General features: G+C 46.9%; 1 protein-coding gene and 1 long non-coding RNA gene across 2 annotated transcripts; one reads left to right on the top strand and one right to left on the bottom strand.

The window, feature by feature from the left end:
* Positions 1-66,625: 66,625 nt before the first annotated feature.
* On the top strand, positions 66,626-135,640 carry LOC149361084 (arylsulfatase B-like). The gene is made up of 9 exons (XM_089572584.1): positions 66,626-66,718; positions 82,170-82,329; positions 83,511-83,623; positions 91,327-91,437; positions 94,721-94,846; positions 104,321-104,447; positions 105,282-105,578; positions 109,325-109,842; positions 135,458-135,640. Exons 1-9 carry the CDS (start codon positions 66,626-66,628, stop codon positions 135,638-135,640), a joined length of 1,728 nt encoding a protein of 575 aa, XP_089428710.1.
* On the bottom strand, positions 127,818-131,936 carry LOC149361085 (uncharacterized). Its single transcript, XR_016288903.1, has 3 exons — positions 131,700-131,936; positions 130,714-130,893; positions 127,818-128,792 (listed from the first exon to the last, which is right to left on the bottom strand). It is a non-coding gene; the product is annotated as an uncharacterized LOC149361085 (long non-coding RNA).
* Positions 135,641-144,179: the final 8,539 nt, after the last annotated feature.

Here is a 144,179-nt window from a genome sequence, read left to right as displayed (position 1 = left end):
CATGACCACCACGGGAATTGTCTTCAAAATTTTGCAGCGAATATCACGGCCTTTATCGCATCGTCCAGCAAACGTCCCTTGGAGCCCCTCATACCCTAGCCGCCGCGGTGGCTCAGTGGCTATGGTGCTCGGGTGCTGTCCCGAAAGACGCGGGTTCCCTCCCGGCCGCGGCGGTTGAATTTCTTTGGAGGAGAAATTCTAGAGGCCCGTGTACTGTGCGATGTCAGTGCACGTTAAAGAACCCCAGGTGGTCGAAATTTCCGGAGCCCTCCACTACGGCGTCTCTCATAGCCTTAGTCGCTTTGGGACGTTAAACCCCATAAAACCAAAACCAACCAAACCCTCATCCCCTCTTAGGACTTGCGCCGTGGAGGCCGAGAAAGTGTCCACGTCAGCCGCTGCAAGAGCTACTACGACCCGCTCCTCTTGCCCCAGCAGGCGTAGGTTGTCTGGGTGGCTCCTCTTTGCTCCCGGCGCAGTTGTATCGAACCATAACGGCCGTACCTGATGCCGCTCATGAAGATGACAACGAGAAATACTAAGCGCTGCCGCGCTTCTTTAGATCGCTTCAGTGATTTCCCGCCGTTTAGTACTCGGAGAATTCTATCGTTGTTTTATATGTGCGTAAACCGCTGTACTCTAAAGAGTTATTTTGCAGGAGTGGGTGGGGCTGAAGCAGAAAACAGTAACGGAACAGAAACGGAAGCACTAACAGAAAATATGGTAAAATCCAGTTCCTCAATAGAAAACGAGTAGCATTCATCAATAACACTACAACTACGAATTGCGCTAGATAACGACGAGGTCTATGAAGGTGGCGTAAATAAATTTTGTTATAGGGATATTGGGCAGCTATAACATCAAAGCTTCCTTTTCACAGGGCCTTATGTCCATGTTTTGGACATCAATTCAGAGTGTTCATTTTTTAGAAATTTTTTTTCCTCCTGACATTCCATAAATCCCTGTTTGGCTATTTTTCATGGATGTTAGTTATGAGCATTTTTCTTAAAAAAATAACATAATTCCTAGCTGATGTCTATCGCCGTATCCGTGGCCTAGTTTTTGCGGGTGTCGTACGCTGTTAACAATGTCGCACAAACTTCGTAAAAAAACTGGAAATAAGAAGAAGGTCCAATGACAGCTGCCTCAATGACAGTTGGCGGCTGCCTCGTGCCTGCGGTACACAACTGTGAAGAGACAATCCTGGCATTTATCCGGAACGATCCGAGGGCAAGGACTGCCACGGCTACAAAAAAACCTTTTGACCTTGTTCCAAGTGCGAATTATGGCCTACAAGCAGGAGCCTAGAAATAACCTACACCAAGATGGTAACGCCCTGGAAGTTGTTTGCCAGGCATAGCCCTCGATGGCACCTCGATCTGCGATTTGAAGACTCCATCAACGATCCTGTCACACTGACATTTTCGTATCACTTTCAACCACAGGGACAATTCGCGCCGTATCACACGACGACGTTGAGTAAGATTCGCTGAGTGAGTGAGTGAGCTCCGCTTGGCTTGAATGCAGTTCAATATTCCAATTTAGGCCGTCAGCTTCCCTCTACGGCGAGAGTTTCACTACCATGCTTGCTTGACTTTACTTGCGGAGTGCGGTACGTAACCGTGCAGCGTCGCTTAGCGTTAGCACAGGTGGGAGAACTGTCTCCGAACAGGCTGGAGCGCAGTACGCTATGAGTATTGCCTTTAATCCCCTTGATCTCTGTCTCAATAACTCAAGTGAAAAAAAATCTTATCTGAGACCGGTCAGTGCGGAGATAAATAGCAATCTGCACTGCAGCGTGGGCTTAGAAGACGCTACCAATGCATGCAATATATCGTCATGCAGTTCACATCATCATGGCTGGAGGAAACACCTGTCGTCGAGCACACGATGCGGTGACATTGGCGTGCGAAAATGCCGAACGAGGAAGTGCATGGGGCAATACAGTAGCTCGGAACGAGATTTTTCTTGCCATATACAAGGTCTGTTCTGAAAGTAGTAGGACTGATTTTTCCTGGGCGAACGGGCGGACGAGAGGTGCTCTGCGCCTGCAGGATCGTTGAAGGGGGATATTGGGAATGGTGGGGAAAATCGGCAGTCGGCTCTCGGCCGTTGAAGAGAGCCGGTCGCTTGTACTGTGAACCCCTGTCGAAACGCCTCGTCACGCAGAATCATGGAGCGTTTACTGGATCAGCGATACGCAATCAAATTTTGTTTAAATCTTAGTAAAACGGGCAAAAAGACACGCGACATGATTAAGGAGGCCTACGGTGACGTTTCCATGGGTAGATAAGGTGTTTTTTGATTGGCACAAGCTGTTCCGAGAAGATAAGGAAAGAGTGGAAGACGGCGACCACTCCGGACGCCCTTCGACCGGCAAGACGAACAAAAATGTGTAGCGAGGGAAACATTTACTCAACAGTGATCGTAGGAAGAGTACGAGAATGATTCGTGATAACTTGAGCATTCCTCATACTCAAGTTTTTGATATCTTGACAGAAAACTTAGCCATGAGGAAAGTGTGTGCGAAGTTGGTGCCGGGACTGTTGTCAGAGGAGCAAAAGGCCAACCGGAAGGCGATCTGCCAGGATCTTCTTCATCATGTGAATGAGGACCCCGATTTTTTGCCCAGCACAAGCCGGCAACGCTGCCTCAGCCCCCCTACAGCCCTGACTTGGTCCAGCCAAACTTTTTTCTACTCCCGAGAATAAAATCGACGCTCAAGGGGAAACACCACGGATCGGTAGAGGCGGTTCAACAGGCCTTGTCGAGGGAGCTAAACCGCATTCCGGTCCAGGCGTTCCTGGAGGCGTACGAAAACTGGCAAACTCATTGGAAGCAGCGTATAGGTGCGGAAGGGTGCTAGTTTGCAAACAAAACTCAAACCGTTTGTGCTAGTCTCATGAATAAATTTTATTAACAAAAATCAGTCCTACTATTTTCAGAACACACCCTGTAGCACCATGAATCCGAAGAGACACTTCACAAAGTTAAGCGCACTCGCTGGTTGTGACCTTAAACTTGTCCATCTCTCAGGCGTATTGCTTCATGACGACATTATCAATGTTTGAAAAAGGGGTGATTCGCACGACGAAGCAGTGCACACCCCATGGTGCAAGGATTTGGGCGAGGGCAAGCAGGCGGTGGCGACATTGAAAGATACGCCGCTGGAAATTAAGCCTAGGGACGCATTAAACGCCTCTATGATCAGAAGATTCCCAGAAAGGGTCGTGTACATAAGGATGAGTTCATCCGTTTGCAAATTGCGGGGCAACTGAATGCCGCCGGAAATCTTAGCCATCAAACAATTGCAGTGTCTTTTAAAACGTCATGTATATCCAACCAGTTACCTTTATACAGCTAATGGTATCATTTCATTAGAGGCGCTACCGAGCCGCTCAGGTATATACGAGCATCACTTGGCAAGAGAGGAGTTAAGTCATGGGGAGCTGACCATGCCCCATCCTCAGTGCAGAAATTTTGCACAGCGCAATTGAAAAATTGTAACTTGTGTGGTCCGACGCGTCGAAGCGACACAGAGGCTAAGAACGGTTGCTTGATGGAAGGCTCCGGATTAATTTAGACCATCTGGGTTATATGACCTGCTCTGACATAGCACAGCATACGGACGTTTTTCTATTTCACCTACAACGAAATACGGCCGCCGCAGCTGGCACTCAAAAATCGCTCGCTTTGGCTTTAATTATTTTTTCTCTGAATAACGCTTGAAAAACGCTGCGTGGGGCGTTCTCTAACGTAAACTTTCCTTCATGGCGATTAAGCTTTGGAGCCATGATGTCGCATGAACTCAGGCATGGAGGTTAATCGCCATATACGCTATCATCACGTCAAAGGTAATAACACTATTTGGTTTAAACTTAGGTGCCTGACAAATCTTTCCCTTGCTGCACCAGGGCTGGTTGGCCAGCTTGTCGAGGATCCATCGTAATGTACTGGTTCGCTCCGCTTCACGAATTTGCATCTGCGTGTCTTAACGCTGTCATCGCTTGCTCTCACGTTCGCAACAACGTTACTAGCGTTCGGAACAATTGGCCTATCTTCTGTGCCACGGTCGCCACTGATTGAGTGATGGCTCACTGAGAGCCGCGTAGTTGCACAAGGCGTCACGTATCACGAATCGCTTGCCATGCCACGCGCCACGTGATCCTGACATAAAAAAAACTAACGCTTTCGGACGCGTGAAACCGTCATACATCCCACTTACATGTAGCGCTGTAAGAGGTGGTAATATAGCGACTTGTGCTTTGGGCAGTGAGAAGGGCATAGGAAGCACACCACCCACGAGCCTCTCTTAACTTTCCTCGTAGCTTTGGCGTCGTATGGTGCGTGAAGAAAAAGCAGCTGTCAGCGTCTTTTACTACAGCCTTTACATTTTAATTTTTGCCTATATCAAGCGACACAAAAGATTACGGTCAGCGCTATCAATATGACAAGAAATGTAGGTAGGCTTTAATAGCCGTTCATTCCTGGCGCGACACGGTGGACGGTGGAGGTTGCGGTCACAACTTGGAGAGGATGCCGAGAACGAGAGTGCGCACCTGAGACTAGCGGTGACGACACGACCTCATTTACAGATCGTTCTGGACTGCGGACAAGTATCCTTTGCAACAGGGCAGAAAGCTGAGCTAGTTGGTATGCATTCATTATGAAAAATGCAGGCGCTAACAAACAACGACACAGCGGGGACACAGCGCTTACTCGCAAGTACAATAATTTTTATTCAGAAGCTTCTATGTATACAACAAAAACCAAAACAAACACAGAGCAATCACACGCCACATGCCGAACCGATGTGCAGGAAAAGATTACCTCGCTGTTTTCAATCGCTCTTTAAAGAAACCTATCTCGCAACAAGACAAGCCAACCGAAGGGTCACTAACACATGTAGGCCCCGTTTACGCGATATGATAGGCTTCAACTATCTCTCGCGTTACACGATCTCGGTGACGAAAAAGAACACCCGTTTTGGAAAAAAATGGGAGAACATTTCTTCTTGTGCTCGCTGAAGTTACGACAATGCAGAACCATATTGTTTGAAGTGTCACCTTTTTCCATATCTCCGGCATGCTCCATCAACCACACATCCAAACATCGACCACTCTGGCCTACGTACACTATTCCTCACGACAGGGGGATTTTGTACACTGTGCCCACTTTGCAGGCGACGTACGGTGATCTGTGTCTGACACCCCAACCGCCATTTGTTTTCTTCGCGCCCTGCACCGCCTTAGATTCAATCGCACGGCATAACGTTGACAGTTTTTTGGGAGTCGAAAACATGACACGAATGCCATACGTGCCAGCAACTGCCAGCAACTTAAGGCAGCCTCTGCAACTCATCTGGAAGCCTTCTCCAGCGTGACGACGCATAAGGAAGGTTTGCCTTTCCGTTGCATAGCTTCGGAGAAGAACTCGTGGCAGGATTCCGTCTCAAAGTATTTACAGAGCAATTTAGGATCTCTGGGGATAGATGACCCATACAGTATCAAGTAGTAGTAGAAGACGTTTATTCGGCCAAAATTTACAGGCCGAGCATCTCGACCGCCTGGGCGACCAGAAGTCGCTGTTCTTCCTCCCCTTCAGCGCCAAGCCAGTCGAGCCAGGTGGTGATGGATAAAGAAGGTGGGGGGTAGGAACCCGACTGCTGAGCAGCCGGGCAATAGAAGAGGCAATGGGCAAGGTCCGCATAGATACAGGGACATGTTGGACGGAAGGGGGAGGATCCGAAGATTGGGAGCCGGGGTGGGAATAGGAGAGGTAAACGGGGCGCAGGGAATGGGCGAGATACCCGCTTGAGTCAGTAACCACTGACCCTGACGGGTAAGGGAAAGCCGGGCAATCTGCGAGTCATGATGGAGAGAGAGCAGAGAACGGAGAGGATGAAAGAGGCCTGTTGCAAAGATCTTTGCAGTAGAGGTAGTGATAGGGAGGTTGAGAGCTGTCTTGTAGAGGCCCACAAGGCAGTCTCAAGAGCGTTAAGTTGAGTCTGATTGAAGGAAACGTAGGGTGCAAAGTACAAGAACTTGTTGAGGGCCAGCGCGTGGGCAACTCGGCACGCATGAGCCTCGTGGAGACCTAAGCGCCGAGTGACCACGCGCCGCAGGAGGTGAGTTACGGAGTGGCAGGTGGTGACAGCGGTGGAAAGACTGGGCAACAGCGGATATCCACGTCACCGGATCGGCAGAGCCAGCGAGAAGGTTATTCGCTGGGCAAAGGGCCAGGGGAAAAACGACAAGAAAAAAGAACACTGAAAACCCGTGATTGTACCGATGTGCATCGACTTTCACATGGGATTAAGAAAGTTGGTGGCAGGTATGGCATTCGTGTCATGTTTTCGGCTCCCAAAAAACTGTGAACGTTACGCCGTGCGATTGAATCTAAGGCGGTGCAGGGCGCGAAGAAAACAAATGGCGGTTGGGGTGTCAGACACAGATCACCGTACGTCGCCTGCAAAGTGGGCACAGTGTACAAAATCCCCCTGTCGTGTGGAATAGTGTACGTAGGCCAGAGTGGTCGATGTTTGAATGTGCGGTTGATGGAGCATGCCGGAGATATGGAAAAAGGTGACACTTCAAACAATATGGTTCCGCATTGTCGTAACTTCAGCGAGCACAAGAAGAAATGTTCTCCCATTTTTTTTCCAAAACGGGTGTTCCTTTTCGTCACCGAGATCGTGTAACGCGAGAGATAGTTGAAGCCTATCATGTCGCGGAAACGGGGCATGGATATGTTAGTAACCCTTCGGTTCGCTTGTCTAGTAGAGAGATAGGTTTTTTGAAAGAGCGATTGAAAACAGCGAGGTAATCTTTTCCTGCACATCAGTTCGGCATGTGGCATGTGATTACTCTGGGTTTGTTTTGGTTTTTGTTGTATATATATAGAAGCTTCTGAATAAAAATTCTTGTAGTTGCGAGTAAGCGCTGTGTCCCCTCTGTGTCGTTGTTTGTTAGCGCCTGTATTTTTCATAATGCAGTATCCTTTAGTATGATATGTGACCGCTATTATTTTTATTTATTTGAAATACTGCGGACCATGCATGGTCCTAGCAGGAGGGGCACATTCAAACATTTTTCAATACAAAAAATGACAAGCATATGCATAGAGAAAAAAAAATAAGTCAGACAATCGATCAGAATTGAATATATAGACAGGCATCGCAACACAAAACAAACGAAACTCATGAAATAAAGAGATGACGTTCCAACTCTGCTACAAAATTGCTGGACAGAAAAATATGAGAAGGTAATGCATTCCATTCGGATACAGTTCTAGGGAAGTAACTATTTTTAAATGTGTTTGTTTTTTAGCCTCGCACCGGGGCTATGGACAGGTAGTTATTGTTGTCGTGCTTGTAAAGAAACAGGCCATGCTCACGTGTCTCCAGAGTGCGTGAGAACATGTCTTCACAGCTAGACCTCCGCCTTGTTCCATCGTCTCTTTGAATCGCTCACCTTGGCTTGATCGAAGAACAGCCCAGAAATTTTACGGAGGTGGAAGCGGGCAAACTCCTGAGGACAGTTGATGGGTTGATGGAGGTTTAACGTTTGAAAAGGCGACTCAAGCTATGAGGATGCCATAGTATAAGGCTCTGGAAATTTCGACCACCTGGAGTTCTTGAACGTGCACTAACATAGCACAGTTCACGGGACCCTAGAATCTCGCCTCCATCGAAAATTCTACCGTCGTGGCCGGGGTCGAATGCGCCTCTTTCACGTAAGCGGTCGTGCGGTGTAACCACTGAGACGCTTCAGCGGACGTCCGGACGTCGCGTATGCGGACGCCTCTTTCCATCCCTCGAAGCCAGCGACGGTGGCGGTAGCTCTCGCCCCTCACCGCAGTTGGTACACAGCCTGCAGCATTCGCAATGCAGGAAGAGTCACCGCAGCAGAGTAGGTTGCCATTGTACCAGCCGACCCTAATGACAAAATCGTCATCAGTGATTCTCAACAGGCTATCCGCAACTACGATGCTAGCCGTATCTCTTGCTAGGCGTTACACATTCTACTTTCTACTGCACCTTATTCCACCTCTCGCTTACTTATTTGGGCTCCAGCCTACGAGTCGCTCAGCGGAAACGCCCAGGCGCACACTCTCGCCAGAGATCTCAGCTGCCTAGCAGAGTGAATGACCAGCCTCCCTGCTTCCTCTGACACTAATATCTCACGCGCTTCTCTACTCACTACTTACACGAGCATACTCCAACACTACCGGCTCGAAAGATGTCTCTATCCTTCCGCACACCGTGATCTAACAAGACGCGAGGCCGTCCATTGGCGCTAACTACAAACTGGCAGTTTTCCGTACCCCATCTTATACAGCAGGATCTTTCCGCAACAGATAGACCCTATGTGCGTGGACTTGTACACACTACAACACAAACAACTCAAACACCCTAGAGACGTGGGAGTCTCCCCTGCGTACTTCCGAGCCAGCAGACCAAGGCCGGCTCATCCAGCGCGCGGTGGAGGCGGCGACATCCCAAGGGATCCCCGCCGACTTCCTCTAAGCCAGCGCAACCGGTCCTTAGACTGGTCCCCTGTTTTTGGGCGTAATAAAAGATTTCACCACCACCGCCGGGGCGGCTCAGGGCTGTTGAATTAAAAATGGCGAACAGCAAATGAAGTTTTGTTCTATAGTTGCCTTTTTTGTCTGTCGTTGCCCTTGAAGATTCCTGCTTGATGTATTAGAAATTTACTGATCGCGTCTACGCCCATTCCAAACCTCGAGGAAACGCCTGCAGTTTTCATAGCTGACTTGGTGTATTTTACAGAACTGGCGCATATAAAAATGTCGTACATGAACGAGAGGAACGAAGAAAACAGAAGCCCGTTCTGTCCTTCTTATCCTTGTCCGTAGTCTTTTACTGCGCTCAATCTTAAACGATAAGAAAAAATGGACCTGTGCAGTAGAATCATAAATGGAACTGTGCACACAAGGCTCCACTTGAGCCATTCCGGATCGCAGTTGGATGTTTTGTCATGAAACATAGCGACAAATTTCGGTGACGACGGGATAGCCGTACGCATGGCGAATATTGTTGAAATCCAATTTGATGGAAACCTTTCAGGGAGAGATGTCACCTGAAAAAGAGCCTAAGAGAAGCTGGTCAAAAGAAGAAATGATTACCACTTCGGGCCCTACACAAGTAGGCCGCCACATAACGTAGGAGAAAGCGAATGCAACTAAGTGCGGCGTTTGCAAGGATCATACGCTGTACTCCGTGCGACGCCATTTAATTTCCGCTTTAATTATGAGCAACCCTCGTTTATGAGTGTAAACGCATCAATTCATTGTCTATTTCTCAACGTCGTTCCATTTGGTTTCAATTACGGGTCATTCCGTAGTAATCTACCTGCAAGATCAATAAGCCGGAGCTGGTAGAGTCAGTGTGGTCGGAAGAAAATCTAAAAACCTTCTATATGCATTTTCTTTCTCTCAGCATTTGCTCATACCCGCAGTCTAGTACCTGTCGTCCAGTGCGCTCCGTGCGGCTCACACGAGTCACATAGAATCTTTTAACTATACCGTCGTATGTAATTGAGGATGCTTGGGCGCCTGACGCGCTCGCGAGGGATCCACCGGAGCATGCGCAATGGGACACCGCCGCACACTTTATAAGCGGAAGGCGCGCTAGACAGGGGTTATTTTCTGCGGCCTGACACGGCACGGCGGCCGTTTTGCGGAGCGACCTGAGCCAATACGCGCGAATTGTCGGTAGCCGGGGCATAGAATAGAGCAGGCACGGGAAAGCAGTCTCTTCAACGCGCAGGATTGCGATGCTTCGGCGGCAGCAGCCACGTTGCCCACTCAACCACAGCTCCAGGTCAGTAACCGCTAGACCCAGTAACCCGAAGTGTGCAACTAGATCGCTTACTATAAACTACAACAAGTGTGTGTGTGGCCTTTTACAGAACTGCTTAGACCAGCGCCTTGTCATGCTGAACGAAAGTTGCCGCTCTATTGTCGAGGCGGGACCATTGTTTTGTTGTCTACTATATTTATTAGCCCCGTAATAATGCAGCTTTAGCGTTCTCCCACATCTGTTGTATACAGATCACAAGGGTCTGTGTTTGTTAATGCTACGAATCAGAATAAATGGCTTCAGCACCGTTTCTTTTCTCCACTAGTTTTTCTCTAATCCTTATGCACACTGTCATATGAACACTACGTGAATAAAGTCCTTACAAAAGTTAATTCTGAGGAATTAACTCGAGAGCCCATTTTAAAAAAAATGCGCCACTTATGCTCTGAACGCTGTTAAATGTTTGTATTGCTCATTGCCGTTTATCGTACTGGGAGGATACCTTTGTTATAAAATCAGCGCTTCTGAATCTGCACCATATTTGATTTTCACCTGTATTAGCAACGACGCTGTACCTAGCTATTTAACTGTTTATTTCACATTTGCACACGTTTCAATTCTCCTGCTGTTTTTTTTTTAATTTCCCATTGAAAGCCGATTGAGCTAAAAATGCCAGTATGCAAAGATTTCAGCGCACGTTAAGCAGCTGATGCTCTGTCCTTGTATTCGTTTTCACAAGACAAAGGTAACAATAGACAACAGCCTCATCACAAGGGGCCACTTGGTGGTTGCGGCCAATTTCGCATGCTTTTCTGGCATGGTTTGCGTACCGGTCTCTGCTTTTCCAGATGTTTGACAATTTAGAGGAGCCGAAAAGGCGACTTTAACGCCTATTCGCTTCAAGAATTAAGTTAGGTTCTGAGAAAGGTGGCGAATGTAAGGTATTCCAGCTACAGTTAAGAGATAATGCTCTTCATTTGCGTCCGTCCTTTTGTTTCTAGGCTGCTGCGCTTTTATTTTTATTTTTTGATGGGGTTCGTTTGATGTAAGCACCATTAGCAGGTTAGAAACACGGAATCAGGGAGGATAGTGCCAGCCATCCTTTAATAAGATGCTCACATGGACTCTTCAGCGCACTTGTCAGGCGTAGTTGACAAGGTGTCACTTTACTGGCTTTTACGTCTTGTAAAAGCGCTTTGTTTGCAGGAGGTTCGTAACCCCCAAAATGCTATCTTTGAAAACTCGATTAATAGTTGTGAAAACATAATGAAACCATTTTTTGGTGGCACATGCGTCAAAATTAGTGGGCTTAAATTATATTCGAAGATGTCGAGCATGTTTCCAAAGCAATGAGGAAAATCCGGGTTAGTGTTCTCAGTGACTCAGTAAATCTTTTTCCTCGCTTGTTCCTGTCACACTACGCAAGAGAGATCAAAGCAAACAAGGGAAGGGGAATGAGGGGCTCGTTATAAATATGACAGAAGCCAACAGCCATAGAAACCAAGGGGCACAGGGGACTTGTTTTTTTTAATTTCTTTATTTAATTTGTGGTGTTGATCAATTTAGAATATTACTGAATATGTTATCGCTTAATGCCAATTGATTAGAAAAGCAGAAGAAAAAACAACCACATGCCGCCGGTGGCATGTGGTTGTTGTTTCTTCTGCTTCTCCGGAACACTTTTGATGAAGATTTTCTCACCAAAGAGCTTACCGACTTGCGTGAACATCTGCTGAAAGTAAAGGCTGTTGTGAAATTCCTTAACCAAAGCGGGCTTGCTAGCCGGCTGCCCCACGGAGTGTGCCAGGAAATAAGCGCTAGATGGAACTCGAAACTTGCGATGATAAAGTCGGTTTCGATACAGTACGAAGCCATTGAGCAACTTTTGGAAGAGAGAGGCGACCAGCTGATGGAGGGCATGAGCAATGCAGCGCTGAAAGAAATCATCGAGTTCTTGGAACCGTTCAAGGAGGCCAGCGACAAACTGGAGCGGGAAAAAGTAGTGACTTTGCCTCTGGTACTCATGTACTTCACGAAAATAAAAAGTCATCTCTCGGCAACTTCGACACACAGCTCCGCAATCTCCAAGCTGAAATCTAGAGCATTGGAATTTCTTGACGCTAAGATGGAAGTGGATGAACTTCATAAATGTGCGACGTTCCTGTGGCCGCACTTTCGCCAGCTGCGCATGATCAGTGAAACCGAGCGACGGAGCACTTATGACACAGTCCGCAAAATGTTGCTTGAGCTGCGTCCATCTTTTCCTGCGGAGGAAAAAAGCGACAGTGAACTTGGCAGTGAGAATCCATCCAAACGCAGCAGGCTTTGCGATGAATTCATGGACTGGCGTGATGCCACTGAACCACAAGTAGCTGGTGATGAAGTACAAAAATATCTTCACACCGCTGATTCATGTGAAAGCACCGAAGACTTGCTGCCGTGGTGGAAAGGTCAGCAGAGCCAACTTCCTCGCCTTTTCCTTTTTGCACGAAAAGTGCTGTCCGTTCCAGCAACGAGCGCAAGTAGCGAAAGAAACTTCAGTGCCGCCGGCTTCATAATTCCGGAGCGAAGAACGTGCTTGAAGCCGGCAACGGTTGACAACTTGCTCGATCTGCACAAGAATATGCAGTCAGTCTGCTTTGTTAGCCTAGTTTTGTTTACGCGAAATGTGAAGCTTTCATTACTTTTATTTCTGTTTCATTTGTGTACGCAGGATCAACATAAAGGATCAAAATAAGCTTTCATTTATATTTAATTGTAAAAGCTATCCAATTGTTCAAAGCGAGGATTTGATGGTCATATGATTGTTAGCCACATATGTTATAGCATTTTAAAATTCACATTTATTTTATTTATAGTTGCTGTGGGATAATAACATACTTTAAACACTTCTGCTTCGGAAACTTGTTAACATAAAGGATAAGGATGTCATAATTGCATCCTTGATTGTGTCAAGTGGTTTCGTATAAGTATGCACATATGCGTCTTTTATTAAAAATTATTGAAAAGAGTCGATGAGTTAAGCTATGTTTTATTCTATTCCAAACGCGACAGCCCTCCACCTGTGCTTGTTTGAAGAGGAGGTCAGTGCTCATGTGGATTCTAAAGCTGTCTGCGCAACACATGACCTTTGTTCTTGCTAGTGCAAAGACATATATAATAACTACATCTATCCCTCCTCGCTTCTTCAGCCTGGTTGTCATGACAAGTGTCTTGCCCTGTAAGTTATCACGTGGTTCGCGCGTTATTTTGTGCTCCATCAGTAAGAGTAAAATTCAAGCGGCCTTAATTGGCCATCGATCGTTCGTCATCACAAAACATACCTATACACTACTAGAAGTGCATTCGGGAAGAGCATATTAGTTTAGGACGCTTATAGTCTTAAAACACACACCGTGAAATACTAAAGCCTTTTAGCTTTTCGTTTCTACTAAAAGGCGATCAGTTCGACAATGAGTTCAACCTGTGAGATCGCGCTGACAATAAAAATGTCATCACACTGCTTGCGAGGACGCTCTAATATTTATACTTCGCGGGCGGCAAAATATCACTGATTAAATTCATGAGGGACTGCAAAGTAGTCTATTACGCTCGTATGCTGCCCTTTTTATTTACCTCTGGGGACTTCCGAGTTTATTTTTGCGCACCTACACGAGATCACTGTCCAAAATACGGGCCTGGCGACAACGACTTTTAATCACTTCCTTCTGGGTTAAATAGCACCAACTTTCTGCAAGCGAAACTGCGGTTTCAGAACCTTTGTGGGCAAGTTCCTTATCGGTGTAGTAGCAGTCTACTTGCTCAGAGTGAGCAGTGATTGACAGACTGTGATTATTTCCCGTTCTATGCCTCAAGCGTTACTGTGAAAGGGCCGGGCCCGGGCTGGGCTTCACTCCGGGATTCACGGGTCGGGCCGGGCTCACTACAGCGATAATTAAGCGGGCCCGGGCCGGGCCTGGGCTTGAAGCCGCGGGCCTGGGCCGGGCTCGGGCTTCACGTCTCGGGCCCGGGCCGGGCTCGGGCCTCAGATTGAGGCCCGTGCAGTGCTCTAATATATATAACGAAGTATCTATGTTTAACGTGTTATGAACTAATTGGAACAATAGTTTTAGTCGTGCTAGTCTGGCGCGTTTCTGTAAATTAAGAATAAATGCTTGATTTAGTAGTTGGGATTGTGAATCACTGGTCCTGTATTTGTTAAAGATAAATCTAATTGCCTTTCTCTGCACTCCTTCTAGTTTGTTAATGAGCTGTTGTGTGTAGGGAACCCAAATTGTGTTTCCATATTCGAGAACTGATCGTATAAAAGTGTTATATGGTAAGAGTTTGGTCTCCGGTGGCGCTTCTCGAAGCCGTCTTCTAAGGAAGAACAATCGTTTTAAAGCAGAGGATACTATACTGTTAATATGCGATTCCCATCTTAGATCATGTGAAATGATTAATCCAAGGTGTTTGTGTTCGTGAACTCGGGTGAGCGGTATGTTATTGATGCTGTACACATATTCGAACCTTTGTTTTTTACGGGTTACAGATAAGAAGGCTGTTTTTTAATGTTCAATTCCATTTGCCATTTGTGAGACCATATTACTACTTCATGAAGGGCGCTGGTTAAATGATCGTGGTCATTTATAGAGTTAATTTCGTTGTAAAGGATGCAGCCGTCGGCAAAAAGTTTAATTTTAACTTGTATGTTAGAGGGCAGATCATTAATGAAGATAAGAAATAAAAGTGGAGCAAGGACGCACCCTTGGGGTACTCCCGACGTAACGAGCGCAGTAGAAGAAATTTCATTGTTTACTACAACATACTGAGATCAGTTAGTTAAGTAGTCCTCGATCCAGTTGATAATAGGGCCGTTACCTAAAGTTGATCTAAGTTTGCTAATTAGATTTTTATGGCTTACTCTGTTAAACGCCTTAGAGAAATCAAGCACAATCAAGTCAACTTGCTTTTGGTTATCAATGCTCTGGAATAAATCATGTGTTAGTTCGAGTAATGGGGTGATAGTTGAAAGTCCCCTTCGAAGTCCATGTTGAGCAGGCGATGAAATGTTCTCTTGCTCAACATAACTGGTGATATGCTTTAGTATAATGTGTTCCAATAATTTTCCTACCGTGCACGTTAGTGATATTGGTCTCTAATTTGAAACATCATCTTTGCGTTCTGTTTTGTGTATAGGAATAACTTTCGCTATTTTCCATTCATTAGCTAGGCTACAGGTTGATAAAGATTTATTGAACATTAAATGTAAATATTTCGCGTTGACTTCGGCATATCTTTGCAAAAAAGTGTTAGGAATATTACCAGGACAATTTGCTTTTTTTGTATCTATTGATAACAGTAGGTTGAGCACGCCTGTCTCAGTTATTGTTGGCATGTCTAGCGGTGTTTGATTGCGGTGAATACTTTCCGGTGTGCGGCCATCGTCTTCTGTGAACACAGATTGGAAGTACGTATTTAAGAAATTTGCAAAGTTTTGATTTTGTCCTTGCCAATTGAAGGTGTCTTTTTGTGTTTTGGGGCTGAGGTATTTCCAAAATTTTCCAGGGGAGTGTTTTAAAAAATTAGGAAGCGTAACTGAGAAGTAGTTTGTTTTCGCTGCCTTAATTTTTGCTTTCATCTCACGGATGGCGTTCGTGAGCTTATGTTTTACGTGAGAATCATTTTTTGATTTTAGTGATTTCCTTAGTCGTTTTACTTTGCGTTTCCCATGAATGATATCGCGTGTTATCCAGGCATTACGTGTATTTGCTCGTTTGGTCTTCAATGGTACAAAGTTTTTGATGCAGTGCGATACAATGGCCTTGAAGCTTTCCCACAGCGTATCTATATTTGTACCTTGATAATTAGTGAGTTCTTCAAACGATTCGTACTCCGAAATTAGGTAATTAAGTATGCTTGAATCATCAGCGTTTGTGAAGTCTGGGTAAGTAATTTTCGAGATAGTACGAGCTGCTGTTGCTTGAATGGGTATGGTGCACAATGTTAGCTTATGATCTGATATGCCATCGAGGACTGCTAAGTTGGTTTGATCGATCGCAAAGTGATCGCTGAGGAAGATGAGGTCAAGAATGTTAGATGCACTACCTTGAACACGTGTGGGCTCGTTGATAACTTGGAACAGGTCAAAATGAAGCATAATATCAAAAAGAGTTCCAGAACAAGGGGAGCGATACGACATGCTTTGCCAGTCTATATCTGGTAGGTTGAAGTCCCCAAAAAGGATCAGTCTTCATTTTTGAACATGTTGATGCATATATTCATACAGCGAGACCAATGCAGGCTGACCTGCCGAAGGACTGTGGTAAACACAACCTACCGTGACAGTGTTCGTTCCAAATATCAACTTAAAAAAGAGTGCCCCGGCACCCTCAACTTCTGGTAAGATTGCGAAGGGAATTTTTTTGTTTGTTAGTATAGCCACACCTGCTCTGCTAAAGTTGGGAGAAGAAAGCGAAAACCGTTATACCATACCTTAAGGTGCTGTATGTAAGGAAATGTACCATCATTTTTTAGTGTGAAACGGCACCAAGCTTTTAATATTAAAGAGTAAACATGCAACAAATCTTAGTTTGGAGCATGCATGCGCCCCATGATTATGCCACAAGTCACTCGAAATGAATGCTGGGATACTTAATTGGGTTCGTATTTTCGACAGGAGTACACTTACGGGATATACAGTCTTGGGTATGAAGATACACTGGAATGACCGTGGTTCCAATCTTCAGGGGATTTTTGAAGCATATAATTTTTGTCTTCTTTGGATTGACGGCAAGGTTGTTTTAAAAAACCAAACCATTGCTTCATGCCCCGATTGGTGCAGATATTCAGCTGCTTTTTTTAATTAACATGCTGTGTTAGAACGATACCATCCGCATACTGATATACATTACCATTTGGGATTACTGGAATTTAATTGTTCACAAAGATGTTAAAGAGAAGAGGCGATGAAAGTGACCCTTGAGGGACACCGGCACTAGGGGATAATTTGCTGCTATAATATTTGGTATCTATAATAACCTTTTGTGACCTGTCTGCTAGATAGCTTTGAAGTAGGGTATAGAAGAGGCCCCTAAAACCAATAAGCTGTAATTTGCGAAGCAATATGTACTGCAAACTGTATCAAACGCTTTGGATACGTCGAGGAACAAAGCACTGCTAAGGAGATTGTGTTCAAAAGCAGAATACAAATCATCTGCAAATTCTTCCAGGAGCGAAATTGTACCCCGGCCTTGCAAAAAACCAAATTGTTGTTCAGACAATTGAAAAATTTTGAATGAAAGAAGTCATAACTTTGAGCAAAATTTTTCTATATCCTTTGACAGCAAAGTAAAAATGAATATAGGCCGGTATTTTTCAATGAAAGATTTATTTGCTGCCTTGTGGAGTGTTCTAACTAAAGCTGTTTTTAGATTTTTTTGGCATAATTACAGTATCTAGGAAGCCATTAAAGATGCAAAACACAATATCTGAAAGCGCCTCAAAGTTTCTTCACAGCAGGCTAACAGATATTCCATCCACTTCAGACGGTTCATTCGTTGGAAAACTGAAAATGATACGGGCAAGGTCAGGTTTCCAAAGCCGTGGTAAAAATGCAGATGCTTTCAAAGAATCGCCAATCGTCACATCTTGCCGAGGTTTAGATAACGCTCGAGCTGAAGCCTGACAGAACAAATGATTGAGCAAGTCGGCTGTTTCGACAGGGTTTCCGGGAAAATGTCCTATGACAGATTTTGCAGTTTCGGATTTCCCTCTGAGATGGTTTATCAGCGACCAGGTTTTGCTAGCACGTTTGGACGATTGATTAAATTTGTGCAAGAAAAAGCGACGTTTTCCAGCGCGCAGAAGAGCAACGACTTTATTTCTCGCAATCTTATGTTCTAAGTGGAGGGCACGTGCGTTTGCATTTTTCTGTGAGAAATGGCTTGCATAATATCGGAATAGATTCCTATATATCAATTCCACCACTTTTTACTCTTGAAAAATGTGCAGGACTGTTCGGAATGTGCTAGACACTCACAAAAGCTATCGTACACTTGGTCTGGGGGCCTACCGGCAATCATTGAAGACCAGGTAAAATTCACAATGAAACTGTCAAGTTTCTTTGGATCAAAAAACGCAACCTGAATTTCTGACGTGGTTCTAACCTTATCACTTGAATACTGCGTGGCAACGAGCGATACACTGAAGAATGCACGGCAAGCGGCCGCATATCGATTAGATAATCTTTGAGTGATAACACAAGAACTGAGCAAATGATTAGGCGCTCGAACCGCAATATGGTCTAAGCAAGATGTCACGAAACGGCCGTTCAAAATTTCCTCTCTTGTCGCGGCAATCCCGGTTGACGGGAAGCCGCGTACAAGATGCCAAAACGGATGAATAATCTGATAATAAGGTATCCCCAGTATCACAAACGGGGCTCGGAATTGCGGGCCCTCGTGGGCCCTACACGGTGTTGGGACTGGGGCATCCCACCGCTGCCACCACTGTTGGGACTCAGGCATCCCACCACTGCCACCACTGTTGGGACTGGGTGTCCGAGCCAGGAAACGGTCGAGGCGACGGTGAGTCAAATGAACTTTATGTACAGTATGTACAAGGGCTTTTACATGATACAAGGGCCAAGAGCACCACGGGCGAGCACAAAGAAGAAGGGCGGCCCCGGCGGCGAGCGTAGCTCCGGCGTGATGGCTCTTCTGCTGCCCGTCTGCTGCTCGGGTTCAGCGCGGCTCCGTTTTTATACTTCTGAAGGAACCAGCGCACAAAACACAACGGACAAGAAAAAGGTGGTACACAAAGGTGGCTTGTGGTACAAAGGTGGTACAAAGGTGGTACAAAGGTGGCTTGTCTCATCATCACCTTGTAGATTTCACTTGTTCTTGCTTTCCCTGTGTGACACGCCTCCCTGACATGGCTGTATATATACGTTGCATCTTTACTTCCGAAATAAAGTTGTAAGTTCAGCGCTCCTGTCCGTCGTGTACCACCTTTTTCTTGTCCGTTGTGTTTTGTGCGCTGGTTCCTTCAGAAGTATGTATTACCAACTAGCCCAACAACAAGTGTTGCTCCGTTTTTATAGCCGCTGGTAACGGTTACGGCAGCCAGCCGTTCAAATCCTCCAATCACTGGTCACCGTTCAAAATAGACCAATGGTCGAGAGCCGGCGAGCGTCGAAGGAGTTCGCACCGACGGAGAGGAGGAGAGGAGGAAGGGTCCGTGTCGGCGCCGCGGCGGCGGGATGAGTCACGCTGCACGTCGCGACTTGTCCGAGAGTCTGGGCCTGCTTTGAGCGCCGGCGGGCGCGCAGCGCTTGTTTTCAGAGAAGCTAGCCAGCGAAATGGGAGCTCCGGCACTACAGCACCACCGCCGCCAGACAATGCGCCACGAAGACGAGCTACTTCCGCGTGGCTCGGATGCGGGGCGCGCTCGTACGCCAGGCTCCTCCAAGTTCTCGTCCGGTGTTCAGCCGCAGGAAGCTCCAGGCTCCTTTCCGAGAACGGGTCCCGCTCGTCAGGACAGGATCACTGCTCCGCAGCCTTGTCGCCCAGGTGACTGGATCAGCTTCGCTCGGTCCTTCGGAAGAGCTTGCTTCTCAGCATCGGTCGTTGATCGTTCTGCATGTTGCCAAGAACCGACCGACAACAGGCAACACCCAACACGAGCAAGTGCCCTCCGTCACCCGTCAATACACCAGACTTGAAAGTCACAAAACTCTGTTGGCTACATTTCTGTCCCCTTTTTGTTCCCTCTTCTACAAGAGACACATGTGGGATACAAGGACTTCAAAGTAATTAACTCAAACAAAGCGTCAAACACATGCAACACTTGGAATGAAATGAATGCAAAATAAATTCGCTCTCTTGAGATCACTCGGCCAGAAGAACACTCATCTGAGGCCACAGAGGAGGATATCAATTTTTCCCCCGGAAGAGACAAAATGTAGGTCTCGAGGCGGCGAAGGCAGCCTTGCTTAGAACCCATGGCTTAGTGCGTCTACGTTCGCGTTTTTCTCGCCTCTAAACGGACGTTAAACAGCATCCGCTACAGCGGAAACTAATGACTCTGCCTATTTCGCTGTGCTGCGCTTTTCTCTCTCTCTCTACTACCGCGGTAGCTAACGTCTCTGCCTCTTTCACGGTAGACGCGCTTTTCTTTCTCTCTCTACTACCGTGGTAGCTAATATCTCTGCCTCTTTCGCGGTATACGCGCTTTTCTCTCTCTATGTACTTGTCTTTCCAGTTTTTAGGGGAGGTACAGTACGAGAGCGATTCCCTTTCACTCACTTGCGACTTGTCCCTTTCTTTGCGCTTCGCGCGCCAGTCGCGACGTCCCACAGCGAGTGCGCAACGCTTCCGATGGGACCGTTCTTTCTTTCTCTTTGTTCGTGGTGGCAAGTGAGATCCACGAGTCTTCAATTTCTCGCGCACCTTTCTGCCTCTCCGCTGAATGTGAGGTTCGTATCTACACGGCCTTTTGATTTCACGCCTACCGAATAGCGTTATCCTGACACGCGGCTTTTCATCACGATAACTGTGCTTGGCCGGGCGCTTAGACGGTTTCTTGCAAATTTTCTTGCCCCTGTCACTGCGGCCTCGTACAATCTTTCGCTTTTTGAGCCGTCCTCGCGTTTTCCCTGCGCGCGCGTGCCGCTTTCTGTGGGAGCGCGGTTTCTCCCGTGACTGCAGCGGAAAGAGAGAGCCGTCCTGAGAACACGCGCCTTTGCGCGTCTCGCTCTCTCTGTGCTGGCGGCAAGATTCACACTTATCCCGCTCCTTAAATTTTCGCCTCACGGGCAGCGCTCTCTTGTATCTCGGTTTCCTCCCAAGATACACTTTCCCGCGCGAATGTTCGTACGATATCTTTTTGCAGTTTATATTACTGCCAAGATCTATGTGCCTCGACCCACTTATGCGCTTCGCTTTGCGCGATAGTGATGCCTCGCACATTTCTCTAGCTCTGGTTCTGACGTTAGTTTCAGGACTAACCACGTGACTGACTTTACTAGAGTCATTTTGCCGGCGACGTTGGCGCTTCCGATGGTGGCAACCCGTCTCCGCGCGCTTGCCCATTCTCTCTTTTCGGCAGCGCCCGTCTTTCTTATGCCTGCCTTTCATCTCTCGGCGGCACCACTCTTTTTTTTGCCTGCCTTTCCCCGTCTTTCGGTGACAGCTCTCTCTCTTGAGCTTGCCTTTACTGTCCTTTCGGCGGCAGCACTGCTTGTCTATCACCTTGTGGTGATAGCTCTCTTTTCGGAACTGGCTGTTACTTTCCTTCCGGTTGCAGCTTTCTTTCTTGTGCTTTCCTTTCATTTTCTCCTGAGGAAGCACATGCTGCTTCCGTCGCCTAGGTTTCTGCTATCTGACAATGTAACTATGATTCTCAGCCGATTCACGTGCGCTACCTAGATCAGACCTGTCTTTAGCGCCTTTACTAGCGTCCTCCAAACTGCGTTCTTCCTCGTCAGCCTCTACGAGTGCACATTCGTCCTCATCTTTCTTGGACGGAATGACGTTTACCGCCCCTATGTCGTCTGGAACGTTCTGTTCTCCACTGTCGTCCAGCCCCTTAGTTTCTTCAGGCGCAGACGAACCACTGTTTTTTACTGACTTTACTGCTGACACGCAGCTCTCGTCATGCTCCTTACGCGTTTCAGCCAATTTCGGATGAGGGTCGGCTGTGCACTCAGTCGCGGTGCTCCCGCTACTGCAGCTGTTTTCTGGAATGTCGCCGAGCTCAGAGCAGTGCGAAAGCACGGGATTCGTTTCGCATCGCTCGCTGCAAACACTAGCGCACAACTCAGCGTCCGCAAACTCTATATGCGTCCGCATCCGTTGATCGGAAGTCTCAGGTTTCTGCATTTCTGTTGAATGCGCTGCACAACACGGTGTGCAGTCCTCGTTTACTTCGCTTGCGTCGGCGCAGGCGTTTTCATTAATGTCCAGACGGACGTCCTCTCTGCCCTGTTCGGCAACTTCTCCTGCTTTCGACGCGCTAGGAGATTCGCTTTCCGGTAACGCCGCCACAATGTCAACGGGCGAGACCTCTGTGATTTCGCCGTCCGATGCTATGGCTACCTTATCCGAAGGTAGTGAGGTTTCCTCAGGTGACGAATGCGGGGCAACTTCCACTGTTATAGCAGCAGTTACATCTGCCACGTACGGACTACCTTCCTCTGTGCCGCACTGGCAGGGCTGCTCTACAGCGACGCACTCTACCTCTGTGTCACGATCTTCCGACCCTTCAGCATTTTCAAGCCACTCTAAAATGTCGGCTTTAAACTGGTAGGGAAAATCGTAAAACGATGGGGTGCTATTCTCTCGCAGGTACCTTTGGCGAAGGTCCAGCGGTGACACGTTATATCTCATCAGTAAAAAGCTTTTCAGCTCATCGTAGTCCGCCAAGCCGCCATCCAACAGGCGCTTGACAACGTCATACGCTTCGCTGGAAAGCAGGGCTACCAACTTCTGTGCCCAACCATTCCGCTCAACGCGCTTTCTCTCGCAGACGCGCTCGAAATCTGCCAGATATTTCGCCATATCCACGGCGATCACGAAGGGCCGTGGCCTGTCTCTCGGCTGCCGACTGTTCGTCTCCTGCAGAGCGGACAATGTTCTATATCTATCATATTCGATCTCATGCGCTTTAAGCTCAAGGCCCCTCAGTTTCCTAGCACGCCGTTTTATCTCCCCTTCGCGATTACGGCGTTCAGTGATCTCTTCCCAGGCCTCATTGGCTTCCTCAGCCGTTACATTCTCCTTCCGCATGATCTCAAGAATAGCATGCTTTCGTTTTGCGGGGCCCAAATCAATGCCCAACTCTTCACAAATTTCGATGAGTTCCTTCACTTTGAAGTTCTCCATCACTCACAATAGCCTCTTGTAGTTTGCCCTTTTCTTAGAATTCCCTTGCCGTTCACTACTATAGCACTACTAGCATGACACGCGCAAGAAATTCTTTCCAAAACGCCTCGTTAACTCCCTCTGCACCAGCTTTCGTTTCAAAGCGCTCCGACTTGGCTCGAAACTGCAAAGCTCTCTACAGTGCAACACACACACAGCCCTACTCTAGACTACAATCACGTGTGCTAGAGCAGTCTGGCGAATTGAGGGGAAAACATCAGGCACTCACCGCGACGAGGTAGCTGACGCCGGTCGATCCCGCAGCTGCCATCCACTGTTGGGACTGGAGCATCCCACCGCTGCCACCACTGTTGGGACTCAGGCATCCCACCACTGCCACCACTGTTGGGACTGGGTGTCCGAGCCAGGAAACGGTCGAGGCGACGGTGAGTCAAATGAACTTTATGTACAGTATGTACAAGGGCTTTTACATGATACAAGGGCCAAGAGCACCACGGGCGAGCACAAAGAAGAAGGGCGGCCCCGGCGGCGAGCGTAGCTCCGGCGTGATGGCTCTTCTGCTGCCCGTCTGCTGCTCGGGTTCAGCGCGGCTCCGTTTTTATAGCCGCTGGTAACGGTTACGGCAGCCAGCCGTTCAAATCCTCCAATCACTGGTCACCGTTCAAATTAGACCAATGGTCGAGAGCCGGCGAGCGTCGAAGGAGTTCACACCGACGGAGAGGAGGAGAGGAGGAAGGGTCCGTGTCGGCGCCGCGGCGGCGGGATGAGTCACGCTCATGTCGCGACTTGTCCGAGAGTCTGGGCCTGCTTTGAGCGCCGGCGGGCGCGCAGCGCTTGTTTTCAGAGAAGCTAGCCAGCGAAATGGGAGCTCCGGCACTACAACGGGCAGCCCATAGGGGCCCGATGTGGGATATGTGCGGGATTTGCAACTCGGCATCGCGCGGGACCCACAGGGGCAGCCCAGTGGGCTTGCTACATAGGACCAGCAGGGGACCCCTATGGTCTGCATGCATAAAAACGATAAAGGGGGCTTTCCTCGGTCCTTTGTGGGACCAATAGGGGCAGTAATGGGCTTCTCAGAGGGGACCTCGAGAGGGGCTTAGGCGGCAGTGCAGGGGGGACCCACGCGGGTTAACCCAAGTCCGGCCCACATGGGCTAACCCATGCTCGGCCCACATGGGCAAGCCCAAGTCCGGCCCACGTGGGCTAGCCCAAGTCCGGCCCACATAGGCTAGCCCAAGTCCGGTCCACGTGGGCTAGCCCAAGTTCGGCCCACAGGCAAACACACACAGACCAAGAAAGAAACAGGACACAATACCAGCGCTGAATTCACCGCTGGTGTGTGTGTCATCTCTCTTTCTTGGTCTTGGTGCATTCGCGCTGTTGAACCACCATTATGAATATACACTAATTAGCCCAATATGGACTTCTTCCACACGCAAAACAGTCCACTTTTGCTTCTCAACCGGTTTTCCTTGGGACGATCGCTCCCCCGCCCAATTTCTTCTCCTTGTTAGAGCCACCTCGGTGCGCGCTATCTTTTGCCCATCGAACCACAAACACGAGCTCTGATGCATTCCGCGAAAGGTCTATTGGACAGTCGCAGGTATTAAGCGACAGCGTAAGGAGCTCGTTCAGGAGAAATCCCTGCTCCGCCCGTCGGAAAAAAACAAACAAATTCTTGTAAATAGAAAAAGAAAATAGCCCCACTGCGCCAGGTGGGCAAGTAACACGTTTGCCACGAAGGTTTTTTGCTCTGGTTGTTCTTTATTCCCGTAGGCCACGAAGGGTAATTGCTTCAGGCGTGTTTGAGGGACACCCATTGAACACGTGGTCGGGTGTATGGCTTAGTAACCTATGTTTGGGATGTGTTCTGGTCTGACAGTAATGAAAATAAAAAACAAATATTGGTGTGGTGTATGGGAGCTTAACGTCCCAAAGCGACTCAGGCTATTAGGGACGATGTAGTGAAGGGCTTCGGAAATTTCGACCACCTGGGGTTCTTCAACGTGCAAAGACATCGCACAGTACACGGGTTTCTAGAATTTCGCCTTCATCGAAATTCGGCCGCCGCGGACGGGATCGAACCCGCGTCTTTCGGGTCAGCAGCCGAGCGCCGTAACCATTGAGCCACCGCGAAGCCAGACAAATATTAATATGCTAATTACGCGTCAGAAATTGGAGGGTGTTATGGTGCTTCAGTGTACGGCAACAAATGGTGTGTATGTGTAGAAGTGGCGTAGTATGCCGTGCTCTTTAAGCTAGATACGGATTGATGATGTATGTGTAGAAGTGGCGTAGTGTCCCGTGCTCTGTAAGCTAGATAAGGATTGATGATAGGTAATCGATAATTGGGATTGTAATCGACGATCGTTATCGGTAAAGTGATTGTGGATTGGTAATCGCTACGAAATAAAAGGAAAAAAAGAGGAAAAGGAGCTACCGAGAATCTCACGCAGCGGAAGTTGTACGTCACATTACTCAAAAAGAGATAATGCGTGCAAAAGAAGAGAGGACGAAAGAGAAGGCACGGACAAGCCAGGCGTCTCATGACGCCTGGCCCTGAGGAGTGGCAATGCTCAGTATCGTGAATGCACCTCACGCCTTTCGTATTTGAATCAATATTGTGTTGCAAATGTGTGTCGTAACAGTGCTGGTGTGTAAACAGGTTGCTCGGACGATTCCAATGCTTGCTTGGGCATCCTCCTTTATTTACGGCACATTCCGCAGCATCGATGCGATGCGTGATGTTTGTTCAGGGCCTTGAGCCGCTGCCCCTCAGGACGCTTGTCGTTGATTGCGCTCGCACGTATGCACCATATGCCTGTGTAAAGAAAGAATACACACCACAAAACTAATTTTAGTCTTGTTACCATGAAGGGCAAGAAATTTCGGTATGTAACTGAGAGAAAATTTTTCGGTATTTTGTCTCTCTACGCTGTGCAATCTACAACTCAGTGGTTCAAAAAAGACACTGAAAAACTAGAACGTTTCTGTTGACGCCGAGCATATAACCGAGACGGCGGCAGTACTCAGACAACAGAGAGATTTCAAATGCGTACTTACTTCCTAGCAGCACGACGTCGCCGTCATACATACATACATACATACATATTTATTTTGTCATATTTACACATGGAAGTATGTGTGCCCGCGGAAGCGCAAGACAGGGCGCTTGTGGGCGGGCCACGGCAATCAAACAAAGTGCAGACTCAGTACAGACAAAATTACATGGTTTGCAATATAAAAGAGAGAAAAAAAAGAAAAAAAACATATATTGATAGGAACAACAATCACACTTGTACACACTGAAAAAGTAGGTTAAATACATAGATTATGAGGATGCAACAACAACAACAACAACAAAAAAGCAACCGTGCTTCGTAACACATATCAACAAGACCTTCAAAGTGTTTCGAACCATTATGTCAGTGTACCGTTTTAAAGGTTCTAGACGTAACTAGCCAGGATTTTACTTGTGATTTGACCTCTTTGATAGTCTGCAATGATAGTATTTTTGTTGGAAGCTGGTTAAAAAGGAATGGGATGTAGAACATTCGGCACCTTTTTCCATAGTGTGTATATATCTTGGGAAGCTTAAACGACTCTACTTTTCTTAGTATTTTAGGTTTGTTCACAGGAAGCTTAAAGTTATTAGAAAAGTAGTTTCTACTAATTACTACATGTGTAAATAAATCTTGAATGAAGTACACATCAGCTGCAATCATTCTTTCAGCACTATCTAAGTTCTCCTTAGACGTGCCATACAAAATGTTTGCGGAAATTCTGTGTAGTAATCTATCGATTTGGCTCCTTCTAGACAACGCACATGAGCCATAAACAGTGACACCATACCTTAATATAGACTCTCCTATAGCCTTAAACACAAGCTGACGCAACCTAACAGAAGTATTGAATTTCATTCTGTAAAGATACATAGAAGTTACACGGAGTCGTTTGATGAGATGCTCAACATGAAAAGACCAAGACATGTTGGCGTCGAGATGAATACCTAGATATTTGACTCTTTCAGACAAGGGCAGTGAAACACATTGACATCTAGGGCAGAAAGTACCGTGCACAATAACAGATTCCTTTAATGTGACCTTTTTGTGCGGATTTCGAAAACAAACCAGAGCCGTTTTCTGCTTGTTAATGTAAATCTGGTTACCTGAAAACCAATCACACACTTTTTTAACATCCGTTTGTAGCAGCTCTGCAGCCCTGTTGTACGACTCATTCGGAACAAGGAGCGCTGTGTCATCAGCGTACTGGTAAAGTACCGAATTCAGTCTAAGATATGCCAAGTCATTTACATAAATATTGAAAAGGAAAGGTCCTAAAACGGAGCCTTGTGGCACGCCATATAGAAGAGGTTTGAAGTCGCTGAAATTATCTTTGACTCGCACAACCTGAACACGATTTGAAAGGTAGTTTGAGAAAAATATGAGGTAAGGTCCGCGAAATCCAATGTTCTCTAATTTCTGCAACAGAATGCCGTGGTCCACTGTGTCGAAAGCTTTGGTTAAGTCTAAGAACAATCCAAGGACAATCTCATTTCTATCTATATGCATGTTAATATTGTCACAACAATCTTCTAGAAGATCTACAGTGCTAGTCTCGCGCCGGAAGCCATACTGTGTGCCATTTAGGATATCAAATCTGTCACAAAACGACAACATGCTCTGATATACGATTTTCTCCATTAAAATAGTAATGGTAGGCAATATAGCGATTGGTCGGTAGTTCCTCTTATCAGTTTTTTTGCCCGACTTATAGATGGGCCGTATAACGGATATTTTCATACCTTGTGGTATTTCCCCTGTTGAGAAGCAACCGTTAAGAATATGCAGGAGCACAATTTTTAGTTTGCTGTAATTATTTCTTACATCTCGTAGTCTGATCTTATCGTATCCAGGAGGTTTGCAGTGGGAGGACCTGAAGAATATTCCATAACTCAGTGTCATCAACCGTCGGTAAGTACGCAGAGTTTGATACGTTTGGACCGTTGTATGGCGCCGGAGGCGCTTGCGGTTGTGCTTTTAAGTCCTTCACAGATGTAGCAAACTGTTCGCTGAACGAGTCCGCCGTAGATTGATTACTTTCACTGCCAAAGGTACGGCTTAATTCAGTATCTAGATTTTTGTTCTTAGTTTTACCCATTATGCCATGAAGAAGTCCCCACGTTTTTTTCATATTACCGCGGCATTTTACAAACTCAGCAGAGTAAAACCGCCGCTTTCCTAATCTTAACTTTGATGTAAGCTTATTCCGAACTGTACGATACAACTTCTGTAACTCAGTGTCGGAGGGACTACTCTTACAAAGTTGCCAAAGCTTGCTTTTTTCAAACGATAACGCCAACTTGTCATTTGTTATCCACTTCTTTTCAGGGTTTCTTAGTTTTTGCTTCACCTCTCTCATGGAACATGAGTAAATTTCGTTGAATTTCTTAACAAGCAAATCATATGCGTCCGTGTGATGATGTATTGTTAAGCTTTCCCAGTCAAAGTTCTGGATCAGGCCATTTACACGTCGGTCGTCTAGTATGGTTATTGTACGTACAGTCGACATTGGTGTTACAGGTTCGCTGCTGACCAAACAAAGAGCCTGAAAATAATGATCTGCCACTTTTTCTCGTATCACTGCAGCCATTAAGTCTAATGTTGGGCATCTTACAGCAATGTGATCAATACAAGACTGAGTAAGCCGGGCACCAGAAAATTCCTCTCGAGTATAACTACGAATAGTATTGTCAATGCCATAACCAGCTAATAAATCGAGATAATCCTCAACACCACTTTTCTTTGGCTGTAGAATGTTAATGTTAAGGTCTCCCGCTAATATGACATTACTCTGAGAATGTTTGCACAGGAAGCAGGAAAGTTCAGAAAGAAATAATTGCATGTCAGAGTTAGGCGGACGGTAGACAGTAATAACCACAAAAGATTCATCATGATTACTAACAGAAAGCGCAAGAACCTCTGCAGCCATAAAAGTGCAAGTTAATTCCTCAACAAACCATGCATCTTTAACAAACACTAAGACGCCGCCACCTCTACCTGAGGAACGACAGAGCGAGAATGACTGAAAACCCTGCAATATAAACCCGAGAGCCTCTGGTTTATTTACATTTATTTCAGTTAACACCACAACGTCTAAATGCTTTAATAACTGACACAAGTAAACATTTAGCTGGTCCCAGTGCTTTCTAATGCTCCTGATATTTACATGTACGAGGTCGAGTACAGGTTTTGAACATGACGTCGTGAAGACGCGATCTCTGTGTTCATTCCATTCAGGAAATGAATCAAACTGTTCGCACATGTTCATTGCAGTTTGTTGATATCGTCTTCATTCTGTATCTTTATCACAGTAGAACCCTCCACTTTCCTCATGAACACGGGTCCATTCTTTGCCCAAGCATATTTGTATGATTTTATCTTGGCAGCGTTTTTAGAGAGCCACAGTAGCTTTTTAGTATAGGCAGTTAAGTTCTCATTGATGTAAATGTTCTCGTCACTCAGTGTGTAGCGCTTTCGAAGCCAGAGCTCACGGTCACTCATTGACTTGAATTTGACAAGAATTACAGGAACTTTGCCATCTCTGGCCGGCAATCTGTGTACGGCTTCTACACATTCAACAGTTTCTTCCGGGATTTCCAACCTGTTTGCAAGTGACTTCAATTCAGATACCAGATCCTCCTTGTCTGCTTTCTTAATTCCATGTATGTCAATGTTCTGCCTACGAGAATAAGCTTCGAGATTGTTCACTGTGTTTCTAAGTTCATTTATTACAATAGCTTTCTCTGCTAAACTCTCAGCCTGCTCAACGCAATGCTTTTTTAGTTCAGCTACCTGAGTGTTCTGCGCGGCCAGCGACGTCTTAATTTCCTCATAGTTTGACGAAAGCAGGTCCATCGAAGTTTCGACGCTCTCAATGATTTTGCCCTGCTTGTCAATTTTTTCTATTACAGAATCATTCTTTGCAGATTGATGGTGAATAGTCTTGTCAATTTGGTCCACACGCAAACTGATTTCAGACAGTTTACCGCTAAGCGCACGGATAGCACGCAACAGCTCTGTCCTAGACGGTTCTCCCTTTTTTACGCTGCTGTCTGAATCAGAATCATGTGAATCCGTTGACTTCAGGGTCAGGCAAGTTGAGCACACCCACTTAGACCTATCAAGTGTCTTCAAGGCCTTCTTATACACGCCAGAACATTTGCCAATGTGAAGCCAGCAGCTACATTCGGTGCAACTTAAGCAATTGTCAAGCAGCACAAGCTTAGAACACACAAAGCATTTATCATCAGCATTAGGCGCAGCCATTGAAACACACAGCAAGGAAACACCGGCGAAATTGCAGTCCGACGAAGTGGTCAAAAGTTATATCGTTATCTAGCTAGAGGAAAACTCTTACCTAGAACGATAATGCGTGCGTCAGTACTCGAGCCCACACTCCGTCGGACTGCAATCCGCCGATCGTCGGTAGCAGCTTAAATAGCGTGGTTCTGGACGCCGCCCATGACGCAATCCCACGTGGCCATTCGATGATAGTTCAGGAGCGCCACACCGCCGGTTTTTCAGCGTAGTCGAAGCCAGCCGATCTTCATGCGCACCGACCGCAGATAGCCAAGGCTTTCATATTCCTAGAACGATAATGCGTGCGTCAGTACTCGAGCCCACACTCCGTCGGACTGCAATCCGCCGATCGTCGGTAGCAGCTTAAATAGCGTGGTTCTGGACGCCGCCCATGACGCAATCCCACGTGGCCATTCGATGATAGTTCAGGAGCGCCACACCGCCGGTTTTTCAGCGTAGTCGAAGCCAGCCGATCTTCATGCGCACCGACCGCAGATAGCCAAGGCTTTCATATTCCTAGAACGATAATGCGTGCGTCAGTACTCGAGCCCACACTCCGTCGGACTGCCGCCTTCTCCGCCTTCTCCGCTGTGGCCTCCACCGCTCAAATGCCAGTAAATGTTACTGTTCACCACTCACGTCTTTCGGAGCGAAGTTATTCAACACATGAGACAAGGACGAGAGGGTTCCACCATACTTGCACTGGACGTACGCATGGAAGGCGATGTCATCTTCGATCGTGGATTGATCAAGCAACACGAGGAAAGGCACAAAAAATTGTATAACACAAATTCAACGAGGAGTAGCGAGTGCCAGCGTGTTTTCGCAGCTACCTTCATCCCTTGGCACTCAACCCAACCGCAGGAGAGAAGAAAAACCTGTTCCAAACAAACGCAGGAAAGCCCCCTCTCCACTGCATAGAAGCGGTGCGGAGAGTGTGGTCGGGAGGGCGGCTTAAAATGTTCGGTAGCGGGCTGTAGAGTGAGTGCCTCCGCGCCATTTCGGGGAAGGGGGCTGGGAGGGACAGGACAGACACATAGGAGTCCTCGGGGAAGGAACAAAGGCAGACAGAAAAACCAGGGTCGAGCAGGTTTTTTTTTTTTTTTTTGAGAGCGGACCCAGGAAAGGCAGGGAAGGCGGTGGTGAGAGGAAAGAAAAAAAACTTGAAAAAAAAAAAGTTTGCGCAAAGACAGGTTACTCGTGTGACGTTTCTACAGGAGTTTGTTTTTATTTTGCTCTCTCTAGCACTGTACCTTTTCGCTAGCCCGAATTGTCGCCCTTTAGGGAACATCCCAAGCTGCCGGCTCCGTTGAGTTAACCTTTTCTTGTTCGTCGATAGAAATATTCTGGGCGATTTGTGATTAGTATCTCTTTCTGATAGGGTGAAGGGTGGGGCCGCTCGCGATGGCGCTTGGCCATGTTGCGTTATCAATGTGCGATCACTTGACGAAGAAGACGCGCAAAGAATGCCTGCACAAAAACCAAGAATTTTGTGTCTTGATCGATGCGTCGCTACCGACTGCTGCTAGCGGGCATTAAGAAAGCTGCTGCAATGAACGCGACAGTAACAAACCTTTTGCAGCTTCTGGCACAGTCGCCGGAGGCTCGCTATGTTCACCAACCAGTCATTAATTCTATGCGCCACGTGTTGCATGGAGACGATGAAAGCACTTGCAGTGCTGGCGTAATTGAAATGCATTGAAACAAGCAAGAAACCTTATCCTGGCAGCTTTCTCCGCGGCGACCGTAGCAGACCAGAAAAATATACAATGTGATAAACGCAACAGAAGCACCAACAAATCTCAGAAGCGGGTTCTTTTGTTATTACGACGTTCAAAGAGCAGCTCTTCGTCAGAGTGAAACGTGCAAGGCCTTGCTATTTGGTCACGCTTAACCCTTTTACCTCTGATGTAGGATATGCAGGCAGACTAAATGCGAGAATGCCAACTCTTCCCGTGTAGAACTAGTGTACGTGGGACTGTCGATAGGTTTTGCCCGGCAACTCGCTAATGGCGCATGATGTTTCTGCACTGTGAAGCCCAGAGTAATCTGCGCAGGATTTGCGAAGGCTGCTGGCGGATATATACTAGCCGTTTGCCCGCACACACTGTATGTTTTGCTACTGCGCAGCTCACGCTTAGGCCTTTTCTACCAGATATGTACGATACAGGCGGGGAAGATGTTGGAATCGCAATTGTGGCCATGCCCAGCCAATATATTTTCTATGCAGGGCCAATTTAGGCTACAGGCGGGAATAGTGGTGTTAGCCCACACACAGCCCAATTGGCTTCGTTAGGGCACTGCACTGGCAGCCCGTGCAGGGTGTGCCCGCACTTCACCGTCATGTAGCCCTATCTTTTATGCACACGAACTGCACGCAGCCCATGCTTACCCCTTTCACACCCGATTTAGAATACAGGCGGTGAAGACGTCGGAATGGCAAATGTGCCCATGCCCAGCCCACGCGGGACCTTCGCCGGTGTTGCTAAAACAGCCCAAACTGCATGCCTGAAACGCTTCGCCACTCTGAAGCCCATAGTTCAGCCCCTCTATTTCCTACGCGGGACCCATGTTGGCTGAAGGCGGGAATGCTAGCTCTTTGTCCACACAAAAACACTGCGGCTCCCTCACGGCGGTGTACGGGCAGCCCCTTTTGAGGTTGCCCGCGCTTCACCATAATAGAGCCCACATCCTAGCCCGCGTGTATCTGCGGTGGGACCTAGGTGGGCTGCCCAGTCTGTTTAAGCCCATGCCTAGACGACGAGGGTCCCATTCAGGCACGAAGTGGGCAGCCCCAGCGTTTTGTGCCAGCACTGCACTCACGGGGGACCCATGTGGGTTTATTGCGGGCAGCCACCAGCCCTCATTGCCCATGTCGGACCCACAGGGGCCCGCCATCTTGTGCTACTGGGGATCTGTTGGACATAGAATGTTAATATTGAAATTCCCTGCCCGGCACACTTGATACACTTTTGACCAGCTCTTCAATACTTCTCCCAGTTCCACACACAAAAAAAAATATCACTTCTGCTTGGGGGCCGGTACACCGCTAACAATAACAGTTCATAATTTACACACTGAACCTTTACAATAATATTACTAGTAATAATAATAATATTATTAATAATAATAATAATTTATAAACAAATCTAACATACTGACAGAAGTCAGGCTCGCCTAAGCCATCATTGAGGCTTGTCACGCGAAGCGTTTCAGTCAACAGCAAGACTCGGCCGCAAAATTGACTGCTCTTAAGGAAAGAAACAGAAAAAATGCCCTAAAAAGAAAAGAAACAGATTACGAACATTACAGTACAAAGCACTAAACCGGTAAAAACAAGAATTTTCACAATGGCACAGAAATTAAAATATGCAGCACACAATTGGTTTAAGTATAATTTCTTCAGGTTTCTGCGAATATTACCTATAGACTCGCAGGAATTAATTTCAGGAGGAAGAGCATTAAATATATTTGGTGCATAATAAGCTGGAGTATATTTGCGAAATCTGGTAGGCGTATGCGGAATTGAAAATGCGGGCACATGATGTAAAGGCGCGGAAAGCCTAGTGGGGACTTTAAATGTATAGTTCCAGAAATGTTTGAGTACCGCTGTATGAATATAAAGTGATCGAAAATTAGGCATCCCTAGCACCTGAAAAAGTGCACTTTTGGAGTACACACGTCGTAAGTAACACTTTTTAATATACACTTTAACAACCTATATACCCGTTGATGACAGATACCAGAAGAATGAAAAAAGGTGGTGATTCCTTACCTCAGTACACTGTAGACTAATGAATGAACCAATAGTTTCCTGGCAGAAATAGGTAAGAACATTCTAATACGATACAACAAACACAGTTACGAAGTTCTGCACATATGTAGGGTAAGTGAATAGAAAAAAGCGGAGCGGAATCAAACCAAATTTCCAAATACTTTACAGAATCCGAAAAATGTACTGAATGGCAAGAGCAGTTCATACATCGAGATGAATGGAAATATCAGGAGTAAGAAAGTGAGGCAGTCTTGAGTGGGCTGTGGAAGCAAACTAAATTTGATTTAGAATGATTAATATGAAATAAATTCTTGTCAAACCAGTCCATTCTGAAGCATTTAAAATGCGTTTGAAAAATTCACGTGAGTAGCTACAAGTGCCGTCTCAACTGCATATTGAAATAGTTTGGAAGTAGACAGCACATTACACATGTCCTTAACCAAACTTGAGAAATATAAGAAATACCGAAACCAGCTGAATAGAGAATTGCGAACTGCTAAGCTAAGCTATTTTAGTAATGCGTTTTCGGTGGGGTCCAATAGAAGTGTTCACAACCAGTGGGACCAACTGAACAAATTACTAAATCGCACCTCAAAAACAACTATTACGACAATAATGAAAGATGGTATACCAATAGGTGGGGAGGAACTGTGTAATGAATTTAATAATTACTTTGTTAACATAACCAAAACGTTATGCTGTCCCTCCGACACACCTGTGGGTTACGCGTATAATACACCATGCATTCCGGAATCCCTGTTCATGTATCCCACTGATGAAGGTGAAATAGTGACAGTGTTTAGGAAGCTAAGAAATAGCAGAGCTGAAGATAAAGATGGCTTTCAGATCAAACCCTTCAAATTTGCAGTTGACATACTGGCTCCAATACTAATGCATATCTATAATGTAGCCATAGAATCTGGCGTGTTTCCAAAAGAAATGCAGGTAGCAAAAGTGGCTGTCATTCACAAAGGTGGTGCTACCTCATATATGGCTAACTACAGGCCTATTTCCATTCTTCCGATATTATCCAAAGGTCTGGAAAAGATTATTTATGTGAGAATAAATACTTTTCTAGTCAAACATTCAGTTTTATCAGAGAGTCAGTTTGGTTTCAGAAAACAAAGGTCCACGGAAACGGCACTAATTAAGCAAAAAGAAATAATAATAAATGCGTTTGAGGAAAAGCTCCTTGTACTAGGAATATTTGTTGATTTTTCCAAAGCATTTGACCTGCTTAATCATGCTTTACTGGTACATACACTCAATAACTATGGAATTAGAGGTAACAGCTTTTCTTTAATGGAACCATATCTGAAATATTGTAAACAAATGGTCTCCGTTAATAACACTATATCAACCTCGCAAGCTATCCTCTCTGGTGTACCACAAGGCAGCATTCTGGGCCCCCTATTATTTAATATTTACATTAATGATATATTTTCTGCTCCCCTTCCTGTCAACATAATAGCGTATGCAGACGACCTCACAATGCTTTCCTCAGGTAACACAGAAAGAGACCTGCTAGAACACGGCAATAAGTTCTTAGAATTCCTGCGTCAATGGTCCTTTAAGAACTACCTAAGGGTAAACATCACGAAGTCCAAAGCAATAATATTCCGAGCTAAAAACAGAATGGTGCGTGCAAATTTTGATCTTTGGTTAGGAAACAAAAAAAATTGATGTCGTGCCAGCTGTGAAATGTCTTGGTGTTGTTTGGACCGAATCACTTAATTGGGATAAACATACTGAAAATATCTGCGCTAAAATAAACAATATTAATGGCATCCTATGCCGCCGGAGGCACACACTTCCGCCTAGAGTTAAATTATTAATTTACAATGCATTTATATTGCCACATATAACTTATTGTCTCATGGTCTGGGGGACAACAACCAAGCAAAACCAAATGAAAATTCTAATGGCGCAAAAACGAGCAATTTGATTAATAGCTAATGTGCCGTGGTGTACTCATACGGGTTCCTACTTTGCAAGGTTCAGTATCATGAAAATCTCAGAGTTATTCCCATTCAAGTTAATCTCTATGTATAAAAATACTGTTTCAACTAAGAATGATCTCCTCTTATCAAGTTTGAATCTCATCCGTTCGATTCCATCTTATAACACACGGAACAAAATGTCATGGCCCGTACCTTTCTGCCGCACTACATACGGTAAGCAGTCAGTGACATATAGTCTACCACACTACCTCAATATTCTGCACAAGAACAACATCATACTTGAAAAGACTTCACGGCATAAATTAATAACACTATTCCTTTGTTTGAATGTGTTTGAATGTGTTCCTTTGTTTGAATGTGCGTCATTTTGACATCATGATTAGAACATATATATATAGCTTTGTGTATCTTCTTTCTACTTGATTTGTATCTCGGTTGATTGTAAATGCGTTTCCTGTACATAAAACTTTTGAGCAGTTTCTTTTGTCCAATAATGTCGAGTGATAACAGAGGCATAACGTCATGCAAATTTTAATGTATATATTTTGTGGCTGTATTTTCTTTTGTGCTTGTGAGTGCGCTCTTCCACTGCTGTTGTGATTAGCTGCCAGGCGATACCGCCGGCAGAGGGTGCAGGGTGGCCATCAAGCTCCACCAACGCAGCTTTTTGCCTTGCGTCCTCTCTCCTCTGTTACTGATGTAACCTTGTGAGAGTTAATAAAGATGTATGTATATGTATGTATGTATGTATATTTTAAAAAGTAAGGGAGACAATATGGAACCTTGTGGTACACCAGCCTTTAGTAAAACACGGCAGCTGCAAATGCTTGAAATGGAAACAAACTGGGAACAGTACGTAAGGAAATTATGTAAGAACCTAAAAAAAGCCCCACGAAAAACTAACACAGCGTATCTAATAATATAGCAAGGCATATCGTGTCCAATGCTTTTTCGACATCCAAGAAAAGTGCACATGGTAGGAGATTTCTTTTAAGTGAAGAAAACAAATTGTCACTCATTTCTTCTCATAAGGCTCGAGTGCCTCTTTTTTAGATAAAACCATACTAACAGTCAGAACCCCCCCCCCTCCCATTTACAAATAAAGCTGTTCATCAATAAGATGATATGTTTGTCTAAAACTTTCGCTAAACTTTGAAGGATGGAAATGGGGAGATAATTATGCACACACTTAGCATCACCACCTTTAAAAGAGGGCCTAACAACGGCTGTTTTTAAAAGTGCAGGAATGCTTCCTCTTACAATCATACCATTTAAGATTTCTAATAAGGCTTTCTTCAGAAAGCCGAAATTTCTGTAAAGATCAAACATGCGGATTTCATTGCCTCCTGGTGACTGATGCCTGCCGAAGCTGCCTAATAAATAATCGTCTTCTTCCGTGAAAGCGGATTCAGTTACCGGATTGGTTGTGCTAGCAGTGTAGCACTATTGCTTACACGCCCCAAAAAACTGCCGCTTATTACGCTTGCGGGAAGCCGTTTCCCACTCCTTTTTTGAGCGTGACAAAGGCTCCTGCTCTCTCAGCTGTTCTGTCTATTCATAGTCGAACGTGAACGGTGTACAGGCGGTGGCTTCTTTTTCCAACCTTTCGCATCTCTCCAAGAGAGCACGACCATAGAGCTCTGTGATAGGGATCCCAAGCTGGAGTATGTTCCGCGACGCTAGCGCTGGATTTCTCCCCTGGTGTAGAGACGCGACACCACGTGAGCGCGGCAGCTGCTGGTGGTGCGGGCGCATGCTACTGTTGCTACTGTAGGAAGGATGAAAGGGAAACTAACTGCTCGGGCCTGCCCACTGGCTAGGGCTGAGCTGCACTCGCTGCCACGTGCAGACAGAAGAGTTGAAACATGTGAGAAGAAAGTTTGGAAAAAAAAAGACAACAAACACGTGCACGCGCTCCGCAGCGCGCGAACGGGAGGAGAGAGAGAAAAAGGCGCGTACAAAAACGGTCCTGTTCGCGGTAGGAGTGGAGTTTCTCATTGTTTTATTTTTAGATTCCTGGGAATAAAAAAAGCATCTGTCCGCAGGCGCGCGCGTGTTTGACGAGGAGGACAGAACCGTGCAAAACGGGAGCTTTTTGGCCACAGAAGTGGGGCTTCTCGTTTTTATATTGTATCATTTATGGGCTTGAAAAGAATGTAATTGGAAACTTATTTTTATCGTTGCTCTAGAACGCCAGAAATAATCATTAATCTACAGTCCGTGAGAAGTGTTGCTGCTTCAAATCCTGAAAATTAAGCAGCGAACACAACTTCCAAACTGCGCTTGCGAGGCGTGCAATACACATAGTGTGGCATGTGGGCCCTCCTTGGAAATGTCAGTTTTACCCTTTGTGAGGCACATGCTCCCTTTGTAAAGGACTAGGCGAAGCACTTGCAGCATCACATCAAAAAGCGCTAAAATTAAATGTTATTGTATTTTGGAAAAGAATCGTTCAATTTAAAGTAGCAAATATGCTGTGAGTGCGCCTACTCTGATTTGAAATTTAAAGAGAACTAGGGGTGTGAGTTGTTCCTAAAATTTAGCGTTTTTCTCAATGAAAACATTAACTTGTCTGAGACAATTCAGAACAAGCTAAGAAGGGAAGCGGTTCTTGTGTTAATTGAATATTCTTGTTGCAAAAATTCTGAAACGTGGGAACATTACTTAGCACCCCTTTCCTGGTGGTATTTATATACTACATCACACAGATGAGGAAGTGTTTATTTATCGTTAAAAAATAGATTTCCTAGGTAACCTCAATGGCCTTCACTTCCGAATCTGTAAAACACACAGTTCTAAAATTTGGCAAAAGAGTCTTGAAATTAAAGTAATTATAAACAGAAAAGCTCAGTAAATATGAGCGAACGCTTCAAAATTGCTTTTTGAGTTGTCCTCCGACCTGCTGTGGTGCTCAGTGGTTATGGTCCTCCGCTACACAGCCGGAATATCCTTGGTCGAACCCGACCGCGGCGGCCGCCGCCTTTCGACTGAGGCGAAACACAAAAAGGCACCCGTAGGCTGTGCGATGTCAAGGCACGTTAAACATCCCCAGGTGGCCGAAATTATTCCGTAGCCCACCACTACGGCACCTCTTTTTTCCTTTTTCTTTCAGTCTCTGATTTGTCGCTTCCCTTAGGAGCGGTTCGGTTGTCCACCGAGATACGTGAGACAAATACTGCACCATTTCATTTCCTCAAAACCGGTTTGCAATTTGAAATTTTCATGTACTCTTCCATTTCAGATTGAACAAAAAGGTAGAGACTCTGTGGAGTAAAGCTGGGTGAGGTCGGAAATACCCCGAGTTTCGCCAAACCATGGGCATCCTGCCAGCGCCCTTGGTCGTCAATTTGAATATAACCTCTAACTAATAGAAGCTATTAGATGTCTTTCGCTACTGAAAACAGATACCGAATTTTCACTGATGGAAGCAGAGCGCAGTCTTTCGATCTATATGTCTCCAGCAGTTCACATGCTAGCTCGAGAGCTCTTTTTCGATCATTCAAGTATCACTCACAAAAAAAAAATCGCAAAAAGTGAACACAAGTGTGACAGAGCAAAATGTCATGCCTGTAAAACTGACAACTGCGCATGTATCCTGCGCAGACCAATTGTCGCACGCGTCCTTAAATACAGCTGCGTGATGAAATAAACGGTCTTTTCTTCCCTGCTGCTCGTCTCGTTTACATAGTGTCAGAAGTGGCGCCGGCAGTTCGTTTCTGCCGTGCAGCGAGCTGTAGCATGTGAAGCAAGTCGTCACGTTAATGACCGGCGTGTGCCCCTGAGGCCCCAGTTCGATACAGCTGGTCTTCCAGAACACAGCCACAACGATGAGTTCGACACTGCTCCCTCCGCCAAGGCCTCTCGACGCTACAGGCGCTACAGGCGACGTTTTCGACAACTGGACTGTCTGGAAATGTGAGTTCGAACTTTTTGCAACTGCGACGAAGCTGAACGAACAACCCAAAGATGTTCAGGCCGCTACCAGTTTGATTGCTATTGGCGAAGAGGCAAGGCGTACATTCCGTACCTTCAAGTTTGAAAATCAGGAGCAGAAAAAGGATTTGAAGTCTTTAATCCTGAAGTTTGAAGAATATTACAAACCGGCCACAAACCTCACGTTCAAAGAGTTCCGGTTTGGTTCCAGGAATCAGCGGGTTGGCGAGTCATTCAACGATTGGCTCACAGAGCTCAGGACTCTCGCGAAGCCATGCGAATTGGGAGAACTTGAGGACAGGCTTTTACGCAGTCGAATAATCCTCGGTATGAGAGACAAGGAACTGCAGCAAAGACTCATCTCGGAAAATCCATCCTATACCAAAACAGTAGAAATATGTCGTGCTAAGGAACAGGGTAAAGAGCAGTTCGCGCAGATCCAAGCCGCAACCGTCCCATCTTCTACGCCAGAAAGAAGCATAGACGCGGTAAAAGCAAAGACGACCTTATGTTCAAGATGTGGCTTACAACAGCACAAAACCGGAAGGTGTCCCGCATTAGGAAGGCTTTGCAACAAATGTAACGGCCGAAATCATTTTGCGAGTGTGTGCCGCACATCCCGCTCGAAAGCGCCGCCAGAAGGACGGCGCATACGGCAAGCAGAAATCGCCGAGGACGAAGAATATTTTCTTCAAACGTTGGAAGTTCATGCGGTAGCCAACGACGAGCACTGGTCAGCAACGGTAAATGTTGCCGGTGTCGCAGTGAAATGTAAGATAGACACCGGAGCCAACTGTTTTGTCATGCCAGAAACGATCTTTCGCAAGGTAGCAACAGCGCCAGCGCAAAATTGCTCGGCTACATTACGTACGTTTTTTGGCCACACAAAAAAGGCTATCGCGAAGATAAACCTTCTCGTCTCCAACTAGACGCAAAGTACAGAAGCAACATTCTTCGTTGTTCTTAAAAATGTGCCAGTTACGTTGAGCGGAGATGCTGCAGAGCAATTGGGCCTGATACAACGCATAAATGCGGTCGACGCAGAATACTCTCGGGACTTCGCAAAGGAATTTGAAGACGTCTTTCAAGGCCTAGGACAACTTAAGGGTATCACCTATCGCCTGCAGCTGAAGCCCGAAGCACGAGCCACCGTAAAACCAGCAAGAACAATTGCTGTTGCCCTGCAAGAGCCCGTGAAAGCAAAACTAGATGAGATGGAACACGACGGCGTCGTTGCAAAAGTGACAGAGCCGTGCCCTTGGTCCAGTTATATGGTTGTAGTGCAGAAAAATGGAAAGGTGCGCATATGCTTGAACCCTTCAGATTTAAACAAGGCGATTCTAAGAGAACACTACCATATGCCTACTTTGGAAGACGTACTACCGCGGCTGCAAGGAGCCAAATATTTTTCCACCCTCGATGCGGCGTCAGGGTTTTGGCAAATAACCCTTGACGAAGAAAGTTCGCGTGTTTGCACCATGAGCACTCCCTTCGGAAGGTACAGGTTTCTGCGGATGCCAATCGGCATCACATCGGCACCAGAGATTTTCCAACGCGCAATGCACGAGGTGGTTGGAGGGTTGATAGGCGTAGCTGTCGTGATGGATGATATACTGGTCTGGGGGACCTCAAGGAAGGAACACGACAGGAACCTCGCCGCTTTGCTTGAACGCTGCAGACAACACAACCTAAAGCTTAATAAAAAAAAGTGTCAATCTTTGCAGTCCAGAGTACGCTACATGGGCCCCATCCTCACCGCAGAAGGACTTTCCTTGGACCCTGACAGAGTGCAAGACATCATGCAAGTGCCAGCACCAGGGAACCGTAAGCAGCTGCAAGTATTTCTTGCTATGATTAACTTCGTATCGCGGTTCATCCCGAATCAGTCCGTTACATCCGCGCCTCTTCGAGAGCTACGGAAAAAAGACGTCGCATGGACGTGGACAGAAGTGCAGGAAAGCAGTTTCCAAAGGTTGAGAGATTGCCTTGTCACAGCGCCAGTCCTGGCATACTTTGACCAATCAAAGCCTGTAAAGTTGTCGGTGGACGCGAGCCAGTACGGTGTTGGTGCCGTCATTTTACAAGGGAACCATCCCATAGCCTATTCGTCCCGCTCCTTAACTGACGCGCAGCAGCGGTACGCACAAATTGAAAAAGAGGCACTAGCCATTGTTCATGGCTTTATGAAGTGCAGGGACTACATACTCGGGCAACCAGAGGTCACAGTAGAATCCGACCATAGGCCACTTGAATCAATTTTCAAGAAGCCGCTTTGCGACTGCTCTCTCCGCCTTCAACGCATGAGGCTGGTGCTTCAAAAATTCCCAATCAGGGTGATCTACACACCGGGAAAAGAACTCGCTTTGGCCGACGCCCTGTCGCGCTTTCCGTGTAAAACGGAGCTGGTGGACGAAATGGAGCAATTTCAGGTCAACGTTGTTTCTACGCTACCTATTTCAGATCAACAGCTCCTGAACTTCAAGCATGGGACCAATAACGACGCCCTAATGACCGAGCTCTCCCGTTATGCAAGCACAGAGTGGCCACAACGCAAGCAAGAACTGCCGGATGCCTTAAAAGCCTACTGGAGCTACCGCGACGAGCTGCAAGTCGAGGATGGGCTGCTTCTCAGAAGCAACAAGCTTGTCATTCCTCCAGCCATGCGCAGAGAAGTTCTTGGCCTGCTGCTCACTGCACATTGTGGCGAAGATAAAATGAAGGCGAGAGCCAGACAGGTAATGTACTGGCCAAACATGAACGCGGACATTGCTGTTGTAGCGAAGTCATGCACCGTTTGTGACAAGTACAAAAAGAGAAATGCAAAACTGCCCATGCTTAGCCATGAGTTACCAAATTTGCGATGGCAAATTGTCGGTGCTGACCTTTTCCACCACGAAGGCAATGAGTACCTCATACTTGTAGACGCTTACTCGTTTTTCTTCGAGATTCGCAAGCTTAATCGGACATCCGTTGCTGCTGTAATTGATACAAGTGCGGAAATGTTCGCGACGCATGGCATCCCAGCCAAGTTGTGTACTGATAATGGCCCTCCTTTCAGCAGTGCAAACTTCCAATCTTTTACGAGTCTGTTCAACATCAACCACATCACGTCTAGCCCATACTACCCTCGGGGCAACGGGTTGGCAGAACGCGCCGTTCAAGAAGCTAAAAAACTCCTGAACAAATGCCCGTTTTCATCCCTTGAATTTTACAGTGCGTTGTTGGAATGGATGAACACTCCGAGGGACGAACGTCTGCAATCCCCAGCTCAAAGGCTAATGGGACGTCACACCAGAACACGACTTCCGGTCCTCAACTGTCACCTGGAGCCGAAGACGATCCCCACCGACGCCGTTCGACAGAGACTACAAGAAATAAGACACAAACAGCGTTGCTACTACAACAGAACGACACGCAATCTACCAGACCTTCACAGTGGAAACCGGGTGTCTGTGTACGACACACACAGCAGAACATGGGCTCCCGCTACAGTGATCGGTCCAGCAGGACTGACGCAATCCTACGTCGTGGCTACAGACAGCGGACAGCAGTTACGCCGCACGAGAGAGCATCTGAGGGCCACAGAAGCTGTGGCGCATGCTCCTGCATCCCCAGCAGAGCCTCCAGAGCATGTATCTTCAAGTAGCCCGCCTATGCACGCAGATCATGGCGCTCTACGAAGAAGTGAACGCATACGCCGAGAACCGCAGCGTTATCCACTACCAGAAAACATAGCAAAGCATGCCTGGTTTGCAGAAGTTCATAATTTGCCTTTTTTTTCCTCCTTCCATGTTTTCGTTTTGTTTTTGCTTTTTTTTCTTTCCAAAGAAGGGAAGATGTGACAGAGCAAAGTGTCATGCCTGTAAAACTGACAACTGCGCATGTATCCTGCGCAGACCGCTTATCGCACGCGTCCTTAAATACAGCTGCGTGATGGAATAAACGGTCTTTTCTTCCCTGCTGCTCGTCTCGTTTACAACAAGAACCTACAAAAAATGACTCGGGCATATCTGTAGTATACACTCAGAGCACGAATGTGCCGAAGTTTCACTTTTGTGCTGTTAAAGGGGCCCTGCGACGTAGAAAAAGCATGAGGTCTTTGAAGTAAGGGAACGTAGCCGGTGGGTGGAACAAAGAAAGAACGTTTATTGCTTGGTGTTACTGGCTTTATAACGACACAGCAAAGGTCACATGACTGGTGCTGTTAAGCAAGAGTGCGACACGTGTGAACCATCCTGCGCATACTATACATCAGCACGCGTGCTTGATAACACTGCACCACGCGTGCTTGATAATGCTACAGTCTTTATTCTTTGTATGGAGAGTCAGGGGCATTGTGGCTCCGGAACTCCCGAAGAGATAACCGAAATCGTAACATTTAATATTTTGATCTTCTCCAGAAATGCTCGTTTCGAGCCGATGGTGTCGCAACGCAGCGGCCATTTTCGGCAGCGGAAATGAGGTGGCATCCAGATTGGGCGCTGCCTCTCTGATTGGCTGTGCGTCCAGTACTCATATTGTTTCTTTGTAGTCGCGATATGAATCAAAAATATTATATCCCGTGTACTCAAAGTTTTTTGCATGCCACAAAAACTAGAAAAAAGCAGTGACAGGGTACCAAAACTAACATGAATAACGCTACGGGCGACACTTTCCGTTCCGCTTGAAACCTTCGTGGGGGGGGGCGAGCGCTATTCAAACCACACCAAGGAGGGAGCGGAAAAAAATGCCAGTCGACTCACCTTGCCCAAAAATGTGAAGAGAAAGACCGGACACGAGAAGGGAGACGAGTTTGGGGAGAGGGGGGAGGGGGGACAGCCGACAGGCTTTCAATCCTACCAACAAAGAAACATCGGGGAGCTTCTCTTGCCCCTACCCTGTCTAAGGCGTCGCGTACACAGCGGGGGAGGGGGGGGGGGGAGGCGCCGTGCAAATTCGCGGCCGTGGGCTGCCGCGACGAAGCAATAATTACATGCAAGTTTCCTCTGCGTGTGCGCTAGGCGCGGCTCTGATTGGTGGCGCCCAATCTAAGTACCGGGTGAGCGAAACGCGTTTTCATCTCGTCTTTTCATTTAAAATTTTCAAAGTGCAATAACTTTCGTTTGCATTCTCCGATTTCGATAATTCGTTTTGCACTGCTCTCAGGAACGGATGTTAAATCGATTTATTGATATCAATCGGTACCGAGGAAAACATCGCAGTGCCCCTTTAAGGGCCGCGTATTGCAGAAAAGCCGGTGTCGTCGTCGGCGGCGTTGGCCGTGAGCGAAAAATCTCAGATGTATTAATAAATAAAACCGAGTAGAAATTAGCCGACTTTGGGAATCGAAGTAGGGCCTCCGGAGTGCGAGACGAGCACGCTAACCACTCTGCCACGCAAGCTCGATGGTTTGGAATGAACAAAGGCACGTCTAGTGAATACTGTGTTGTCTCAGAAGTGTGCTTTAGAGACATGTACTGTTAACCGAGTAGCTAAGTTAAGCGAGTAGCAAAGTAGGTTTCCGCTACTTTTCATGTACGCTTGGCGCACACGTAGCGCCATCAGGCGGCGCCCACTAAAACCACCACTGCTCCTCCTCGCCATGTACTCCAATAAACCAACAGAGAACGCGCGACGGCAGCGGCTCCCGCTCGTCTTGTTCGGACGCAGTGGCGCCGTGCGGGGACGCAGGAATCACGTAGTGAGCGGCGAACAGCGCAGCGTACATCCAATGCGCGTTCACCTTGACGCTTGCGGCTTGCTGCCCGTCGTTCGGTGCGGAAGCTATGCTGGCGTTCCTGGCATCGGGTTTGTCGAGAACGATGTGCCGACGAACTACGACCGCAACTTGAGTTTAGGCGAGAAGTGAGAAATAAAAGGAATTTGGCGAGGAAAAAGAAAGAAAAGGCGCTATTGCGTCTACTCTTAAGGCGAAGCTTAAGCGCCCTCCGAATTTTTCGCACAAAATCTTGTTTCAAGAGAAACACATTAAAAAAGGCAGCGTAGAGTGCCGTCCGACGGGAGTTTTTATGAAGCCTTCGAGTACCGTCTGACGGCGCAGCAACATCGTACTGCATCACCGTAATACGAGGTGCGCAAGCTACTCATTGTAGCGCCGCAACACTGAAAACAGTTCCGGTTCCTGCCGCATCGTGAAAGTAGGCAACAGGTACGCAGTGCTTGTAGCACTGGATACCGCGAGCTTACCGCAATAATGCTGCCCGCGCGCGGTGACCGACGGCGCTAGTGCACTACTCCGAGATCGCCGCTAGGCCTAATTGTTTGGCATTGAAGGCGCAGCGGAATGAGCTTTGTAATTCACTAGCGCTATAGTAAATGAGCAAGCAGTGCTATAATGGGGGCGTGTTGGTTTGTCATCTTCGCGTTGGCGCGCTACAATTAGGCACAAGGACTAGGTGCAAAAAGCAGGACAAGACAGGTACGTGCGCGAACTTTCAATAGTAAATCACTTACTTATGGCACTACCTTACTCAAAACCCAATTGTCTCATTCTAAAGAAAAGATATATGATCGATTTCAGCGATGCACCTTGGCAACGCATCTGGCGTGCAAGGTTGCAAGCAAATTAGGTCAGCTGCGCTGCACAGGCGGCAGCTGCTACGCGTCTGTGAAAAGAAACTAGCTTGTATCGCAATTATTACTCCTGCCTAGAACTCGGTACAGGTTTGCGATCGTCAAAAAGGATTCAGTTTTCTCATTTCTTCATCCCACGGCTTATATTTGCAGGGCAAGAAATTTCATCATGCTGTTCTGAGCTGGTGCCAGGGGTCCACTTATAGATGTTGAATTGGCGCAGTAGGATTGCAGGAGGCACTGCACATTGCGTTCTAAGATATTAGGGACTTTTAGAATACGGTAACTCTATAGATTAGGGACAAAGGGGAACAGCGGGGTGCCAGTGCGCAGGCGCAGGGCAGTAGAGAGTTTCAGTGTTGCGGGCTTGCGTGATTGCATGCTTACCGGATTAACGGGCCCCTAGTGCACATGCGCAAAAGCTATCGGTAAACAGCGTTAGCGTGCGCATGCAACTTTCAGAACTTAACGTTACGACATTTGCGAAATATGGCGACACCTTTTCAAGCAAGAGCCGCCCGCTTCAGCCGAATAAGCAGTCGCTGCGGTTCTGGTGGGCACGCTCAATATAACTGCATGCGTGTGCGGTTCCCTTTCGCTGTGACTGACCATGCTTCGACACCAAGGTGTAAACTGTATTTCAACCCAGTTTTCGAGACACACTCTCGATTATGGCACTCCTGGGCCTAATAGAGCGTGAAGCTGCGTTCCAACTACCTGCAACTGCCGGAATGAAATACAAACGGCCGGAACGAAAGAAAAGTAGATTTTGAACCTTTCCATGGTGTTGTATGCGCTTTAATAATGTAACACAATAATCATATTATATTTTACTACAGTGTTTTGCGCATTACACGTCAACGGAAGGAAAACATTATAGCTGGAACGGTTTGTAGTTAGCATTGCCTTGACTAGATGGCGCCACAGTTTTACGTTTCTTATTTCGCTTTATTTCAATTTCCGCGGCATTGTGCTCCAGGAAATAAGCGTTGCAGTACTAACTGTCTGCAGTGTCTCTGAAATACGACATTTTGCCAAACTAGCGGCAGTGGCCGCCACTTTAAATGGACATTTCGCCTCTTCTGTCAAACAGATCGCGTTTGAGATTTCCAGCGCTATATTTCCAGAAGACATTTCCAGAAGGCTATAGTTTAAAGTCCCAAAGCGACTCAGGCTATGAGAGACGCCGCAGTAAAGGGCTCCGGAAATTTCAACCACCGGGTGTCTTCAACGTGCACTGACATCGCACAGTACAGGGGCCTCTAGAATTTCGTCTCCATCGAAATTGGACCGCCACGGCCGGAATCGAACCCGCGTGTTTTGGGTCAGCAGCCTAACGCCATAACCACTGAGCCACCCCGGCGGGTACTGTACTAAACCTGTCGGTAGGGATAAGTTGCTTGCGGCAGGCTAATGCAATTTCCCTTAGATGCGTTTTCACGCTAACGCTATACTAGAACTCTCTGTTGAAAGAGTCGGTACCGAAGTGCAAGGCATTCGCGCGGCTGACGGAAACGTGGTGCCATATGGCGCCTTCTGGGATATCCGCGCATGCGCAGTGATGGCTCGCGGTGCGCGGTAAGCGGTAGCGTACGCGCTATGCTAAAAGTAACTAATAACCGAAGAGATTGGCGTTATTTTCGTGCGCCTGTTAACTGGCGGCCCCCTATTCCCATATGCCCCTAACCGATAGGGTCACCCTATTACAAACGTCTCTATTTCCAAAGGCAGCTTGGCTGTACCGATCACCGCGTCACTTCGTTCGCTGCACGCAAGGCACCGCTGGTTGCCGTAACCGAGAATGATGTCGAGCCATGATTAGCAATAGCCGCAGTTAAGTTCGATAAGCGCGGTTAGACTGCCCATGTGACAAGTGTAACTCGAAGCAGAGATCACGGCAGCCCTCGGGAGCCGTCACGTCAAGGCTGAGAGTAGGAATCACTTAGAGGACAGCTGGAAGGGGCCAGTGGGAACTAATATAATCCTCTCGGGGCGCGAACATTTATGCGAATAGAGTATGACGTTACGTTATGAATGGCTGCAAAATACTTGCAGCTGCGGAACAAACTGCAACTCCTCTAATTCTATAATATGGAATTTTTCCGAAGTATATTATGATTTACTGAATAAAATGTGCCGTTAAAGCCGAAAAATATTCCAGTATTGTGCAGCTGCTTTTCTGTGTTCGAAATAAGCGGCAAAGATTCTATATTTGTGATAAGCGGCCATCACACAAAACGGCACAGACTCTGTAGATTTTTTCTTCCAAATCGCGTACTTCCTTTAAAGTATGCTGTTATGTGCCTGGTGATAAGTAATCTATTCTGACTTAATTATGTCGTCTGCTATTTTTATAAATATTCGGAGTACAGATATTCCTCTTTATTTAATATATTTACCAATGGCCCTGCCCTTAGCAGTACAGATATAACAGCAATTTTCATATTATCAGGAAAAAAAATATATTTCTTACAACGTTAGTTAAATGGCAAAGTAGATAACATGTGCCGTGATATCACTCGTCATCGCTATTCCCGTATCATCGCCCACCACGCTTCCCCTTTAGGCAAAATATCGATTGTCCATGGCACCGAGTCGTCACCCGCCCCTAGAAAACGTCAACCGCGGGCCTCGTCATTAGCGAAAATACCGTCCCGAATGTCTCGACCGAAAAAAACGGAAAAATAGAGAGGAAGAAACTTTTTTTTACGCATCCTATCGAATTTTCGCAACCCATATCTGTAGTGAGGAACAGCTATACAGTCAAGAACGCATTTGTTGTGCGTTCGCTTTGAAGCTTGTAACTCGGATGCCTTTCTCCTCGGCTTTTGCCCGCTTGATCATTTTTTTCCTGCGTAATTTTTGGTCCACGCTTTTCTTTTGGTTCTGTTTTCATACTGGGTTCGCTTTTGTGCTTAGGCTGATCGCTGTCACAAGCTTCGAATTGCGGTCTTCTGGAGCTGCCCTCGCGCGACGCATGCAGTGAATTTGACGGACAGTAAAACATTTTTTTATCGGTCTTGTGAGCAAGAAAACATCCATAATTAAATTAGAGTACACCTCTTGTCAAGCAGCGCCAGATACACTCCAGCAGCATAAATGGGGCTCTGAATTGCGGTCCATTGTGGCCCAGCACCGACTGCCCATAGGGGGCCCGACGTGGGATAAGTGCGGGCTTTCCAACTCGGCATGGGGCGGCGCCAACAAGGGCAGCCCAGTGAGCTTGCCACATAGCAACAGCAGGGAACCCCTATGGCCTGCATGAATAAAAATATTATCATCATCGTCATCAGCCTGACCCCGCCCACTGCAGGGAAAAGGCCTCTCCCATGTCTCTCTAATTAACCCTGTCCATTGCCAGTTGCGGCCACCGTATCCCCGCGTCGGCGAGAGCCGTCCGCGCGGCGCTACTTTTTTTGTTTCTTGCTAAGGAGGGGAGGAGGTTGCGCTTTTACCGTCTCCTGGTTATAACGGACAACGACGACGGCGACGCCGCGAAACGCAGAACCGTTTCCTGCGCTCTAAAAGAGGAAACGGAGGAGAAGAAGCTACCGAAAATCTCACGGAGCGGAAGTTGACGTCACATGACTTAAAAAGAAACGGTGGCGCACAAAAAAAAAGTCAGAATGAAAGAGAAAACACTGACATAAAGCACTTCATAAAGCAATTTTTGGCAACAAAATTTTGTCTCAGCAGAAAATGACGCACCACTTGCGGACATTTTATCAAATGTGAGTACCATGTTTCTGTATCCTACGGACAAGGATGAAGTCGCTTGCACATTAATAAATTTACAGAACAGCAGTGTTTGCATTGCTGATGATCTACAGATAAAGCCTATCAAACACGCTGTAGAAATTGTAAAAGCCCCACTAGCGTACATATTCAACCTCATGCTTTCAACCAGCGTCTTTCCGCAGTCAATGCGGACCGCGAAAGTCATTCTTTACTCTAGCCCATGTATAAGCCTCAAGAAGGCGGATGAGCGGCTCCTTCTCCGCCTCTTCACCAATACATTGCTGTGCCCGGCATCACTAAAACATTTCGACCCCTCCTTTAGCGGCAACTGCCCGCACTGTAGTGCGGTGTCTTCGGAAACCCATCACATGATGTGGGCCTGCCCCTCCAACCCCGCTATTCCCCCCATCCCCAACGCAACCCGGGATGACTGGGAGGCGACGCTGCTCGGCTGCCACGACTTACAGGCCCAACAAGCCTTAAGGCCGGAATACAGGGAGCGTTTTTACCGCGGCGAGTCGTCGATTTTCACCCGACGGCGCAGATTTGACGCCCAGTGTCGAGAAAAACGCCCGCCGCCGCCGATCAGGACCGGCTAGATTTTGACACGCGGCGTCCGGTGAGACCGGAAGCGGCGGCTGAAGCGAGCCAATAGCAGCGCAGAAAGCCCGCTCTTCCGGTCCTCTGCCTGCCGCCGCCAACATGGCCGCCATGGCCGTCGAGCTACGCAGTGTTTTTGGCACGAAAATGTTATTGTCGTGAAAATAAACGCTTCATCAGACTTGAAATTTCGTTTTTTTCTGAGAACACGGCCGAATCTTGGATCGGAATGCCTGCGCTCCCTCCCTGAAGCGAATGTGTCGAAGAAAACCGCAGCCGCTGGTGTCCGCAGCTGAACGGGCGTCCAAAGGTACGCGACGGCATTCATTCGAGCACGCAAATCTTTATAGATACTTAAGCGCGCGTGCTAAAATTTGTACAGTGGTGTCGAAGTGAAACTTTCCTGATTTTAACAGAATGATCAGCGTCGCGGTTCTCACAGACCTCCTTGAACAGTGGTGTTTGCCACTTGTTGATCACATTTGCTTTCGCGTCGAGGGATACGCGGCGGCGCGCCGCCGCTTCAACGCTCCTTGTGTCTCCAGCCGGGCGTCGCGCCGCCGGGACGTTTTCTGCCGCGCGAATGTCGTCGAAAAAAACGTCGCATGTATCCCAGCCTGGCGCGCCCGGGCGGCGGCCACCGCCACTGGGGTCCCATACTAGGGACCTCAATCTAGTGTTTGTAAGGATCAGTCCCTTAAGGGCTGATCCAAACATACCTCCTGTCCCTTTTATGCGAAGCATATTACAATAGGTAACCCAAGCCCTTCGTGACGGTTACACGCCGTGCACACCACGTGACACAATGACGTCACGACAGATGAGAGACGGGGCTCCAACTCGTGCCGTCACTGCGGTTGCACGCCGTGCAGACCACGTGGTATGGAGACGTCACACCACGTGACACAATGACGTCACGACAGATGAGAGACGGGGCTCCAACTTGTGCCGTCGCTGCGGTTGCACGCCGTGCAGACCACGTGGTATGGGGACGTCACACCACGTGACACAATGACGTCACGACAGATGACAGACGGGGCTCCAACTTGTGCCGCCGCTGCGGTTGCACGCTGTGTGAATCACGTGGCATGGTGACGTCACACTCCCGCGCATTTCGAACGCGCGTTCACACTCGGTGTAGGTGAAACGCTCGCTCCACCGGGCAGGTGGACGCGGCTTCCGTGGCAATCCAGGCGCTCACCCAACGCGCGTCTCGGGGTTAGTCGGCGTTCCGCTGTAGCCGTGCCGTTGTCTTCCCCCACGACGAAGGCTTCTAGTGGTTGTATTAAAATGACCAAGTATTCAACCAAGGAAAGCCATGTATTACCAAACCTAGCCATCAATATGTTTCGCATCTGACTAGGCTTAACCTTAGCTAAGCCTCAGCCATTTTTTTTAATAAATGTTTTACCACCACCCATTCTAACATTTAAAAGTGGGGAAAGAAATCTGTTGAAAAATTACAGGCTTATATCAATCTTCCCTATTTTTTATAAGGCTACGGAAAAAGTGATTCACTGTAGATTATCCAGCTACCTCGCTGAGAACGCCGTGCTGCTTGACTTTCAACTCAGTTTCCGTGAACAATGTTCTAGAGAAACAGCACTACTAGTGCAGAAGGAAATATTAAATAATAATTTTTTTGAATGACAACATAACACTTGGAATATATGTAGCCCTATCAAAAGCCTTCGATTCTCTGCAGCATGAAACTCCCTTTGTCAAACTGAGATTGTACGGTATACGCGGAGTAGTTTATAACTTAATGGCGCCTTCTCTCAATCAGCGTCAACAGTTTGTAGTAGTTGGAAGGTTTTCTTCAAATACTAAGGCGATAAAAACAGGTGTACCTCAAGGAGGTATTCTTGGTCAGCGGCATTTTGCTTGTATATTAAAAACTTATACGGGCTGTTTCACAATCATTGGTATGCTACGCTGATAACACATGTCTACTGATCACAGGCAAGAAAACACAGGAAATAAGAAAAAAATTGTGATGAGTCACTGAGCCATTTCACAGCATGGGCGAAACAAAACTCGTTAATAATAAATGCGGAAAAAATAAAGCTGTGTTATATCGACCTAAGAACAAGCATGTTTCCTCACTTAAAGTTATGCTCAATGAGTGCCCGATCGAAACAGTACATAGCATGAAAGTTCTTGGGGTTCATTTTTCTAACCACTTGACTTAGTATCACCACATTATTGAAATCTCTATGAAAATGTTCCGAGAAATTGGCGTAATTAACAAATGTAGGCATATGCTACCCCAACAGATAAAGCGACTGTAATAGAATTCCCGAATTCTTCCACATCATTCATATGCGCAGTTGGTGAGAATAACTATCAAAACAAACAGAAGGAATTGTCGTTTTCACAAAAGAAAGCCGTGGGAATAATAGCTAATGCATCATATGAGTCTCACATAAAACATATTAAAATATCTGTCAATCATTACTGTTTGGGAATGTTAAAACCGCCTACTGAGTGCATCATATCGCAACGCAGTAAGTAATAATAACTCCTTTTTTATAAATATTTCCACATTGCAGAAAAATCCAGTCGCATATAACACGCGTAATCCGGATATGTGGCCCATACCAACTCCCAGCAAAAGCTATTTGCTTCAATCAATAACCTACACGCTTCCAGTCGTCCTCAATAAATATGCTCACCAGTCTATTGATGTCACCAAACTGCACAGGAAATCATTGAAACATATGTCTTTGTGACGAAATTTACTTTATAAGCCTCTGACTGTGCCTGCATTATGCCAGTTTTTTGCGGCCTGTGTGATCTTTTGGTCCTTTTCTTTCTTTTTTACTCACGTGCAGCCATCCACACTTGTTTTCTCTTGTGACATACCCATTCGACATTCTTGTTAATTCTTGGAATGACACGATCTATAGTGGGCCAATGCTGCTGTTGTGAGTGGGGCAGTCGTCCTTATCAAGCTGCTGGCAGCAGCACCTTTTTGTGGCTGCTCCATCCTTGTACCTTGTACGAAGGAAAATAAAATATGATTTAATTTGATTTGATTTAAATTGAATCCAGGCATCACAGGACGCCTGGCCCTATCCATGGCGAAGCTCAGTATTATGAACGTACCTCACCCATTTTGTATTTGAATGAATACTGTTTTGCAATTCTGCATTTAGCTCGGACGATTCTAGTGCTTGCTTGGTCATCCTCCTTTATTTAGGGCATATTCTGCAGCGTGGATGCGAGATATTTGTTCAAGGCCTTGAGCCGCTCCCCCTCACGACGCTCCTCGCTGATTGCTCTCGCACGTATACGCCATATGTCTCTGCACAAAGGAATAGAAACCATAAAACTAATTCCAGTCATGTTACCGTGAAGGACAAGAAATTTCGGCATGCAACTGAACAAAAATTTTTCTGTATTTTGTCCCTCTGGGACGCTGAGATCTCCTTTACACTGTAGAAACAACAAATGGCTCGTAAAAGAAATACGCTGAACTGTTCGAAAGTTTCCGCTGACACCGAGCTTATAACCAAGGCGGAGCCAGTGGTAAGACAACAGAATGATTTCAAGTGCGTACTTACCTCCTTGCACCACGACGTAGCCGTCATAAAATCCTCCTTCACCGCCATGGCCTTCACCGCGCAAACGACAGTAAATGTTACTGTTCACAACTCACGTCTTTCGGAGCGAAGTCACTCGTCACTCAGACAGAGAAGATAGGGTCCCACCATCCTTACACTCGACGTACGCGCAGGATGGCGGTGTCGTCTTCGATAGTGGATTTATCAGGGAAACTCAAGGAAGGGCGCAAAAAACTGTATAATGCGAATGCAACGAGAACGAGCGAGCGTCAGCGTCTGTTTTCGCACCTCCCTTCGTCCCCTCACACTCAACCCAACCGCTGGAGGGCCGATAATCCTGTCCCGAAGTAACGCAGGAAAGGTGGGGGAGCACTTCTGCGTGACGTCAACGCGCAGTGACCGGACACAGTGAACAGGTAGTAGCAGTGGACAAGCAGTAGTAGAGCGCTGTATCTCTTGGCCAGCCCGCAGTGTCGCCCTTTGCCTGTTCTCGTTCGTCGATAGAAAGGTTCTGGGCGATTAGTGATTCGTATCTCTTCCGTGTAGGGTGAAGGGCGGGGCCGTTTCCGATGGTGCACGTTATCTGCACTTGGAGAACTTGCGTTATCAATGGGCGATAACTTGGCGAAGAAGATGTCTACACAAAATCCAAGATGTTACTTTGTCTTCTTCGATGCTTCGTTACAGACGGCGGCTAGCGGACGTTAAGAAAGCTGCTGCGCTGAACGGCGACAGTAACAAAGCTTTTGCAGCCTCTGGCGGAGTCGCCCGAGGCTCGTTATGTTCATCAAACAGTTGTGAAGGCCACGCGCCGCATGTTGCATGCAAACAACAACAGCGCTTGTAGTGCTGGCGTAAGTGAAGTGCGTTGAAACAAGCAAGAAACCTTGTGCTGGCACCTTTCTCCGCGGCGACTGTAATACACCGGAGAAGCCTCTAATGAGCAGCTCTTCAAAAGAATGAAATATGCAAGGTCTTGCTATTTGGGCAAGCACAGCCCTTTTGCATCCAATGTAGGATATGCAGACAGGCTATATGTGAGAATTTCAACCCTTCCCGTATAGAGCTAATCTATATGGGTCTGTCCATACGTGTTGCCCGGCAACAGGTATTCGTACTCTAGGATTCTTCATTTGATGTCAGTAAAGCTTTTCGCTCCCTTAACCATAAAATGTTAACTCACAAACTTTTCCAGAATCCAGTTCGTGGAGAACCTCTAAACCTCATGAAATCATTCTTCAATAATAGGCAATAATCTGGATATATAGGAAGTTATCAGTCATTTTTTTTTTGCTAATAAAAAATGGTGTGTCTCAGGAACGCATTCTGGGACCGTTGCTTTTTAGCGTGTGCATAATTGACATCGTCCATATTTATTTATTATTTATTTATTTAGAGATACTGTCAATCCACTGGGGATTTTAACAGGAAGGGCGCTGGAACAAGGCACATCAAAGTAAAAACTACAACAACGTCATGAATAATGGCACACAAGGAGTGAACAAGAAGAAGGATTGAAGGACAATATAAACGACTACAGTGTCGCACTTAATTAAGGTTCAATACATAAAAGTCACGGGATCAGCAATAGGATCGTCGGATTGTACAGTTAGTTCAAGACAAGATAACATAATCAATACATGGGATATATATGACATTAGAAACGAACAAGCACTGGTAAGAAAAATAGCAAGGCAAAAAAGGAAGTTTTCAACAAAGGTTCAGAATTCAAGTGTGTTTACGAGTGAAGATAATTTTCTACTGACTGAGTGAAGATATCTAGTGATGTGCTGCGGGTAATAGAGTGGTCAAGGGTGTTCCATTCTCTTATTGGGAGTGGAAAAAAGGAGTATTTCAGGCAGTCAGTACGAAATGTGTGCTCTTTTAATGTTTCTGAATGTCTGTGACGTGTAGGTCTTGTCTCTGGGGCCATAAGGTACCTAGTTTTATCAAGGTTAAGCTGGTTATGGAGTAACTGGTAAAGTATTTTTAGTCGTGCAAGTTTAGCTCTATTTTCCAGAGTGAGAATGCCGGCTGTCTTCAATAGTTCGGTGGGTGAGTCAGTAGGCCTGTATTTATTAAACATAAATCTTACTGCCTTTCTTTGGATTGCTTCTAATTTTCCTATGAGATATTTAGTATGCGGAAACCATGCAACGTTCGCATATTCGAGTACCGATCGTACGAAAGCGTTGTATGCAATTAGTTTTGTTGGAGGAGGAGCTTGTTGAAGATGCCTTTTGAGGAACAGGAGTCTTTTAACGGCGGCTGATGTGACATAGGTGATATGTGAATCCCATCTGAGATCATGGGATATTATTATACCGAGGTATTTATAGCTGTTAACTCGAGTGAGGGGGGCGTTGTTGACAACGTAAGTGTAGGACGACTGATGTTTTTTTCTGGTTATTGTGAGGAGAGCGGACTTATTAATGTTAAGGGCCATCTGCCAGTCTTTACACCACCTAGATACGGCTTCTGCAGCGAGGTTTAGGGCCATGTGGTCATCTGGTGTGTTAATTTCGCGGTAAATTATACAGTCATCAGCAAAGAGTTTAATATTAACATTGACATATGAGGGCAGATCGTTGATAAAGATTAAGAATAAAACTGGAGCTAAGACGCAACCCTGAGGTACTCCTGATGTTACACGTTCTAATGAGGAAGGCTGGTGGTTAATCACAACGTATTGGGAGCGACCAGAGAGGTAGTCCCCAATCCAGTTAACAATGGGGCTGTTACCAAGTGTGCATTCCAATTTTTTGATTAATTTTTTGTGTGAAACGCGGTCGAATGCTTTCAAAAAGTCGAAAAAAATCATATCTACCTGTTTTTGGTTGTCAATGCTCAAAGACAGATCATGTACTAGTTCCAGGAGCTGAGTCACTGTTGATAAGCCACTTCTAAAACCATGCTGGAAGGGGGATAGAATGCGTTCTTGTTCAAGGAATGTGGTTATATGCTTAGTAATGATGTGCTCAAGAAGTTTACATATTGTGCAGGTTAACGATATGGGTCTGAAGTTAGAGGGTTCGTTCTTGTTTCCAGATTTGTGAACAGGGATAACCTTGGCGATTTTCCATTCTTTCGGTAGAGTGGAAGTCGATAATGATTTGTTAAATAGTAAGTATAAGCACTTAGCGATCCATTCGGCATATCGTTTGAGGAATATGTTAGGTATGTTGTCAGGGCCAGGCGCTTTTTTTGTGTCTAAGTTAAGTAAAAGATTTAACACACCTCTTTCGATTATACTTGTCGGTGTCAAAGGTGTTCTATATACAGTATTTAAAGGGGGGATAACACCATCATCAACAGTAAAAACGGATTTGAAGTAATTATTCATAGAATTAGCATAATTTATATCTTGTTCTTGGGAATTAGGGTTCTTACGTCCTTTATTAGGCTTTAGAAAATTGCAAAATTTTAATGGAGAGCTTTTTAGAAAATTGGGCAGTGTTTTCGAGAAATAAGTGGTTTTTGCTGACTTAATCTTTGATTTTAAATCACTAATAGCCTTGGCAAGGCGACCATTGGTTCGAGGTTTGCTTTTTGTCTTCAACGATTTTCTCAGCCGTTTTACTTTGCGTTTGGCATGAATCACATCGCGTGTTATCCAAGGGTTATGTTTCCTAGTTCTTTTTCTTTTAGTTGGTACGTAGTTACGGATGCAGAAGAATACGGTATCTTTGAACATGGACCATAAAGATTCAATATGTGTGGAGGGCTTCTCATACATTTCTTGAAATGCCGAGAATTCATCAGTGAGGTGATCGATTATGTCAGAATCTTGAGCATTATTGTAGTCGAGGTATGTAATTTTCGAACTTGGAGGAGCATCTTTGTTACATGTAGGGATAGCGCATAGAACTAGCTTGTGGTCTGATATACCATCAATGATTTCGAGTTCTGCTGTGTGTACTGAAAAGTGATCACTTAAAAATATAAGGTCAAGTATATTAGACGTTGTTCCCTGTACACGTGTAGATTCGCTTACTATTTGGTAAAGATTGAACTGGAGCATAATATCTAAAACGACTTCAGAGCTAGGGGAATTAAACTGCAAAGTTTGCCATTCTATATCTGGAAGATTAAAGTCTCCTAGTAAGATAAGTCTTGAACCTAGCGTGTGACGCTGCATATAGTTATACAATGAAGTCATAGCGGAATGGTCAAATGAAGGGCTACGATAAACACACCCCACTGTGATAAAGTGCGAGCCAAGCTTCATCTTGCAAAAGATTGCCTCTGCATCCTGAACTTCTGGCAGAATAGAGAAGGGAATGTGCTTTTTTATTAGAATAGCCACTCCTCCGCCACGTGTTGGCCTGTCCTTGCGAATAATTACGTAATTCGGAGGTGTAATCTCGGTGTCCAGGATATCAGCCGTTAACCAAGCTTCTGTTATAGCCACAAAGTCTGGCTCGATACCAAGAAGTAACGCTTCGAGTGAGTCAGATTTGTTCAGGATGCTGCGGGCGTTAACGTTTGCAAAACTTATCTGCGAGGATGTTGCGGCCGTCGTGGGCGTAATGCGGGTCCCTCGCCTTGTTTTTCTTGCATGTTTTTTTGGCTTTCAATGATGTCAGTTTCAAGTTGGCCTTGGTCGTCTAGCATGTTTTTTCGGCTGTCAGTATTGTCAGTTACAAGTTCCATGTGTACTGGACAACCTTTTGTGTTATCCCAGCGATATAATTGCCCATTTAGGCGTAGTTTGTCATACGTTAATGACACCTTGTCTCCCTCTTCCTTATTCTCTTTGATGATATTGCAAAATTTAATATATACGCGAACGATAGTAGTATACTTCGATAACTATACATGTATATTAGAGAAGTATACAGGCCAGGGATCTGGCCCGCATGTAAATAACTTAAAGGAAAAGTGCAATGCAATACTTACCAGAATGCAGAGCTGATGCTATTCTAACGGCCTCCAAATAAATCCTACAAAACCTAAGGCAATAATTTTCCGTGTAAGGAGCAAGTAAGCTCAACTACCACACCTTATTAACTACACAGTAAGGAAGTTCAAATTGCAGGTGAGCACAAAATCCTTGGCGTTACCTTCTCAACCCTCATGAGTTGGAAATGGCATATCGATAATGTATGTAAAAAGCTCTCTTAATAGGAGGAGTGCTGTCACGATGTCGTTGTCTTCTCCCTACTCAGGTGAAAATTCAAACATATCATGTTCTCTGCGGTTCTGTTTTGAATTACAGCAGCTCTGTCTGCGTGAGCACCTCAAGAAAAAAAAAAACAAATATAACAAAAATATAGGCATCGCGGAAGAAAATAATTAGATATAATAAGATATATAATAAAATAATTAGATTTCCGGAGCCCTTCACTGCGGCGTCCCTCATAGCCAGAGTCGCTTTGGGACGTTAAACCCTAATAAACCAATTAATACCTGTTCACAAATTCAGGGTGCTTTAAATATTCGCATGCCAATAGCTTTCATTCAAGTATGTGTATTTTGTTGTTTGCAGCCATTTTAGAGGCTCTTGGGCCAGTGAAGGTGTTTTCTAGCACCTTTTAGCCCTGGAATATCACCCGCATGTGTAATTTTGCCTGAAAAAACACTGTGAATTGAACTGTATTGAACAGAATGGTATTGACTGAGAAAGGCGTCACGCCACGCACCACGTGATCAACGCAGGCTCGTTAGCAGCTGCGCTCAGCTGTCAAGAAGTTTTGCCGTCGCGCCCTGTGAAGAATCTCTGCAAGCGGAGAGGGCGCCTGCATGTGTGAATTGCCTTTTGTATCGTGTGGTAAATTGGCAGTACAGTAACAGAGTGGAGATATTGCGCCAACTAATACATATACCACATACACAGAACAGGAACAGACGAAGCGTATTCTTTCAACTGAGTTTATTTGATAGGATGTGGCGTTTTTATACAAACCGAGACAGAGTGAAACAAAGTAGAGTGAATTTTTTGCGTCTCAAAGGAACACTGCCAACCTTCGACCTATAATCTTAAGCTATAATCGTTGACTAAAGCTAATATAATAGCTTAGGTTATGGAAAACGTAGCGAGCTATGGAAAGAAAAATGATAGGTGTAAAGTTAAGAGACTGGTAGCGGGTAAAGTGGGTGCGAGAACAAACGCGAGTTAATGGTATCTAGTCGAAGTTAAAAGGAAGAAATAGAGTTGGGGAGGGCGTGCGATGCGAAGGCAAGGAAACTGCTGGTCCTTAAGGGTAACGGAGTGGATTCCAAGAGGAGGAGGAGAAGGTAGAAGAGGAAAGCCACGCAGGTTAACCGGAAGAATAATCGGTTTGCTACCCTACATGGGGGGAAAGAAGTGAGGGGACGAAAAAAAATGAAGGAGAAAAGACAGTAGCAGGAAATTGAAGCCACTATGAAGAGTCAGCTTTCGTTAAAGTCCCAGCCTATAATACAGTCCAGGAGGCCTTCACCGCTGATGGTCGCCGAGGCCAGTCGCCGATAATCTTCATTTCCGTCAGTGGGCGCGGATCTAGACGCTCCCGCGCATGGCTGAGAGACTGCCTTTCGGCGCTGTAGGCCGGGCAGTCACAAAGAATGTGGGATATAGTCCTGTCATACCCGCCGATGGCACATGCAGGGCTATCAGCCATACCGATTAAGAAAGACTAATGGTTGGTGAAAGCTACACCAAGCCAGAGGCGACACAGAAAAGTTTCTTCAGGTCGTGGTCGGTCGGATGGAAGCCGGAGCTTCAGATCTGGGTCCAAGGATTTTAAACGTGAATTGCAAAATTGGCCGGAATTCCACGCGGCAAGCGTGACATCCCGCGCAAGTGCGCGAAGCCTGCCCGCTGCATTTGATCTCGAAATGGAGATCGTCATAAAATCGCGGTCGTCGTGAGCAGTTCGCGCGACCTCATCCGCGCGGTGATTACCTGCTATGCCGCTGTGCCCCGGTAGCCATTGGCAGATAAGTGCACTCCAAGGGAAGGCAATCGTAGCAGGGAGGGGCAGAAAGTTAGGTGGGCGGATGAGATTAAGAAGTTTGCTGGGATACGGTGGCCGCAGCTGCTAAAGTTGAGAGTTAATTGAGGAGGCATGGGAGAGGCCTTCGCCCTGCAATTAGCGCAGTCAGGCTGATGATGATCAACCTGTAATGCGCGTGCACGTTAATTAACGACAGGAAGTCGAAATAATATGGAACGGCCAACCTCATAGCCTATGTAAAACTTTTGAACGTTAAACTCGCCTTACCTCGCTACCGTTTTGCTCCCGTTCTCATTCCACTAAGAAATTTGTCCGCACAAACGAGTAGAACAGAGGATGTGGCCGGGACAACAGGAGGACGGTATTGAAGAACCATGTAGCATGAATTTGTGAAACGGTCTTCATTCTTGATGCATATAAAAAAAGAATTGGAGGGGACTCTTAAGTTCACCCTTAAGGGTACGAAGCGATAGCGTTAATGGGTTGCTACCCATCTACGCGGAATTGACAATTCTTGAATTTACTAGCATAGATACTTGCGGGTCCTCATACCAGTCGTTTCGCACTAATGATGCGGCTAAGCGATGCGCCACTGCCCTGCAATGGGAGGCGTTGTTCAACCGTGGGGGTTTGTGCGACATAGACTGCTCTTCCTGAGCAACCTCCCTCTGCCAATCATTAATTTAAGTGCCACTTGCAACGGCAGTCAGTTTGCTCTCAATCCGGAGAGCAAGTTGCGATGATGCCTCAGGGTTATGTGAATCTAGGTGGCACTGGCCGCTCCGGCTGCGAGGTTTTAAACGGTCGGCGCCCACGCCGAACATTGCTTGCCCACATGGGGGGGTATTAACGCTCTCGCGTGGAAAAAAAACTTGAAAGGACACTTAAGCTCTGCCCTAAGGGTATGGCCCCATAGCGCTGATGTGTCCCGGCAGCGACCCTGGTCCTGCTTGCATATCCCTTCGCCTAGGTTCTACTATATATTCATCGATCGCGGAGAATCGTCGTACCATTCCTGGCTCAGTGGTGCAGCGTTCTTCCGCGCTCCCCTAAGTAGTACCTGCAATCATTTCATGTCCGCTAAAGTGCGTAAGGGTAAAAGTTTATTTCTGAGCTGTAACTTTCGCCTTGTGGAGACAAGCTGAAACATGTATATGATTTCATGAAAAAATGCCCGACGTGACTTTTCCATTGCAATACACTCCGCATTGAAGTTTAAAGCAGCGGCGAAGCATTTGCGCCACCTGTGCTCTAGGATCCTCACATCGGGTGTGAATAATGAGGGCGCCTGATGATCACACCAGTGACGCACTCCGCCGTCTGTCCTAGGGAAAAAAAACCAGTCACACAAGACGACGGACAAGAAGAGTGTACACACCACAACGACTGGTGTGTCCGTCGTCTTGTCCGTCGTCTTGTGTGACTGGTTTTTTTCCGTTTACAATGTACCAACTGGCCCGCATTTCAACCCTTCTGTCCTAGGGAGGTGAACATTTTGCTCTTCAAATGCTACTTCTTTTTTTGAAACAGCCAGAAGTTCGAGGGCGCAATGACCACGTAATTGCCGGTGTTTACAATGGAAATTCCGCAGTAACTTTGTCACATCTCGATGGAAACCTCAACCACGCCGTAAGAGAGGGGATAGAGGAGGGAATGAAAGTGTAAAAGGGAGAAACACGTGGCGTGGAGCAGGGTCCCGGAATAATTTCCACCACCTGGGGATCTTTAACGTGCACTGAAATCGCACAGCACACGGGCGCCTTTTGCGTTTCGCGTGCATCAAAACGCGGCCGCCGCGTCCGGGTTTAAACCCCGGTTCTCCGGCTTAGTAGCAAAGCGCCCTAACCACTGAGCCACCGAGGCGGGTTTCCCACCTAACCTGGTGGGTGGACAGGGCGCTACGACGTCACGCGGAGACTAGCGCGCAGGTGGTGGAAGCGCATACTGCTGGGAGACGTTATATCGAAACCCGGTTAGCTCTTAAAAGCATCAGGAAGTTTTGATATTGTGACGAAGACGAAGCTGGCAGTGGCGCGGGACGGAGCGCCCGTGCTAGGCCAGCGGCCATTAAATCATCTCATAGCCATGGTTCACCACGTCTCATTCTTCGGCTGGCCGCCGCGTAACATTTGGTGTGAGGTGCTGGGGTCCCTTCATCGCCATCCTGGTCACGGAGCTTCGGCGTCCTGGGCCTGCCGTGGACGTCGGCCGTGAGTACCTGGTCAGCGCCGCACGGCCGTGCCCCAGCCCGCTCGACCTGAACCGACCTCGACGCTCACCCCAGTCCCGTCCCCCGCCCGGACCACACTACACGACGACCCAAGACCCGACGGACCCAAGACCCGACGGACCCGACGGACCCAAGACCCCACTGACCCAAACATGAAGACACCGTCCCCCTGCCTCTGCCGTTCGGTGCGTCCAGAGACCTCGGCCGTCAGCTCCTGGCACCCTACGGCCCGGATGCTTCGTTGACCGGGACTCATTCTCTCATCTTTCTCATCGTGGCGGCCAGCACTGCACCATCTTGTACATATTGTTCGATCCTTCACTCAAGACCATCGCCATTTCGCCGTCTGTTCGTCACCGATCGGGACGATCGCTCGGAGGCCCCGGGTAGTGTGACGAAGACGAAGCTGGCAGTGGCGCGGGACGGAGCGCCCGTGCTAGGCCAGCGGCCATTAAATCATCTCATAGCCATGGTTCACCACGTCTCATTCTTCGGCTGGCCGCCGCGTAACAATATTCACTTTCTATCTCGAACTTTATCAATTGTGTCAGTTTTAGTAAATTTTACACTCAGCGGGTACCTGGGCGGTGGGTGGCGAGAAATTTCCTGTGCAGTTTTCGCCCCTTTAATGCTTCCCAATTACTTCTCGACGTGGCAGTCGTTCGCTTTCCAATGATCAGTGTTTACCTCTTTTCTTCTTACGTGAGAGGCCAGCGCGCCCCCGCGGCGTCGGGTGGCATCCAGGAACGGGAGGAGAAGCAGCTGTGCTGATCTTTGCTACCGGGTGGTTCGCAGGGTTCGCCATGTGACGTTCGCTCGGTCGCCGCTGGCTGGTGGAGGAAATGGGATATGCGGGTATCCCACAGTGTGTCGTTCCCTCAAAACAGCAGCGTGTGAAGCACCGATGAAAAGCATTAAAACGCTTCGTGATAATACATATGCAGAAAATAATATAAGTCATATTCGACGTCTGGCAAATCTGAAAGAAAAAGAAGCGAGTTACCCTTTTAGAGAGCCTGAAACCTGGTTGGTGCCTACACCACGCATAAATACTGGTAAACAGCGCCTGCAATATAGACTTCCTTCTCTTCTAAACGCATACAAATCTGCCAATTTTAACTTATTTACCTGTACTCATCGTGAGCTGCGTTGCTTATACATAGACTGTGTTACAAAATGATTTTTTTTCTTTAAACTGCACTAAGTGGTGTTTTTTGTTTTCTTTAATTTGCATTGTTTGATTCATTGTGCTTTTGTTGTACTGCTAAAAGATCCTTAATTTATGCAATGATGTTTGGATGACCTTGTAAATTGCACACATGTACAAACTAGAGGTAACATTTTTTTCTTGGTGTTAATAATGTGTTTTTCTCTGAATTGTTCTCTTTTGTTTTTTGTTATTTTTTTCTCGTCCCTTGTCACTGCTGCCCGGTATAGGGGGCTGCGGCTCAGTCAAGCTGTCTATGACAGCTTTTTCTGCAGCTCCTCTGTCACTTTTTGAGGCAGAAATAAAAATTATTATTATTATTATTATTATTATTATTATTATTAGAATATGCAGTTTCACAATGGTAGCAGTATGAGCACCACTCCCAAAAACAGCAGCGTGTGACGCACCGGCGAATGAAGCCTCCATCCTCGAGAAGCTCCAGCTACTTCCCGGCACCTCCTTCCATTCGCCTGCACCAATCAGACGCACCACGTATCACCTGCGAACCCAAGCCCTCCCTCCAGAAGCACTCGAGATATGCTACACAACACCCAGCCATGAGGGGAGGACAGGGACCTGGGGAATCTGTTACAGCCGGCGTGTTCGCTTCGGCGGACGAGGTTGTTTTGACGCGTGTTTATTCTTCCTATCTTTCCGCTCACATCTTTCAACTCTTATCTCTCTGCACGTGGCAGCGATTGTGGCTCATCTCAAGCCAGTGGGCAGGCCCGTGTACCTTCCCTTTCATCCTTCTTACAGTAGCAACAACAGTAACAGCAACAGCACCCATCTAACCACCTAAGCCTAGGTGGAGGAGAGGACTCTTCCACCCTACAGAAGCCCAGGCAGAAGTGGAACGAAAAAGCGGCGGTGGAAACAAATTCGAAGACGAAATAGCGAAGTATCCAGTGCAAAAGCGACAGTTAGCCTACAGCCAGTCTGTTAACGCAGATTTGCTGCATTACTTCATACGATCGCCCGATAGTTAACTTAATATTCACTAACACTGAAGGCAGTATACTTGAAGCCTCTGGTTTTGAGGGGCCACAGTAAGCTTGGTGTCCAGTCTCATCCCAGAGTGGTAGTGTTAGAGGCGCAAATGGCGCAGCCGACTCCGATTAAAGAAGGGATGAAAAAATGGCTGAGGCTTAGCTAAAGTTAAGCCTAGTCAGATGCGAAGCATATTGATGGCTAGGCTTGGTAATACATGGCTTTCCTTGGTTGAATACTTGGTCATTTTAATACAACCACTAGAAGCCTTCGTCGTGGGGGAAGACAACGGCATGGCTACAGCGGAACGCCGACTAACCCCGAGACGCGCGTTGGGTGAGCGCCTGGATTGCCACGGAAGCCGCGTCCGCCTGCCCAGTGGAGCGAGCGTTTCACCTACACCGAGTGTGAACGCGCGTTCGAAATGCGCGGGAATGCCGCTCGAGGACATTCCGGCGTCTGTGCGATGGCATCGTTCTCCCTCTCCCAGCGCGTGACGGCGATCTGTCGTGATGTCATTGTGTTACGTGGTGTGACGTCACCATACCACGTGGTCTGCACGGCGTGCAACCGCAGCGACGGCACAAGTTGGAGCCCCGTCTCTCATTTGTCGTGACGTCACCATACCACGTGGTCTGCACGGCGTGCAACCGCAGCGACGGCACCACAAGTTGGAGCCCCGTCTCTCATCTGTCGTGACGTCATTGTGTCACGTGGTGTGACGTCACCATACCACGTGGTCTGCACAGCGTGCAACCGCAGCGACGGCACGAGTTGGAGCCCCGTCTCTCATCTGTCGGGACGTCATTGTGTCACGTGGTGTGCACGGCGCGTAACCATCACGAAGGGCTTGGGTTACCTATTGTAATATGCTTCGCATAAAACTCGCGTGTTCACCTCCTCGCCAGTGATAACGCTGTACAAGTGCGGCGAAGAAGCGCGTTGCCAAGATATTGCGCTTACTTTCCCGTGAAGGGATTTCAAAATGGCTGCCAGCCTTTTCATATTTATGCGCTCCTTTGCAACTTCGTTGTGCCCTGATGTACGTCATATTTTTCAGGATGATCGCGGCCGCTGTCGCCTGTCTGGCGCTGTCAAGTGTTCGAGCTGACGGAAATCGCCCGCACATCATCTTCATGCTGGCGGACGATATTGCAAGTAAAAATTCTGCACATTTCTCGCCGCCTCCCCGCTACGAAAAACTCAAGTACGTCGTAAACTGCCTGGGGAACGGCTTATCCACTTTACCGGATTTCGCAAGCAAGAAGGAGAATTTAGAACGCTTTAACATACCGTTTCCGCATTTAAATTGCCGCTTACCTTCTTACTGAGCGCCCGAATTTCCGGTTAACTCTGCAGAACGTCAGAAGCTTTAGTATAGCGTCTATCCAGGTCAAATTACTTAAAGGCAAAAGAAGAGTGATGGCGGTGGAGAATGCTTTAGCATTTATTGCCAACATAAATACGCATTTCTGTGCTATGAGATGCTGAATACTTGTTAATAATCTTTATCTATGCATATAAAGACGCATATATATGCTATGCTTTAGCTAACAGCCGGCTCAGCGCCTTGCCGACCCTGGCTATACGTGGGCCCGGTGTGTACCGAGTGTAGCTGAGTCTAATTGAAGTAGACTCCCCGCACTACTAATGTATCGCGGGTGGCCAGGTGTATAAGTCGATTTGCGTACGGAGCGCTGACTGCGTTGCGAATGTTTTAAGGCGCTCAACCACGATACTTTTAGGCTGCCGTTCTGCACCGTCGCTTGAGTGGACCTACACAATGTGGCGCCCTCTAGTCATAGGAAATCAAAGCTGTTCAACTCTTGGCTCAAGAGCTTTAACGCGTGATATGGTGAGCGCATTACCTGCCTTTTTTCAAGGAAGAAAACTGCGCAAACAGAGGAAAATCTAAAAGCTGGCGCGAAGCTGAAGAACGGCTGTCGTTACTACGGCGGCAATCTGCACGGCTTATAGTTAGCCTTAACAGCTTTAACATCGCCTGTAATCTGAAAGACGTGGGCTAGTTATCACTTTTACCGTGATGCATGATTGAGAGTGCGCGAATGAGCCATTCAGAGTAATATACCACGCAGAAGAATCCGGCGGCGATGCTGCATTTCGCTCGAGACGGGAGAGCAGTGTGGCGTCTTGCCTCGAATCTCATTTCCCGGCAGTTCTCAGGCTAACGCTGACTTTCCAAAGCGCTAGAAGCTTGCCCACAACTTTTCGCAACCCGGTGATGGCTGTGCTTGCGCATTTTTAACATAAAACCAAAACAATATTGTCACGTTATGATGACTGCAGTCCGGAGAGCAGGAAGATTCGCGGCATGCTGTACTATCCCCTATTTTCAACAACGCGCACTGCTCGGCCCACATGGAGCGAAGCCTGAGTGCACCGCATCATAAAGAAATGGCCCCTCCGCGTGAGCACTCACTCCAAAGCACTCGAGGCCAGTTGTAGCACAGGCCAGATAACAATTGTACTCGCCGGGGTATTGACGCCAACATTTCGTTTTAATCATACTACGGCAAAGCCGACCATGTTTATTTCGCATTAAGTTCCGTATTCTGCTATAGTGACGAAAAGCTACCCAACTCTATCGTTTTCCTGGGCTTTAGCTAGTCAAAGAGATAGTGATAGCTATAGCTTAGCCGCACTCCCTGTGGTGAAAGTGCTTCGCCATGCAAAGAGCATGATGCGATGGTCAATAGCCTATCTACGGCCAGTTTATTTATTGTTAGGCTTGTGATAAACAGGGGGCTTTATTCATTGCGGACTATGTGGACGACTTCGTCTCTCTAACTAGGATGGCAATTCGATGTGCGATAAACCATGCACGACGTAGTGGACTGCTCTGTTTTAATTCACACTACCTGGGCTCCCTTAACGTACACTGGCATCGCTGAGCGCACAGGGCGTTTTCGCACTTCGCTTTCATCAAGATTCGGCCTGCGAAACCAGAATTCCATGAACTCGATTTCTGAGGACGAACATCATAGCCACTAAGCCACAGTGGCGGGTATGGTCATTGATCGTTGTGCTTGTGACAATACGTGACGGCGTGTTCCAATCGCTACATTTGCTGCAGAGTATCCTGAAATGGGCGAAGTTGCAGTGCCTTCAGATTTTGAATGAAGCGTAGAGAGAGACAGGTAAAAGACAGGCCCGTGTTTGTGTCTTCTTTATTGTGGCAGTGTCTGTTCCTATTGGGTCCACAGTGCCATCTGCTTAGCTTTTCTCTTAAGCATTCCCTTTTGCCGCATTGAGCATATTACAGAATGAAATAGTTCAGCCTGGCAGCAATAAACACGCTGCTGTTCTCGGTGTCGTCTGGCTAAAAGACCAGAAAATCATTAAATAAAAGTTGATATTCCGCACCTGTAGTTGCGTCAGTCTTGTGTCGTTTCCGTGATGAAGTGTGGCATGCTAACAAATCTGTATAAACGCTCATGTGTGAAACATTGGTTTTCCGTAGCTCACTTTTTAAACAGGCGCATTTCGTTTTCGGGAATTTTCGTAAGAAATACCGTTTTCATTTTACTGACCCTGAGAGGAATGAGAAGCGTTATATCTTTTCTCAGGTATAGATTTCTTACGGTACCAAGCAAACATTTCTTGCGCCTAGTTTTCAAATAATCAGCGGTACAAATCGGCAAGAATAACATCGCGTGCTATAAGGTAATCAGCAATGTCGTCCAAATAATTTACGACATATCATTGGAATATTATTTCAGATTTCAGGTATTCACAACAAAATTTCGCAAAAATACAATGTTCGTAAGAAAGCGTTTGTTTAGACATTCTTAATTTAATGAACTCGCAATATTATGGAACATGTGCTTAAACGTTATGAACATCATTACTGCATACTATATTCTGATATTCAAGACGAAATACAAAAATGTATTTTCTCTTCGACGAGCGAACCTGTTGCGGTACAGCGTTTCCCTAAATTTTGCGCAGGACACTTTGTCACAGCTATGCAAATTAATTTTAAATTGGCAGTAAGCTTGCGCTCAATATTACGTTTACGTTTCCTGCTTTAGCCGGGAGGCACGGGGATCGACACCCGCGCCTCCACCGAATGTGACTGGTTTATTTGGTTACGCTGAGGTCGACGGAAGCAGGGGTGAAACAGCGGTGTCCACCGTCGGTCATGCTGAGCCGGGTGTCTCTGGGAAGGATGGCAATGCTGCTGGGCAGTCACATTTTGCTGTAGGCGTCTTCAGATGTCTCCTCGAAATCCATTTCCAGAAATTCAGAACCAAAGTTCACATAAACAGCAGAGCAGTGCACGCGAACGCTGATGTCCATTACCTCGTCATCTAAAAGTTTTCGTTCGTCGAAATATTTCTTCTCGAGAAAAACATTTCCAGATCCCTTGTCTACATTCATCAGGCAATGACAAAACAATTGCAACGATTAAGATTCTCGCTAGTACGATCGCAAAGTACACCTGTGCTGCGGTATTCATGTTTGACATCCGGTAGGTTGCCTTTGATGACGAATCTCAAGCGCAGGTGGAACTGGCTAAGACAGCTTCGGCGAACGCCATTGCAGGATAAAATCTTTAAAATCTTTCCAATCGAAGCCACTCCCTTTCACCATTCGTTTTCTTTCCCCCTAACCTCCTCCTCTGGTGTCCTCCTCGTGCGCTTAGAAGCTTCAGTGACTGTAGTTACTAAGCCCGTAGAGCATGCGCCTTTATATATGTGGTGTACGAGCACCCGCAGCTTAGAAATCTAAACGTCTCGCGTTATGTGGCCGTCCCTAATAATTAATGATACACGTTGCGAGGTTAATTCGTTATACATTGTTTATAAAACAAATAAGAACTCAGCGCTGCTCTTTCAGACGAGCACACAGACAGACATGACGGGAACTGCGCTATTGTGAAGGCCCTACTCATATTCGTGCCGATGCGATTTTGCAGTGTTGGCCTTTATTTTTCGGCACTGAACATCTGAAGGGTAAAATGGCCTGTCCTCAGTGAGCAATAACTGCCGTGCTACAAAGTGCACTGCCCACGCCGGTCGCAGTGCTTCCTTAAATCGGCGTGGTCACGCCGCTGTTGCGTCATCAAGGAAGAGAACGTAATTCCTACCACTGCAAGCTCTGTCCAGATCCCAGCGATTTTTGCAGTCCAATCCCAGCCGCTCGCCCCAAAGCTGCCCCTCTCCGACCTCTCTCTCCTTCTCCCCGGTTACGTTACCCGTCTCCTCCGCCCCTCTTCCCATGCTCTTACTGTTACAACATCGTTATCACTGCCGAATGCCCAGGAACGGAGCATTCAGAGCTGCGCTGTCAGCGCTCAATGTTTCAAAGAGCCACCCTTCGTATGTTCTTATTTGAAATCGCCTGAAAAAGAAAATGAGTTAAAAGAACACACGGAAAAAGCGAGAAAAAAGAGGAATAAGGGGGGGGGGGGGGGAGGCTGCAAGGAATGTCATGAAGAGCTTTGGATGTGTAGGACAAGCGCAGAAGAGGTTGCTGTGGAGGTACGAAAGGAGTGACAGCCGCCGCGTGTGGCGATATAACTGCGTGTGAAAAGAAGCTTTCGACCATAGCGTTGCGTCCTTGGCTACTAGTAGTGGCTTAAGAGGCATTGAAGCGCGGAAAGACTAAGATGCTACTGGTCATTGATGGTGCCGCCATTACACTTGCACTGACTCAACATCAAGCTTGACGGTAATGCGTACAGCTGGTCCAATAAGTGTTTGTTGATGTGCTTGAACCAGTTCACTTCACTTGCCTTTAAGGCTGCCTTGTGGCGATAGAGCTCGCAGTAGTACTGAAATAATTACTTCACATTATTTATTGCCGCACACGTGAGTTATTCAAGAAAACCTAGCGCAGAATAACACAAGACGGAGGGAGAAAAACTTACACACACACGAGCGCATGAGCATACACAAACACATGATTGTTTAAAAGCTAATCGGAGAATGAGGACAAACTAAAGTTGGCCTGTACGGCTTGTTTAACGCAGTCTAATGAAAATAACTTCGCTTTCAAAGAAAACGCATCTTTCATCAGCTAGAAAAGGCTAAGAAATCAAGTGCAAGTTTTGCAACCACCCGCGGATATCGCAAGTACGCGGCTATCCGTGGGCACGGTGCTTTGGGCGCGGATTGCAGAGGCTCAGCTAATGCGCTTTTCCATTCAAAACGGTCGTCCCGGAGGGTTTTTTTGTTGTGAGCTTCTCGAATTTGAATCAAGTGGTGAGAAAATTTTGAGGCATAATTTTCGCAGCATTAAATGCGTCTTTCGCTGCCAATTCGCCAACATGCTCAGAAAGGGCCATAAGGCTACGTTTGCTGAGAAGAGCGCCCGGATGAAGCTATCTAGGCTTAGGTGGAGGCTATGATCTTCGGCACGTAGTAAAACAACTACCAGAATAACTGATCTCCTCTCATTCACGAGGTTCCGCAGTGAGGAGGCACCGGTGTTGGGAGATTACTAAAGCGTCTAATTCTTGTTAAGAATAATCTTAGAAATGCATGAGTGCGAAATTCTGCAAATGGGCAAGCATAGTAAGAGAAATTAGAGCTCGTTATGACATACTTATTAAGAAAGCCAACAGTCACTGAAACAAGGGACCTTCGGAGAATTTTGCTAATTTTTGTGTTATTGTAGATCAATTAAAATTAATAGTTTAATTATTTTACCGCTAAAAGATTAGTAAATTCTAAGTAGAAGAAAAACAGCCACATGCCGCAGGCGGGATCCGAACACACGACCTCCTAATTTCGCATCCGGTGCTCTACGAACTGAACTACGGCTGCTAGTGTCTAACCGTCTCCTTTCAGGGGTACCTATGCTGCGTGTAACATAGGCTTGCGATTATTCACAAGCACTACAAGCGCTCACAAGGCGATTATTCATTGCGGCGGGCGTAGTACGCCCCGTGTTGTCATGAATGCCACGTGGAACGTGATCGAACGGTGAGTGCGGAAGCTGTGCCAGAACCGTCTTATGCTACCTATGGCATCAATACTGCCAGAACCGAGGACTTTGTTAAACGATTAAGCAGACAAGGGAAGGGAAAGACGCGCAATCCGGGGTTCATTGATGCGGATCCCAGCTGCGGCATGTGGTCGTTTCTTCTTTTGCCTTAAATTAATGATATTGCAACGATAATATAATTGCATTATTAATTCCCATTCATGAACACACAAAAGAAAAAAAGGCAGGGTCATTCTGCTATGCTGCAGTTGCATGGCAAACTGTCTGCTTAAATTTTAGTATTTTTCATAGCTTTAGCCAAAAAGCGAAATCTTCGTTAAAAAGCCCTAAAAAGGATAGCACAGGTAATATGAAAGGAGAAAGACAGACACACGCTCAATCACCCACCATCATCTCGCCAAATGTTTTCTATACAGCTTATGCAGCAACAGATATTGGCGATTAAATAAGATATGCGTCGGTTTGCAGTCTGAACTCGTACATCGCAGAAAGCAAAAAAGATCTACGGAGGGCACTTAAGACTGTTTACGTACTGGGAATGCGAAAGCTTTGTCTCGTCGTGAGCTCTATTGAGAAGTTCATTAAATATTCTTTTCTTTCAAATCAGAAGCTTACTCATTAGCATACAGACTGCAGCGCCCACCCACGCCGTAACACGGTGACACACAGTTCAGCGCTCGCAGCTGGTGGCTTGGTGCCGACTACACAAATCAGCAGATGAAAATAAAGTGAAACAGCGCGTTCCTTGTTCGAAAGCCGGGCACAGGCAGTTCGGTAGAGGCCTGCAATGTTGCGCCTCTAGTTTTGGCGCTGCGCTGCAACCCCGTGTCAATTTAGGGCAGGTAGTGACAGCTGATCAGGACCATGAGAGGGAAATAACTAGAAGAATAAGAATGGGGTGGAGCGCATATGACAGCTTTTCTCAGATCAGGAATGGCAGTTTGCCAATATCCCTCAAGAGAAAAGTATATAACAGCTCTATCTTACCGGTGCTTACCTATGGGGCAGAAGCATGGAGGCTAACAAGGAGGGTTCAGCTTAAGTTAAGGAGAACGCAGCGAGCTATGGAAAGAAAAATGATACATGTAACGTTAAGAGATCGCAAGCGGGCGCAGTGGGTGAGAGAGCAAACACGGGTTATTGACATCCTAGTTGAAATCAAGGCGAAGAAGTGGACTTGGGCAGGGCATATAATGCAAAGGCAAGAGCACAGCTGGTCCTTGAGGGTAGCGGAATGGATTCAAAGAGAAGGCAAGTGTAGCAGGGGGCGGCAGAAAATTAGGTGGGCGGATGAGATTAAGAAGTTTGCGGCATACGGTGGCCGCAACTGGCACAGGACAGGTGTAAGGTTAGCGCCATTCAATCGCCTCTTTTTATTTTAACCGGCGCCGTAATAACGACTGAAAAAGCCGCTCTACGAGCGGCGCTGCGACAGCATCGCGGTCGTTAGCCTGGACGGCGTTCGCTGTTTCACTAGAAGCTCGTTTCCGTGTTCTTTTTTTTACCAAAGTAAACGAGAGGTCTCCCTTATCAGTTGAAGGTCGCGTTTCCGCCCGGTCGCGGCCTGCGGGAAGAAAGCATCCTCCGTGGCCGAGTGCGGATCGCCCACAGGTCTGCTGTGGGGAGAGGGAAGGGCAGCATGCACGCCTCGCGGCTTTCTTCAAAGGGTTAGGCTCGCGGAGGGCGCGCTTGCGGTTATCGAAGGCATCCCTTCTCCGACAGGGCCGGTGCCACACGGCGTGGCGCGGTACGGACAATGCCCGGTGGCTGCGCGCCCATTTGCTAGCCTCATCTGGGAACGGTTAGCGGCATCTTACCTGCCTCGAGGGGGGTGTCGCGGTCCCTGTTGCGGGAGGGCGTTCGTCGCCGCGTTTGCAAGCTGTGTATGGCGCCGAGGCCGGGGCTTTTAGGGAGATAGCGAAAACCCATGTAGTGACGAGGCTCCTCCTGCTCGCGGCTTAATAATTCAACTTCTTGCTTTTTTTTTCTTTTCGCGTGGGGAGAGAGCGCGGGGGCGCGCGATGCTCTGCCGCCATCGCGACACAGAGATGTTGGTCTCGACCGGAGCCAGGCACGCAGACCGTGCTCTTGAGTAGCCGTGGAGTGGGTCCACGGGGCGGCTGGTCAGACATCATGCTGTCATGTACATACTCATTGTAAATAGTGGTCTGTGTACATAAAACCTATATCAGTGCTCGACAAGAGTCCCTGTCTTTCCTGCAAGTCTCATCCTACTGGTTCAGTACTTCGACCAATGGAAGATCCTCCGTGCCACCGAATCAAGCAGAACATTCTTGAACGCACCAGAGCGTCCGAGAGCGGTGGTGGTGGTGAACTTTATAAATACTGAGCCTCATGCTAGACTATTCTTTGGTTGGCTCTTGGTCTCGTGAAGGGCCAGGCAGTCGGTGACACTCGGCGATTTCCAAAGCCCAGCCCACCAGCTGTTTTCGGACAGTTGGCTTGATCCCTCCTTCATCTAGGTGGTCGAAGAATGAGTAATTAAGATTTCGTCGGGGAGCAGGCCAGGCCGAGGGTTGCAGCATGCGCTGCTACCAGGTCGGTACCGGCCTGCAATGTTTCTTCGATGGCTCCGTCATTTTCTGTGGTTGTCCAGAGTGTAACGTTGTCACAAAATTCGGCTCATTTTAGAAACAAACAGAGAAAAACCGCCGCGCACACGGCGTCTCGCCGGCGCGAGCCCAACGGGAGAGGGAAAGCCCCCGCCGAGCGCGTGCCTCTCTCTCCCCTCCACCACCGCTCACCGCCACGGCGTGCGCCGAAGGAATGAGTGATCCACGCCGATTTCTCTAGAACGTGCGAGTCGTTTCTACTGTTAACCGGGGGAACAGGGGGAAGCCTTGCGTGCACTACGACATGTCCCCCTCCTCTGCACTCGGACGTCGGCGACGCCGCCACGATGGCGCCACGCCAGAATACGCTCGAAACTTCGAGATGCGACCCCTGACTTTAACCAATGAGGCCGCGCGGCCGGCGAGATAAAGGAAGGGAAACTACACGGGAGATGCTGCGTGTATGTGCGCGCCTACTTTGGCGCGTAGAACAAACAGACGTGAGGGCGAGCCTATAAAAGAAGGACGTTGACAGCTATCAGTCAGTCCGGACCGCCGTTTAAGCTTCATCGAAGCGCGCCCGTTAGACTCCCGGGAAAACACCACTCGGCCAGCATCGGACCAACGAGGCAACGGTCGCCAGTCTGCGGGACGGCATCGTTGTGGAACTCTGGTCGTCGGACTGCCGCAGTGCCCGGTGAACAAATTGTGTTTTGTTTGTTTACCTCTCTCCCTTGTGTTAGTGCACTTTAGGTGCAATATTGCCTCTGTATTGTATTCTCTCTCGAATTTATCTTTGCACGAGTTGAATCGCTTGTTAATCACTTTATATTTGTTTGTACTAATGATTGTGAAATCCTCTGTATCGTCTCATCGCTGTACAAACTTTGTTTTGTTTGTGAACCTTTGGCTCCGACCCATTCTCTGGCTTGCGACCAGCGAAAGCTGGGCACCGAACGCCCAAAAACCTCTTGTCACTTGGTAGCTGGTCTCCGCTGAGTTTGCCACGCTGAGTCGAGGGCATCTCCATTGAGTCCGAGACAGCTACCCCCACACGCTCTAAGGGTGTCTGGGACCTTCACGCTTAAAGTACGTGAAGTGCGCGTGACAAACGTCTTCGACATAGAAGGAGTGCGAGAGGTTACGTACTGTTTTTTAACGCCTTGGCCATGGCAATGAGTGTTAATTTGAAGTGCAGCGGCGAGAAGACTGAGCCTTATGCAGGGCCTCTCTTCCGGCCGAAGAGCCCCATCAGTTGTTTTTAGCCTCTTTTGGGGCTTGCACATGACTGAACAGTTTTCACCGACTCTAAAGCAGCCCTTCAAGGCCTGCAAACTGCACTACGCCGTGGGTCACACGAACAACTCGTTGCCGAAATCCGCAAGCTGTACCATGACGCCACATTGAAAGGACATGACACAATTTTCCAGTGGCTGCCGGGCCACTGCGGCATTCATGGAAATCACCAGGCTGACGAAGCTGCCCGTTCTGCCCAGAATCCCCGTTAATATCCCCGTAACGGGAACTGACGCAGCGTGTGGGCTTCGTTCCTTGAGGCTGGAGCTCACACTTTCAGCGTGGAACTCTGGAGAGTTGTGCAACCGTCGCCTCAGGACATCGGACCCTGGACTGCGCCTCCGTCTTCCGTGTAATGTAGCGCGTCGTGAAGCAACACTACTGTGTCGTCTATGGCTCGGTGTAGCCTTCACGAATAAGTATGCTTTGCGGATCGCGATGGCCGACAGCCCTTCTTGTGTGAACTGCGCCTGTGATGAGACAATCACCCATATCTTGTGTGAGTGCCCTGCCTTTGTAGCCGAAAGACATAAGCTGCGATGTGCTCTGGACCGCCTGGACCCTCGCCCTTTCACAGAGGCCAAGATCCTCGGTCCGTGGCCACAACAGTCAACTGCCATCAATGCTTACAAGGCACTCTTTCGCTTTTTGAGAGCGACTGCCTTGATTGACAGACTGTGATTATTTCGCGTTACTTCTCTCTTTCCTCTTTAATTCCCCTCATTCCCTTCCCCTGTGCAGGGTAGCCAACCGGAATCCTTTCTGGTTAACATCCATGCCTTTCCCTCTCTCTCTCTCTTTTGGGGCTTCCGACAACGTGGTTCACGAGGTCTCTACCCTCATGAAGTCGGGCATCGACCAGGAGCCTGAGGGACAGGGGTCGTCACACTATGGCTCACCTGTCACGCCCTGGCAGGACCCTGGGAACCCCGAGCGCTGCCATGTCCCGCATCGAGCCCACCGGGCTTCAGTTAGTGTCCGTATGGCTAGGCGGCGCAATTGCCATATCCGCCTGTCCAGATTTGACCCTGATCTCCTTCCTGACAGCCTTGTGACCGCCGTTAACCAGCGGAATACGGCACTCTCTCTTGATCCGAAGAAATGTAAGGTCAGACGGTCCTTTACAGCGCGCTCTCGGCAGCACGTTCATCTCCTAGAGGCGAACCCTCCCGCCATCTCCCGGCTTCGCGAGGCCAGTCGCGTCACCGTGGGCTGGACCTCTGTCGAGGCCAAGGAGAACCTTCACGTCCTGCTATGCACGATCTGTGCTCAATACCGCCACGCCCTTGAGGCGTGCCCGCATGCAACGCACCACTATAAGGCGCTACTCACGATGAGCGGGGTCTCACCCTGTCGGAGAGTGCCGCCGCCTTGTGCAGGACCCTAACTCTAAGTGCGGCCCATGGGACGCGCCTGACCGCCCTCTAATTGTTCAGCTGAGCGTGCCTCCTGCTCTATATTGCAGTAGTGCGCTGCTCGCGTTGGAGCCAGAAACTCTTATGACCCGGCCGCGGTCGCTCTGCGTCCCTCTTCCGCGAACCGCACCGTCGAGACTCAGGTTGCTCCTATCGTCTTCTCCATTAAATTTTCCTCCTTTTACTTTTGCCCGTTATCGATTCCATTCGCAGCCGGTGCTTGGCCCTCCTGCTTGCACCACCGCCGCAATCTGTTAATCACTCTGTCGTTTTTTCTTCTCTTTTTGTGGCCCGCGAAACGTTTCAGTCGCTGCCCCAGTGTTCCATTTACTCTCTGTCGACTCTACAGGAAGATTACTACACCTTTTGTCTCGGCTCTTCACACCCGGCTCATTATTCAATACACGAACAATTCTTCGTGTGCCCGTCGCACGCTTCAGTCCTTTTCGGGCCCTTGCAACTGCGATTTTCGCGAATTTTGGTGGTTACGAGACTTTGGTTGGTTAGATGGCCTCAATTAAAATGGCACATACACACTACCGGTGAGTGGCCAATACACAGGCGGTGAACTGGAGGCAAGAGGAGCGTTTATAGAGGAGGAAAAGTAGTAATGGCGTATAGGCTGACAGATTGCACGACGCAACGACAGGGGACGTGTTAGCTGTGAGATCAAAGACGGGACGATGGCTTTATGCTGCTCTTTGCCCCTATTCGCCTTCATCTTCCCCTCTTCCTTTCTCGGTTTCACTTAATTACCTTGCCGTTTCTGTTTTCAAGTTTTTAGCGCCGCTTTTAACTTTACCACTTCCATATCTTACACTGGCCACTGTCGGTCGCCTTGCACTCGGGCCTTTTCGGGGTATTTGCCACTGGTGCTGCCCACCGCCGCCGGATCCTGTTTCCTACATTCCCTTCTTTTACTCTCCCCTATCATGCCGCTCTCGTCCACATGTGATCCTTTTCTGCTTGTCTGCACATGTGATCCCCGTTCCTAAGCCTCCTTATATCGCCATGGCCAGTTCTAGTTTCTTCCAGATCAACCATCACCATACCCGGCGTGCGACGGCTGCCCCCTCGAGTCGTTTCCTCTCTTCCTTTTCTCTGGCGGCGGTGGCAGACCGTTCTCTGGCCGGTGGCGTGGTCTCCGGTCTTCCTGGTCGGGTAGCCGTCATCTCTGCTCAATCCCATCCGAGCTCGCCGGATTCACGCCTCTACATTCGCTGTGTCGGTGCTCTGCGGCGCGTAATCTGCATGCATCCTCTTTGTCTCGATTTACTCCCCTCCGCGCGCCCAATTTGACTCTTCGCGAGGGGAACTGGACGAAATGCTCGCCTTGGCAATCGACTGCACCATCATCCTGGCCAGTAACTTCAACGCCAAGCACGAATAGGGGGGCCCTGCACCCTCCGGCTCGCGTGGCTCAAAACTCGTCCACTTTTCCCTGGCTCACCAAATGACCGTTTTAAATAATCCTAGCTGTGCCCCACTTACGATAACCATTACGCAGAGTCGTGGAATGACGTCGCGCTCACTTCACCATACCTGCTCAGCTGCGGGTACACCGGACCATCTCGGACGCCGAATCTATTTCCGAGCTCTCTTGCAATGAGATGTCCATTGGTCCTCCTCCGGAACAGCACCGCCTAACTGGTGCATCCCGAGCTCTCTCCTTGGGCACCTCGCAAGGGAAAAATGGTTTCTTCGGGTTGCTGGTGCCGATCTGCGCTCCTCCGACGCACTGGAGGCCGTGGTCAACCGGTTCCACGACCGGGTTACCGCGCTGATTGAGCGCCACAAGCGCACGGTTGCGAGTGCTCCGTCCCATAAGCCATTGTGGTCTCCTGAGCTCGCCGTCGAGCGGCGCTGCGTTCGAGCGGCGCTGCGTTGCCGACACTTCCAGCGTTGCTCGGACCCGCCGATTCTCCCAATTTATCACACCGCGTTTCAGGCGGCACTGTTACCGCCGCAGGACCAGGAAGGCGAAGGACTTGGTGTTGCGTCAGGCCTGTCACGAATGGACTCACAAAAACACTTCCGGCGCGCCTTTTCAGAAGGCATTCGCGAAACTGCGCGCCCCCGTATTCCTACCACCTCTGGACATCGGAGGCTCCGTTCTGACGACTTCCGTCTTCGAGTCCGCGGAACTTTTGCTCCAGACACAGGTCGGATTTGACAATTCTTCGATGGATTCGCCAGTACACGCGCCTCTCGTGCATCGTTCGACTTGCCTTACTACCCTTCTGTACAGTTCTTGCGTAGCTTCAGCTGCTCGTGAACGCCCTCCTTACGGCTCCCAGCCTGGATGGGCCTGTTGCGCCCTTGGTTACCGGCCTGTGGCGTGCCCATCCGTACTTAAATTTCTCTTCATTACTTTTATCTGAAACAGCCTGCTTCAGCATGAGTTTCCTGCTTCGGCTGCCCTGACATTGTTACAATGGATAGCGGCCGGCAATCTGACTGTGCCCTCTTTACCTTACGTTGGCTGTTCATCACGTCAACTTGTCTTCGCTGCACCACTGCGGCTTCCTAGAGACTTGTTTGTTTTCTTCAGCTCCCTCACGACCGCCTCTCCAGTACCTCAACACTTACAGGACTGCGTTGAACATCTGCGCGTCACGCATCTATCTCTCCGGCGAAACGGTGTAAAGGCGCCTCTACACCCTTCTATGAGCGGCCGTACCGCGTCTGTCACAAGGCGCCCAAGTTCGCGACCATCTTCGTGAACGGAGGCATGGAGGTGGTTTTGTTCGACCGCCTCAAACCGGCCCACATCGAGGCACCTGCTACGGAGCATCCCTCGGAAGTCTTCGGCGTATCCGCCGATTTTGTGTCGCAAAGACAGCCCCACCTCACCCTCGTGCGTGCATCTATTTCCCTGTTCCGTCTAGGTGGGGGTCCCTGTAGCGCCCACCAACGCCGCAAAGCAGTGACGCTGAGTTCGGCGCTCGCTACTGGTACCTTGATACCAGCTACGCAATGTGGTAGAAGATGAAAAACGTGGCGGCGTGTGCCTGGGGCGCAAGCCGGACCGGGCAGTTCGGTCCTAGAAGCCTCCTATGTTGCACTAGTAGTTTTGGCACTGAGCTGCTACCCCGCGATTTCCCAACCAAGTGGTGGCTTGCGGCACTGCTTTGCGGCGCACGGGCTTCATTAGCATACAGCCTTATTTAAAGGCATACACCAGATTCACCTTTATCCGCCAAGAACGCGGTTTTGTGGTCTATGGGTTGCATGCTTGCCTCGGAAATCTGATTGGTCCAATTCCCAGCGCCTTCCGAATAAATTTTATTTTTTGTTCTCTGCTGCAGACGTCACTATCGTATGGGCTTTTGTTGATGTAATGCGAGAGCATGGTGATATCAATATAAAATTTCGTGCCATGGACGCTGACGAACGGAGGACGGTGGGTTTTGCGCTAATGGGACATATAAGGCTTTTGCTTTAAAAATAAATATTATAGGCCGGGCCTGCGCTCAGCCGTCAAATTCGACACCCTGCTCGCCTATTTGTCGCGCTTGGCACCACCACTATCGAGTCACTGAAGAAGCTAGAAAGCGACTACCATCATTGTTGAGGTTTTTCGTGCATTTAAACGGTCTGACGTTTCATGGCCAACCAGTGACAGCCATTCACAAGTGACTTCGTTTGAACCATATGACGTCGTACAGAATGGCTCGCGCTTGAAACCGATAGCTGACGTCGCTTCGAGGCGCAGGAATAGTATCCATAAAACTTATCTGTAAATTTTTGGCTCACTTCTGTAGACTTGTACTCAGCACAAGATCTCAACAGTATTTACTCTTCATGATGATACTGCTGTTTTATAGCCACCTTTATACCAGAGTATTATGGCTTGTTTGTGTTTACTCGTGCCTCTTCCACAGTTAACTTTTTTCTTGCCTAACTGAAGCGTACGAAAGAAACCATTTTATTTCCTCCATGCGATTGCCGTGAATGGTTTGATATCAAACTTGCAGTAAACTGCTAGAATTTCGCTGACTCGCCGTCTTAAAAGCCGCGCGCAATAAACCCGTTTCCGTCTCTTAACCAAAATTAGCAGATACGCTAAAGGGTTACTTGGTGCATGAAGGAATAAATGTTACTTCAGTGGGCGTCTGACAGTGCCTATGAAGCACTTTGTGTAATACGTGAGAGGTCTAGGAGCGCTGCTTTCATGCTTACGGAACAATTACTGGGTTCTAGGGCCTGCTGGATGGTTATGCAGAAAAGCTGTCGAAGAAAGTCATAGAAGCAAAAAAGCATACCACACGATATTTTAATTTTTCAGCCTGTTATCCTCGCTACGGGCAGTCACGGCGATGTGCATTTTTTCTGCTGACCAAATTCAGGGATGGGCCGATACGTCGCTCGTCGGCGCCTGCCAGATACCGACGCCAAATCTAGACGCCTTGGCTGCGACTGGAACTTTGTTCACCCAGTACTACTCGCTACCGACGTGTACGCCGTCACGGGCAGCCATCCTAACCGGACTGTACCCGATGAGGCTCGGTGAGTTTGCGTTCCCAGTGGTATCGAGCTGAACGACTTCATTTTCATTTACTGATACGCTCCATACCAAGGGATTCTACAAAGTGGAGCAGTGAAATGTAGAACGTAACAAGCAAATGTAGGAAACACAGCGGAAAAGTAACTGAAAAGCTTTAGTGACGTCTGCACGTGAATAGACGCAAACACACAAAAGGCAAAGCACTACGCTGACACTGTCAACAAATTTATTAATGGGAAAGACAAGATATACAGTGGCGACATGACATTTTATTCTTTGTGTTATTCGTTAGAATAAACGTTTTGATAGTGTCAGCGTTGTGCTTAGTCTTTTATGTGTTTGTGTCTATTGCCGTGCTCATGCCACTCGAGCTCTGTACCAACCAGCTCAGACACGACCAGTTTTGCAGTAACTGAAAAGTTCGATAAAGAAAAGTAAATGCCTGAAGTTAGGCGCTGCCATTGTTCTTTTTTCACGACAATGCATGATGCTGCAAGTTTGAGCGCGCAAGCTGACTGACACCAATTTATTCTGGCCCACCTTCATCTTAGGGATATATCACTGGCCTTGCAACTAAACACATTTTCGCGCTGATGCAGCTGAAGCGGTGTGCAACGAGAGAGCACTGAGCTCTATGATACGTTACAAGGGCATTGCTACGCCCGCATGGAAAACTCGCCTAACGCGTGTGTCCGGAAATCGTTGCACCGTAGTGAAATATGTCTTCACAAGGGCGGCTCACATGATCTACAGGTGACGTACCTCTTCCTCTGCTGTAATCATCATAGCGTATTTCTGGTACTTCCGCCTAAGATAGAGATCGTGACTAGAAACTATGTTTCAGACTGCAGTAGAGGCGAACACGTAGATCACTACGATCCGCTTGCCTCCCTCGCTCCGCATAGTTTATTAGCCTCGCGTCCTTGAACCACGCTGAGCTCTTACCGCGGGCGCTGCAAAGCGTTCCAGTGGAGGTGTATGTTATAAAAATCAAAGTGGGCCTGTTCGCTATGAGTACTCTTCGAACGTATCAAGATTTAGTTTCCTCACTTGTACAGTATCTTAACTCAGATTTAACACGCTTACCGTAAACTAGCTTTGAGTATTGGATTATAGCAGCTTAAACGTGTGCAAACATCGCAAATTTTTCTTTGTTCCACCCGACATGCTTGTGCTCGCGCAGGTCTTCAGCATGACGTTATATACCCCGCGGAGGTGGGCGGCATGAACACCGCTGTACCGACGATGGCTGAGCAACTGCGCAAGCTGGGGTACCGGACCTACGCTGTTGGAAAGGTGAGTGCAGGTCGCTCATGCACATTTTCGTTTGGACACTGCCTTTTGAAGAAAGAGGATTGAGTAGGTGCCGACAGAAAAATGTAATTCCAAATTTGTTGGTCAGAGAGTGTCATCATCAAGGATGAGAGCTCGTGGCATGCATCTTACATAATACTAAACCAGAGCACATTCATACTGTCACTTTAGTCTCCTAATGAGTAGCGAAGCGCTAAGTTGTAAAGACACGCCAACAATTACGAATGCTATTATTAATACACAAAACATATTTCGAAGTTCCGTGTTTGAGCCTATAACGTCCAAGCAAAGAAAAAAACGAAATCACCCCCGATTTAGCTAGTTAAGCCAAATGCGGCTTAGGTGCGCTAGGACGTTTGTCTTTTTTTAACTGGCGCAACTTTTTCTTCCTTTTATAATATTAAAATGTTGCATTGCAACGAAAAGGTCTTGCACTAGCCCGTCGGCTTTCCTCTTACATTAAACTGCCCGCAATTCGAGTCACTGTTCGCTCTATTCAGTGTGCTCTGTAAGTCACTTTTGTACATTACTCTCAACTGCACATTCCTCCATCGGCTTTACTATTCGAGCTTCTTTCTCGCTGGTTTTCGCATTTCCCGTTCTTGATTTGTTTCCGCATCGGTTTTCACACGGATATATTGTCTTCGTCGCTCTGCTTCAGCTTACCCTCTCGCTATATCTGCTCGATCGGCTGACACACGTTCCCGCTTTCTTCTTTTGCGTTGCTGTTCAGCTCGCCGTGTGCGTCGTTCGACTTCGAAATCTGCCGAAGGACCGCCTTCATCTACGATTAAGCGTTTGGTGCACTGCACATTCCTACGACGAATTCATCGCTGACCTCTTCTTTTCGGCATTTGCATGTGTACGCAACCACGTTTCACGCTCTTCGCCTGCATCAATTCAACTTCAAGCCAACTTCAATTCAATTTTAATTGAATTAATTCGACATCGAATATTGCACGAATATTTCCAACGAATATTGTACCCACCCCTTATGTAACGCCCCTCACCGGGCCTTTAAGGAAAATAAATGAAATGAATGAAATGAAATAATTCCAGAAGTCAGGAGCACAGACAAAAAGCTGATGAAGGCTTGACGGGGTACGTGCCCTTTTGAGAAATCATGTGTGTGCTTAACTTTATAGAAAGGTATACATGGTACTGACAGAGGCTACTTTGGATGTAACAGATTCAATAAAGAACATAAAGTGTTATATAACAGAGAAACAAAGTTAACGATTCTTTCTGTATTGACGGTGAACACATACTTACCAATTCCACTTTTTCGGCATTAACACTGAACAGATAATTAACGTTACAATAGGTACCAACGAGCTGCCGCCGTGATTGAGTGGTTATGGCGCTGAAAACAGTCACTGAAACCTAGGGGCATAGGGAATATCTTTTCTTTAATTGTTTGTGGTGTTCCTCAACCGGAGATTAATAGAGTAATTATTTTAAAGATAATATACCAGAAACCAGAAGAAAAAACAATCACGTGCCACATGCTGCCCTTTGCTTCTTGGTTTCAGTGAGTTTTGGCTTCCGCCATGCATGACGTAACGATCGGGCATAACAGCATAACAGGATTCGGGCACCACTCGCCCTCCACGTGAGGTCACGTTCCTACTTTACTACACCAGCGGCTATGGACGAGGGTGGCGCTGGTGAACACTCTCAAGGTTCGGTTACACTACACAGAAATGCCGCCGAAAACAGAACACTGGACAGCCATCACCGTAGCTCAGTTAGTAGAAAGCAGGGCGCGAAATACGGAGGTTGTGGGTTCGAATCCCACTGGCGGAATGTGGTTGTTTTTTTATGCTTTGTAATGAATGATCTTTAAAATTACTACCTCGTTAATGTTCAATTCATCTCCATCACCAGAAAATTTCCCATGCTCCTTGGTTTCAGTGACTGTTGGCTTCCGTCATGTATGTCATACCGAATACTTCTTTTATCTTCACTTGTCTGCTCAATAGCTAACGAGGGCCTTGACTCTTTTATTCTTGATGCGTAGGTAGCATAAGAGGGTTCTCGCACAGGACAATGAGCTCCTCTTTTCCCTTCCCAAGTTTGCTCAATTGTTCATAATTAGTATAATTTGACGCGCCTTGTACGCCATGCGCAAGACTTCCAAAATCACCTGCCCAACATTTGTGTGCTCTAGCATTACAAATAGAACTTCATGTGGGACCTGATGAAATCCCTTCTCCAGATAAATCTGGAGCATGGCTGCAACATCAGTCATGCTCCTAGCCTGTAGTTTTATAAGTATTTCATAATGTGCGTTGGTCAGGCTGATTGGATGGTAATTCGGGATTTCTTTCAGCTTGATAGCATCGTCGGTCTTTGGTGTAAGTGTAGTGTTGGAGCACGCGAAGGATGGGAGAAGCATATTGCGATCATATGGTTCTGTAAAAACTTGAGGTAACCATGGGCCTATTTTATGTTTAAACGTGTAGTAAAACGATGCAGTGACACAATCAAGGCTTGCAAACTTTACATTGTTCAATTCGTCAATAGCCTTAGTTACTTCTTTTATATTATTGGGAGACTTGAGCTTTATTTTTGTCGCATTGTTTGCTTGTAGTAGTAATGAAATGAAGTCAGAAAAGAAGATTCTGTAAAATTCACAAAACGCTGTTTTGTTTCTGTGTCATCGCTAGTCGCCGTTCCACGACATTCAATTTCATTTACGTGATTCTGACAAACATACATTTCTTCGTACTGAGAGCCCTCTTCGCACGTGCTTCACTAAGCAGGAGTTCATCCGCCCTTGCCCGTATGAGTGCGCCTTGAAAGCATTCTTTATCCAGCGTTTCCATTTCAGATTTCATGGTACGTATGTCCTTGGTGCATGCCCTGGTGACTGGCATTTCTCTTCCAACAGTGCTATGAGATTATTTTCAAGCGGACTGCGACGCAACCCTTGTTTGCAAGTTCTGCTGCTCTTTCCATTTCGTTCATCTTTATCACCTAACCACTCCCCACTCCCTTCTTTAGCCACTCCAAGGCATCATTCACAAACTGTAATAGCCTCATCGACCTCATTTCTCAATTCTCTTCCCAATACTGACAGACAAGAAAATGGTCACTAAAGGAGACGGAAGTCGAATCAAAATCTTGAAAAAGCCGCAACAGGTCCAATGGAACCCTAACTCTAGCTAACCGGCAATGGTTAGTCTCTTGAAAATTAGTATACTGAACGGTTTTAGAACCGCACACATTCTCACAAACATCAAACAAGCGGAAGTCATATAATATTCCATTAAACGAAATTGTGAAGGAACCTCTGAAAGATGCTTCACTTGATATATCATGATTAGATAACACGCATTTAAAATCTCCGGGGAAAATAATTATTGCACTGTAAGAAAATTTTCGGATTCCACAAAAAAAATGTATTGCTTGTGGTTTTGTAGGCGCACAAATGGAGATAATTGGTCATGTGTAGAGTAGGAAGATACAAATATACAATAAACCGCCCACCGGAACATACAGTAACAACTCGCCGCTCGCTTAAATCGCTTCAACCTGCGTCCGCACACAACGGCGACCGGAATCTGACACACTACATGGCTGTCACAGGAAGTGGCAGCATTATATTTGTGTGACAAGACTCACGCTATCATTTCCATTACATTGACGACGGAGCTAGCCGGTGTAATTGGATGTTACGATGTGAGGTCAAGAGCTGAATTGCCTGGTTCAGGGAGCAGAACTAGACGACTGGGCTCCCTGATACTATGGATCTTGGTGTGCATTGTGTTAAGCTTTTGAACTTTTTGGTATATGTCATAATATTCACAGCGCCACCCGTTGATTGTGCTCTCATCGCGCGTATTTTTTGCTACACCTAGAGCTGTACCACAAAAATGACTGGCGTTATTTTCTACGTAGCTTTAGAACGGATCAATGCCTTCCAACTAAACGCTTATCTAAACGCTTATGAAACGCGGAATTTAATGCGTTAATCACTTGTTTGTTCCTTCTTCTACCTTTACTTCACGAAACATGCACGACTGCATAAGAGCAATACACGGACGTATATCTATTTCGCACAAGGAAGAAGTCCGTGGACACGAAACACATCAAAGATCACGTGAGTTGAAGTATGCTTCATATAAGTCCGCAGAAGGAACGCTGGCGGCACGTGTGCATGAACTCGTGTGCTGCACGTATGTGTTCGTTCGACACATCAGTGAGACGTATGAACTGGTACGGAGCACATATGAGTACATACGAGACATTTCTGGGAGACATATGAACTCGTACGAACCATATTTGTTCATACGAGGCACATATCTTACCACATATAGGTTATAACCCACCCAGATCAGTTAACACGAGACGTAATTGTAACATAGAAACTGGTATGACGCAAATGTGCTCATCCTAGACATATGTTTTAACACATACAGGTATTACTGATATACTGGCCAGGTGAGCTCGTACGTGACCCATTTGTGGAAGATATAGCTCGTAACACATATGAAACCATACCAGACAGATTTAAATTCGTATCAGATTTTTGTATGGCAGCGGACTCACATGCGGCACAAATATCATAGTTGTCCCCATCATTTTTGCTACGCCCACGCAGGGCAATGACGTCTCTCATATTCCTTCAATTATCAGCCTCGTATGCCAGCAGAAGCCCTGCGAACTTTCTAAATTTATCCGCCCACATAACCTTCTGCCACCTCCTGCTATGCTTGCATTCTCCTGGAATTCAGTCAATTACCCTTAACGAACATCGGTTCAGAAGAGCAAGTTGCTGGGCTAGTTGGTACTGTTGCATCGTGGGGGAGCAGCGCAGAGGACGGGACACAAGAAACAAGGAAAGACGTATACAGGCGCTGACTATCAACTGAATTTTTATTTCGAAATACCGAGAATATATATCAATCAAGAGGGGGTGGAAAATAGATAAAAGGGTTGCCTTGTCTTCCCATTACATGCCTTGCCATTACCCGCTTCTTCCTGATTTTTTGGGAAAACAGTTTCCCGCTCCTTCTCGACGCGGCTTACTGTCCACGCGTCGGGACAGGGCCAGCTGGGCGAAGGACTAAGCTCCTTCACGGAAGGTGTGGATGTAGCGGCGAAAGGCTGCCCCATATCGCTACAGTTTGCACTGCGATGTCACTGACTCGCATTTCTTCCTTGATTCTCGCTGCTCTCTGCCTGTCTCTTAACGCTGTGCGGGCTGGGGCACATTTTTCTTGCTTCCATTTTTTTAGTCCAAATATACGTTACACCTATCATTTTCCTTTTCATAGCTGCCTCCGTGTTCGTCAGTTTAAGTGGAACCCTTAGTTGAGGCACAAATATATATGGCCAGAAACATTGCTCCCTTCCATTATTCCAGCAGGGGAAAACGAATCTTTCAACACTGTCCTTGGCTGCGTTGACGTTGGTGGACACGAAAAAATTGTTCCACTCGCAGCGCTTGCTTGCAATTTCATTTCGTTTCCCTGCATGTTTCATCTGCGGGCAAGACGAGACCATAACCCACATTCTTTGTGACTGCCCTGCCTACACCACCGAAAGGCAGTCTCTCAGCCGTGCGCTGGAGCGCCTAGATACACGCCCTTTCACGGAAATGAAGATTCTCGGCCCCTGGCCGCGGCGGTCGTCGGCGGAGAAGGCCTGCAAGGCACTGCTCCGCTTCTTGAGAACTTCTGGCCTGCACGATAGGCTGTGACTTTAACGAACAGTGACATTTTATAGTGACTTCAATTTTCTGTTACTCTCCTTTCTCTTTCTTTTTTTTATCCCCTCACCCCCTTCCCCCCGTGTAGGGTAGCAAACCGATTATTATCTCGGTTAACCTCCCTGCCTTTCCTCTTCTATATCCTCCTCCTCCTCCTCATTTCGTTTCGCACCCGATTATTGTTATTTTTTTATCTGCAATATAAATTTGACTGCACAGCTGTTCAGCATTCATACGTTATTTTATATGATTTCAGTGGCGGAGTAACGCCACGCTTGACCTCCTATAACATCGCGCAACATCAACACTGGTCACCTGACATCACAGTGAGCATGCAACGGTCTAAGTGCTCTCCCCATTTGCTGATCACGTGACTACTCGACACTTCTCATCCGTTGAACTACGAATGCACTTGCTGAAGGGAACTACGTTTATGAAGCAATAAGAAGTCGCAGCAGGCTAAAACAAAGGTTGCCGGGCGGAACAGACGCCAGGATGGCGCCACACGGTTCGCGCCGCAAAAGTACAGACTGTAAGAAAATGTAGTTGTTGCGCGGGCCAAACACACAACGACGTTGGAGGTGAAAGCTCCGTCAGTGTTTGGCGCGGGAACTGGCCACGTCTGACACCATGTATGAAACGAGGCATACACGTCCAGTAGAGATGGAAAAACTGATATTTTTTGTCTGCGCACCGCAAATGGCCGAAAACGTTGCGAGACTTGCTGGTGTGCATCGCACAGTTTTAGGTAACCCATTTAGGCGGGTGATTGGGTCAGGGAACAAACAAGTTATTGACATGTAGTTGAATAAAGAAAAAGAAATGGGCATGGGCAGCGCATGTAATGCTAAGGCAACGTGGAATCCTTGCCTTAGCAAGGCTTCCACCTTGCCGTTAAGGATGGTCGTTAAGGGTAACAAAGTAGATCTCAAGAAAACGCAAGCTAGCAGATGCGACAGGATGTAAGTGGACAGATGAGATTAGAAATTTTGCGGGGATAAGGTGGCCGCAGCTGGCACAGGACATGGTTAATCAGAGAGTTATTGGGGAGGCCTTTGCCCTACACTGGGTGCAGTCAGGCTGATTATGATGATGATGTTAATAATAAGGCCATCATTTTCCAACTTTTTCGTGCTGAGAGATTTAGAGCGCTGGTGATGCAGCTTAAGCAACATCTATGAGGCCGGTGTGCGAATGCCGTCGGTGATGCGTTGCGGTACCTATGAAGAGGAGGGTACCTCTTTGTCATAAGTTTCGAGCCCAGGTGGTTTGCTTCAGTACCACACCGTGTTGCTTGTAATGCATTCCCAGTGATAAAAGTGTCCTGAAGGTAAGATTTTTGGTACTGCCCCCTCCAATCGATATGACTTCCACAAATGCTACTCGAGCCGCACTGCACGGATTAGACGCAAACTACCTGGGCTACGAACTTCTGACAAGGATTATACATTAAAAAGTAGTGGTAGCAACCAGGGACTTTCCGGTAATTATTTATGACATCCCAATCTAAAAAAAATAACCTGTGCCCGTTAATGAAGTAACTTAAAAGGGGAAAAAATTCCTTAAAGAAACACAGTCGACTTAAGAAAAGTATGAGGATAATTCTGTAGATTTCTTGGTCATAGTAAAAGTCAACCCATCAGCTCTTTTCCGCTGTGCTGATGTTCTTTTTCCGGCAGCATAAGACGCATTTATTGCTGAAAATATTTGGGTAAAAGTTGTACTACTACTCAGTTGAAACACAGCGGGAACTGAATGAAGGTGTAGCCCACACTCAGGGAACCGCGCTCAAATTATTTTCGCCGTTTACCGCAGTTTGTTTGCAAAAAATCGCCGCTGGTGGCGGCACTGCATTTCATTTTCAGTGTTGTAGAGGCACAGCACATTTTGTATTTTGCTTCAGCTTGCATTTGAAAGAGCTGTACGTAAGTTCCCACATTTTTCATTCGCTCTCTTCTTCATCCGGTAGTGGCACCTGGGGTACTCCAGCGTCGTGTACACTCCCACACGAAGAGGCTTCGACTCTTTTTTCGGCTTCTACAACTACGGCCAATACTACTACAGCCCCTTGACCAGCCTGGTGAGATCATCTGCGGTTTTAGACATTAGTCCTCCTCCTGGGTTTATACGTGTTTTGCTTTGCTTCTCGCTACATGCCTACCCTTAGCGTCTTCGCATCGTATAGGTGTGTTTTACCGTATTTATTGAAAGAAAAAAGCACATGCCCAAACATTTCATGGAAGGTGCTCGATGTTAGTAATTTGCGAGTGAAATGTTTTATTAAAAAGGTCTACTTATGTAGCAGCACAGTGATTTGGACCAGTTGGTTCTTATCCATGTTGTAAAAAAAATTCGCAGCACAATGGAAACGCCCAGACAAGATCAGGGACGAACAAAAGAGAACGGTTCTGCTCTTCCAAATGATTTTATTTGAAAACATTAGGCGTTTAAATATTTTCAGTTCTCATGACGTAAAGTCTGACCGCAGTTCTCCAAAAAAGCCATATCATTGTCAACCAACGATAGTGAAGGCTTTTTGACGGAATTGCCACCAGCCTTCTTGATAAAAAAAGAAAAGCTTCTATGATTTCACGCTCACGCTTGCCCTTAGCGTTACACAGAAACTGCCTTGTTCCTTTCAATTCCTGCCCTGTCCTGTCTTGTTCGCCCCTGCTCTTGTATGTGCGTTTCATTTGTGGTGCGAATTTTTTCAACAGTTGCATATTGGGCGAGTTGGTTGACATATATCTTGCAAAATTTTAGCACGAAAAACACGCACAGAAAGAGTGGACGACACGAGCGCTCGTGTCGTCTACTCTTTCTGTCCGTGTTTTTCGCGCCAAAATTTTGCAAGATGCGAATGTTTTATAGCATCGTCTGTAGATTGGCCTGTTTTCGCTAAGCAAAACCTAATGGAAAGTAAATTGTGGACCGAATTAAGGGGCTGTGACATATGACGCCAGTACACTTCAAAGCAATATATTTTGCATTTCCCATTCTGTTCTCGTTCCTGACGATTCAGCTCGCAGCACATACAATGAAACACCACTTGAATGAACTTCAAGGCACTCTGAAGAAATATTTGGCTCAGTCAAAAATTAAGCATGCTACTGGTCATTTTATTGAATCATAGTAAAAATATCATGATTTTCAGTGGTTCTGCAAAAGCATTTCTTTAATCCTACGGGAAACTTCAAAATACCCATTGGATGTCAACGTGGCATGGCTATCTGTAACCTACCAGACTGCTACATCGCGGCACTGATGTAGGACGACATAAAGTCGGTTTGCTCACGAGAAACCTCAGCTAAAGTTGCGTAAAAATAGAGACCAAAGTCCATGCAAAATCACCAGCACATAGCGCAGGAGTTACCATAGCCGTCGTAGCTCTTAAGTAGCTCATGATAAATTTTCGAGAAATCAGGGTTTGTCTGCCTCGCCGGATAAAACCAGATCGAAAACCTAATTACAAAAATCGGCACTTAGTTTTATACTCAAACACCATTGTTTCTCCCAAGTGCATAAAGTTTAAATTTACGTGTGCAATGCCGCCTCTGTGCCGTGATGCGAGGCCGAGGGAGACGAGAAAGTCAGTAATCACCCGAACCCGAGTGCAGGCGCAAAGGCAAAGCGTTTACGAAAACCGCCTGGAAACTCTTCAGGCTACGTGCCTCCCTAGCCCAAAAGGAAAGTATTGCATTTTTTTTTCTGGTGAGCACGTCCCTAACTCTTTCCCCTAACACGAGCGGCTTTACACTCCAACAATATCTCGTGTTCTTTGCATTCTGATATAATCCAGTAATATTTCAATCGTCATAAACTGGCTGAAGTGCGTCACTTGAACTGGATTTTAGAAACAACCTTCTCTACCACTTCGCCTATTTTATTCTCAAAAACTTTCTAGAAGCTGCCGAATCTTTTAGCAAGCTGAGAGGAACTAGGCACAAGAAATCATCGTGCTGTCAAGAGTTGAGTCAAGGAGTACAGAAACAGCCGTAACAAGAGCCACAGTGGCAAAACGAGTACAGTCTAGCCCACTTACAACAGCCGCAGTTATAACGAACACCCCCTCGTAAATAACGAAAACACAGCTGCTGTCAAATTTTGTATTAGAGAAATGGCATCGCTTCTCAGACACAAGGAACAAGTGTGGCCGCTCATCTCGGTCACAGCGAACGAGGAGACTCACTCCTGGAGCAGAAAATCTTCGCTTCCCTCACGAGGGGAGAGTGACGAGCGCCTCAAGCCTCCGTGACACTACCTCCCCGTTTCCGAGAGAACCCCCCTAAAGCAAAGAAATGAAACCAAAAATACCGGCTGTGTGCTGTGTGGGACGCCTACGAAGCTTTTTACTAGATGGGGCTATCAAAAACGCATTCCTCGAATGGGGCTCGTGTAAACTGCAGTATGCTTCGAGTTATCGTCCTTCGATGCCATACCATGGAAGCCAGCCAGTAGCGACCGCCGTGTGTCCGTGAGAAGAGTAGTAAGGCGCAGTGAAGTGCATTTTAGTGCGCACGAAAAAGAGGGCTGGATGATAGGCAACATTTATTTCGGCGAGTGTTCGACTAGACATAAATTTTCGACTTGAAATAAAAAAACTTGAAAATCGCGTACTTATGCTGCACAGCCGTGCGGCGTGCACGTGCTACGTACTCTGACTGAAATGACCACGCTGTTTTGCCAACGAACGCAATAAGGCAAACCTGCCACTTCACATCGGCATAATTCATGTGCTCGAGGTATTATACCGTCGCCAAGTTGCCAGTGCATACTGATAGCAATTGAGTGACAAGGTATCTACGTCTCAGTTCAGGTGCTTCTATTTCCTCCATGGAATAAGTTCGCGTGGATGGAACTGACTGCGTAGTGCATCAACAGTTGCTTCCATGAGGCAGAGTTTGTGATCCAAGGGACGGTAGAGGACGCTGTCTCACACTCACCCCAAGCAGCACGTCAACAATGTCCCGGCACTGGGCGAGATCCGGAGAAAACTGGCTCCAATAAAACTACTATACTGGCGTATGACCCGGGAAATTTGCTGCGATGAAGGCCTATGCTAGCGTCTGAGAGGGGCGCTACCCGATCCACTGTTAGAGTCAATGCACTACACTGGCTGCCTGGTCAGCAGCCAGTAATGGCATACAAGATTATTGAATGGCTTCGCTGCCATTTCTTAGCTACTGCAATATTAGTTATACAAGATTCCTCATTGGCTTATCTATCAGAGGCAGCCCGCCCAACTCACCAACTATCCACTATTTCCCGCCGAAGAATATCCACAGGTCGTTTGTCACAGGCGTCTGCACACAGCCATGGAGTGAAGCGCTCTGTTTTATGGTGTTTTTTTTGTGCCCACGCAGAGAAACGACTGCGGTGTCGACATGTGGGAGAACGAGACCCTGGTAACTGACACTGGCGGAGTATACAGCACCACACTATTCACCGACAGGGTGGTCAACATCATCCGTCGTCACGACACGAAAAAGGTGCGCTACTTACAAGACTGGTTTGCAATAACCGATGGCTTTGGCCCCGCAATGCTGACCTGTGAGCGACGACAGATGTCGAAACACTGCTGTCTCAATTTTAGTCAGAAAGTTTGGGAAGATATTCAGTATACGCTCAGTCTCGCAGTGTCTACATACAATCGCCTCCTTTATTTTTGTCGACCGCGTCTCGTGTGCAGGATTTCGAAACTTAAGAGGATGAACTGAAATTTTGATGAGAAAGATAAACAAGTTCCCAGGAGAAGAAACAAATTATCTCTCCCTATGTCACATAGCTAAAACAAGAGACGTTGCTGAAGCTGCAGATAGCACTGCAGTTCATCTCTGAGAGGCAATTTCAGCAAGAATGTATAAGGCATCACCATTGTTTTCTCACCGAGCCATACTGCATGAACAGCTTCCTCGGCAATCTGACTTAAGATCACGTTCATTCAGATGCTTAATAAGAGCAGGGATATTAAATGCACTGAATCCTGGCTATAACAAAGCGGTTCATTGATAAATAATGAATATATCGAAAGAATATTCATACCCTTTGGAAGTACCCATAATGCGCCATGTATATCGTATCTTCTTTTTAAGAAAAAGTTTTCACAACGCGAGATAACGAATCTGTCATGTACTTTAATGGTCATAAAATGCTTAGTACATGAAGTTGTAACGGTCGCTAACACTTCCATATCAATTCGAAGGACAGATGCGTTAGATTTCTTGAACTAGCCAAGATCTTGCCCCATTCTTCCGCCGAGGGAGCTGGCAAGAGCGTCGGAGGGAGCTTGCTAACGCATTCCCATTACATATGGTATTGGGTGACATGGATCTCGTCACCGCAATGTGGGCATGCAAGGTCGTATTCACCGTTTGTAATTAAGCGAAATCGGTAGGAGCTAAGAACGGCCTTATTTTGTAGGCGTCTGAGTGTCGTGGCTTGCGCCCTGTTCAGGTCGGGCGAGCTCAAGAGGTCTCGCCCCAGCCTCAACTAAATCCCTTCCCTTTTGAGGCAGTGAAGTTGTAGCACCACCTATCAATTCGATGACGCAGTTTTAAATCCCTTCTCATCGCCTGCAGTGTCGAGGACCGCACAAAAAATGCGCAAAACTTAGACTGCAAGCGGGACCTCCATGCAGCGTTTATCTGGACCATTCGTCTTGTTAGGCATGTGGTTTGACGCTGGCTCTCCACTATTCGCTGAAAACAGGGTACGCAGCCGGGTGAAGAATGCAATGCTGCGCATGACCCGCTGCGTCATGCTGCGCCTCGACAGAGCTGCTAAGGCAACGGCAGTGACCACGTTCTCCAACATCCCCGGTGCATATCGTCCACTACCAGCGCACTTTGCACTTTTGTTTCCACCCGCCGTTTAGTTTCCATTTTTGAAGCATGGTTCCAGGGTTAAAGATACGCTTGATGCTTGAGAAATACTTGAAAAGATAAGCTTGATATGATTGAAAGGCGTTGTTGACGCTACCGAGGTCCCGTTGGTTTAACAGCACCAAGCGATGGAAAAGTAAAGCTGAAAACTATTTTTATTGGCCAGAAGACTGCCTATATCAAAGCTTCCGCTCTAGCGTACGCATTCTTCACAGCACATTCTTTTCATTGGTAGAAGTTTGTGGCCCGCATGCTCGGGACCTGTGACGCAATGCTAAAAAAAACGAGTACTAGGGATGAAATCGGCACCTCAAGCTCTAGCAAACTTAGCAACCTAGCAAACGCAGCTGTCTTCAGTACAAGTCTTCCCCGGCACTCTACTTACATTTGTCTTCCAAGATCCGTTCTTTGGGCTCTGAAGCCCATGCGGGCTGAGGAAGACACGTACGCGTAATGCACAGGCTGACATTCTCGGCTCGTATACAGGTGTCCTGAAAAGTGAAATGTAGCACGGATTCACTGCTTAGCCCGGACCACTTATTAGGCGTACATGAGAAGTATGGTAGTGTTCACCTGATTGCGCAAGGTGCACCCTGGGTGTACGCGTGCGCATCCGTTGACGCAGCACGCCGCTTTTCAGGTTTTTCTCTGCTCGTTTTGTTTGATTTTTGTGGTGCCTGTACGTGTATTCGGTTACGTGGTAGGCGTTCAGTGCGCTTCTTGAACGCTACAGCAATGCACATCGATGGAACCACGAACGTCGCCTGTGATGTTGTTGCTGTACACAGTGGTAGCTCAGCCCAGAAACATGTGACGGTTGGCACCAAGGTCGTATGCCACAATAACAAAGGAAGCTTGGGGCCCTTCTGCTTCATTATAGCGAACTTAGCAGTACTCAGCTTTCTGCAAATATCGTAGCTCCTTCAAGAAAAACACGGAGATGTTCGTTTGCGAGTATCACAATACAATTGTGGTCACTGACGGAGTGGCGTACTCGAAGAAATCTCTCAAACGGGACCCTTTTGCATGTATCAAAAGTGAAACTCGAACGCAGCGTAAATACTTACCCATTCATACGCCTCTTAAAGAAAGGCCAGCAAGTGACACAAGGAATGCCTGTGTCTTGAGAAGCTTTTTTCTAAACCTACTTTTATTTACGCATTTTCAAAGCCATGCAGCCAGAAATCACCGAAGAGATCAGCTTGAATATTTTCATAAGAGCTAGTGTCTCACATTTTTTCAATTTTCAAAATTTCTGTCCGAGAATGTTGGACATGGCCCGCGCTGGAGCAGCGAAGTGGTGAGGAACGGAGAACACTTCAGCACGGGCTGTGTTGAGATTGTGCGGCGTACGTGCGTCAAGAATTGTCGCCATTCAATTGATGTCACTTTGAAACCTCCCGCAAGTGCGCGGTTCTCGAATGGCACGAGAAAAAATGGGCCAAATTGCTTGAGCCACAGCGGCGACGGCAATCGCGTTTCCGAACTGATAAGGCTGTTACTAATGGCCGACTACCAATCACTAACTGCAGTCAGGTGCCTACTGGTAATAGGTAAAAATGTAACTATTAAATCTTAGTTAATCACTACTAAACATGATTAGCCGATTTTTGGCACCCGCCAACCCTGCTATTAATATGCGGCAAAAACTTCTCTGTACTTCAAAAATCGTATTTTTAAAAATTATTGGCCGGCTTCCTTGAAACACCTGGTATAACGCTTTATGCTCCGTTTTGCGACTAACTCGTTCTCTGCTAAAGTTGATATTCTGCATGGAACGGCCGATCCAGCCCGATCGAAATTGTCGTCGCCGGACACTGGATAACACTTGTGGCAAAAGTAGGATGAATTGGCTCTTACACACTGTACCCGACGACGACTTGCGTGTCGCCGCTTTCCCCTACGGAAAAGCGACCAATGTGGCCAAGGAACGCTGGCGCGCTCATGGTCTCAGAAAAAAGCACGCGCACAGTGACTATTCTGCTCTAGACGGGTGGGAAGCTAGACTACATCCAGCATCAAATGAGAGTGGCCTGAGAGCTGGCTTTCGTGGTTGCGCAGGGTAGAGCGCCGCTGGTCTAGCGCTGCCTCCATACCGGACACATTGGGAAGCACTGTAGCGTTCCTCGTTGCGCGGTCTGTCGCCGCTTTGGGGACGAAAAAACACAGTGCGTGCGTAGTTACCGGAGCGCCGTAGGGCCAGTGAGAAGTGATGACTGGTCGAAACTTTGCATTGGCGAGGCTGACATGGAATAAGCAGCAATGCCAGGTCTGGAGGCGTACGCGTCGAACGCGGCTCTGGCAGATATACAACAAGATTTGCTGGTCTCGTTGGTTATAACAGAAATAATGGTTAACTGCAGGAAAGGGTAGGGAAAGAGGAAGAAACACATATGCAAATCTTGATGCAACATATAAGCGGAAGAAACACATATGCAAATCTTGATGGAACATATGTCTATGTCTTGTCCCATAGACTCTTTCCTATATTCCTAGGCAAGGCCGGATGCAACGACTTCTTGTGCAAGTCTAATTACCGTGGCTACATGTCAGTCCCGATCTGTGCTTGTGTCGCATGAGTTCCTTCCTGTTATCCTACCATTTCGAACAGTTAACACTTACTTCGGCAGAGAAAAGAGTTGCTGAAAACGCTGCGATAGAAACAACAGAGGCCATTGAGCACCTCCAGACCTGACAGCTAAACCTGAAATAGCCATCCTGGCAGTGGATAACAGCGATGCTGGTGCAACGTCTCGGGTTGACGAAGACAACGAGCAATAAGCAGCCCATGGACGTGTCAAAAGGAAACGCAGTCGCTAAGCTTAAGCGTTCGCGGAAGGACGCCGTTGATAACCCGACACCCATAGCCGATTTCTGCATCACAGAAGCGCCGGCAAAGGCTGCTCCAAACTCCAAAAAGGCGACTCTTCGTTCGCGGGAGAATATCGCCTATAGAGCGGAAGCCAGCGGCGCCGCCGCCAGTATAATCCTCCCTCGCTACGCGGAGGCCTCTAAGTTGCACACCTGACAGCTGTACGCGCCATGGAGCAAAATGGAGGCCTTCAGCGAAGTTTGGCTGCTGACGCGCATGAGAAGTGCGTGTTGCAGGTTGCTAAATTAGGCAGTTGGACCTGTATATGTGGAAGGACAAAATGGTGGGCCCATCTGTCGCTTATTTGGAAGGTGCACACTGTGGCACGTCTGATCGGTTGTGTTAATTATATACAAATACAGGCAGCATCACGAATCGCCAAGATAAACGTACGATGAATGGGTTGTAGACGCCAGCAGTACCAACTTAGCCGTTTACTACTTCTAATCGACCTTGACATCTCAATCGACCACGCAACTAGAGTCGAAAGTTAGGACTGCATGGGGACCACTTTTCAGACCGCGTTACGACGTCTGTGTGTTCCACGCTCTTGGAAAATGTTGAGGATGCATCCTCCTTCTGCATAACTTCATTGGCATCAACTCGTAGAATGTTACAGTATGTCACAGTGGCTGCTTTATGGCTAGCGATTTCATCTTTTGTGGTTAACGTGCCGGACAAAGAGCAAGACCGCAGAGATTCTTCGAGCTTATCGCTACCTACGATAGATGTGATCGAAATGTAGTTTCTCTGCAATTCCAATTGTGCATGTGCGCCAGACGATAGAGTTAAAAAGGCAGCCGGCACGCGAAAACAGCGGTCTTTTCCTAAACGCGCTCGTTTACGATTACAACCTCGAGGACGCTGCGAATTTGCTGTCGAATCCTGAAGTGCCGCAATTCACAGACTACCCGAGAGGTAGCAACGCTAGGCTAGACAAAGAATATGTGTCCGCCCAGCTTAGGCATATTTCTAATAACTATGTGGTATAGGAATAAACTTCTGCATATTAATAACTACTTACTATTTTCGAAGAGACTGAGGTAGTAGAAAAGTTTAAAGCACTTGAAGTCGTCTTTCATGAAACAATGCCATAGGATCATCATGTAGATATTATCTTGCCTAAACTCGCTCGAGCCGTAGGACACCTATATCGCCTGAAAAGAATGCTTCCAGCGAGAATAAAGGACCTCATATGCAAATCATCGTTTTTACACCGTTTGAATCATTATCATCTTGTATGGCGCACGACCACTCTAAAATATCTTAACAAAATTTACCTGCTTCAAAAGAAGGCGATAAGGTGTATATTCGTGCTTAGTTTCAACCTGAATACAAACCAGTACATTTAAGATTCATGTATTATGAAAATTTTTCACGTGTATAGTTTTCAGTTGCTTTTGAGGTATAAGAAGGAGCTACTTTATTCATTATTTAGGGACACTGGGCTGCCTAATGCCAAGCGAAAACCTGTACAACAGTAGACAACACTCCAAGTGCCAGACTAAAACTCTCCCAAACTAAAACTAGCCTCCCAGCTACCAACCACCTAAACACGTTACATCATAAAAAATATTGATGAAACTAAAACGCCGATCAGTGATCTTTGTAAGCATTTCCTGCGCTTCAAAAATTAGTCTGGTTCTATAATCTTTTCATTTTTCCTTTTGATTGAATGTGTACATCACTAGTTTTCTGAGCTACTGTTGTTACTCGGATATTGTTGCGTAATATGTATTCTTTGTTCCCCTGATGCCTTTGTATATGTGCAGGGGCCGAGGGCTCGTCAAGCCTTGCTGGCTGTTTTCCTCGGCCCTTTTCATCGTTGTGATGAATAATTGTATTATTATTATTATTTAATGCCCACACTCTCCTCATCTGTACCTTTGGAGCCAAGGAAGCAAAGTCGCTGTTTAATTGCGAACTCTGGCAGCTGAATGAGAACCTTCCCAAGTTCAAGATTTTGTGGATGATGTACACCGACGCATGTCAAGCATGTTAGAAGAGGAGCCAGAAACTGTGCTAGCTTCCTGAGAACACTTTAAAGAAGAGGTTAAAATACATGGAATTGAAAGATCAGGTTCGCTGCTTAGGGTACAATGGGCCAAAGAGGAAAGAATTGCATAGCGAGTCAGACCTTTAGTTCAGCTTAGAAAGTGCACAACCCGGAAAATTCATAAAAGGTGTCAGGGAATTAAAAATGGAGTTAGAGGCCATTGATATAAACAAATACAAAGGAGCTGCTATGCGAGCCCATGCAGTAAGGCTGTTTTCCTGAGAAGCGCGTGCCAAGCGAGCGATGTGAGAAGAAAAAAGATGCGAGTTGAAGAATGACCAAAGGAGAGAAGTAGTGGCAACGGCAGCCACACGCGGAAGTGGAGAATACAACAGGCGTTCGTGGGACATTTTTGCTCCTTGCTCGGGCACGCAAGGCGAGTGGATGCTGGGTTTGAAAACAGCTTTTGGCACGGATGTCAAGACTTGATGATAGTATGAAAAAACACTTCGAAATGACCATTAGCAAGCGTGAGATAAAAAACTAGATAGATGACCTGAGCACGGGCAAATCCCCGTGTCCTGACCCATCGGGTGCGGCTTTCTATGAAGCTTTTAGTAGCCAAGTAGCGCACGTAATGCTTCGATTTGGACATATGCTTATGTCAAGGAGGAAACGCTGCCCTCATTCCGGAGCACGCACATATCATTGATATTAAACAGTGACGACCCCCTCAGATTTGTCTCAGTGAAGTAGTACGGGCCAATGACACTTGCCGGTGTAGATTACAAGGCGTTCATGGAGGTCCTAGTGAAGCATTTACAATCAGTAACTAAAGAAACTGTAGGGCTGCACCCCCTATTGCAAGCTATATTCCCTCCGAAAAAGCCTAAGACATTTTCAGAGTTTTAAAAATGTCACTGCTGCCTGAATTCACAACCAACTGTGAAGCGCACTGTGATTATAAGTCATTCTACAATAAAATTGTTGTTCTTTACCTCATTCCAATGGATTAGACATTTTTGTGCACTAAACTTAATCCCGGTTTATTCCCTCCTGGAGAGCCACATTAGTTGTGGATATTTGGAAGTGGTACCAAAGCACCCTGCAAGAACCAGCACTGCTGTCACTTCAGGGCTTCATAGAATGTGTTCTTATTTTTTTAAAATCCGAATATTAAACAAACCGTAGCTAAGGCATAACACACATTTAGCGAACAAGAAAACAGAAGTTTGCCATAAAATTGGTGCTAGCCGAAAACAGAAAGTGTGGTAAATAAAATAGAAAAACGAAAACAGCAGGCAGAAATTTCATATAACTGTTTTGTACACGAAAACAGAAAATAGATGTTAAAGACAGAAAAGGTGAAAACACAATTAGAGAACCTTAGAGAAAATTTCTCGAAGAGCAGCTGGCTCACGATTTGTTCTTATCAGCAAGAACCTTTTAAAGTACTTGATGATAACGGAGCTGAAGGGGTTTCACGATATCTTCGTTGTAGCCAGTGCTTTGTTATAATGGTATGGGACCTTAGTTGCAACTGTCGTATGCTAACATAGCTGGTTTTTAGACACCACCGATGGGCGTTGCGGACGCCTTTAACACGCGTACCTAGCGCTCACCCTACAGCCAAGTATGTAGGCACCAACCGAATAATTTAACCTCTCAAGCAAGCGCTAGAGAACAAGTTTTTGAGCAACGGTGTCGTAGAGGATGGGAAATAAATATTAAGGAAAATTATCTTTGTTTTTAGGGCAAAGAAATTGATACGGGCCACTTAGGAAGAGGGCCCGGCTCTGATATCGTCGGGAGTACTGATTTCAGTTGTCTTCGCCGCATAGCTCACGACCACACGGATCACAGCATTTCACCGCACTAGAGAAATTTCTGGTGTGTAATTGGCACGCCAGGCTAAACGCTTTGATGATGGCAACTTTCTACTCTGCGGAAATTATTTCGCGCTTTCGTCTTCTTCACCCTGTCCCTGTGAAACCCTTGGGACGTTGATGCCGTCAGGCACGCCAAGAGCGCACCGCCAAACAGTTTTAAGCATGCGACCATGCTGCGAAAACAAAGTAAACAACACATAGGGACCTAAGGACCTACACATAGTACGCTCGCAGTAGGCAGTGTGCAGAGAGAATATTGGGAAACGAGAAACTTCGAAGACCGAGGTAACTCGTCGAGGCACAGCGTGCGGTGCGCACTTCAGCAGCATGGTAAATTTCAGCCGGCCGCAAACCAAATTTTCGGCGGAAAATAGTTCGCCAGCGCCGTATCACGAATCGAAGCTGACAAATTGTCCAGCAACAGGTACCTGTAAGCTGCGCTCGAGGCAGGTTAAGTTTTCAGTATGCTTTGTGCGCTGCTCGAAAGAACAAGTTATTCGCGGAGATATATCACCTTGCTTCATTGAATCGGTACGGAAGGGTATAGCATCGTTACAAAATGACAAGCACAGCACGAAACCACCGGTTTGGTTCTTTGTTTGTTTGTTTATATCGATTTCTAGGAAAATTTCCATTCGTAAAAACACGATATCAGATGCGCGGCCTTCTAAGAGATTCAAGGAAGAAAACGAGCCAAAAAAGACGCAAACACAAGCGTCATCGATAGCATTAACGGGAAAAGAATTTGATTATTTGAGTGATCACGTTTGAGTGTTGCCTTGGCGCATGCGTGGTGATTACCTGGCGGTCTGTACTCAATGAAAACTTCAGTTGTTAGTCCAGCCGTTGTCCTGTGTCGGTCTCTTCTTGTGTTTCCGTCTTTTTTGGCTGGTTTTCTCCCTTGACATGCCTTACCAACAGGCCCACCTTTCTGCCCTGTTCTAAGAGAGCTGCCGAGGTAGTGGCTATTCTTTCGTTATATCCATGAGTTTGTTATAACCCGCCTAGTTATACCCAGGTTTGGCTGCGGTTGAAAGTCTGCCTGAATATAGGGATTTTTCCTCTGTTTGTGGCAAACAACAAACTACTATATGACGAAGGACATAATGTGACCAGAAACACGCATTAAAATACGAACCCGAAACAGAACACGTTGCTGCAAGCTGTATTTCATTTAGTGCACAGTCGCTGAGTACGCGACTCAATAAAGTGCTTTACCAGGACACTATAGTTCTGAAAGCCCAGCCCACCTCTCCGCTGCCTGGTAATAAGTTCAAAAAATTTTCGGATGGTCTGACGTCCCGCTCTTTCCTTTCATGTCACAGCCCTTGTTTATGTACTGGGCACCCCCTGCCGCTCATGGGCAGTCAGACAATTTGACAGCTGACGCTCCACGAAGAAACGTTGCGAAATTTCCCTACATCGGCGACCGGAACAGGACGCTGCTGGCTGGTGAGTTCTTGCTGCAAAAGCCTGGCTTTTCTTGAAGAGCTGAGCGTGGTCCCAAGTCACATAATTATTTCACGCGTAGGCACGAATTAGGCGATACTTTCCGGTTAAACTTATCCTGCTTGAATCGTTGAGCTTAATTCTCTAGCTACTGCTTCCAGCAGCCTCATATGGTGCGCGTCTGAAACGAAAGCAAAGCATCGGTTATACAGTGCGGCAGTGACACCCCAGATGAAGGAATCATCGTATCTGGCGAACATCATGAAAAGCAGTTCTTATTTTGACTGCAAATGCAGCGACATGTCTATGCCCGGTTTGACGTTCACGGCCAAAGCAGTTTTTGTGCAATGAACAGCAAAACATCCAAGCGGCAAGGAGACTAAAATACGGATACGAGACTAAAATACTGAAACGAGACTAAAATACCGAAACAATATGCACACTTGAAAATAAAGATTTCAAACGCTCTATACAGCCGTAATTGTGCGGAGCTTACCTGTTGTCCGACAGTGAAGCTTAATAACGGTGCGTATCTTTTGCGACCTTAGGGAATTTCAGCAATACTTTTTTTTTGTACACATGTCTGGCGTAGTGAAAGCGGCCTATATAATAGTAGCGCTCTGCTTAGCACTCGCTCTTAAGTCTGGCAGCCTAGTTTACGGCTGAATTCGGTTCGTCAAGATGAGAGGCCACCCTATGACAGAGGGCACAACAGTGTTGGTAAGCAAATCTAGCCTCCTATATCGGTTACCCGCTTAATGCCTTTTATTACCTAGTGCCGTATAGGTTAAAGAACCGGCAAACATCTACTGCTTCTGCGCTTTCCTGTCTTACCAGGTACCATAGACGCACTGGACGAGTCTGTCGGACGCGTCTTCAGCGCCCTGTACCAGCGGGGCATGCTGGCCAACAGCGTGGTGGTGTTCACCAGCGACAATGGAGGTGGTCCTTGGGGTCATTATGCTAACACCGGTTCCAACTGGCCCCTGCGAGGTGCTAAGGGCAAAATCTGGGAAGGCGGTGTGCGCGTGCCAGCTCTGGTCTGGAGCCCCCTGCTGCGGAGTCGCCGGGGTTCCCTTGTCCCAGGGATGGTGCACGCTGTCGACTGGTTGCCTACCCTGTACTCAGCGGCAGGTAAAACAGAACTTGCCTTTTTACTTCCCGTGGCAGCTAAGGCGGTCAGTTGTTCAACACGAGATCGTAACAGAAAAACATGACAACGGCGACCGCGTCCTGCAGCAAAATGCAAGACTGTGCTATGAAATGCATGTGCTTGTTAGAGGACCTCAGGTGGTCTAATTTCTTTTCAAGCCCTTCATTAATCAGGTTGCGGAAGTGTGGCAATTCCTATCGCGGCGAAGCGACATTCACTCGCCTCGGCATCACAACTGGACACATCAGGCTAGTCTCCCGCCTTTGAAAGTTTCCTTTCCCTTAACGAAGCGCGACTGCGGATCGGCCGCAGTCGTTGCTTGAGTTCGTAATGTCATCAGCGTTCGCAAATACCTTCCAGTCGGCTCCTTCAGGCAACACGTCTACACGAAGGTAGCGAGTGACTGATTGACGGAGGCCACGAGGTACGAAGCACTCACACACGTATCACACGCATTGGCTGAAAGGTGTCGACGTCGCTCCTCTACCGGAGCGCTCCTCTACAAGCGGCTGGTTTAGAACTATAGGAATAATCATTATCATGATCAGTCTAATTGCGTTCACTGCACTACAAAGGCCTCTCTCATATTCCTCGAATTAGCCCTGTTCTCTACCAGCGCCGGCTAATTTATCCCCGCATACTTCAAACATCATCATCCCACTTGATGTTCTGATGCCCCCTTATACGCTTGCCGTCTCTTGGAATCACCTCCGTTACCCCAAAAAGCCATGCATCGTTACCTTTCCTGCGCATTACACGTCTTACTTATGCCTATTTCTTCTGGAGTTTGATTGGCATATCGCTGATTCACGTTTGCTCCGTGAGCCACACAGCTCTTCCTGTCTCCTGACTTTACAATTAACATTTTCCTTTGGATTGCTCGCTGCGCTGTCCTTAATTTATGCTCAGCCGTATTCGTTGGCGTCCAAGTTTCTGCCCTAAAGGTTGGTACCGATGAGATACAACTTCTAAATTGTTCTCGTATTACAGGAATCCCGAGTCCATATTATCACGCCGTGTTGACAGCTGAAGGGGAGTCAGGTAGAAGGCGAAAGATTTTTAAAAAGACACTTTATTAAATAAACTGACTTGCACCTACAAATATTCACGCGATGGCGGCGAAAGCATCAAAGGCGCTCGGCAGTCATCGAAACGAAAAACTTACCCTTAATTTACTTTTTTAAACAAAATGCTGCATAGGTGCGCTAGCGCATTTACTTTGCTTAACTCTGTGTATCTTCGTTTCTCTTTATTATTGTGCACCGGGGTTAAATCGGGGAGATGTTTAGGGCGATAAAATTTATTAATACGGAGTAAATACGAAATGCGCCCTTTCGGCTCCTCATCAGTACTAATCAGCAGCACATGATGTACTTTGTATTATGTACGAGTCTTTCCTTATCCACTTGTTTCTCATTCTATCTGAGTCTTTTTTCCTCTCCCACTTCTCTCCTACAAGACGAAAGGGGAGATTTCTCTCTCTAGCCTGCAATCTGTCAACTGTGGCAGGAGGCTGTTTCGTTAATTAAAACCAAGGCAAGACGGCTGTTTCGCTAGCGGGGTACTAACTCCAAATTCGAATTCACTGCACAAGCAGTTCGTTTTTCACTACGGCTTTTGTTTTTGAATCCATTGCTTACTGATGGAAGTTGATGAAGACGACCACGTGAAAAGCGCCCACGAGTACCCTTTAATATAGCATGCGGGATGTTCGGCTGCGGCGATAGTCAGGAGGTATACCTGTTCACTATAGCGCTCTCGAGACGCATGAGGCACAGGATTGACCTCTTGCCTGGCTCCCTTTCCTCTATGCACGCTTGTGCCTGCCGGAATTTTAGGTGCTGGCAAAATGAGAGTGGATGCTGCTGTGATTGTGTACGACGGATTGCATGATGCAACCTGAATTCACTTAAATCTGTTAAGGTCCTTCTAGGTGAGGCACCAATAGCAGCTACAACAACATTAAGCAATGTAGAAGCTGCTGTGTGACGCCGCGATGGATAAAGGCAAACATGGTGGCATCTCGCGTCACAGAGTGAAAAAGCACTGTGGCAGCGACTTTCTGCATGAACATACAGACAGAACAAAACTTAGCGGTATTATCACGGAGAACAGTAGGTAGATAGATTGCTTTACTGATGATTACAATTTATGGTTACGACGGAATTTTAATATGTTCATGGGGTGATACACAGTTCGTATACATTTCGGCTTTTATTGTGGAAGCGTTGTATAGCCCACCTGCAACAAAACCAAGCGGCGGCGTTGACCAGCAGCAGTGGGCCCAAAAATCGCGGAAGACGTCACCGTGGTAGCATAGGAAAATAAAATCCCTCCCGACGATGCGGTAAATTGAAACCAGTACTTTCACATTGTGACACGTGCACGAAACTCATTGGCCACAAAACCACGTTGCTTCTTAGCGGATATAGATGAACCTGGTATATGCGCTGCCTTACGATTAAGTGTGTCATTAAAAGTAAGGAAACAATTAAAAATAAATAAGGAAATGAAAGGAAAAATAAAAAGAAATCTTTCGCATTCAATGCATGTGAGTAGCCTTAAGTGTCCTCCCAAATTTTCCATTTGTGTTCCCCGCAGAGCCCCGATAGGTTGCTTATTTTATGGTTTCCTCTTCAGTTGTAGAAACACTTAAGAAATCATGGTAATCGTCATGTAGATCGTTTTACCAGGCTATGTGGATGACTTCACTCTTCCTGCATAATGACGTGGTTGCGCCTGACATCCCCCTAATCGCTACCACGTGAAAAAAAAAAAGATTAGATGGAATTTGGACACACTGTGTGCGCCGAAGCGAGAGCGATAACTTTATGCAAGCTACTTTAATCAAAACAACAGTATCTAGACGTCCTTGCTGAGGGCGCACAGTGATGCGCAATCGCTTCTACTCAAAAGCGCCAAAAATTATGCTCTCAGTTACGTCTGAACTTCAATATACGCTACCAGAGAAACTAAGACAAAATGCTCGCTACGAAGTACTCTGCTCCGTAGGACCTGCACGGTAAAGTGGCGCTTTTAGGTTGACAGCGGTTACTAAGATGGCAACTCTGTGCCCAAATTCCACGTATGGAAACGGCGCTTTCCGACTTGTCCTTTTGTTGCTGCCGTCTACGCAGTTTCATGCTAATTAACAAGCGAGCGCAAACGCACGGAGACCGGTGCTGCCTCGGCCCAAGTAATACAAAGTGGGTTTGAGGTGGGGGGCCATGATGGTCCCACGTGGGCAGCGCATGTGGGGTTCATGTGGTTCTGCAGCTGCTGCCCAGATGGGCTCCCGTGGGCTGCTCGGAAATCACCCTGATAGATCCCGATTCGGACCAATTAGAGCAGCTTCAATGCACCTGCCTACAATCGGCCAGGTTTACCAAATGGGACCGATGCTGGCTCTGCAGGTACCAGCCCGCGCATTCCTCATAGAGTGCCTCATAGAGTGTTGCGGGGAAATAAGAAAAAAAGAGAAAACATGCAAATGAAAAGAGAACAAAATAAATTAAAAAGACATTGTCCGCGTCTCCAACCTGCACTGAAAGAGGAGCTCAGACCGCTAACAGGATGCATTAAAGCTATCGCGTCATACACTCATGTTGGAGCTTAGCTGTCCTCCGAATTTTCCTCCGCTGATTGTATAACCTAGCTACACGGCTCTGCGATCGCTCTGGAAGCCTACAACACAGGCGTTTTCTTTCTTTATCGCCTCTGTAAACAGGTGGCCATGCAACTGATCTCGGCACGTTGGACGGCCTTGACCTGTGGCCGTGGTTGCGAGAAGACGGACGGGGAAAAGGGACTTCATGGCCACGCAACGAATTCCTCGTCAACGTGGACGTCGATTACGGCCAGTCAGCGTACCGAGAAGGCGACTACAAATTGGTGTCCATCACCGAACCGTCGGCGAACGCTTATTCCGACTTTTACATAGACGTCAGCTTCAATCGCCGCATTCCCACCCCAGGCGATTCACCGCCATGTGGCGAAGATGCTACGGGGAAATATCTGGACACCTTGATGACTTCCTCGCATACGTGGAAAACGCTCCAGCGGTTCTACAGCTACTCGGACGGCATGAGGCGGGTGCCTTCCAGATGGCGGCAACGAGCTGCGGTGCATTGCAACCACGGGAATTCAACTGCTCTGGAAGCAGAACGACTGCGTGACGGCTACTACTTGTTCGACCTGGCACAGGACCCGTGCGAGCTCACTGACTTGTCGTCTCGCTTACAGCCGGTAAGGAAACGCTGTAAAACCGCCTTAAGATATTGCATCCCTGGAAAGGCATTAGTTGTAGCATGCGGTATACGTTCCGTTTGGCCCACATTTTGCTTTTTCGCAACGAAATATCGTATCAAGTACCCCCTTTGCCAAAATTAACCGAGCAACAGGTTTTTGCTTCTCAGCCATATAACGGAGCCTTTACGGCACCCATAAAGATCGAAAGGTGTTAGAACGTGAGTACAAGGGTTCACCTTACTGTACACAGATTAAGAGCTTCTGGGCTGATGTAAGGGCTTCGCTACGCGGCTAAGACACAAACCACCTGTGCCGGGTTACTTTTGGCAAAGACTGTACATATGACGCAACACTACGCAGATTAAAAAATCAATGGGGCTCACATTGCTCTGTAATACGTTTACCCTGCTTTGAGTTCATTGATTTCCTTACTAAACCTTTTTAGAGCAGTATGTTCTCTTTATACTGCAGTCTAAGCGCCAAGCACACTTTCAACGCGATAGTGTTAAGGATCTTGTGTCGCAGAAAATCCGGCGCCGGCGTTGTGGCCCGTGAGCAAAGAACAAGCGAAAAATCCCCAGAGAACCAATCTAGTAGGCTGGCGGGTTACTTAGGTCACGTGACCTTGCGGTGTAATCACAACTTGTCCAGCGGATTGCGAACACACTGCCCACGTTGGCAGGTGGCAGTTAAATTAATTATTGATCACTCAGGAAGAGCAACCTGGGTCGTAGGGCCCGTGGTGCAGGGCCGTGGCGCAGCGCTTTACCGCAGCACCACAGCGCCAGGAGTGGTATGAAGACTCCCAGGGATCTGTAATCGTAGAGAGTGACCAATTCTTCATGTGAGGGAATTAATACATTAGGCTATCGCGTGATACCCTTAAGGCGGAGCTTGGGTCCCCTGCAATTTTGTCATAAGCTGTCCGTGAAATCACTCAGCAGGTGCTTTATGCGGAGAGAAGCGATCCTTTCGCGGCGGTTAACTGCAATCCAAACAGGCATTCAGAAGGTTGTATTGGGAGAAGGCAGGTGTGACGTTTTGCTGATCTGCTGAATAACCATTATCTTTTCTCGGTAAGTAACTGTGGGGATGAACGAAAATGCAGCGCGGGAAGGCTTAGAAGGCAGAACTTGAGTGGCAAGTTTCGAGGCATTAGAACTTTGAATGCCTTTCCGCCGAAGTGCTCAAACTGGAATAACCAGCAGAGTACTTATGTAAGCAGAAGCGAAACACGCAAACTCTCGGTAGTTGCAAAACTTTTTTTTTCTGCGACGTAGGAGAGCGGGCGAAGGGGGGGGGGGGATACCATCTAATGAATGCAATCATTTGGCTTTGCCTTGTGCCTCCCTCAACATTGTGATTGAAACTATACGTTCTATTCTGTTTGGCATGTTAAATGCATAATATAAAACGGTATGAACAGCAAAGAGGGCTTCAAAATAACTGCGCTAACACTGTTGATGATGAATTCTCTATTGAAAACGACATCTAGGAAGGTCCATAGGACTGATAACTGAAAAGAGATTAGGAAGAAAGCAGTGGGCACCAAAAATTTGGCATACATTTAAAATTCTGGCGATGTTTGCCTACAGTCGGCTGCTTTTAGGATACAAGATGATACTATCGCACTCGAGGAAGCTTACTTCTTGGTTAGATTGAAAGAGCCCTGCCAACCCTGTGCTAACCTGACAAGAAACGGAATTCATTAAGGTTGCACATTGGTCTCGTTGGCCCACGAGCAATTTTTTCAAATTCTTTTTACCTGTCCTAACTACTGTTTGTGTCTGTTACTGTGTCTACATCTGTCACGGTGTACTGTCTCTCCCGCGCTATATATTCACAGTAACAAGCGGAATGCTTCAGTATTCTTTCTTTTGCGTCTGTTCTGAAGTCTGCGAGCACCAATTGCGAGCTAAACTCCGCACAATTCCCGTACCTCCCAAAATGCGACGCAAATGTTCTTAGTTATCAAACAGCGAAATGCATAGCTGTTTGCGCTTAGTTTTCAATCAATATATGGGCCAGTGTAGCCCATAACCCTTTTTTAATGCTCAAGTGCCACATGGTGGTCGCGATCTGAGGGAGGATCGGTCCGTAAGGTGCGTCACAGGGCGCTTAAAAGTAATCTACCTCAACAAAAGAACATAATTTTTCGCGAGAGAACGCATTGTCGAGATCCCTGCTATAAAATTTTTAAGCAGTCGGAGTGAACACACCGCTCTTCTTGGGAAAAGATGGGACTTGTTGTTGCACAGTCTTACATCTCCAGACATGGAGACCGGCGTAGAGCGGGAAGCTGTGGAGCCATGCCATAGAAAAGTGCTCTCGTCTTGTTCGTGAGTAAACTGTGCACTTATTTTTACAGAAGGAATGATCCAAGATCTCGTATATTTGTTCTCAAGTGCACACAAAGCTATTCATGTCGCATATGAGCAGCCTTACTGAGGGCGCCTGGAGTACGTTTATGTGGAGTTCACCGTATTTGAGAGAAGTGCCAACGCCATGGTATAAAGCCGAAACTTTTTCGTGCTCGTTTCTGGTTACGGCCCGCTACTTTCAGGTTCCACGTTGGTTGGCCTGCAAAGCGACTGTGAATTAGTGATGCAAAACTATCGAAAAATTGACTCTCAATAGTATCGATAGTTTTTTTGAAACTATTGATAGTGTAAAAAAACTATCGCTAGTGCTACTGTCGATAGACTTTAGATAATATTATCGATAGTCTACTGTCGTTAGTAATACTATCGATAGTATTACTATCGATAGTCAATTGCTATCGATAGTACTACTAGCGATAGTACCGCTATCGATAGCAAGACTATCGGCAGTGAAACTGTCGATGGTAAGTATATTGATAATAACAATATTGCTATTATGCAGTTGTTGGCCAGCGGTATAACCAAAACATTTGCGACATAATAAAGGATTTTTAGCGCAACGACACAACACAAGAAAGACGACAACACGGGCGTTGTTGAAGACCTGTTTTATTCAGTGCCGCATCCTGAACTCTTTGCTTCTGTTAAAGCATGCATTGATGAAAGCGGCGCTGTCTCTTTCCAAAATGCCGCTGGTATCACGGTAGATAATTTTTTAGCCCTTTTACAGTTTTATCTTAGTAGCACTTTTATGTCTTTTGACGAGCAACCTTACTTGCAAAAGAAAGGCATCTGCATTGGCTCTTGCATAGCCCCTATACTTTGCCACATCTTCTTATCATTTATCGATCGCTCTTTACACGATCGTTTTAACCATACTAACAATGACAAGGTCCTTAAAGTGTTCCGTTATGTGGACGACTTTTTAATTGTTTTAAACAAGCAACACACTCAGTCGACTGAGACTACGGTGATTAGTATTTTAGATGATTTTAGAAAACTCGGTAAAGGGCTAACTTTCACTTTTGAACTACCCAATAATGGCATGCTTCAGTTTTTAGATTTACAGCTAAAGTTTTTAGATGGACACATTTGCTGGGCTTATTCCCCTCGTGCTCGAAAGGGTCTCCTGACTTATAATTCTGCCCACTCAAAGGTTGTGAAGAGGGGCATCGCAACCCTCTGCTTGGAGTCCTCGCTCCGGAAATCGTGCGTGCATGAGATGCAAGCTAGTTTTAATAATCAATTGGACAGGCTTGTTGAAGCCGGCTTCCCTGAGTCGGTCCTGCTCCCTGTGGCGGAAACGCTCCTGAAGAAGATGAAGGCTGGCGCTTGCAGAAATGAACCGGCGGGAAATGAGAGGCCTGTTGTGGTACCTTACATCCACAAAGTCACTCACGGCCTGAAGAAAGTGGCAAACAGGTTTAAAGTAGCGGTTGCATTCTTTGCCCCCGCGCAGGCTTGCGCAGCTCAGCCGTCGCATAACTTGCGAAAGCCAAAAGATCGGCTGCCAGAAGAGGCATGGCCAGCGTTTCGTGAAGTGTGCCACCAACGTGGTCTACGAGATTCCGTTATCCTGCGGAAAATCCTATATTGGACAGACGGGACGATGCGTGAATGACCGACTTAGCGAACACGCAAAAGATATTGAAAATAATGAAGGTCAGCGGCTTGTTGAGCACTGTAGGGCTTGCAACAATTGCAAACCACGGTTCTGCGAGGGGAGGATTTTGGGCAGAGGTAGACATCAGACGGCTCGTGAAATTCTGGAAGCCTTTCATATAAAAAATGCGGGTCTGAGCTGTGTTAGTGACACTTCTGTTTTTCTGTATCAAGCTGAGCAAAAATATTTGTCGCGCCTACTGTAATAAGATGGATGGATGGTGTATCTGGGTGCCTTGTAGGCGTGTGCATGCGCTGGGAGGGCTATATATTTCGTATGCTGACGCTTGATTAAACAGCCTGAGTAAACGCCCGTGTTGTCGTCGTTCTTGTGTTGTGTCGTTGCGCTAAATATCCTTTATTATGTCTGAAAACCAACTAGCTCAGCAGTTAACCCTCTTAAAGTATATTTGCGATACCTGATTGGTTTGACGGTCTCATGTGGCTCAATGTCCCAAAGGGAGTCAAGCTATGTGGGATGCCGTAGTAGAGGTCTCCGGGTAAATTTCGACCAGCTGTGGTTCTTTAACGTGCACTGGGACAGTTCGGAAAAATACCTGAAACTATATCCGATGAAAGAACAAATAGCCCAAGTTGTGCTGGCTTACTAACGTAACCGCTGCAGAAATGGTTTTCGCACACATGCTTCGCAGCTAGGACATTTGCACGCTAACACTTTATCCAGCAATTTTACGTTGGGAAAGTCCGCAGAGCTCGGTGACGCGTAAGCCACGAATACGGGCGAGTCCTGTCAGTTACTCATACCATCACCTCCATAGCACACACTCGGGAAACCAAATTTAGTATGCAGTGGGTACGCGTAGTTGATTTTGTAGTATCGATAGTACTATTTATAACACGTATCGATACGGCTATCGATAGCACTATCAATAGAACTATCGATAGTACTACCGATGGTACTATCGGTAGTGCTATCGATAATATTATCGATAGTACTATCGATAGCTCGCTATCGATAATACTATCGATAGTCTTTTTTACCATCGATAGTTCGATAGTGACTCAACTATCGATAGTATCGATAGAACTATCGATAGTTTTGCATCACTACTTTCAATTCCACTTTACACCCGTTCTAACCGGTTAAAAAGCGTTGCAGTCGGTTAGAGGCAAACAAAAGGTTATGGAAGTAAATGTGTTTCCCAGTCTACTATTTAGATGTTACATTATCTTTGGTGGTTATGTGTGAACTGAGAATTTTTTATGTTTTAAACTCACACAAGGTGCATTTGACTTTACTGGGAAAAATGGTTTTAACAGAAGTTAACTATGAGAATAGCTGTTTTAAAACCAAATCGAAAATACGCTTGAGCCTGCAGTATGTATTGTGAATTTTCACATTTGAGTGACATATTTATTATTTTTAATTTTGTTGCCCCCAACGGCGTACATTCATGTAAAAGCCGCTTTGTAGACGTGGGCAAGGATAAGACATCTCACAAATAATTAATTACTTCAGACTGGATTGCTACGCTGGAAAAATTATGCGAAGGCTATAAGCCCAATGCCCATGAGATGAGATTTGTTGCTCCAGCCACCCATCAAAGGTGATATGTTTACTCGGCACAAAACCTCTTAAGAATTCGTGATTTCCTAAGACATTTTCTGTCACCGGAACTATGCGAATCAGTAATAATGCTGACCTAGTAGAAGTGCCAAGCAAAGGTGAAAAGATTATTGCTTACACACTATATATTTCAGATAATTAAGTTTGCGAATGCTCCAACACAAAATCGATGCACTCAGAAATAGTAACTCGACTGAACATTGGATATCGATAGCGTTTTACGTAATGAACGTTATTATGAGACGAATACCATAGATGTTTATTATGAAATGAATAATGACTACTTATGGACTGGATTGGTATCTTTTTCTATTTACACAACAGAATAGCCCAAACTGTTACAAGGAAAAAACTTCGTACCTTCTAAAATGTTTAAAATCTTTGTCTATCAGAATAAAGCACTCGAAACGCTATACATATAATTAAATATGTTGATACGGCCATTGAGGAGAGAGACAGTGATTACTTTGCACTCGAATTTCTTGCAATTCTTCATAGCAGTGTCCTCTAATCGCAAGAATACCGTAACTATGCAAGAATACAAAGGTATATTACTGGACATGAAAAGCGATGCTAAAACACTGAAAAAAGAAACTGGTGGCCTTTTGGTTTCCTGCCCGTTGCCTACAAAGTGTTTGCTAAGGTAATTGTTGATAGGACCAACCTTACACTTGCAGCAACGAAATGAACCGACAGATTTTTGGAAACTGTAAGGTGGCAGACTGGTACAGAAACAACAGCCCTTATGGCTCACTTGCCTAGAGTGTAGTAGAACATGAAAAATAATTTCATTCAGATGAAACATGGCTACTGTTACAGGCATTGCGAAACCAAAATCCAGATTATGCCTGCACCATTGGTTTGGCAGAGGCCAGCCACTAGTAAAAAAGATAAATTGTTTTTTGAGGTATAAAGAAGCCTTCTGAAGCATAGTAATACCTACTAATACATCCCTCCTCCGGAGACGGTGTCTCCTAGCGTGCCTACCACAGACATTCAGAAAAAGAACAAAAGGATCTATCCTCCTCCGGATAGATCGCTTAGCTCGGCTGAGGCCTATGACTGGAGAAGACTCCAAGCTAGAAACTTCGCATCCCCGCTCTGGAGGAGCTGGACAGGAGGTGACACGAGGGAGGATGCGGAGGTGTGCGAGTTCTGCGGGCATATCGCTACACTCGAACACATACTATGGAGATGCCCCAGTGCCCCAGGATATGGCAGAATCAATAATGCAGAGGAATGGGAGACCATACTCAGAAGTGCCGACCTTAGCATACAACGATACGCTACCCGCCTGGCAGCAGAAGCTGCGCGACTATACCGTTGCTAGTCTTCCAGCTGCGACGCTGCCCCTCCCCGGACGCCTGCGTGCGGACCCGGAGGGGCACAGGTCTTCTTCTGGCGGAAATAAAGTTTCTTCACTCACTCACTCACCTACTAATACAATCAAACCGCTCAAAAAGACAGGACAAAACTGTGCCCTGTCCCGTTGTGTGTTGTTGCGTCTGTGATTACTATGTTGGCATGTCTTTGTCTTGGCTATTAATGTTTAATAATCAATCACATTTATCCAAAAAATCGAGTACAAGTTAGGACCCAGGCAAAGCCAAACATGACCTTGAGTGCCAGTGCTCGGCAGTTAAGAGCCCCGAGAATTTAGCATAACGGAAAGAACAATATAGTGCAAAACTTGACAAGCTAATGGCGTAAAGTTTTGCAACGAAGTGAATAAATGAAAGACCATTCCTTCAATTTGTTAGCGAGAATCGGAAAACAACATATTGTCCGGCAGCTTATTAAGTGTAAATGGCCAAGAGAACCATCTGGCGCGTTCACCGGGTTTAAAGCCGAGACAAACAGTTCACATGGACGTAAATGTCGCCCAGGTGTATACGAAGCATAAAGGTTATTGGCTTGCAGATGTTTAAGTGTTACGGTTCATTAAATGACAATGACAAATCGGGAACTTTCCGGAATTCCAAACTACTGGGATTTGTGTGTGAAGCTGTCAGAATGCTGCTCTATTGCGATTACGCCCTGTGGTTGCAATATGTGATCTGCGGCGAAATGCGCTGCCGACCTTGTGTGGATGATCAATTCGTAATGAAATATAGGTAGGTGGTATAACAAGTGGGTTGCTTTCCTGTGACAAATTTAAAAACAGTTTCACTCACGACCTATTTTTTTCACATCTGAGCCGGCGGTAATTGCAAAGCATACATATCAAGTGCTACACTTCCTCAAGGGTGCCAATGAGGAGTAACTAAACGGCCGCACAGATTCTGTACTGCTTCAAAAGTTGTGGTTACTGATTCACTTTCGGGTTCCTGATTAATGAAACATATTTCAGCTTTCAGTCGATCGATGCGTCCATTTTAGATGCCTAGTTCAATGCGCCGTTCCAGCCATGTTTTTCAGCCGGCGCAAGTGCAGCCACCATGTTTTCGATGACCGGCTGTTCTTCATCAATCAAGGAAAGCTTGCTTTCGGGGCTGAAAATATTTTTTTTTTGCTGAATAGGCTTAAATACTACCTGTCGGTTTCTTAGGTCGGCAAAAGCAAAAGCAAAAGGGGGGTTTCTTAGGTAATACCTCTAATTTTTCCTAGGAAAAAAGAATGCCCGCCTTCAATAAAATTGTGCTGAACAGTGCAGAATTGGATCTGAATGATTTCTTTAAATCTTTGAGGTTAAGCATTAGTTAAAGGTTGATGAAAATTATATGGGTTAGGTTTCGTTGCAGTTCGTACGTCCGCTACTGCTCAAGTTAGCCATCCTGCCAACGCTGTGCTCCCGTAGGGCTTTTGTATCGCACTATAGCTTATAAGCTATGGTGCGATATATCTTAAGAGCAGAGCTGAAAGTGCCCCTCAAAGAAGGTGCTCCAAACAATGGCGTTCACCACTCCTCCACAAATGGAAGCTCGCCATCGCCATGTCTGGCAAGCAGAATAACCACGACATCATGACAATCAGCTGACAGCACTAGTCGGAGGGATTCCTTAAGGGATATTTTCTGATAGACAAAGAAAGACAAAGACAAAGAGCCCATCTAAGGGATGGGCTCCTCATCGCTTGTAGCCGGGCCAGTTATTAGTTCTGCTGTTGACAACATTAACCGGTCTGATCCGATGAAGCAAGCCGACTAGCAGACGTTTCTAAGCCGAAGTGAATATATTTGGAATATATTAAAAGTACAGTTTTAGTCCACTTTTTAATACAATGTAATGAATTTAATATATATTTTACTACATTTGTAATGCATTACAATTATGCTAAGCGGGCAAAAGTGTATTAAGTCGAAAGCCTTTAATGTCTTATCGTTGTAAGCAGCAGTTGTCGACAGAGAATGTCACGCTTTTCAGTTGGTCGAAACGGTCGTGACGTCACAGTGCGCCAATTTCAAACGGGGCCAATTGTACTTTGGCTAGTAACCATGCAAACAATTGAAGGGACCATATAGCGATGCTCCAAGTAAGTGGGACTGAGCTTAGTTAATTGCTTAATCACCCAATTAGCCTAATTAACTTCTCTAGTCAGGCCATATAAATAAATAAAACCTAGTAAGAAATTGGTCGAGCTCGGGAATCGAACCCCGGTCTTCGGAGTGCGAGACGAGCATGCTATCCACTCCGCCATGCCAGGTCGATGGTTTGGAATGAACAAAGGCACGTCTAGTGATTACGGTGTCTTCGCTCACTGCCATCCTCCTCCCTTCCCTTCCGGCGAGGTTTAGGTGGTGGTGGTGGTGAAAACATTTATTAATCATAGAGAGAGGTGTTGGGGGTCGTGACCTGAAGGGTCACGCCCTTACAACCACTAGGTGGGATGCCTAGTCAGGCACACCATTGGCGTTTGCCGCAGCCGGGCGCGCTGCGCTAAGGCCCTTTGGGCCTCGAGGGTGCAGCAACCGGACAGGGTCGCCTCCCAGTCCTCTCGGGTGGGGTTCGGGATAGGGGGTAGGGATGGGTTCTGCTGGCAGGCCCACACCATGTGGTAGGTGTCAGACACCTCCCCACATTGTGAGCACCGCCCGTCGAATTTAGGATCGAAATGCTGTAGAATTGCCGGGCACAGCATCGTGTTGGTGAGCAGGCGCAGGAGTACCCGCTCGTTGACCTTCCCCAGCCCTTTGCATGGGGTGGGAAGAGTTGTCCACCGAGATATGAGAGACAAATACATTTCCTTTCCGCAAAAACCAATTTACCGACGAGCGAGGCGTAGAACCGAATGGGCGATGGCGTTCTATGGACTCCCTGGCAGCGTTGCAAGACGCTCTCGCGTTCCACTCTTAGAGGCGAAGCTTAACATCTTAAACACATCAGTGACCACACTTTAGGTAAAAAAACTGCACCCCCCCCCCCTGAATTTTGACGGGTGTCCACCGAGATATGTGAGACAGTTACTGCGTAATTTTCTTTCCTCAAATACAATTTTCATTTTCTTCATTACGGGCCATCTTCGTCTTTCTTCTTTCACTCCCACTTCCTCCGTTCCTCTACGGTGCGGTTCAGGTGTCCGCCGAGATGACAGAGATTTACTGCGCCATTTCCTTTCCTCAAAAACCGTTGCGTTGAAACGGCAAGGCATCGCGCCGAACGGGTAGTGGCGTTCCGTGGGCTCCCTGGAAGGAAGGAAGGAAGGGAAAACTTTATTTACACTAATGGTTTTTCCTGCGGTTTGGGGGCATCTTCAGAGACGTCTTGGTTCTACCCCCAGGAGCCTTCTCTGTCGAAGTCGTCCGCCTCTAATCAGTGGTCGGTTACCCTCAGTCCAGGGCTCCGCTGGCCACTGCCGCCCGTTGAGCTCGCTGTACCAGACCTTGTTGGTCTTCGCAGCGGTCGCTGGACATCAGAGTCTCCCACTGCTCCGCACTCGGGTTTTGTATTTTGGGGACCACGTCTATGTTTTGGCAGGCCCATGTGATGTGGTATAGTGTAGGTTTTTTGTCGTGTTGTAGCGCTGCCAGGGACTCCCTGGCAGCGCCACAACACGCTGTCGCGTTCCACTCCTAAAGGCGAAGCTTAAGCCTAAGCTTAATTAGCAGTTAATTAGTATTCAGACATAAATCAGTAATTAACCATTAATTAGTGATTTGTCATAGTAGTAATTAGTACTCAATTACATGTGACGCCACCAGTGCCACAGAAGCACTGAAAGTGGTGCGGAAAACGCTTTCGCCTCTACGCACTTTAGACAGTCAAAGTGCCCCCTGAATTTTTTTGAACTATTATTAAGAACGTTCAAAATATTATTCCTCGTATGCTTAGAAAGCATTCGTAATGGAGTTTAAGCTATTCAAATGTGTGCGATATGCATTTTTAGAGCGTCCTTTTATCGCTAGGCGATAGCCCCTGGTGTGCGAAATCCTTCCCATAAAGGTAAGGTGACTGCTAAACACTAGCTTCTTCAAATAAACTACAAGAACAAGGTAGCTCGGAGGCCCGTTTCATATGCATGCGATTTTCGCCTACGACGCTGCGAATTCGGTCGTTGTGCGACTGGGGAGGGCTGTCGAGTTAGCTGCAGTCGACTCGCGACATGCTTTCGTTCATACGAAATTCAATCGCAGCGTCAGTGCGCTCGCTCTGAAACTGACCATTGGAGAGCGCCGAAAGTGTATGCGAGGAGGTGTCAGGTTGGAGATGTTTCCGCGCTGGAAGCAAAAGTGTGTATTCTAATCAAACATATCAAAATATTGCCTTGCATTTAAAAGTACGCCGGTTATAACATCATCAACACATCCAGCGCAGTGTTTCTGTCACGTTTAATCATGGGTTGCCTATGCGAACGTCAGTCGTCCTTGCGTGCCCCTAAAACTGAATTCGCTGGGTACATGTGAATTAGCACTGACCGAAAGTCGCACTGCGGCATCCGCGACTGAGCCGAATATTCGAATATTTTCATTCTTGTCCCAGCATGCGAAACAGGCCAGAGACGCTTCATTCCACTGTACCCAAAACTAAATAGAAAAAGAGCGCATAGGAAGCTTTTAGTGATTATGCCATACGTGCTCTGCTTATTGCAGAGGTTAAAGAAGCTCGCTGAGAAGCAAGAACTTTGCGTCGTTCTCTCGGCACCATACTAGCCACAAGGCTAACTGGCTGCCCACACATGACCATAACTATAAATTATAACCACAGCCATAAAAAGGGTAACCACACAAGGTTAACTGGCCAAATTTGACGATGGTTACAGGACCGTGAGCACGACTGAGAGGACAAGAGACTGCGTGGTCGGGGAGAGCACCAAGTGGCTAACAGGCTTGCAAGATTTCACTATCGCAGGGGCCGTATACAGCCGCGATTATTGTGTGATTGGCAGCACTGAAGACGACTGTAACCACATTGTAACTGGCTCAAAAAGAACATAACAGACAGCGAAAAGCAATCTTAAAAGGAGCTTGATGTCGCAGCAAGTGAAGCACCAACTAGGCCAACGTTCCTGTTAAATCACCGAAGACGGCGTCGGAGCTTTATTCAAGACAAAGAGCACGCCAAATGTCGTGGCAAAGTTGTGTGTCGAGCTGCTGGAAGAAGTCATACAGCGGTTTCGTTTTGCTTCACGACAAATTGAATTCATATAAAGCGCGAGCCCTCCTTGAGTTCTAACTTCAGTACGACATCGCTCAAAACAGCCTAACAGATCAACTTATTAAAGAAAGGACAAGCTAACTCAATTTCTCACGCAAGCGACGGATTGCGCGAGGTATGACCGTTCTGTATAGCTGCGTTCTTCTTTGCTCCTTGCACGCTCACCGAATTGGCGAAAAAGATGTGATTGCAGCCTGCCAGGGTGGCAAAGGACACTTCTGGTGGTCGGTCTATGTCGTTAAAGTGAAAAGTAGAGTGTGGGGGTTTCAACTGGGGAGATAAATACGTTTTCCCCGCTTGCCCTGGCTGACACAGTTCAAGACGCCGGACCCCCACACCGTGGTGACGTACGCTACCGAGCGCACGCCGACCACGGCGGACGCTGCTCTGAGCGAACGAAGGAACGACACTCTGGCTGACACAAACAATACATTTATTGCTAGAACAACAATAACGCCAGCTAGCAACGAAAAACGCTAAGGAATTGAGGACGTCCGACTCACCAGCGCGGTTACGAGCGAATGTTCGCCCACGCTGGGGCAGGGGGCCGGATGGGACGAGCTGGCGGGCGAATGTTCCCACCACGAGGCCTTCCCGTTGGCAGAGAGCGGAACGCGGGCCGACACGTTTGTAAGGGTTGAAATCCCGAGGCGAAGAGGGCCGTCTACCACCTCCCCCCCCCCCCCCCCCCGCGCAGCAGTCACACCATCCGTGCCGCTCGTGTCGCTATGACGCCAGCGCCCTCCCTTCTTAGTTAATGCAACTAACACGGAAGGAAGGTGCATCGCGCGGAAGCCAACAATAAGGGAATTAGCCGGAGGTCCCCACATCCCCCCAACTTTAAACAGACCCACGCGCATGCAAGTAAATGCTATGGCGGCTTCTCCTGGTCTTCATATCCTTGCGGCAGGTTTTTGCAGTGGAGGTCACGCCGACAGCGTCCACGCAGACTTGCGCATATTCCGAAGGCGCCGTGAAGGTTTACGCTGGGATAACTCGCATGACCTGTGGAGTACGAGTCCGCTGTCCCGTGAAGAGAAGGCCGGTTAACGACTGCACGCCAGCATTCTGCAGTGGTAGGCAGGATAACAGCAGCCCGAGGTGACTGCTGACTGGTCTCGCCACGGCTGCCCCGGATGGATGTGGCAAACAGGATACAGGTAGCTCCGTCGCAGCAGGCTGCAGCGAGACGATGTGCACAGGACAGCAAGCCTGGGTGTCTCCACTGGATCTGCAAGGTTTGCGAAACACACTCCGCATGCCTTTATCGAAGGTCACGGGAGGGGAAACGGCGTCCGCAAGGGCCTCGTGGCGCAATGCTAAGCTCGCTAGCAGAAAGTGTAGGGCGGCTGTGCAAACGCAAAGCTCGAGTGAACAAAGGTGGATTAACGCGGAAAATTGGGCCTGTTGAGTGCGTGAGGGGTAAGAGGGGTGAGAGGGCGTGTGAACAAAGCCCTCTCTCGAGTTGAACGAGACTGTTCAGTTCATGCGAGGTTACAGAAAAAAAAAACACGGCCTGCATCACGTCTCTTCTGACGTGATGCACGCAGCTCCGAAAAGCCTTAGGCCTAGGCCCCACTGAAAACGACCGTAAACAAAGCGAAGACCCGAAAAGGGTTACGTGCGCGCTGCCGCGAGGAGAGAGCAGCTATGAGGGTTGGTCCTACCCCGCTCACTGCACGAAGCAGCTTCTGAGCGGACGGTGCCGGAGCGCCTGGTGCCGATCTGCAATACCAGCGAGCTCGTAGCGGCACCCGTGGCCCAAGGCCACCCGGCTCCTGGAGCCGCGACTCCCAGGGTCGAAACAGAGACAGTAGAGAAAATATATAAAGAAACCTCGGACAACCCACACGGCTTTTGTACACCCTCGCTTCATGCTCCGCAACTCCGCGGGCGCTAGGCCTCGCGCTCCCTCGATGCTGAGCAAATGGTTCTCGTACCTGAAGAAACTCACTAGAAAACTTGACGAAAAAACGTGCTGAGCATCTCTTAAAGTTCTAAAATATTACCGCGCAATACACCTCGCTTTCAAGAAAGCATGCAGCTGTTCCTAGCGCTCAAAATTCACACTAGGTCTAGCGATAATAGTCCACCATTCGTGAGCCACACCCCCGCGCCCTCTTCTGTCTCTCTGGGATCATTTGCGCCAGTATCACCTTGCCAAAAGTACCCATTATGGAGTGCGCGGATTCCTCTCCTTATCACTCTCGACGAAATACTGAAGGATACCGTAGTATTATTTTACAGCACGTTACTCCGGCAGTTTACGTTGTAACCCTCGTAAACTCTGTAATCAACGCACCCTTGTACAAAAGGCTCTCCTTGATCCCTCTGTGTCCGCTTGCAATGTTTTCGCACACATTATTCCTCGCTGCCTCTGCTTGTGATGCAAGAAAAATTTAAAGGGGCACTGACACGGTGTCCATCGATGGCAAGGAAATAAAAATTGTTGGGAACACTCAAGTTCTGCCTTAAGGCAATGACACGATATACTTAATGGGTTAATGCCCTACATGCTCAATTCGTCATTCTTGACTTTACACTCGTAGATCCCAGGGTGTCCCTATAAAATTCCTTGCGCAGTGGGGCAGCGGTTAAGGGATGCGCTGCTGCCCTTCGAAGATAGGTGCTCCCGCGGGTGCGTATTGTGCAACACAGGATGCTCTTCCCGAGCAGCCTCTCGCGACCAAACCACTAAATGAGCTGCCACATGCCAAGGTGTTAATTAAGGTTGCTCTCAAACCAGTGAACAGGTCGTGATGAGTCCACAAGCCGTACACCAATAGATTGCTTCACCGGAGATTTCTTGCTCACAACGTTTACGACGACACCTGATTTTGTGGAGAGCAGTAGCGTCAATGCTATAGCATTAAAAGCCAAAGTACTGGTAGGTATTTCATGGCCTATCATCCTAACGCGAAAGTTTGGTCTGTAATATGTAGAAAGGAGGTATGGAAATAAAAATGATAGATGTAACGTTAAGAGACCGGAAGCGGGTAGTATGGGTAAGGTAACAAACGCATATTAATGAGATCCTAGTCGAAATCAAGAGGGAGTAGTGGGCTTAGGCAGGGTGTGTAATGTGATGGCAGGATAATCGCTGGTCCTCAAAGGCAACGGAGTGGATTCCAAGAGAAGGCAAGCGTAGCAGGGGGTGGCAGAAAATTAAGTAGCCGGATGAGATTAAGAATTTTGCGGGGATACGGAGGCCACAGGTCACCAAGGACAGGGTTTATTGGAGAGACATGAGAGAGGCCTTTGCTCTGCAGTAGGCGTAATCAGGGTGATGATAATGATGATGATGGCTCACTTTGAAGAATTTTACTCGCCGTACACACTCAGTGACCTTTACACGATCTATAAATCACGTATTACGCGACGGTGTATACAGCTCGGTCGGTCGAAATAATCGGGTGTCGGAAATAATCGGAGGCAGCGTAAAAAATAAATCCCATCATGCCAACCGTTTTGCACACAATGTTCCGGATGGTGTCATATGATTCAGCGTTTCGTGCAGCATAAACTTACTATTTAACGAGCGACAGGGATTCTAACCGGTGAACTATAATAGGGGGCTGCGTAAAAAAAATCCTATCGTGGTAATATGTGGCTGTAGTGATTGGATGATTGATTGTTGTGTGATAGGCGGTGATGAGTTAATTCAATCATTGTAATTAAATGTATTTTTAAAGAAATTAAAAAATTGAAAAAGGTGTTCAAAAATGTCAGATTGCTGAGAATAGAAATCCGATGCTTGATTATGCTAATCAAGAAAATTTAGTGTCTGCAATTGCTAAAAATATTTATTCGAAGCAATTGAAAAAAATGAACAATCTTTCAAAGGTGTCAAACCGCTCAGTATTTAAAGACTAACCCACTACGCTATCACGTGGTACCCTTAAAGCGGAGCTTAAGTTTGCTCTCCAATTTTTGACAGGCACTTTCTGAACCAGTTTTCAGAGACCCTGTAATGACGCTTTGAGGAGACCCCTTACAAAAATTTTTAGTAACATTCTTTAGAAAGTCTTTCGACAATTGTTAATAGAACCTATCAACATTGAATAGAAAGTCTTTTAAACGCCTTTGTACATTGTAGTAACAACCTATCAACCGTCTTCCGACAATTGGCCACCGATATCCAAAAGACTCAAGTACATAGAAAGTCTTTATACTTCCTATCATCCCCTTATCGAGTTTGTATACACTTCCTACTGACCCCTTACCGACAATGTCTACCAACACCCTATTAACGGTCTTCCGACAATTGGCCACCGTTATCCAAAAGACTCAAGTACATAGAAAGTCTTTACACTTCTTATCAACCACATACCAACAATGTCTACCAACACCCTATTGACCGCCTTCCGACAATTGGCCACCGTTATCCAAAAGACTCAAGTACATAGAAAGTCTTTACACTTCTTATCAACCACATACCGACTATGTCTACCAATGCCCTATCAACGGTCTTCCGACAATTGGCCACCGTTATTCAAAAGACTCAAGTACGAAGAAAGTATAATTCCTACATCAACTTTTGGAAAAGTGTGTGTTAACTACAAAGTACAACACTTTTACTAACATAACTTTATCACTTCAAAATCATTTTGTGAACACCATCCTGGAGTGCTTAAAGAATAATAGAAGCAAAATGCAAATGATTACATTTATTGTGCACAAGTGTACATACGCGCTACAACACATGCATGATGCATCAAAATATTTTATGGAGAACAATAGAGGAACAGAATATTGCCTTCGGCACACTTCCCCTCAGTTCCCTCTGAGTAACAATGACTGACACACAGCAATTGAAAAACATAACAGGTTTTAATTCACGATGTTTCGGCTGGAGGACCAGCCTTTTTCGAGTATAGTATAGCATTCGAAACAAAAGCTGTGTGCTTCAAATGCTGTAGTACACTTGAAAACGGCTGGCCCTCCAACCAAAACGTCGTCAATTAAATCCCGTTAGGTTTTTCTTACATATATACGAGGTGTTTCAGGGAAGACTAAGTAATTTTAAAAAAACAGGTATTTTGAGATGAATGTATGGCTTTTTCAGCATAGTATTACCAGTGTTGGCAGGCACTAGAAAACTTGTGAAGAGTCTTACGTAGTAAGCTGGTTAGCTAATTTTTATTAATGAACCTTTTCACTATCAGAGACTTCGTTAAAACATTAAGTTGGGCTAGTTGGTAACGGCTTGAAGGAATCATACTCTTAGCGGTAAGAACACACACAACACCAAGACACACACACACAGGACACCCGCTAGACTTCAACTATCTTTACTGGACACTTGTACGACATAAATATGTATCACTGAGCACACGCAGGTGCCTCGTCATCGGCATCAGGTCTAACTACGCCCTCCCCTCTCCTCCAAGGCATACGGTTGCGCCGATAAACAATCCCTTTTTCTGCCAATGCCAGGGAGGGAGTGCTTACACACATGTCACCCGCCTCTTCAATACGAAAGGCCTGGGAGCCGAGAAAAAAGAAAGAGAAATTATCGAAGTCTTTCGTATTCAAGAGGCGGGTGACATGTGTAAGCACTCCCTCCCTGGCGTTGGCAGAAAAAGAGATTGTTTATCGGTGCAACCGTATGCCTTGCAGGTGAGGGCAGGGCGTAGTTAGACCTGTTGTGGATGACGAGGCACCTGCGTGTGCTCAGTGATACATATTTATGTTGTACAAGTGTCCAGTAAAGATAGTTGAAGTCTAGCGGGTGTCCTGTGTGTGTGTGTCTTGGTGTTGTGTGTGTTTCTTACTGCTAAGAATATGATTCCTTCACTATCAGAGTTAGGCGTCTAGTTGCCATTAGAGATTTGTAGAAGTTACATGCACTGGAGGGGTTTCTTTCCCTGTGTGCTTTCAAAAGCGCATGTAATTTCGCATGATGCAGCCAAATTTTGTCGAGCCACAGCAGCGAAAGTAATCATGTTTTGTACATTCCAGAAACTGATATGGCTTCTACGAACAACTGGCTAAAAGTCTCTAACTGCAACCAGTTGCAAACCTGTGTTAGTTAAAAAGTTAATTATCAGAAATTAGTAAACCAGCTTACTAAATACACCTCACCGGCTTTCTGGTGTCTGCTAACACTGGTAATATTATGCAGGAAAAGCCATATTTTTGAAAACTACTTATTTTTCCCTGAAACACCTGGTGCATATAAATACTGCTCACTTTCCTGTACAACACAGAAACGAAATAATTTCTTCTGTAACATGAAAGTTCCATGAGCCACATAACAAACCCGTGGAAAAAAAACTGGATGCATACACACACATCTCTCCAAAACAGCTAAAAAATCCCACACAGTGAAGCAATGCTTAAACTGTCTTAAGACCAACATTAAAGGCTGCAAACACTAGCGAATTAAAAGTCAAACAGATGCCAAACATATGCTAAATGTCCCCATGGATGTAGATATTAAGCTATGAGCTGATTTTAATAAAAATGCATCAGCACAGAAATGCTTAAGCGACTTTGTTGGTGCACTATCCTGACACTTGTCCTCAATATCAGGCAGCCTGCTTGTTGTTCATCATCATCATCAGCCTGACTATGCCCACTGCAGGGCAAAGGCCTCTCCCATGCCTCTCCAATTAACCCCGTCGTTACTTGTCTGCATCACCAGTGGAAGAGGTAGCGTCCTAGTGATGAGACGTGTGCACGAACAGGTAGCCTCCTCCATGGCAGAATGCAGCAGCAAGAGAACTGCATAAGAAAACATTCAAAGAATACAGTTATAGTAACTTCTAATAGAATCAAACACGGAGAAGCAACAATCAGTTAAATGTGCACTGAAATGCAGCACTCCGAGTGAGTTTGATAAGGCTGCTGAGTAATAGCATAAGCAGCAGTCAAAAGACTAGAACTAAATGTAATGCGTCCTTGAACAAGAAAAAGCTATAAAATGCTGTTGTGTTCAATTCTGCCCCCACATTCGAAGACTGAATGATATTCACAGGAACTGACATTAACGTGTTACACCTAATTAGGCTACCACGAAGAGATATTTAGCCATTCCGGTTTGGTTGGTTTGGTTTATGGTGTTTAACGTCCCAAAGCGACTAAGGCTATGAGAGACGCCGTAGTGGACAGCTCCGGAAATTTCGACTACCTGGGGTTCTTTAACGTGCACTGACATCGCACAGTACACGGGCCTCGAATTTCTCCTCCAAAGAAATTCAGCCGCCGCGGCCGGGATCGAACCCGCGTCTTTCGGGCCAGCAGCCGAGCACCATAGCCACTGAGCCACCGCGGCGGCCAACCAGTCATATGAAGATAACATGCCGGCCATCAAATATGAAAATTATTTTGTGTTTCTGATTTGTCTAAAAATTCAGGCAGCTTTTGTTTTCAAAAGTGATGGCACAAAGACATTGCAATATAATGCACATGTTGCTGTAGATAATGTATCATTTGGAGCTATACCAGGTGTTAGGGGAAAATGTATGAACAAAGAGTACAAAGGTGAGCAAGTTCGTCAGGGCAAGAGTGGCACACTCTAAAGCAAATGAATCAAAATATTCAGGCACAAACTTCGTCAGATACAATACTTGTAAAGTAAAGCTGCATAGAACTACAAGCGATAAAAGCCTCAGAAACGTGCCCCTAAGGAAGCAGCTGGACTCGTAGTTTTTTATTTGTCCCGCAGCACATCCCTCCAGTGCTGAGGCCTGCTCATATCTGTTTAAGTTAAGAATACAAGGGAAACAAGCAAACAAGTGTTCCAAAGAAGATAAAAATGTGCACTTAGGTTGTTCTTTAGGAAATTACCTGTCACTAATTGCAGCAATAAATACCTCGAGAAAGTAAATTAAGTTATTTACACAGCTTATTACAAACCTTGATGGCACGGGAGAAAGGCAACATCAAATGCATTGGTTCAAGTAAAGCCAGGGGTCTTGTTAAGGGCACAGCAATATTTGTTGACTTAGGCTCAGCTAGTGTAATGCAATCAGTAACTGAACGTCGGCATGAATAAAAATAACAATGCACCAATACTCAATTCCAAATGCATTTCAACTGTACAGTGCAGTCAGTTGTGACAAAGGGAGTGTGAAAGAAAACCTCAGCAATGCTCATGACATCGAATAAGCACCTTTCTTCTGTACAGCTAAAATATAAGCTTTGCAGGGTTTCATGTAATGCAAGGATAACCTGGTAAGGTATCAATTATTGATGCTAGCAACAAATATGCTTCTAAAGCAGAGTGCTCCACTTGAACGCCAATATTCAATTATGCATTGCCCGTTAGGCCATGCCTATCACATCACTGGTTCACTTCAAACATGCCATACCTTGTAAGAGGTAGGTACTGCTGAAGTAAACCTATAAAATTTATTTGCTGCTTTTAGACTGCTGTATAAAGGTCATGAAGCAGATAATTGTTTTAATTTGGTCTATACTGTGGTCAAGATTTCCAAGCACGAGAGGCATGAGGGAAAAAACTATAAAAAGCATTTCACACTATAACACAATGCACTTTACTACGGGAGTGCTTTCATGATGCCCGTAATATCTTTTCCTTTTCTCTTGGTCCTCTTTTAAAAGAAAAAAAAAACGAAAGAGAGAGGGAGCCTGGACCAGAAGATTTTTGGCAGGCTAAAAAAGACAAGGAAAATATACCCACTTGTCTACCTATCCTTTTACAAGTGGCACATGCTTGATATCCAGTGTCAATGGCTGATAGGCTGAACCAGCAGGTCTTGATGTCATTTGCCTCTGGTTGAGGTAGCATTGGCTCGATGACAGATGAAAGCTGGTGCAAAGTAGCGTGATGATACCGGTGGAGCAGCTGTAGAGGGCTTGACTGCGGGTGCATTTGAAGAAAGGCTGCATTAGAGCCATGCTTCCATAAACATCACAGAAGGCACATCCCATTATAACCTCTAGCTGTTCAGTCCAATGTGTTCATGAGTGGAGGCTAATGATTAATTACCTATGCCTCCAATAGTTAGCAAAAAAATGGTTTACAAAGCTTGTCATACTTTTCTTAAAGCTATTATTCGTGAATCACGTTATACTTTTATCGCTTCAGACTGAAAATGGGGGAATGACATAAATGTAGTGAACGTAAAAAAATAAAATGACAACAAACCTTCCATTGAGCGATTACCTCAGCTGCACTGCAATGGAATGGTTCTGCTATTTTTAATCGTCGTTTCGTTGACCAGAACTATCAAGAAACACAGCACTTGATGTGACTGCGACGTAGAACGGACAATGCTCCTTATCCAGTAAACACTCAGGCAGCAGAATCAAAAGACGCACGCCGCTACAAGCACTTTTCGTTCTTATGGTCTCCTTTTCACGCGCTGCTCCTGTTCAGTCGGAATAACGAATCAAGCAGCACCCCATAGTTCTCGGCGTGAAACCAAATTCTATCACATAACTCCTGCGCCCAGGAGGTGACGCAAAGAGCGTGAGGCGGCGGGTTAAAAGTTGCATAGTTGGCAAACGAGCGTGTCAGAACAGCTTCTCTCTGCAAACGATCGCGTGGTGCCCGCATTTTGCACCTCACTGCGAACGAGACGTGAAGACCAGCCCAAATGCATTCGCAGTCCTCAATCATACCCCCGACACATCGCAGAAGTGATTTTCCAGTTCTGTACTTACATTTGTCAACGTTCACGGCAAGCCGTTTCTTCTATCGGGCATCGGGCGCCGGCCGCTCTCGGCGTGGTTGCGTGCAGTACGTCAGAGCACTTTTTGAGCACTGCGTGCGCGTAATAACGTCTTCCGCAGCAATGGAGCCATCTGTCACCTTCCGAGTTCAGTCACACTAGCACAACACTAACGAGGCCGCACATTTAACACAAGCAAACTGAAGAAACTCACCCACAACTTCACAACCGTCGCAACCCGTCAACTAAGAGTCGTTTCAGCGTCCTAAAAAAGATAGTGTAGCGCGCGGCCAACATGAGACTCGCAATCCGCCGCCAGCGAACGAAAAGGTGCCGCTAATGTCGCCTAACTTTACACGCGTTAAAAAAAGAATTGATAAAGCCCTTTTAGCCACAAACTTGTTGCATTAAACGACAAAATATTTTGTTTCAATTACAAAGTCAGCAAATTGGAATGACTGAGGTGAAAAAATGCGACTACTCACAACCATCTGTTTCTGGCGGCGCTGCGAACGAAAGCTTGGAAAACCGGGCAGCATGCCGGGCAGCTACAGGCGACGCAACTGGGGCCAGGAAAGCCGCAGCCGCTGGACGGCTGCACTGTCTGCCTAGTTCTAAGGCTACAACTCAGCTCCCCGTAACTGCGTCGCAGAATAAGGAATGATGATGATGTTGCCAAACGCTACTGGTTTCGGTTTTTATTTTCGCATTTTGTGTGGCTTAGCGTACTCTACACAGCTTGGCTCATGCGATTTAGTGTACGTGTGTGTACCTAGAGAACACGAGCGTTCGCACGCCGCTCTAGCGTGACGCGCGAAACTTTCAAGGCCGCGCTGCAGCATCGCCTCTGTTTTGTGTGTGTTTATATCACGTCATTGGACACCTTGCACGCTCTTTGCTCGAGCGAGCGCCGCCGACAGTCGCGCTACCGTAGTCTTTTTGTGTGCTTCCTTGATTGATTTTTGCCTCTGCCTTACGCGGTCCTCGGCTCGGCCTCACGTCCGCTGATGGCAGTAAGAAAAGGCGAAGAATGAACACATGCTTTCGCGCGTCTACTCCGTATGACTACGTTAAAACCCAACACTTTATTCCAGTATTCCTTAGTCATTGCATTACGGGAAGATAGAAAATACAGCTATCACCACGTTTTCCCTCGCCACAGCTTCGTACCGTGTTTGCGTTGAAGGAGATGCAAGGGAAGATGCGGAAGAGGCACTGCGCCTGTGCTTTAGCGGTGCTCAAAGTGGGGGCTGCTCTCACCCTAGCTTTTTCCATACTGGAAGCTCCTCTGTGGCTCAGTACTAGCGAAAAATGTAACAAGTCAAGAATGAGGGCTCCAATTGCCGTGCACCTTCCTCATGCAAAGCCCTTGTTACCGCAGTTGAGTACAGCGGGCCGCTGTTACCTGTTTTGTTTCTCTATACTTCTCTTTATAGTATCGGCCGCCGAACATGAATAAAAATTAATATTGCCTTGCTTGAAATTTCGCATGTACAGTCGCTGAGGAACGAAGCAACTTGAGTTCTCGAAGCTGTAAGCCTGCACACGTTACACAGAATTTACTCAGAGCGCGAAGCGGTGCGGCCCTTTTCGCGCGGGGTTTTTCAGTCCCGTGCGATCAGCCATTGCTATCGCTCGAGGAGGAGGGTAGTGCGAGGGTTTAAATTGGGCGCTCCCACGTGGAGTGGCATGTAGTGTACCGGGCACTTTTGCATGGCGGGCAGTGTGCAGGGAAAGTGTGCTTGCGGTGCAGGTTCAGGAAGCTGGTGATATAATTTGGGCGCCATTTGGGCTAGCGAGAAAGTGTCATCCAATGAGTGTGGAAACACATCGGGTCAATGCTAAACTTGAATTTTTTTGTAGCTCGCAACAATAATTCCTCTGAAACCTCAGAGCGAAACGCTCTTAATGCTAGTGTGTTTTAGCACCGTCGTACGGTGCATCACTGTTCAACTGCACGTTAAAATATGACCTATCAAGAATTACAACAATAGCAACACCAACGTGTTTCGAATTGGCAGAGTTGTTGTACAGCTCTGCTGAAATTCTTTGTTAGTTCTGAAATGTTAAATCTGTTTAATGACTGCCTGAGTACAGAATTTAAGGACGAATACGCAGCAGAAAGCATTGTTTTCGTGTAGAATGAGCCATCAGCGAAACTGATTCGTTGTAACGAATTCATGATTGCGATTATGTAACACAATATGTCCCTGGCTCCTATTTTTTCTTAAAGTTCTTTTAATTTCCTTCAAGTGCGAGGCAATAATACTTGAGTATTCTATGAATTCATTCACTTTGTACCAAAATTATTTCGTTTGCTGGTAACTTTTTTCGTAGACTTCGTACAATCAAAAATTGTCACTAAATGTCTTCAATTCAAGGCACGTTTCTGAATTTCGGGATAAATGTTCTGTTATGAACTTTGCCCTTTTCCCCGCACTCGAAAATGCGAAAGCAGTAAAGCTAGTATTGAGAAAATTGAACTGAAATTTCTAAAAATCCACAGCGTGCTCGGCTATGGGAATGTGATTGCAAATTTTTGTTTCGTCTTCAAGGTTAGTTAAGTTGCCGCTTTGAAGTTGTCGGCTACAGTACTTGATTATTTTAGGCTTTTATTTGTTTATTCGCATCACCAAAATGCTTTCTCGGTTCGTAGTATATTTCTATTGACAGCAGTATATAAGCAGTAAGAAAATTGTATGAACTTTCTATCAACAAATGTTGATAAAATATGCCCTAAGAAAATGTGACTGCAAATATTTGTTTCGTGTTCAAGGTTGCTTTAGCTGCATTGACATGTTAGGCTAGAGTACTTAATTAATTTAGGCATTTATTCTCATTATAAAACGTTCTGTCGGTGTCTAGTATGTTTCTACTGACAGCAGTACATAGAAAGCAGTAAGGAAATTGTATGAACTTCCTATCAACGAATGTTAGTAGAATATGCTCGGCTAAGGGAATGTGAGTAATGTTTGTTTCGTGTTCAAGGTTGTTTTAATAGCTTTGAAGTGTTCGCCTACAGTACATGATTTGAGGCATCTATTCGCATGAGCAAAAATGTTTTGTCACTTTCTAGAGTATTTCTGCTCACAGCAGTCCGTAAAGAACATAAAGTATTAAAATGGAATATATCTTCTGTTTTAAAACGTTTTCCCATATCCTGATTACATTCCAAACGCATTTGCTGCGAATAATGTTGGTCGCTTTTCGATATAGTGAAATTGTTGACTAGCTGCAACAGATTCCACCATGCAATCAGGTAAGATGTCGTCACGATTATGCGAACAAGATAGTGTTAATCACCTCGAACACCATGCAGTTTGTTCATTTACTTCTCTCAACGTGTCAAACTGCACCCAGATTTTCTAGTAACTTTCTATTGACAGGAGTAAATACAAAGAAGTAACAGTCTACCAACTTTGTATTGACAAAGGTACATAGAATGTAAAAATTATTTTCTAGTAACTTTCTATTGACAGGAGTACATACAAAGAAGTAACTTCTACCAACGTTGTATGAACAATTGTTGATAGAATGTAAAAGTTACTACAAGGTTACTAGAGTCAATAGAATGTTAATACAAATTCTAAAGAAAGTTGATACCCATTTTTGTAAGGGACATGATCTAACGAAGGACTCCACTTTTCACTGCCATAACCAGAGATTTTTTTTACGCTACCTGAGCTAGTGTCACAAACTTATTAGGCCGTAACCACAACTTCGTTTTGTCTTGTCTTGTCTAAACTCCAGGTGGTGGCCAGGATCGCCAGAAAGCTGAGTGCGTACGAGGCCGCCGCCCAACCACCGAAGCATCACGCGCCAGATCCGAGGGGGATGCCTGAAGTGAACAATTGCATCTGGGCGCGTTTCCAAGACGTGGAGCAGACGGCCAGCCGCCACTGTCCTTGCCCGGGACATGTGCGCTCCGAATAGCAGTGTGCACTGTGTTTGTATAAGGGCGTAAAAGTGCTGAGTACGAGTGTAGAAGCCTTTAGGGGCGCCGTCGTCGTTTCCAAATATAGCGCCTTCAAATTTGGGGCTTGATACTTGGAACACCAAATTGAATAGCGCTGTAGTGCAAATCGTTTACAGTACCTGGAATGTAGTAACAGGCAAAACATGTGTCACCCGTTTCACTGCTCTAGACAAAGAATTTTCCAAGGCCTTATCCTTGGTTCATTGTTGGCGCTGGCAATTATTAATGACGTTCGCGCGGGTATAAGCAGTAACAATAAGTTGTTTGCGTGCGACTGGATCATTTGAAGAGGAGACAGGCGTGCTGGAAACCATTCCATACCGAATGCTTGACAGATAATTTTGCGGATTGTTGCTCCAGTTGGGAGACAGGGGTTAAAAGAAAGAAGACTGCTACAAGTGTAGTCAGGGTGGAACCAACGAGACACAGACGTCTGTGTTCCGCTGGTTCACAAGGCCTCTAGAATTTCGCCTCCATCGAAATTCGACTGCCGCGGCCGGGATCAAACCCACCTCTTTCGGGCCAGCAGCCGAGCACCATAACCACTTAGCCACCGCGGCGGCTCAGTTGTTTTTTAACTTCACCACTGGTTCCACCCTGACAACATTATGAACCAAATAGCCCAGCAATTTACGCTCCTGAGCTACAAGTGTAACTTCGAAAAAGTAGCAACAAAATATGAAGTTAAAAAGCAACTGAGCCGCCGCGGTGGCTAAGGGGTTATGGTGCTCGGCTGCTGGCCCGAAAGACGTGGGTTCGATCCCGGCCGCGGCAGTCGAATTTCGATGGAGGCGAAATTCTAGAGGCCCGTGTACTGTACGATGTCAGTGCACGTTAAAGAACCCCAAATGGTCGAAATTTCCGGAGACTTTCATTACGGCGTCTCTCATAGCCTGAGTCGCTTTAGGACGTTAAACCCTGATAAACCGATAGAAAACAAGTGACCTTCCGGTCACCAAAGTTAACCAACAAAAGTACCTCGATAGCATATTGTAACGCGGCGGCTAGCCGAAGAATGAAGCGTGATGAGCGATGGCTATGAGATGATTTAATGGCCGCTGGCCTAGCGCGGGCGCTCCGTCCCGCGCAACTGCCAGCTTCGTCTTCGTCACACTACCCGAGGCCTCCGAGCGATCGTCCCGATTGGTGACGAACAGACGGCGAAATGGCGATGGTTTGGTTGGTTTATGGGGTTTAACGTCCCAAAGCAACTAAGGCTATGAGAGACGCCGTAGTGGAGGGCTCCGGAAGTTTCGACCACCTGGGGTTCTTTAACGTGCACTGACATCGCACAGTACACGGGTCTCTAGAATTTCTCCTCCAAAGAAATTCTAGCCGCCGCGGCCGGGATCGAACCCGCGTCTTTTGGGTCAGCAGCTGAGCACCATAGCCGCTGAGCCACCGCGGCGGCTGAAATGGCGATGGTCTTGAATGAAGGGTTGAACAATATGTAGAAGATAGTGCAGTGCTGGCCGCCACGATGAGAAAGATGAGAGAATGAGTCCCGGTCCACGAAGCATCCGGGCCGGAGGGTGCCAGGGGCTGACGGCGGAGGTCCGTGGACGCACCGGACGGCAGGGGCAGGGGGGCGGTGTCTGCACGTGTGGGTCTTGGGTCGGTCGGATCTCGGGTCGGTGGGGTCTCGGGTCGGTGGGGTCTTGTGTCGTCGTGTCTTGTGGTCCGGGCGAGGGACGGGGCTGGGGTGAGCGGCGAGGTCGGTTCAGGTCGGGCGGGCTGGGGCACGGCCGGGCGGCGCGGACCAGGCACTCACGGCCGACGTCCACGGCAGGCGCAGGACACCGAAGCCCCGGGATCACGATGGCGATGAAGGGACCCCAGCACCTCACACCAAATGTAACGCGGCGGCCAGCCGAAGAATGAAGCGTGGTGAACGATGGCTATCAGATGATTTAATGGCCGCTGGCCTAGCGCGGGCGCTCCGTCCCGCGCCACTGCCAGATTCGTCTTCGTCACAATATTTATTGGTTATCTCCTATAGGCGATGGTATATCGATAGCATTACCTTAGTTGTTTTGAACAATAGAATCGACGGAAGTTCGTCTGGTTGGGTTTGAAATATAAAAGCTGTGGAATAGCAACACCAACCTACGCTAATAATTATTGGTTTCTGGCAATATTTAATTTTATATCAGCTGCCTTGGATGAACTATCTTCTTGTGCAAAGATGCCCTCGCATTGCATTAAAGCAAACTAATTATTGAGATAACAAGGTGTCCGTTCAAGCCTGCGTTACTCTACGTAAAAATGAAATTAAACTGCCTGGACGCAATCTGCACTGATGTTAAATCATTTTGAACTTCATACTTGAAAGCAGGTTCAAGGATGACAATGTGGATAACAATTTGACATGCTCTAGTCTCATTTCTGAGTTCTAATGGTCACTCTGTTCTGCTTGCTTGCGTTTTTGCAATGCTTTGCTTTGTTTTACTTTTTAAAGTTTAAAGTTTAACTTTAAAGTTTAAAGGGACTGCTTTCCGTAAGCCGGCTTTGTTTCCAATGCGAATGAAACATGACTTAGTAGGCGAGAGGGTTAGACCCAGAGGTGGGAGGCGAGATGTCAAGACATCTAGCGCATGTTGGAGGACCGACTGATGGATAGACGCATCTGGGTGACAGCACCACAAGGTTATGTCATCGGCGTACGCAAGCACACGGATAGAAGGGATGGTTTCTAGGGCTCTAACAAGAGGAATAAAAGCCACATTGAATAATGTGGGGGCGAGAACGGAGCCCTGGGGCACTCCTCTATTGGAAGTGAAGTTACCAAAGGGCTTTCCATGGACTCGTACACTGAAGGTTCGATTTGTTAAAAAGGCGTGAATGGATAGGAGAAACCGGTGAGGGAGACCAAGAGTTTGTAGGGAGGCAAGAATGGCAGAGTGAAGGATGTTATCATATGCCTTTGTTATGTCTGTCGCGATCACCGTTCGAACGAGGTGACTCTGCGGAGAGTGGTGAAGCACGTCAGTAGCCAAAGTAGCAAGACCATCCTCCGTTCCAATTTGGGGACGGAAACCTTTTTGGGAATCTGGGTAACAATCGTGTAATTCTAGCCACCACGACAAGCGTGCGGCGAGAATGCTTTCGTAAAGCTTGCAGATGGTAGGCGTGAGAGAAATTGGACGAAGGGCCGAAAGAGATACTGGAGGCTGACCTGACTTGGGTATTGGGACCACAATAGAATGCTTCCACTCTCCAGGGATGACACCAGAACGCCACACTTGGTTGAAAGTATCCAGTAGGGTTTGCAAAGCAGACCCATCCAAGTTACGGAATAAAGAGTTTGGTATGCCGTCGTGCCCGGGAGAAGTGGTAGTCTTGAGGCGTTCAATGGAGGCTAGCAATTCTGCCATAGTTAGATCAGAAGTAACCTCATCGGAAAGCTCTGTAACCGATAAGACTGGAGGAGATGTAGGGGTGCAGTCATGGTGTGGAAAAAACTGACGGGCCGCTTGTTGTGCAAATGAATCTTCGTCCACATTCAGCGCGAGGCGAATGCTTTCAATGTAATCTGCAACCTCAGAAGGGCGCTCCATGGCGTGAAACACTCTCCAAAGATGTCGCGAGCTTTACTTCGGATGTGTTTTTCTTCTTCTTGCACACCTGTCACCGGGTAGTAATTTCTGTTTTTCAAATGTTGAAAAATTTTTCGCTGCTGTGAACCTCTTTTGTTATTACTCTTATTTTCTATCGTAGAGATGCTTTAGTCAATTCTACATTTTTTCGTAGTTTTGTTTTTGTCTCATGTCTCTGCTGAGTACTCAGATAGAGGCTGGTAGTGCTGGGAATCAATTTATGAATAAATTATTTTCATACTTGAACTACATTGCCCTCACAAGGTCATAAATTTCTTTCAAGCGAGTATTTTATTTTTCAATTTTCAAGTCTGCACGAGTTACTGTGCAAATAAACTTGGTTTCCTCTAATTAAACTTTATCCAGTTGACGCTAATTGGTAACACGTCCCCTACTGCCGAAGAGGAACGCTATCGCGTGCAGGTTTGAACAACACGCCAAACAGGTAAAACAAAACAAAACGAAGCCGTATTTGTAGATTAAAGGAAAATAGCCAATTAGAAACGAAAACACCAAGCAAAACACACAAACATAACACTCGTACAACAGTACAGATTAAAGGAAAGACTTCACCAAGTAGAGAGCATCCCAGGTGAAGCGGGAATGCCTTGCTGGCAGCAAAGATGCGGGTTGATGAACTGTGATTTTTAAATCCAGGAACTGGATAGAGGCCAACCCTGGCAGCTCAAAGGCGAAAATGAGACTGAAGCCCCTATCTTTGAATACTTTAATGACATCTGTAACAATCATGGAGGAACCTCTTTTCCGGGAAACCAAAAAAAAAATCGCCTTCATAGCAGAAGACGTTTACTGTGGCACCCCTAAGGTATTTCAATCTAGCATACATTCTGCCGAGGAATATGTCACTCAAAATCTGTGCAACCCGGAAGCCACGCCTGACCTTCGGACGTAAACCTTCTCACCACATTCTACCAAGGTTGAATGCAAGCAACAGACAGGAGTTCCAGGAAACTCCTCATGGAAATTCCTCAATCAGCAATAAAAACAACCTCGTCATTCTCATTGATGATACAATCGGTACCAGTTTTCAGTACCTCAATCTGGGGTAGGAAGTAAAATAAGTCTGTCATGTCTATGCTGAAGACAAAATACTGCTTCTTGAGCTTTTAAAAGAAAAAGAATGCCTAGCGTGCTCATCATTGAACGTAAGTGGACTAGCGTTGTAAACAGTACACTATAGCTTAATGGACTGACCCCTAGTTGTTGATGAAAGCTCTCTGTGCGGGAAATTATGCTGCAACAGTGTGTATATATATATATATATATATATATATATATATATGAGAGAAGCCAACAGCCACAGAAACCAAGAGGCACAGGAGATTTTTTAAATTAATTTATTTATTTTGTGGTGTTGATCAATTTGGAATATCGCTTAAAGCTAATTGATTAGAAAAGCAGAAGAAAAAACCTTTTCTTCTGCTTTTCTAATCAATTAGCTTTAAGCGATATTCTAAATTGATCAACACCACAACATAAATAAATTAATTACAAAAAAATTCCCCTGTGCCCCTTGGTTTCTGTGGCTGTTGGCTTCTGTCATATTTATAACGAGCCCTTCATTCCCCTTCCCTTATATATATATATATATATATATATATATATATATATATATATATATATATATATATATATATATATATATTGTAGGGAATTACAATGAACGCGCATGAACTATTATGAATGCGCCTCAGGTTGCCTCGATGGCAGACGAAGAAGTTGACGACGAAGTGTGCCGGCGCGCGGCTCCAGCTCTCTGGCTGTGTTGACTGACTGTGATTTTGCTGCCGTCCGCTCAGCTGTTTGGTGAACTGTACAGCTTAGTTCACTAGTACGCGAACCCCCTTTCATTTGGTGGAGGTTGCGGTCGTCTGACGCCCTGGACCTTCGCAGCCGTCTTCTCCCGCCGCTCACAATTCCTAAGGACTCCATGCCCAGTCCTGCCCCACCCACCCCGACCGTACTGTGCGCTAGAGCGCTGCGGCAGTGTGATCCCGCTTTCTTCAGTGGCACCGGCGACGATGATGTCGAGGATTGGCTGGCATCGTACGAACGGGTTAGCACCCATAATAAGTGGGACGATGCACTCAAACTCAACAACGTCATCTTCTACCTTTCGGACGTTGCGAACCTATGGTTCAGAAACCACGAATCCGACATCCCCACGTGGTCAGCTTTCAAGTCCAATTTTTCTGATGTATTTGGCAGGCCTGCGGTGCGCAAGCTGCGCGCGGAACAACGCCTGCGAAGTCGGGCGCAGCTGCATGGTGAAAATTTCACCAGCTACATAGAGGACGTTGTGAACCTTTGCACACGAGTTGATGCCTCTATTTCTGAGCGCGCCAAGATTGAGAACATTTTGAAAGGAATCGACGACGATGCGTTCCAGATGCTTCTGGCACGCAATCCCACCACAGTCGCCGATGTCATTACTCATTGCCAGAACTTTGACGAACTTCGGAAGCGACGCATCCTCACCCGTTCGCCGCTCTCGCAGCAGGAATCGCTTGCTTCCCTCACATCTGAAACCGACCCGGCGCAACTGTCACCGCAGATAAAGCAGTTTGTTCGGGAGGAAGTCGCGCGTCAGCTCTCGTTGATGCCCTCCAGTCACGACGCTGCGACTCCTCTGGTGGCGCCATTGCAGGAGGTCATCCGCCATGAAGTTGCCGAGGCTATTCCTACTGCACATCCAGTCCCTTCGGTTGCTCCCTTAACCTACACCGAGGCTCAGTATCCCCAACCATCTCCTATACCCGCCCATGACCTACGCAGAAGCAGCGGCGCGCTCCGTGCCCCTGACTGTTCCACCTCGTCAGCCCGCCCTGCGCTCCGCCCCGTCTCTACGACCAGCCCCGGTTTCTTCGCCGTCTCCGCAGCGGCTTTACAACCCTTGGCGCACATCGGATAACCGTCCCATCTGTTACTCCTGTGGGTACGCGGGACATGTCGCCCGCCACTGTCGCCGTCGCATGGTGGCATCGCCAACCATCTCAACCCCTGTGCATCCATCCCAGATGTTTTATTCGGCTTCTCCATCCTCGCCGCTAGACGCGTACGCCCCCGACCGTCGTGCTTACGAGACCCGACGTTCTCCATCACCGCGCCGCCGCTCACTGTCACCAATGCGCCGTCGCCCTCCCTCCGCTGAAGAGGGAAACTAAGATCCGCAGTTCTGGAGGCAAGAACTGCGCGCTGTTCGAAAAGCTCAAGGCCTCGGTTTTCCCCACGCAACGTTCTTCAGGTCATCGTCGACGGACTGCCGGTATATGCGCTTATCGACACGGGTGCCTCAGTATCAGTGATTCACGAAAAACTCTGCCGCCGCTTGCGCAAAGTCACGACGTCATTTACGGGTCTCTCGCTCCGCACCGCTAGTGAACAGTGCATTGCCCCTCTCGCCTCGTGCACAGCACGAGTCATCATTGACGATATATTGTATCCAGTCGAATTGTTGGTGCTGTCCTCATGCTCACATGACATAATTCTCGGGTGGGACTTTCTGTCACACAACAACGCCGTCATCGATTGCGCCCGCGCTGAAGTAGAATTTTCTCCTTTGTTTGACGAGCTTACTACTGAAACCTCTGCCCCCTTGCCACTCAAGGTCACTATCGCTGAAGATGTTGAAGTAACGCCGGGAGCATTTGCCCTTGTTGCCCTGTCGTGCCGTGCCGCGTCGGATGACACCGTTTTATTTACGCCGTCTGCTTCCTTTGTACGCCGGGAGAACCGGCCGCTACCTTCTGCTGTCCTCGATGTTCGGCGGGGTGTCACGAAGATGCTGCTCTACAATCCATCATCGTGTGCCCTTACCCTGCTACCTGGTGAGTCCCCTGGCTGCATTCAACCTGTCTGCCTTCTCTCTGCCCTTAACGTCCACGAGGCAGCCAGCGGTCCCTCTCTAAACGCCATGCATTCCGAGCTCGCTACTGAACCTGAGCCTGACGAACTTTCCCGCGCCGCCATCGACGAATCTCTTCCGTCCACCTACCGTCAGCAGCTTTCAGCCCTTCTCCACACTTTCCGCTTCGCTTTCGATGCAGCCCATCAGCCTTTAGGCCGTACATCAACCGTGGCTCATCGCATTGATACCGGCTCCCACCCGCCTTTTCGGCAACGCCCCTATCGCGTGTCTGCGGCTGAGCGTCAAGTGAAAAGTGAGCACGTTGAAGACATGCTGCACCGTGGCGTCATCCGTCCCTCTCACAGCCCTTGGTCTTCTCCGGTGGTGCTGGTCAAGAAGAAGGACGGTTCTATCAGATTTTGTGTCGATTACCGGCGACTGAACAAAATTACCCACAAAGACGATTATCCACTTCCCCGCATCGATGACGCTCTTGACTGTCTCCAAGGCGCCGAATACTTCTCTCTTGACTTGCGTTCGGGCTACTGGCAGGTCCCGATGGCTGCCGCTGACCGTGAGAAGACCGCATTCGTTACCCCCGACGGCCTTTACGAGTTCACCGTTATGCCATTCGGCCTGTGCAACGCGCCAGCTACATTCGAAAGAATGATGGATAAAGTCTTACGCAAGCTGAAGTGGCATACGTGCCTCTGTTACTTCGACGATATCGTTGTCTTTTCGGTAGATTTCTCCACTCACCTCACGCGCCTGCAGCAGGTTCTGACTTGCCTCACCGACGCCGGCCTACAGCTTAATCTGAAGAAGTGCCACTTCGGCGCCCGGCAGCTAACCATCTTGGGTCACATTGTATCTAAGGAAGGCGTTGTCCCCGACCCGGCCAAACTTCGCGCTGTTGCGGAGTTTCCCAAGCCGACAACAATGAAGCAGCTTCGGAGCTTTATCGGTCTGTGCTCCTATTTTCGGCGCTTCGTCCGCAATTTTGCGTCGATCATTGCGCCACTCACCAAACTG

Source organism: Amblyomma mixtum, chromosome 2 (genome assembly GCF_055824585.1).
Source record: "Amblyomma mixtum isolate Tamu chromosome 2, ASM5582458v1, whole genome shotgun sequence".
NCBI classification, from domain to species: Eukaryota; Metazoa; Arthropoda; class Arachnida; order Ixodida; family Ixodidae; genus Amblyomma; species Amblyomma mixtum.
This window is presented reverse-complemented; position numbering and strand designations above follow the sequence as displayed.

Coding starts and splice junctions, on each gene's coding strand:
- LOC149361084 (XM_089572584.1), top strand. CDS start 66,626: ATGATCGCGGCCGCTGTCGCCTGTCTGGCGCTGTCAAGTGTTCGAGCT. Junction 83,624..91,326: donor GGACCTACGCTGTTGGAAAG/GTGAGTGCAGGT, acceptor TTCATCCGGTAG/TGGCACCTGGGGTACTCCAG. Junction 109,843..135,457: donor TGTCGTCTCGCTTACAGCCG/GTAAGGAAACGC, acceptor TCTAAACTCCAG/GTGGTGGCCAGGATCGCCAG.